Here is a 140,748-nt window from a genome sequence, read left to right on the forward strand (position 1 = left end):
CTTCAGCTATCCTTCCAATTATTCCAAACAACTCCCCCAATCTCCACCCCATCCCAAAAAAGCTAAAGACTCCTAAATATATTGTATTACCTACTTCATACACAAATATAAAACAAAGCATAGGTTTTCAAATACATCCCTTTACAATTAAAAGGAGAGGGGGAAATGTGTTTGAATAAACAACCACATTCCCACAGCAAGGGAGAAGGCCACAGCTATGCTTTAGTTGAGGCAAGAGAAACTGGATCTGTCCACATGTGTCATGATTCATTATCTGCTGCTAGGACTCCACATTACGGGGGCTGTTACTGTACAACAGGTGTGGGTGAAACCGTGGCGAACCGTTGGTGAAACCTGAAGAGCTGCGTTTCAGATACCCAGCAGGACAAGCACAAGCACATCCCACACAAAACACGCCAGCTGCTCTGGGGAGAGTGGGAGATGTGCCGATTGGGAAATGTATGGGTTTGAGTTTGCACCGAGCTGTACCTTTTCAGCGATCAAGAAATCATTGTGCAGGGCCTCTCTGGTGCAGATGGCTCCCAGCAAGAACACGAAGACGAGATACAGGAACCACCTGGTGATTCACACAAGGCAAGATTAAAAAGAGCCCTCTATTAATAGACAGTCACAAAACAAAAACACACACAATTAGCAAGCTGACATCTGGGCTGATCATATATTTATATATTCAGAATGATATACAATAGCCTGAATAGTGTCTAAAACTGCTTGGATTCCCTTGACTGGATAACATTCATGGCTTGGACAGGACTGTGATTTTTATCCATGATCGCAAGAAGAACTGCAGATGGCCCCTGCTGGCTCTCCTCCACCCCCGGCCCATGAAAGAGACACTCACGAGGTGCAGACGGCCGCCAGCGTTCCCACGGGGATGTTCTGCTCGGGACGCTGGAGATCGGAGCTCATGTTAAAGCCCGCCATCACACCTACACATCAGAGACAGACACAGACACAGACACAGACACAGACACAGACACAGACAGAGGGGATAGGCGTTACTGTCCAAACACATCCCGGCCCAAAAACAGAGCACCTTTCACGGCCCCGACGGCAGACACACGCCTCCCTGTTCCAGGGTGGTGAAAACTTCACAGTGACCTTTATCATAACTATTTGTTGGATGTATGTTCCTTCATTTCCACCGAGCAAAATTATTCTCTAATTAATGCATATGTACAGTATGAATATGGTACAATAGTTCCTCCGACATGTTTAAGGAAGACATCTTGAATGTGAAAACACAACTTGAAAGGGACGAGGCAATGAAAAGAGAGGAAGCAGGGAACTTCAGCTTTCTTCCTGCGCTGAATGACTGGGCTGAGGAAAGCACTGGCCGCTCTCCCCTCATAACGCCATGGTAACAGAGTAATGGCCCTCTGGTGACGGAGCACCACTTCAGTGAGTTATCTGCCAAGACATGCGGAGGGGCTGGGAGAGGTTCCCACAACAATCATGTCCAGTCACTCAGCACAAAAGAGACAACAATACATTAAAAAAAGCTTTGCTGTTAGAGGACCAAAGATAGCACACAGATTAATTGTACCAATTGGCTATTGTATATCTTGGATATGTACAAATTTGAATCATCATTGAGTTATGAAACAGTTCAACAAAGCTAAAGCAGTACTTTCTGATGCTCATAAATGACTACTTTAAATATGTTATTGTAGAAATTGTTTATGCTGTTTTGTTTTTGCTCTTTGGCAACATTGTACCTAGTCATGGTAATAAAGCAACATTAAATTGAATATGAAAAAGTTCATGTGTCACCTGTGGCTGCTGGGAAAAACACCCCAAACACACTGAAGAAGGTCTCTCCATTGGTATAGTCTGGCAGCAGATTTCTGTGCAGCAGTTTTGCGGAGTACCCAACAAACCCATGCTCTGTGAAGTCAGTCAAAAGTAACATCCTCAATCAACTATACATATGCAGGACAATGACTGGACAATAAAATTCATAAACTCACCATTCAACTCAAACAACATGATGCACACATTGATGCTTGTGGCAAGCTTTTATTTTTATTCTACTCATCATAATCCACGTGCAGTTCTGAAAATAATTTTTTTACACTGTAGTGTATATAGATTATAATACCATGATTGATGATCGGAGTTCTCACAGCTTCATGAGGAATTCACAAAACCTCAAAACCCGATGAGCCAACTTCTTCTGAAGCAAACACACCCTCTTCTCTACAATGCAGTTTGGCAGTGTACGTGCTAAATACTTTATTAGATGTGAAAATGCTCTGAGAACCAAGGGGATAACAAATCATCTCACCTCATAGGGCAGATACGAGGATCAGAATGAAATGAAATGAAAGGCTTCCTTGGCTCCTGATGGGCCCGGAGATTTAATGAAAACCAGTGGTGTGGTGCTGCTCTTGGTAGTGAAATAGTAAAGTTTGATTGTAAATGAAAGCTAGGGGGCATAGATATGGCATGGAACATGGTGGCCCAGACTCCCCCCTGGCTGCTGACTGGCCCTCCTCCAGACCCCTCCGTGGTCCGGGCTCTGGGTGTCTGCTTCGGCCCGGCACGGCCCCTTACATAAGCGTCCAGGGGGGATATGGGCCCCCGCCAAGATGCGTGCAAACCAAGGGCCGTGCCTGACACTCGGGCGGGTTCGCCAAGTTCAATAGTGCGGCCCTGCAGCTCTGATGGAGGGAGGGAGGGCGGGCTGCGTCTGCTGCTGCGGCGGCGGCTGCACAGAGCTCTGGGCGTGTTCACAGGCAAACAAAACAAGCCTCGAAACAGGCGCCGAACGACCATTTACACAAACAGCAGTGGGAGATATCACCGCAGTGCTGGGATGGGTGTGAGGACAATGCTGATTTGTTAGTGAGGTCCCTATGGTGACATGGAAAAGATGCTGTAGCTCTGTACTAGCGGTGAAGTAAATGATACGACATGATGTCATGAAGGAAAAGAATAACCCATGAACAAAATCCAACACAGCTTGGAGACTTGCAGACTTAAAAATGTCTACTCTCCATAGGAGAGAGTAAAATATAGGTCTGGTCTGGGTTTTTATGGTTCACTCCAACACAATGGCTTTCCACTGGATGCGCTGAGCGAAAGCTCTGGCTAGCAGAGACAAAGCATTAATTCAGAAAAGAGTCAAATCTGGGCCCGCCTGTGCTCGAGCATGAACCATTTCCCTCTTGGTTATCTTGTGATGGGAAAGAATGTGTTCTCTCAGATTAATGACATGTTTATCCAAAAGGAAGTCGCCACCCTTTTCAGAAGCCCGGCCTGTTCCTACCCTTGCAAGTCACGGCGCTCAGAGAGACGCTGCTTGCTCCAGGCCCGTGATTGTGGCTGAGGATCAAGGCCTGCCTACTCAATGCACTGCCAAAGGAAAGGCAAATTAGGCTCCCACAGCACTGGCGTATCCCAAGCCATGCCTCTCTATCAGTCATCAGAAATACAGATGAGGATATTCCACATGAAATCAAATACACACACTCTCAATCATTAGAACAATATTGTCATGATTCTCTTGAATGTAAGGATTATATAGTTGGACACCGAATACACATGTCTGATCTATCTAGACTGAGATTATTTTTATGGAATTGATCATATTACATTTTAAAAATGACAGAATTATGACCATCATTTTAAAGATCTCATTGAGTAAAAACTCAAGTGATTACAAACCAGAGCTTTTAAATCTGGTGGCATGCCAAATAAAGTGAGGGTACAAAGAGAAAGATGTTTTTAGACACAGTTTAAAGTCTCATGATGGCCTGCTGCTCCTAGTCAACTGTGTGCCCCCTCCCTGACTGCGCTGACGGGCCTTCTCCCATCTGTGGCCCAAACCTTTATGTAATGGACACAGAGGAGTGAGTCGGGAGGGCTTGTGTCATGGAGACAGTCTTTTGTGACATGAGTTCAAGCCCTCTATTTATAGGAGGAGTTCAGATCAGAGGACTTGGACCAGGAAGTGGTGATGTGGAGGCTTCAAGAGGAGCGCTCCAATCAGCTTCCTGCCTTTTTCTTTTGTCACAGTCCAAATATGTGGGTGAGCCCGGTTAACACCCTAAACCCAAAACCATGAACACATGAGAGCTTCCTGTCCAATTGGAGGGAGTTGGAGCAGCGTGTGTTTACGTTGTACCAGTGTGGGTCAGTACACAGTCAAAATCATATATGGTGTTCCATATGTGTGTGCACAATGCACAGGAGCCTGACAGAATACGGTCAAATGAGGCTGCCCTCCCCTGAGAGGATCATAACCACTTTGAGGTCGGCTGCAGTATTTACAAAGGGAAGGGAATTAAAAACCAGCCCCTTTCAAAATAAATGGAGGACAGTTTGGATAGGAGGCTTCTGTACCTCATAAACAATAGAATTCTACTTTCTATTAACTTACGCTTAGACATTTCTTCACATTCATTAGATCTCAGGGGGAACTGCTTTGCCTTTGGGTTTAGACACCAAAACCACAGGAAGCCTTTGTCACCATGAATCACTGGTTACACATCTCCGTGAGGTGAGATGGGGAAGCACAATCACATTATGAAGTGAAGTGGGCTATGGTTTATATGGTTTGCAAAACAGATGAACCGAGAAACAACTCCTTCGAGCACTCTAACCACATTTACATAGTTGAGATTTAGAAAATGGGTGTTTCACCGTGGTGATTTGACAGCAATTCACATCTTTCAACACTGAATTTCAATGAGTTAGGCCATCGCCAACTCTGTTTGACCCTCTATCTATATTTGCTTATGACACCATAAGCTGAACTTACAGCCAATCATAACTATAATGTTTCATCCTTGTTATATTTTTTATCCTTCATCCTTGTCAGATGAAGATTGACTGAAGACAGCCAATGGCTTTCCAGTGCCATCCACATCATTTTCACACCATTCAAAGTCCTTGGAAGCTCTCACTGTTTTCAATAAGTTCCAGGACACCCACACAGTCCCACCCCCTGCCTTCACACACAGAGGGAGAGAAAGAAGATGGCTTTAACATCAACATGATATTGGTAGTCACACACAGTTCCTCCGGCCAACCACCTGGCCTTTCGGCCACGATTACCAGCGTTATCAGACTGTAAACACATCTGCCGCGGCAGCTCTGCTTCTCCTGCCACTGGCAGGTAACCTGCCCACGTGGCGCTCTGCCCGTGGCCCGAGCGAGTGGCTCGCAGGCCGGCCGCCAGCAGTGAGCTCACTCCCAGCACAACCAGGCCTAATTGGAAAAACCTGGAGCAAGCGTCCCACCGCCTCCATTCCCCCAGCCTGCGGAGTGCAGTGTGGGCCAGGCCCTGCTCCTGAAGGAGGGGCGGTGGGGTGGGGGTGGGTGGGTGTTGGTGGAGGGGTGACAGGAGACGTGCTGGGGTAAGATTTCACACACTGCAGCACCACCACCACTACCACCCTGGCCACCCCACTCCCACTCCACACGGCTACTGCTGTGGGCTGGGCTGAGCCTCCCTCTCCCTCTCCCTCCCTCCCTTTCTCTCTCTCGCCACAGGGAGGAACTGCCCTCATGGAAGGGTCTGCACAGAACCCTGGACAGGAAGCTGATAATCAGGAGAACAGGAAGTGCTGGAATCGACTTCCTGAAGGCACGAGTGCGGGGAGTACATACTGGCCCTGTCTGAAACATTCAGCCCCTTCCTTAAGCACAAAAGGCTTCAGAGTAAACAGAGTACGGGGGCTTTGGGCGCCCCTCACGTCTCATATACTTCCCCTCTACCCAAGCCAGAACAATGCTACAGACTCCACTCTCATTCTTTCGCTATTTGTCCTCCACTCCCTCATGAGGAAACTTAAACTATTAAATAACCTACCAGCACTGTAAATGCCACATAGCTTCAACCACATGGCTATAACAATGGATTTGGTTTTCATTTGGGTGACATATACAACAGCTGACTTGATTTGACCTGAACTGGAAAGATTCAAAATCATCAAGGGACCCATACTTTTGCCTCAACAAATAAAAAATAAAAAACTAATAAATGACATGGACTAGGTAGGTCAGGAAGGCACTATCATGTAAGTCACATAAAAAAATACAAAGTGAAAGTAAAGAATAAGGCCCACAGGCTGCTCTCTAGTGGACAGACTGAAGGGACATGGAATGGAAAAAAAACTGCTCTGACAGAGCCGTAAATAGGCTATATAGGGCTCTGTGCCCGGTGATACTACAGAGACACCTACTGGTCAACAAGGACCAAAAGTTAGGACGTAAATCTAAAATGACTACATCCATGGAAGCCATGTAAAGATCCACTGATTTCACTTCACAAACTTCATGTTTTATACATTCACGTGTTTAAATCATGACACATATGGAAAAAGGTAGCACTTGCTGGAAAACTACAGAACAAAAAAGATCAATTAATTCTGTCAAAGACTTCATGCACACAAGATTATTACCAACCTGGATCCAGGTGGGAGAAAGTTCCAATAACAAAGTCCAGAGTGGACACGGCGAGTATTCCCAGCAGCACCAGCTGCAGGCGGACTATCCACTTGACCCCTGCGAGGTTGATGCCGAGCAGACCCAGCAGCACGGCCACGGAGATCCCACGCACCACCCACACGCTCTGCAGGGCCAGGACCTCGGCAATGGACTCAGAAAAGCCTGTGATGTACATAGCTCCAGCGACACACTACAAGGCCATAACACACAATGCACGGAGAGTCTCAAAAGGTCAATGACTGGTATTCAGATAAGAATGATCTGAAATGTCTAACCATGTGTCAATATGTGATATCTTTTTTAACATACATGTATATAACATTAAATTCTTTAATTGTAAAATATACAACATATGACTCAATTGTACTTAGATGGGGGATGGAATGGAATAACCCTATAATTCTGTCCACTATGTTGAGTGCGCATACTGACCATGGCAGTGTGGTTAACAACAGACTCTGATTTTTGACTCACTCACCTGCCCAAACACGTAGAGAAGTCCAACGGTTCCTCCAACTCGGCGTCCCAGTACTGTGGAGATCATGGAGTAGACTCCCCCACCGCCCACTCTGCAACGTTCACACACCCCAATCCCTGACATCACCGTCACCAGGGCCACCAGCACCACCAAAGACACCAGCAGCATGCCGAGCAATACACCAGCGTTGCCCTGGCAACAAGACGGACATCAAAGTAAAGGTTTACCTTATTGTCTCAAATACAATAAAAACATCTTGGATCAAAGAGCGGTTCAAACAAGACAGTACATGAAAAGAAAACTACACATTTCATAGTAGAAAGAAATAGGCTAGTGACCAGTTGTTACAAGATTATCAGTCTCACAGCCTCTCCAAGGTTTTTCTGTTTGTTTTTATCAATGACAGATGAGTTGAAGGCACAGTTTTAAACTTTAAATATTTCAGTTGTTGAAATGTTGAAAGATTTAAAGTACATACAGGAGGAAGTTTCTTTTTGTTTTTTCATATGTAGTACAGCTCACTAAAGAGAGACCAGCAGTGTGTACAATGTCTACCCTGCAGGCACAAGTGCAAACTTACCACCAGCCATCCTGTTCTGAGGAAGAGAACAACACCAAATATGTTGATCATGCAGGTGGTGAAAACACCATCCCATGTCCCGAAGAGGATGGGCTCCCAGACAAACAGTTTCACTTTCCACCATGGCTGTGTAGGACTCTGTGAAACCTGGATAGAGACAAGATTGAAAATGCCTGTTTCCCATACTGCTTTAAGAATTAATAAGCAAATAAAAAATGTAGAATGTGTCTCTCAGTCTGTTCCAAACAGACACTGCAAGATGAAACAAAATAAATAAAATGATAAAGACCTGGGCATTTTCATGAAAAAGCTCCTGGACATGATAAGAGCTTCTGGAGTCACTCTTGCCATCCCATGAATTCAGGAGGTCATTATTGTCTTCCGCAGAGGACCTGGTTAAGGTCCATGAGAAAGATGGGTCTTCCATGGACAGCATTTTAGAACTCCTAAATGTCATACACATGATTTAAATGCAAAAAGTTATCCATGCCAACCGTTTAGAAACACTGTGTTACTGCTATTCATTAAACAGCTAGTTAAGCAGTCAAATAACAATCAAGTCATGTGACTATCAGTTGAGTTAATATTTTATAATGGGGAAAACCTGTTTACCAGGTTCACCATATGCCTCATCTCAGTTAGCCTACATGCTACATTCATCACCTTTTCCGTTTTCAGAATGGTAAAAACATCTTCACACCTGTGTTGTTCATTGACACTCTATTCCAGGTGCATGACCATATGTTAATGGGACCTAGCCTACATAGTCACGTGATACGGATGCATATCGGGATGTCTATGAAATTCGAAAATGTGACAATTTCTGACACGAACATAATTTACACTCAAAACTGTAAACGACTAACTGTAAAACTTTCAGGCAGAAATGAACTTACAGGACAAATGCAGTAGTCCACGTTCTCCCCTAAATTCCTTGAATTTCCCCTAGGGACCAATAAAGTATCTATCTATCTATCTATCTAAATGAATGCTTAGGCTCTTTGCTTACTTCAAGTTAGTGAGAGATGAGTGCCATCCTCTTCTGACGTCTCATTTGCACTTCTTTTCCAGGTAAGAAAATTCCACAAAATTGAAATAGTCTAGTTTAATTCAATGTATAAACTTTCTTCTTGAATAATCAAATTAAACTCTTCTTTCTAAATAATCAGCGACATTGCGCTGAATAGCACCACGCTGGTGGGTTATCTCGTAGGTTATTAAAAAATTATGCTACGTGGTCAATGTTAACGTCATTAAACAAATGTTTGTTTTGACCAATGCCTACCCAGGTGTGCTTCTATGCCTGGAAAAGTCACACCCCAGCCATTTGGTTGTAAGTTTTGGCCAACCTTCAGGGGACGTCAAGTGTTTGCTGGGCATGTATAAAAACTACAGATAGCATTTACGAATATGACGAAGACGACATCTCAGTGGTAGCAGCATCCTGTTTGTATCTGATCTGCATGAGACCATAGTTATTTTCAGAATCATAAGATATTTAGAAGCTAACTGCCCATGCAATTCGCAGAATAGCCAAGGCCTACAGATAACGAAAAAAAAGGGACACATACCTCTCCTCATAGAAGCATCTGACTAACTTTTTAATACAGCTGAAGTTACCTTTCTTATGTTTACAAAAGGTAAGCCAAAGACTATTGACATAAGGCAGGCATGGTTCAAATTCCTTAACACTGTCTGGGTAAATAAAAAGTATGAAAGACTTGGAACTTTGGGTTTTAGACCTCTGGTCTGTCCTTCGAAGAGGACTGCAGGATATCAAAAGCAAAACTAGGGTATACAAAAAAAGAGAATTAATCCACAATCATTTTGTTTATATTTGGAAAGACAACGTAACACACAAGAAAGACAATCAAAACACAACAATATTCAGTTGAAATCAAATTTCACTTGTCATACAGTATACATAATATTGCATAAATGTATGGTATTCTAAATGAAAACAATTCAGCTACAACATAATGCATACAATACATATAAAAATATAACCAGTGTACAAAAACTGACAAATCAGGGGACATGCGACTCCCCAGAAATGGAATATATCAGAATGTAAGCATGAAAAGGATTAAGAAACCTTCCAATTTAAATGAAACTTTTCAAAACCACATGTAAAAATCTCTCAACATATAAATTACACTAATTTATTGTTTTCTTGATGGTTATTCTGTTCAAAGTATGTGAATGTTCAATCACAGGAGAATTTGAAATGCACAATGACTTTTACAAGCAGCAGTAAAATGTGTCACACAGGTAGGCTGAAAAGAGAAAAAAAAAAACGTCAAATTAGATTCTTGTTCACTCTCTAATGACCAGAAGTAATTTTTTTTCTTCCTCACTCATCTGAAGGGCACTTATGGTCAGAACTTGGCAAAACCAAGTTTCGTGGAGCAGAAATTGTGGTATGACATTGTTTAATGAAAAACAATGTCTAATAATTTAATTATGATTAAAACATATTAACTGATGTGATATTAAGACTATCAATGGCAACCAAAATCCTCGATCAACCAATGACAGGACTCTGTAGCTAAGAGCAAATTTTGCCATAATTAAAATCAAAGCCATTTTACCCCTAGACACTCCAACATTCAATCATTAACATAAAACAGGTGGTCTATCCCAAAGTTATACTTTGTACTAATTCCATGTGAAAAGAATTCAAAATGATCCATTATTGCTGAGAGATGTTTGAGAGAGTTGTGCCACATGTTGACATAAAGAGGAGCAAAAAATGTTAGGCCAGAACAAATAGCTTCATAACTGGGATGTATCAGTAGATATATCAGCACATCCCACCATGTTATATAAGAATTATCCAGCTTATTAAGTAATGCATTTCCAATTATCATCAAGTAGAGCAGACAACTCCCTCCTGAAAGATCCCTGGATGATTTACCCTCAGCTCTGGAACAGTAAGCCACAAATATAACAAAAGTTGCAATGTGATCTATAGCAGAACGATGACTAAATATCCCCTGATCCCATAAACCATATTTAGAGAACACAATCTAAGAGGTTACACAATAAAAAAATACACTGAAGATCCAAAATGATTCTGCACTTTCCCAAAAATACTGTTCTCTAAACAAGGCTATACAGTTAAAATGTACAATGTATTTTATAGCAGAGGCAAGCTTTCAATCAACACCATCAAACTAAGGAATGCTAACACAAAGTGTGAAAAGTAACTGCAGTTCAAAGTGGGGGTGTTTTTCCCTGATCGTCAACAGAGATTGGCTATTGAAAAATCAAGGAATTTCACCAGTATGTTTGGCTTAAACCAGAAAACTGAACCTCACAGCATTAGACAAACCAGAGAGCACACTGGCAATTTCATGCAAATGACCCATTCTGCCACGTCCATAACTGTGATGCACTGCAGTGTAATCTGTAAGGCACACCATACTATTATACCAGATTATTTTAACAGTGTGATGTAACCTTATGTTAATAAATGCTCAGACAATCTGCTCACATATTACAGTTTACACATGCATAAGCAACATGTCAGTGTTTTGGAGGTGATGTGTAATTAATCTTTGCATGGAACTGTCAAACTTTTAAAAGAAAAGGAAATCTGCTATGTAATCAATTTTCAAATGATCAGCTCACATGAAGCAAATACAAGGATTGGAGTAGCTATGTGCACGATACATAATATTATTCTCAAAGAACAAGTTATCATAAGAGCACAACAGTACCAGAAAGGGAAAAGTTCATGCACTGGTCAAAATCAAACAACAATTATAAGCCTGTTCTAACATTACTGTGTGGAACATGTTTAGTGTAATATTAATGTAGAATATACATTATAAAAAAAAAAACCATTTCAACATGATTTTTTGTTGTTTTCTACTCGTCACTTTAAACTATCTGAGCAAGTTCTTTACCTACTAGAAGGCCACTATATGCACTGCTGTGACAAGGTGATTTACAATGACCTCAGCCCATATTCAGGAACTGGGAGAGAAATTATGACCTCAAGAAAGTGCATCAGATGAAATGAGCGCAAGACATGGCATTATAAGAAAAAGTGCTTTAAAATCAAACAAATTAAAAAAATGTAACTAGTAAGCTGTGCAAGCCCCAATGACATTGACACTTGAAAAAAAAGCTTTAGCTTTACAACCACAAATTCAGAGTGCAAAAAGTAGACTAGTTTTAACCATTCAAAGGGAGAAGAAATTCAGAAAACAGGACAGTACACAAACTGGTATAGACTAGTGATTACTTCAAAGGCATCTCTCTCTTGACTAATCAATGATACATGATGATATTAGATTATCAAAATGAATGATAAATGCTATTTTTAAAGTCACAATGACTTGAGTCCCAGGCAAACCAAAACCTGATAACTCAATTACATATCCCATCTCAAGCTCCAAGTTTATAAAACGTCAGGGAGGTAAATGTAGACATTAAGGTTGTTAAATGACAAAACCTTCAATGGACATTCCCTATTGAGGAAAGTGTGCAAAGTTCATAACATTTGGATTTTATCCACAAACTGCATTCAACTGCCAACATTCCCCAGATTCCTTGAGGTAAAGTACCTGTTGTTTTCCCCCAATTGTAGCCATCACTGTTTTTTGAAAAGATAAAGTTGGTCTGTATTTACAAATGTGCCCATGTTTGCAGAGGTAAGACACTTTTGCATGCAACAATCTCTCAGCCTGACAAGTTTAAGTTCAGTGTGCAAAAATAGTTTGGGATATCTTGATTTATGTTAAAAAACTATACATTTGGGCTATTGGTCAATTGAATTGAATTGTAAAATGGATGACTTGATAAACAGCAATACAAGAAGGAAAATTAAGTTTAAATTGTCAATCAGCTTAACTTATATACTCTAAGCCCAAACCTCCGCCAACAAGGTTTTCACCAGTGTTGTTTGTTGGTTGGTTGGTTTGTTAGAATGATTACGCTAAACTACAGGTCTGATTTGTGTGAAACTTGGTGGGCATGGGCTGGGCGGCCCAACTCACAGGGCACCTGTATTTTAGTTTGACTTTCCCATTGATGAAATTTGATTTAATTTCTACAAACTGCCATTCTAGTGTAAAAGGTTGCAGAATGTAACAGAATGTCAGTAGGCCTACAGTTGTTTTTGTCTGTTCAAATTGACTGCATTTGTTCCAACGGTCTGTGGACTCCAAACAATGTACCATGTATACTTTGCTGATCATTGTTAGTCATTATTAACATTGTATACATAACAATTAGATGGCATACTGAAAAGAAATGACAAAGGAAGAAGTCCTCAAACACAAGCTGAGAAAAGACAGCCAACATTGATAAAATAGCTCATTCCTGTTACAAAACTAAAATCTGTCCGAATCTGAGGCTCATTCAGCTCTGAGCGACTGAGCAGCTCAACTGAAATTGTAATTGTGTGTAATTATCAGGGACCTCTCTGTAAGGAGTACATGGTCTCATTAGTATTGAACGTGTTAAGGTCTAAATGTGATTCATCACACATTTCTGTCAAAACCAGAGACCACCGTGGGAGGCAATGCCATGTCTGCCCTTGTGGCATTTCCCCACGGTCTTATCTTTCCAGGCATGTTTCCCAATAGTAGGTATGTCAGTGCTTGCTTACCCTACTACACACTTTCATTACTTGTCACCTGTGAGACCGAAATTTGATACCTATGCTTCCTAGGTAAACCATCACTGATGAAAGGGGCAGGTGGAGGCACTCCTTGTTTGGATTAACAAAGCTTTAGTTATTTGGCTTCCCCTTAATTTTTTACTATGTTATATAATAAAATATTAATATTATACTTCAAAAGTGCTAGAAAACTGATTCAATTCAAAATTTGTAAGTGCTGTCTTCCATCTCTGCCAGTATAGGACTTTATCATGTTCGGTTACATGATGAGACAATGATAAAGAATAACATCTAAAATGAAGCATACATTGGCAAAATACAATAAACGAATGTTATAAAGTGCCTTGCAAATAATTACAAAATATCTGTATGTGCATATGTATACACACACATACAAATGTTTTCCAATCACCCAAATGTTTGGCTGCTTGAATGATCAGGGGAGGAGGTCATCTGTGTTCTGGTCTCCGTTACACTGACCAGTGGGAACTCTGAGAAGTCTGCTCCTCCATGACTCCGGAGGCTGACCTGACCATTGGCAATGCTAAACTGGGAGGAGATTCCAGAGCGAGTGCTCTGGAACTGGGAGCGAAAGTTCGGCTCAAACGTGGCAATCTGAAATGTCTGACCAATCCCCTGAACGTCTGTCTTTTTTGAAGAGGTGACCTGCTCAAGGAAGTCTTCGGTGGGGGACACGGCAGACTGGTTAGTTTCGTCCCCGGAGAACGAGAACGAGTGCTGGGAGTCTCCCAGGAGAGCGAAGTGAGGCTTCTCCAGGGTGGACCTTAGAGGAGAGTTGAGGCGGAAGCGGCCAGGTGAGGTCAGCTGTTTGTCAGTTGAGAACAACGGCTGCCCGGCCAAGCTGGGGCTGTCCGTCACAAACGTAAGACTCTGGTTGTTGAGATAGCTGTCGTTCTGACTGGTCCTCTCCAATGCCTGCTGTAAGAACTTTGAGTACTCCTGAAGGAGACTGGACTTCTCGGCGGGTGGTGCCTGAGTGCTGGTCCCCAGAGGCTCTGGCGGGCTGCTCTCAGACACGTCGGATGAGTTGATGGATATGCTGGAGGTGACCTCCGTGTCCGCCACGCTGAAGGAGAGGTCAGGCTGCCCGTTGGCTTTGGTGGAGTAGTGGTCGAGCAGGGTTTGCAGTACCTCATCAGGGAGCACGTTCTTCTCATGGTTGGACTTGATCTCCACATTCATGGGCTGGGGCTCCAAGATGGTGGCAGGAACAGTCTCGTCGATGACACTGGCCACCGCTGCCTGAGTGACCGAGGGCTGTGATGCAATGCTTCCCACATTGAGTGCGTAGTCACGGCTGTTGTTGGTTGCCGCTAGGTAACGCTTCTTCTTCAGGAACTGCATGGCATCGTCGTAGTTTGTGCTACTCGTTGCTGGTTTGGGCTGTGCTCCCTGAAGGGTATCGACTGATTCCAAGTTCTCCACGTCCAAAAGACTCTGCTTGTCTACAATCTCAAATGTGTACCTGCTGACTTTGCCTTCCTCAAAGGTAGACAACGGTGACAAGCTCTGTGGTTGCTCCAGAGACTGCTTCAGATTTCTCTTACTAGGTACCTTCTTCAGGACCAGTTTCGGAGGGTTGATCTCATCGGGAGACACCTCCCCAAGTTGTCGGTTGCCTGGAGAGGAGTCGGGGAGCTCCACAGAATACTCGGCTACTACATACTCGTCTTTGACTTTAGAAGTGACGGCATATAGTGGCAGGCTCTCGCTTTTGGTCAACCTCTTCTCTGCTTTCTCCTCTGTGCTGCCACTTCCATCTTTGTCTGTGAGAGCTGTGGCAGAGCCATGGGTCTTCTCACAGGACTTCTGACGTTTTTTCTTTGGCAGCGAACACTCTTTCGCTGGGAAGGAAAAGCTCACCGTCTCGGAGGTCCGCAGCAGTCCCTCTTTAGCGGAGGCTTTGTGTGCTTTCCGGTCCTTGTTCTCGTGGCACATGCGTCTGTGCTTCAGTACTCGGTCCGTTCGGGAGAAGTACTGAGTTCAACAAAGAATGTGACAGCACAGTGTTAAAACACAACAAGCAAGACCGAGCTTACTGCTATGATGAATGCAAATTCTTAGAGGTTAAAGCTGCTGTTGCATTAATCTGGTTATTTATAATTTGTGCTACTTAACACTCCCCAGGTGGACAGGATAATTTGTTTTTTGTTCTAAATTATTCCAGGTAGCCTGAAATATCCTATTCAGGAGGATAGCCTAAAACATTACCTGATTGCATGCCAGCAAATACTTTTTTCCTAAATGACTGACATGCACTATTTCTGAGTAAATGGAAATGTAAGAGGGAGATCTGTTCAGAAGTTTAAGCACCATTCTATATCAATACTATGAATGACAACTATACCAAAAACACATAGTAAAAACAGTTCAATGGTTTATTGGCAAACTGCTACCGGTAGTCTAAATCGGCAAACAGCTAAATACTGAATCTTATCCAGTATTTTCATATGTTGGGACGCCTTGATGGCAGTTGTCTTTTTACATTTACATGCACTTGAGCCTAATGCAGGACAAAAACAAGTATACCTGATGGCAGTAGTCACATTGATAGGGCTTTTCTCCGCTATGTGTTCGCTTGTGTCTTTCCATGTGATACTTCTGGATAAATCTCATCCCGCACTCATCACAGCGAAAAGGCTTCTCCCCTTCAGCATACAAAAACATTTAGTAACATCAGCATATGACACTCGACAGAACATGAAACATGCTGATAGGATTTTCTATTTCCTCCATATTCCAGCCATACCTGTATGAATCTTCTCGTGCCTTTGAAGCAGGTACTTCTGAATGAAGCGCATGTCACACTGAGTGCACTGAAACGGCTTCTCTCCTGTTAAAGAGCACAGTCATCACAAAATGAAACTCTCCACAGATTTAACCACACACAAGAACTTCCTAAAGCAGGCCATCACAGCACCCTCTATCTTTGGCTCCAGCTACAAGCAACGCAACAGTACGTATCTTCATCCACACCGGACAGCAGTACCTACGTTGGCATGACTGGTCTGACCTGTGTGAATGAAGACGTGTCTCTGTAGATGATAGTTGGTCCTGAAGGCTGCATTACAGTGCTCACACACATGGGACTTTGGGCTCTGGAGCCCTAGAGATCCATCTTCATTAATGGTGAGAATCTAACAAATAAAATATAATAACAGTAACCAGGGCAAATCAAATGCAGTATGACATTACAATAATACTTGAGCTCTGTGACATGTGCACAGTACAAAAAAAAAAAAGCAACAACGATAATGTACTGTGCATGATATATGAAAAATATAATGTGGTATACCTTCGCAGGAGAGCGCTGCTTCCTTTTCTTCTTCTTATGGCATTCCGAAAGGTCCCTTCCCTGTTTCTTCTCTTTCTTGGTGAGCAGCAGTGAGTCAGAGAGCTTCATCTCCTGCTTGATACTCAACTGTTCAGGAAGAGAGTCGTTTATCCCATTAATGCACGCAAGACTATAAACCTTAACAACTGAGAGCGAGTTCGTTGAGAACATGGAGAACATGAGTTCTTCATTGCTGCAGAACACTACCGTAGCTGTGTCGCATTTTCCTAGTGCATTCATTAACAACTGGGAAGTGGAAAAATTCAGACCTTCAAGAGGCAACGTCAGTCCTCCGCAACCATTGAACTCAGAAGATCACACTTATGCACACAACGTGCGAGATCTTTGAAAACTCCTAGATGAATGTTTTGATGTCACTCTACGTTTTTTATCTTGCGTCCATTCTGTTTACATTATAACTTAGTGCAGTGTCAGCAGGCTAACTACAAAACAACTTATATTTCTTTTGAAATGTTGCTGAAGTTAAATTAAACTATTTTTGTCTTTCTTCAAACAGTATGTACAATGTAAAAATAAAACCGTATGTACAATGTAAAATATGTAGTAAATTGGCCTACTGTATATGCCGGTCATAATGGTGGTACTTTGAGAGCCAACTGTTTTCTGAGGTGGTACTCATTGTGAAAAGTTTGGGAACCACTGTTCTATATAATATATGACTGACAGAAAAACATAAAAGTTTGCTTTCACCTGGCTTAGGATACGTCAAGCACTGTCTACTGCTACATTAAAATCGCTTCGGCTGGAAATAGAAAACTGGATTTCTGAATACTGAGGGGTCATGGCGACGCCCATTGTTGACTAAGGAATATAGTGGATAACAACGTGATGTTTAGCCTTCTGGCTAGATTGCCTATGAATAGGACAGAAACTAAATCATTTTCATAGTCAAATAATTTGTTGATTATTTTCTTGATTAATCAATAAGTTGTTTGATCGATAAAATGTCTGGAAATTAGGGCTGTGCCATTAATAGAATAAATCTATTAATCGTCAATTACGACTTCCAAGGATTATGAAATATAACGATTATGTTGTTGCATTCCATTTTGCTACAATGCTCTCAATTTATGACATTTATTAAAGTTAAAAAATCCAGTGTATCCCCTTTTCTTTGCAGGGCTAACTACATGTATTGCATGTGTTTTACAGTTGAATTGTATTGAAAATTCCATTTAATTCACTGTTAAATGTGGAAAATGTTTCAAAATTCACAGAGTAATCGTGTTGAATATAAGTGATCTCAAAACTGACCAAAATAATCTTGATTATGATTTTTGCCAAGAAATACAATAAAATAAATGTCGATAAGTGTTTCCTAAAGCCCAAGGAAAGACGTCCACACGTCGCACATGTTTGGTTACTGTCATTGAGGATTAAGTTAAGTTTACAATATTAGGAATTGTTGACAACTAATCAATTAGGCTACTCGATTAGTTGTTGCAGCCGTACCATTATCTACATGACCAATTTATAGTTGTTAAGTGAATGTTGTCAACTCGTACGGGATGTTTTGAAGTAGGAACTTTTCCACTTCCCAGTTGCATGAGTGCACCATCATTAATATCTTTGTAGTATTCTCATTACTGCAGGACACTTGTCTTTTATTGCCACTCAATGTAATGAGGCAGCATTAATGAAATCATTACATTCTCTCTAGGGACTGAATCCCTGATGTTTGCTTGGCTTGTACCACATTTAAGATCTGAATAAATAGAAGGACACCTGTGCACAGTTTCAGTGTATACTCACAGGCATGTGTAGGGTGTATGGCAGTTTCGGAGGATGCCGCTGGGAGAACTCCAGGTCTTCTTCTCCATCGTTCTTCACCGTCTCCTCATGGACCATCAGCTCATCGTGTGAGATGAGGTGGTGCGCGCTCAACGTCGCCCCTGTTAGGTCATCATCCTCGTCATCATCCTCAGCCAGCAGGGGGTGGTTAGCCAGTGCTCGTTCACCCATGGGCATCTCATCTAAACCAGCTCTGCCATCCATCCTTGTGCTTCCCAGGGCTCTGGAGGAGTGGTGATGCAAACCTGTTGGCCCACTGCACTTCAACAGCATCCCATCCAGTTTCTCATCAAGGTTCATCTTCAATGGCAGGAGGAGGATTGTGGCTAAGATAAAAAAAGATGCTTATATTGAAATTCCAAATCAATGCTGGACCAGAAGTGCTTAAATTAGTATAATTGTTAATTCTGAGAACAGACACTGAATAGTATGTAAAACATGAGGAAAAAACATTCTCCATGTCTTGGATAATAGAAACCAATTGATTACAAGAACATGGAAGAAGTAACAAAACATTATTATGCAAGCCCTAGGCCTTTATCAACCACATCCACAGATCAATACGGAAGATGACACACATGCAGGGCCTCACGCCGGATGCTTTACTCGTGCACATGCACTCGTGCATTTGTGGAAGCAAATTCAAAATGTAAAACAACTTGCTCTACGCTGACCTCAGTCTGATGTTTTATAAGTGCGAGATAAAACTCGTTGAGAATTCGTGATGTAACTGAGCTAGCTAATCGCCACTACTGTATCAACAGCTTCATTTGACAGCCGCGTATAACATTAGTTAACTAATCTGCACGACACACACTAAACATCTGAATTAAAGCTTTGAATGCACGGAAATGGCAGTGGTAGTATGAACCCTGCACAGGACAGCAATGTCAACCACCCCAAAAAAGCTTCGACGAGCGATGGCTTGAAAGGGCAACTTCCAAACACGGCCTTCATATTTTAATACAGTTCAAGATCATGCAGTCTAACGTAAGCTAGTTTGCTATGTAGCTAACTCAAGTTAACATTACTTGGCTAAGTAAACACATCTAAGCCTCTATCTAGAGCTAACAATAAACGATTAACATTAACGTTAGCTTTCGTTGTTACCTGCGAAACATACATGCTAAACTAGCATTATCGATTGCAATTACGAAGTGTGTCTTACAGTAGCCAGCTTAGGGTTGTTGCCAGATTTACTGGGCGCTTAACAACACAGCAAAGTGTCGAATGTATATTTTAGCAAGCAACTTTCGGAACGGCATGAATTAATATTCGTCTACGACTACAACATTTAACAACTTACAGTCTGGCTTGATAACTGTTAGCCCACTAGCTAACGTTACCTGTCTGTGATAATGAGAAGGCCTGATCAGACAAAATGTACCGAGATTAATGATGTAAAGTGCAATGATGATTTCGAAACCACAGGCCAAATAGGGCCAGTGTGGTTAGCAAAAACATATATTGCGGAATATGCATCGTTACGTACCAACACCTGCTATTACTGGACCGGTAGGGTCATCATGGTCTGTCTGCAAAAGTTTTCGTCGCTGTGACAGCCAGATCGTACCTTGCTAGCTCACTAGCTTACTGCATTCCTTCTCCAGTAGTTTTCAGCGGTGCATTGTGGGAAGTTTGCTGCTTGAAAGAAGTGGTTCACGCAGCTGCAGCAGAGCTCTCCTGACCTCAGGTGGTTGGTGGGTTGAAGGCAACACGCAGAGGCGTTTCTGGTTAGGCTATTTAGATAGAAAAGAGGGACATGTTCCATAATTAATGGTAATTGTCATCGTGTCAAGCAGCAACACTTTGTTGTTCCAGAAAAAAGTTAAGGATTTGGAGAAAAGGGGATTTTTTTTCTGTGAGCAACTTGTGGCTGAAAGAAAGGATAGGCCTACTCATAAGGCAAGGGAGCATAGAGGACCATGTCAAAAAACTTTGAAGGATGATTTGTTTGAAGCAGATAATTCTTAAAAGGTGCCAAATTGGTTAATGTTTAACGCTCAGGACAACCAGCTGGCACAATTTTTTTTGTGTGTTGTGTTTGAATGCCGAAATGAATGACAGCACTAGCTCACACCAGAGATTCGTCTAGGAAAGTGAAAAACAGTCAAAATAATAAAACTGTTAATTTATCAACCAACAAAACAGCTGCATCTCTAAAAAATAGAATACTGTGGAAAAGTCCATTGCATTGCCCAGACCGAGAGATTAAAAGCTCAGAAAACATTGCTGGTGTTTTGACTTAATTAGCTGATTAGAGCTCTTCAGGTCGACATTTCTTTGTTATAAATTCTTTATTATAATATTTTGAGACAGGCTACTGATTTATATGAGCTGTAAACCATAATCATCAAGATTAGAATAATCAAATAAAAAAAGGCTTCAAATATTTCACTTTATATTTCACTAGCCTAATGAATCTAGATTAAAGTTTCTCTTTTTGAAATACTTCAAACTATTTATATACTAAAAACTATTCCATCATATTATGCAAAGAGAATATTCTAGCAACTCCCACATGGGAAGAATGTGATGAAATATGTGAAATACAAGTGAAGTGTCATGTGGATGTTGCCTCCTCCTGAAACACTGAGGCCTTTCCATACCATTTGGTTTACAGAGTGCTTGACCATTGTGTAGTGAGAACACTCACTGCATTTTATGTTTTGCAGTGAGATTTTCCCCACCCACATTGTTTTTAGGCTATCTGATGAATAACGGTGGTAACTCTAAAGGTCGCACGGTGGTAACTCTAAAGGAATGTGCAAGTGTACACTCCTTTAATCATTTATGTTTAGGCTGCATCATACTTCTTTGTATATAGTTCCTAACATTTTGTGTTCTTTTTTTTTCTGAAAACAACCCTAAGATTATGGACATGGCGAAAATATGACATCACAACTGGTCAGCCTGTGCCCTGAAAGAGGGGGAAATAATGCTTGGTCAGAGCCCTCAACAACCATGGAATACTTTGAGGATTGAAACCTACACAAAAAGTCAATAATAGACAGTTACCCCTCTTAAAGAGCTCTCCAGTCTCCAAAGCCCACGGATATTCCAACCACATTATTACACCCTCTCACTGGCTTTGTAGTGGTGTGGAGCAGCACCACCGAGAACACAAGATGGCAGCATTTGTGCAGCCTCTTCCCCTCACGTGTATTCAAGTGAGGTTTTTTTTACCCTTCTAGATTTTTTTTTTGTTTACTCGGTAATATGAGAAACACTGATTCTTGGTCCATATCTTTTTTAGATATTAGTTTAGATGTCAACCTGATATATTCTCTGAATGTTGTAAGATGTGATGTGATTCAACAAAACAGTCAGGGTGGGTGAAGAATTGAGCCTGAATGTGAAATATTTCTTGCTCACATGACCTCTGGGAGTTGTGGTTGATTTAAAAGCAGGCCTGCATGTTGATGTGCACAAATGCAGTGGAAAATCCTAGACAACCTTTTATCGTATTTTTTAGTCCACTGCAAATCTAATGGCATCACCTTGTGGCTGCCGTTACTCTGTACTTAACTGCTCTACGTACAATTTTCTATTGTTTGGGACACATTCATTTAAATATTTTTTTCTGTTTAGAAGTCATTTTATTTCCAAAATATAACTGTGGAAGTTACTATGCGAGATCACGCAGGGCACTAACACACACACACACACACACACACACAGCACTTTACTGCGGAAATGATTATATCCTGCCATTCCTGTGTGACCTTCCTGTTCCTCCGGCCAGATTTATATCAAAACACTGACCCGCCTATCCATCAGTAATGACAAATCTGCCATTCATAGGAGTTGCTGTGGCCACGAGTGCAAATATGCAACGTTAGGTCTACAGAAGGAGGAAAGAAAGCCATAAACAAGTTTAAATATTTTCATTTTAATGAAGCCATATAAAAGTGAGTGTGTGGTTACAAAAGTGTGTACGTATTGGCACAAAAACTGGTCAAAGAGTACTCAAAAAGCACTGAAAACTAATGACGAATGCCAAGCCGGTATATTCTGTTTTGACGGTGGGTGAGGATGGAACCGACACCTTCGCCTTCAGGAAGGCTTAGGCAGGGGTGTTTGTTAAGGGAGTGTGGTCCGACTTCGCAGCACTCTCTCTGTGATGGCGTGTATGAAGACTTAACCCTTGCTTCCTGCACAGATCCAACTGTTTTCTCAGGAAATCAGAGACTGAACATCGACTCCTCTGTACAGGTGATTAAGATCACTTTACACCCCGGTCTTGTTTCAACGGGGGAGATGAGGTGATAAACAGAAAAAAAAATGCACAGGGTATAGTGTTGAGTGGAATTTCACCAAACTGTTATCTTTATGCAGAGTGTTCCAGGCAAAGCAAGGCAATCATTGCTAACACTTACAACTGCAGGTGTGTCTCAGTGTTGCCAATGACAGAAAAATGGTAAAGATTAGGAAAATTGATTGAAAAAGATTGTATAATAAAACATCAAAAAAGGAATGATGAAAGCATGACATCATGATACCCTCACCCAACAGTTGAATGACAATTCTGAAAACTTCATAAAAATCTAGAAACAAAAATCAGTCCACTTCAGGCAGCTGTCCTTGACAAATCAAGTCCTTGATGTTTGGCAAAAGAAATCTTGTAAAAGCACTTTAAAGAGGCCATTAAATGAATCGGCATGGGTGACTACTAAGGCATCTGGTTAAATTAAGGCCACAGACAGCTTGGCAGACAATAAATACAACAATGGATTTTTTGCTTCAAAATGATTTTCTCATTGGTAGTGTGTAACATTAGGAAACACACTCATGCTCTGAGCACAGGTGCTGTAATGTGGTGTGGAGGTCCCAGGTAGTGGATCTGGGTGCCAATCACCATGGCAGTTCTGAGGACACAGGTGAGATGGGCTGTTATCTGACCAGTCTGGTCTGGAATGTGACATGCGATCAATCATCACATTTTGTTGAAGCACTCTTTTGCATTGGTCCACACTTGTATTCCCTGAGGAGAAGAGAGAGAACAGAGAGATATTGAAATGGAAGAGAGACAGATAGAGGAAGGAAGAACTGATGTGTATGCAACACAACTGGTTGTAATCATTCTGATATGACACAAACAATATCTAACAATGACAAGGGTCTGTGTGTTGTGCTGGGAGTTTACAGAACTTACACAAATGTAATTATGTATTAAAATAAGTGTTGTTTCGACCACAGCCTGGGTATGTGTAGACACAATGAAAGCTTTGGGGGAAAAAATGTGATATTCTCTTCACTTTTCTACTATACTCTACACAGTTTCAGATGTGGGCCAAGTGTAAAGGTAGTGTCTCTCACCTTTTTGCACATGCTGATCTGCATGATGGCATAGCTGATCAAAGCCTCCTTCAGATCATGGTTCTTCTGATCCTTAAACCTCTCAATATCTGACCAGGCACCCTTTACAAACACACTGGAGAATGGCACAAAACATTGCTCAGTTGTTTGCTGGAGCCATTAACAACTAATATGAGTTTTTGATCACTCAAACTTCACTAAAACTATATTATGTACACAGTGCAAAATCTAGTGTAAACAGTTTTGATAAAGGCATGTTACCTTTTGAAAACACAGCTGGGCTTTGCCCACATCGATAGGAGTCGAGCAAGTTTGAAAAAAGTTTTGTAACTTGAGTGAACTATGGAAAAATGAGGTGTCCTCTTACTCGCACTCTGTGTTCTGCTCTTTGAGGGAATCCTCACCCTCCTGAATCTGCCCTTCCAGAACTTTCATCTTGGCCTCTCTCTGCTCGGGGGTCTCCTGGCCAAAGAGCTTACTGGTCATCCCCTTCAGCGAGAAGGTGCGCACCGTCTGCACATGGTGAGGAAACAAAATGAACAAACAATAACTTAAAATTCCTTAACTTATTTCTCCCCTGGACGTTCAGGCCAGTAAGACTCCAGTGTGAAATGAAAGCTCTACATTACTGAGCTCAGGAAGTGAACCCTAGACCCACATTCTCCTGATTTAAAAGAACTCTATGACTGTTCAGAGTCAGTGTTCTCAGCTAGGTAAATTTATCCTAAACTTTGTTCACACTTTGTCATATTAAGACATCCTGTTGATCACCAGTGATTTTGCTTACTGACGTACACAGCTTTCACAGATGTACACAGATATTTTTCGCATTATGTGAAATAAACTAAGTTTGTCAAGGCAGTTTCTATGTATCAGTATATCTCACTCCCAGAGTGAGGAGAAAGATTTTGGATAACTCTATTGCTTTCTGTGAAGTTTCCACTTGCAGCGCATGGCTCATCTGTTCCCTGTAGGAGGGCTCCCACTGACAGACACGCACCCCAGTGGCCAGCTCCTCCTGCTGCTGCTTCTTAGTGGTGAGGTCCTGCGCCGCCATCTCCAGCTCGTACTGAATCAGCTCGTGCTTCCTGCACACCGCCCTGAAACAAACACAGCCCATTGGACAAGCCAGTCAATGGATCATCTGCCAATCACAAAAACACACACAAAAAACACACACACACACACACACACACAGACACACACACACACACACACACACACACACACACACACACAGAGAAAACAGACTGCAGATGTCCTTTACCACAAAAACGCAGGCAGTGTTCTTTTGGCAAAAGCATGTTTGTGGGAATCTATTTATGTCACATAATACAGGGGATTACAGGAAAACCAAACTGCAAATCTGCCCCCGCAACTAATGCACAACACAGCGCCTTTAAGATATTGCATAATACAGTTATGAATGGATTCAAGTTAATTCATGGACATTCATATGCCCCAGAGACGCAGTGATAATGCACAGCCACAAGGGAGGCTCTTGTGCTGTAATTAATTGGCTGGAGGGGGCTTAATTTTAAATGGTAACGATGCAAGGGGTCTGGCACCACCCTGACCAGTGGAGCCAACACCACAACCAGGATCCTTGGCAGGGGATAAGGGCTTGCGTGAGGAGTCCTCTTACGACACGAACACGCTGGTGCCCCTGGAATTCTGGCTGCCGGTGGGAATCGACGGGCTCCCTGGCAGACTGCGGGCCACTTGAAGGACAGCGCTCCTCCATTTCCGCCGGCTCAGGCGGCCACGACCATGGCTAATCAGGAGCCCCTGGGCCACGGAGCCCCACCGCCTCTCGTCCCCTTGGCCAACAACTCTCACTGGGTTATCAAAATAAAACCTCACTTAATGTAGTTACAGTTCACAAACACAGAAGGTTTGGCTTACGCAAGGCCAGCGTGGGGGAAAATAAGAAATGTAAAGATTTTATTACAACTTACCACAACACTGGGAACTGTTTCTCCAATACAGTGTGCATAGAGGCTATCAAGTTACCAGTCAGTTAGTCAGTCACAGCATTGGCCAAATGAATAAATGTAAATGTAAATCCCTAGCCAAACCCACCTCAGAGCCTCAGTGTAGAAGAGGTACTCTTTCAGTTGGTCTGCATAGTGTTCCTCCTCTTCCAGGATGTCATCCACTGATGCTGCATAGCTACAGTAATAGAACATTATAGTTACTGCACAATGTGAGCAGCTGGGTAAGACATTATAAAATGACTACTGCCAAATAACAGACTCTTTTAATTACCAGTAACAGGACTGTTAGCCAAAAGCAAAAAAATCTCTTGTGTTTACAATAGAAAACCCTGTCAAAATACACTTGTACCTCTGTTATACATCACAGGTTTCTCTTTCTCTGATGACTAAAACAGAAAGTGCTAAAGACAACAATAGAAGACCACAATCTGCAACGGTAATGACAATTACATTCTTGTTATGCCCCCCCCCCCCCCCACCACCACCTTCAGTAAGTGTGACACGTGTCTGTCAAATATCCCACTGGCACGCCAGGGAGCTGATGTTGACGGACGGGCCGCTTTAAAAGTGTCTCTCGTGGAGACGCGCTGCTGACACAGCTCTCCTCCAGCAGCCCCATGGACCCAGTGGCCTGTGACCCCGAGGTAGCGAGAGCGGCAATCTGGAAGCCATCAGAGAATGTCCCAGGTGGGGGTGGGGGTGGGGGTGGGGGGATTGGGAGGCCGAGGCGGGGCAGTGGGGATGTGGACAACGTAACTGCGGCAGCACAAACGTTGTGAATCTCTGAGGCCTATTCTAGCCGTTTTGCAGCCGTTTTAGGGGGTGGGTTAGGTAGTGGCGAAGTGGTGGGGGGGTGTTTTGGTTGTTCGCCAGTCAGGACCAAAACCCAAACCCTCCCATGGGCCCCCCCCCCCCCCACCAACTCCCCCATCCTTCCCCCTGAAAGCCTTTTAGCTACTTGTTACCAGAGAGCCTCCATCCGAAACCTGAGGGCTTCCAAACCCCTCCAGCCCATGTGTTTTACAGCTCTGGACAGGGGGCACACACATGTACGGTCAGCCCGGCGAGTGGGGGGCTGGAGTGGGGAGGGAATCAGGCAACACCTTCATTTTTCAGCTCGCTTGATGAGGTCTCGGAGGGTAACGGGAGAAGCCCACAGAGGGAGAGGGCAGTGGCCAGTGGAGGGGGGAACACAGCCAAAACAGCTGCAACACGATCCCACACTAATCCTATCAGGGTTGTACCGAAACATCATCAAAGTGACAGAAGCGAAGCCCCAACCAATTCTACCCAGTTTGATGTGAAGTGTGTTAAGGAAGTTTTATTATTTTATTCTGCATCAAACGTATATGCATGTGCTTGACTTGTATATCTTTAGGTTACCATGTTCTGTGTGCATGTGTTGTACTTTATTTCTATTATGTGTGTGTGTGTGTCTGTGAGTGTGTGTGCATGTATGTGTGTGTCTAGAGACTCACGCATCCATGTGATGGCCAGCACTCTGTAGTCCATCCCCCATCTCTTTCTCTATGGCACTCCACTCACTGTCAAATAAAGACACAAGGAAGCAACTTCAGCAGTATCCCAACATTGACCACAAAAGCCATGATGCTACAAGAGGATTAAGGCATGAGGGCAGAATGCAATGCAATGCTAGCACCTTCCGATGCTGATTAGCTATTGGGAAGTGTTTGATTACATAAGAGATAAAATAAGTAATGTGTCACATCAAATACATAAGGAAAAAAGTGGTCCACTGCATCGTCAAAAGACATGACTCCCACCTGAAGACTCTGCCGTAATTCCCGTGCACTTTGTATACTCCGTAGAGGCGGTCAGCTACCCTCTAGGGTGGAGAGCAGAGGTCAGCAAGCGAAACGTAGGAGCTAGCATGTTTTCATTCAAAGCCCTGTGCTCCAAACTGCAGCAGTGTGCAGAAATATGATATAATGACTCAAAATTACAACAAAAAAGTGCAAGCTTGTGGCAGGATCCGAAAAAAAGCACTGGGCTGCTGGGCGTGCCAAGAGGTATTACACGCTTCCCCTCTCCCTGAATTAGAGTTTGACACTAATGTGCATGTTTGCTGTTTGCTGACAACAGACTATTATGCTCCAAAATAGAGGAAAATAAAAATTACACTCCAAAATAGAGAAACCACTGGGAGTGGGTCTGAGTGAGTGTGAGTGTGTCTGTGTGTGTCTGCATGTATACAGTAAATGTGTACTTCTGTGTGTGTATGCATTTGACAGGGCTATGTGTGTGTACATGTGAACAAGAGAAAAAAAGAGAGAGAGAGAGAGAGAGAGAGAGAGAGAGAGAGAGAGAGAGAGAGAGAGAGAGAGAGAGAGAGAGAGAGAGAGAGAGAGAGGCGGGTCAATATAGGGTTCAACGTCAAAAAAATTGATACAAAAGGTTTTTTTTATGGATTCTGGTACTGTTGGACATGCTAAATAACATACTAAAAATCTAGTAAAATCTGACCTTGGGAAAGGGGTCATTTTCAAAATGGCCGCCAAAATGGCTGTCAACAGGTTAGAATGGCTATATCTCAATTACTATTCAGCCTACAGGGGTGAAATTGATATCAAATGATGGTCAAATTAAACAAGAATAGGATTTTAAATGTTAAAATTGAAAATGTTTCAATGCTCTACCTTTTTCAGCCATAAATTAAAATCAATGCGTTTTAATACAGAGCAAATGCAATACAGGATTATTAACCATCTCCATGGCATGGAGGAAGATAAGACATGTCTTAACTGGTGTTATATCTCATCTAGAGGTTATATGCTTTTAGAAAATATATGGTTTGGGGTGTTTAATCTGTTTTGCCTGGACAATATAGGCTAAAATGTATCCCCTTTACACTAGATTCGCCTATACAGGGCCAATAGAGGGCATTATATTGTGCATTCATGGAGGAAGATGGGACATGTTTTAAATGGTGCTATATCTTATCTACAGATTATATGCTTTCAGAAAATATATATTTTAGTGTGTTTAATTTCTTTTTCCTGGACTGTACATGCCAACATATATCCCCTTTACACTAGATTCGCCTATACAGAATAGAGGGCATTGTATTGTACATTCACGTAGGAAGATGGGACATGTTTTAAATTGTGCTATATTTTATCTACAGATTATATGCTTTCAGAAAATATATATTTTAGAGTGTTTAATTTGTTTTTCCTGGACTGTACATGCCAACATATATCCCCTTTACACTAGATTAGCCGATACATTATAGAGGGCATTGTATTGTGCATGCATGGAGGAAGATAAGACATGTCTTAACTGGTGTTATATCTCATCCAGAGGTTATATGCTTTTAGAAAATATATGATTTTGGGTGTTTAATCTGTTTTGCCTGGACAATATAGGCTAAAATGTATCCGCTTTACACTAGATTCGCCTATACAGAATAGAGAGCAATGCATTGTTCATGGCATGGAGGAAGATGGGACATGTTTTAAATGGTTCTAGATCTTATCTACAGATTATATGCCTTCAGAAAATATATATTTTAGGGTGTTTCATTTGTTTTCCCTGGACTGTATATGCCAAAATGTTATTTTGTTGATTAATGTTGTATTTCATGTACAGGGTATATGCTTTTACAATATGTAGAGTAGAGTTTGCGAGTAAGTGGCTGTTTTATGACTTTAATGAACCATGTCCCATGTACTGTATAGGCATGCATTGTATATTTGTGTAGATCAATAATTGTTGGCATCTATCATTAGGGGGGAACTAATTAAACTGAATCTTAAACTATATGCATAAGTAGATCAGAAATAATTATTATATCATTATTCATCATCCTCTGACTCCTCCTGAAAGGAACTTGTGTGGATTGTCACATTGTTCATTTTGACATGTTCCACAGGCAGCAGTGCAAGGTAATCCATATCTTCTACACGAACAGCGGAGTGTCTTGCAGAAATGCACACAATTAAGAACAGTTGACTGTCTCTGTACTTGGATCTAACATGAAAGAGTATTTGATTGAGGTCGATTCCATTCCATTCGGTAATTAGTATCTGAAAGCTAAACTGAGGGAGCGGTACGGGAATGACATATGTTTCACAGAAGGGAAAGGTTTTGACACTGAGAGAGAAAACATCATGCATCCTCAGGTCCTACTATAAGAACACTAAAAAAGGTGGAGATGAAGAGTCATCAGTGACCTCTTAATCTGATAAAACATGAAAAACACTTTCCTAGGCTGAATAATGCGTCAGATATAGCCAAAATTAGCTTCCGGTGGCCATCTTGAAAATGACAAGTCTTTGAAAATGATGATCTGATACTTTAGTGTGACATATATGACTCAGTGACCGCTAAATCTGATTAAACATGAAAAACACTTTCCTAGGCTGATTAATGCTTCAGATATCCCAAATTAGCTTCTGGTGGCCATCTTGGACGCCATCTTGAAAATGACCCCTTTACTGGGGTCAGATTTTACTAGATTTTTAATTTGTTATTAAGTACATCTAAAGGTATCGTAATCAGTTGAAAAACCTTTTGTATCAATTTTTTTGAGGTTAGGTGTTTTTTTTTCATATATTGACCCGCCTAGGAGGGAGGGAAGTAGAGGAAGAGTGGTGGTGTGTCGATGAGGAGCTGTGATATTGGGCAGCTGTGTGGACTCACTGCTCGAACTCGCAGCAGCTGGGAGATGACAGACTGCAACTCATCGCCATAGTGTTTCATTTCAGCAAACCTCCTGCAGCACAGGAGAGGGGCAGCACGGAGAACAAGAGCCAGAGTGAGAGCAAGAGAAGATAAAACAGAAGAATAAAAAGAAGGGAGAGAGAGAGAGAGAGAGAGAGAGGGCAAGAAATGACACTGCATCTTGTTTGAACAAACGCTGAGTATTCATTAAGTTCACACCACACTAGTTAGAGGGGATGTGAAGGAATGAACGACCTACTTATCTGGGTTTTTCACCCGGAACGTCGCATTCAGAGCCTTCAGCCTTGAATCCGCCTAGGGAGAAACAGAGAGGGGGAAAGAAGGCCAGCCAGAATATGTTAAGTGCTCATGAATATTTTGCTTGAACTTCTGAACTGTTGAACTTCTAAGATTTCTCTGAAACAACATTTAAAACTCAGATATGTGTCAGCAAATGACAAAAGTGCTGCGATCTCCATTCTAACAAAACTCAAGTCATTATCATTATTATAGCACGCTTTTATCACAGCTATACTCTACAATAACACGGCATCACATGATCATTATTTTCTACACTGGCACACATACAACTACACACATCCAAAACACACACATACAACTCTGCACCCATCATCCCCTTGCATAAGACCGTAGTAGCATGACAAACCACTGTAACGCAAGACACAGTTGATGAAAAGTGTCAGGGCAAGCAGAGGAGGCTCAGGATGTATGAGGGAGGTGGGTTTAAAGCGAGTAAACCCAGCGCGCTGATGGAGTACCTTTGCCTGGAATCCTGTCTCAAACACCATTTCCTTCCAGCCGTTTTCCTGTGGGGCGACAGAGAGAAGGACAGTGGCTTGAGTTTGACAAAGACCATCACCAACGTGACAGCACTTTCAAAGGAGGCCACTCAAGGAAGCAGAACACAATTGGAGTGCGAAAGGAGATATCAACCCAGTGAGATTATTTGGTCTGAAAGCCTTTGAAGAGGAACGTCATCCTAGTTCATGTCTTCATCCTTCCTGAAGGCCAACAAAGACGGACTTGTGTTTATAGAGGTTATTATGACACAGCTACAGCAGTCATTCCAAGGAGTAAGTGTGAGTGTGTGTTCGTGCGTGCGTGTGTAACAGAAGACAGAAAATGTGTGTGTGTGTGTATGTATGTATGTGTGAGAAGCAAAGAGTATGTTTGTATGAGTGTGTCTATGGCTATGTGTGTATGTGTGCGTGTGTGTGTGTGAGAAGCAAAGAGTATGTTTGTATGAGTGTGTCTATGCCTATGTGTGTATGTGTGCGTGTGTGTGTGAGAGAAGCAAAGAGTATGTTTGTATGAGTGTGTCTATGCCTATGTGTGTATGTGTGCGTGTGTGTGTGTGTGTGAGAGAGAGAGAGAGAGAGAGAGAGAGAGAGAGAGAGAGAGAGAGAGAGAGAGAGAGAGAGAGAGAGAGAGAGAGAGAGAGAGAGAGAGAGAGAGAGAGAGAGAGAGAGGGAGATAATGAGCAAGACAAAGGTGTCATTCTGACAACTTTCAGAGACGGCCCAGGGGTAATGTCCTCCATGAGTAATTGCTGTTCTGGTCAGAGGGACATCCTGTCCACTTTTATGTACAGTGTGTCTGGCTACTGCTCAGTGTTTGCTTAGGGTGGGGGTGGGGATGGGACCTAGTGCGGCCTCTACACTCGTCGGAGTGGAGCGGAGGGAGGAAAGGGCCCCTTCAGCGGCCGGCGCAGCTGCCGCCCGTGTCTATCCCTTACCTCAGTGAGGAAGGCGAAGAAGATCTTGTCGGTGGACAGGATGGGATGGGATGCCACCCGGAGCAGGAAGTTCTCCAGGCCGACACGGCGCCTCTCCACAAAGTCCGGGTCCATGTTATCTGCTGACAGCTTGTGCCACACAAACTCCGCCTGGAAATGACCAGTATGAATAAACTAAATGTTACAGTGACATTGCTCTTAAAAAAAGTCAAATGTCAAGAGTTTGTTGACATATCAAAGACACATTTAGGAATTTAGCACACTTTCACAATTATATTTCAGTAAAAATAATATTCCCACATATAATAAAATGAAAACACTTAATGTTTGATTTCACTCACTCGCTTCTCTGGGAGAGGAGGGACAACCACGTAGGGGTAGGTGACTAGTAAGAAATTGCGAAGAATCTCAAATTCGCTGTAGCGTCTCCACAGGGAATCTGGAGTGGAGTTGGTCCCCTCAGAGGCAGCATCTGCTGGGCTTTTGTGTAGAAGGAAAAAAATAAGATAAGATGATTCCTAACCTCAGTATTAATGTACTCATATAAACAGCATTTAAAATTGTACATTGTAAAGTTGTACATTTTTTACAAAAGAAACAGTTCATGATTAAGGCTAACATTGGAAAACTTGTGCACTTAACTGCACAAATGAATGTTTAGCGCTCACGTCAGGTCATGTTTATGACCCAGCCAACATAAACACAAATGTGTCTTAACGTTCTAAAAAATCAGGTTACCCTCAAAACTGTCTTGATACTGTCACAATAACATGGGCTACACATGTACAGTACTGTACAAAAGTGTTAGGCACCCATTAGATTTGTTGGTTTAGAAATGTTATGGTGACCATATATGTTTCTCATTGTCTTTATTAGAATTCATCCAGAAGATTGAGAGAATATGGAAAAAAGTGCATTTCTGGTTCAGGTTCTAGTCTTTTGCATCCATTCGATTGGTCGTTTTTGCAGTGTTATAATGACCAATCTCGCAAGGTGGAAGCTGAAGCCGGTTGGTACTTGTACTGGTTCTGGCTCTGACACATTGGTATCAGAAGTGGGAAGGAGATGATGACACGGTCAGATTGATGAGCTCATTGAAAAGATACAGCTGGAAGAGTTCATTGCTGCCCTAAAGTGGAAAATGCCTAGCCGAAGGATTCTATTCAAAGAACCTTGATGAGGCAAGCTGACTCTGTATTACCAAAGATCCTTAACATATGCTTTACCAACCGTCTCTGGTATTACCATCTGGAAATATAATGGAGAGGGTCACCGGAGATGTACAATACTGTTCAGGTGGCTCCTCCACTTTGGTCTTGACTCTTGACACCTCAGCATCAGTTTTAGGGTGAGCCACGCTCAAGTCAGCAGCTGAGACCCCCCATCATAGTTGTATCTACCAGTAGCTTCTGGCAGGCCAGGCATGGCCATCAGTGGCCTGGGTAGGGAACGACAGCTCCATAAAGAGCTTCCCCCTTGGGTCATTATAACACTGCTAAAACAACTAATTTAATGGTAGCTTGAGACTGAAATTGGACTGGTATCAGAAAGAAAAACATTTTATGTGTATTTAAAATGGCCTACTGTGTATTTCCTGTGTTCTCTGGTCATATTCTAATTAAGACAGTGAGAAATAAATAATATGGTCCTTAAAGCATTGCTGAAACAAAACATCTAAGATGCCTCAGACTTTTGCACAGTACTGTAGGTCTCCCTTCTCCTAGAAGACTGCTTTAAAGGCAATAACAATGCAGGGCCCCTTTATAAAAAAGAACCCTCTCTGTAGGAGATGACTCAAATTCTTCCATGGCCTCTGCCCTCAAACCTGCTCCAGAAATATTCGCTGTTAATTGCCAACACCAGATAGCATAATCAAAATGTCAACATTAATATTCAATAAGTAGGGTCTCTGTAAAACAACGCACTGCCAAACTGTGGTGGGCTGTTGATGTTACCATCATCCATTTGACATTGCAGGACAATATTTCAGTAGAGAGCATACCAAACTGCTGACTGCTGAGGTAAATATTGGGCATAAAATGTTAACCTCGCTTTTTTTTTTTTTTTTTAATCGCCCTAAATGAAAATACCCCCCTGTAGCAGGCTCCAGAAGAGCTCTCCGATTACACTGACTGGGGGAGCAGCAAACCTCCGAAGTGGCTGTGTACACCGTGCCAAAAGTTAAATGGCGACTATCTCCCGTGAGCTGTCCATGCCAGGAGCCCCAGGCAGGGAAGGCTCAAAGAGTGCACTGGCTGCTGGGGTCAGAGAAGCAGGAATCCCAAAATCAATAAAAACATCCCCCCAAAACATGAAGCCACTGTAACTGACATAGGAAAGAGTGAGACTTTGTCTGAAAGATAGAGATGGCGGAAGAGCAGTGGGTGTCGTAATAGATAGATAGATAGAGGATGGAGTGAGAAGAAAGAGTGAAAGAGAGGGGGGGTGGATAAGGGAGGGGAGAGAGGGACTAAGAAATTGGAGTAGTGAATACAACGGACCTTGGGGAGGAAATGAGAGCTCATAATGGTCTCTACACTAATAATCCATGCTGGAATCACTAAGGGGAGCGTGGCTCCAGTGACGCTGGGGGGCATTCTCCACTCCAACTGCGGGACTGCCTGCCCTGAGCCTGCATCGCAACACACTCCCCTCTCCCAGGCCTGTGGTAAATAAAGACCAGTTTGCGTGTGCGTGTGTGTGTGTGTGTGTGTGTGTAATAGCATGCGCTGTTCAGGTCCCAACCAAAACATGTGTTTCCTTTTATGGGATAGGCCAACAATACAGCTCTGTGCTCAGCGCTCTAAGCAGCCGACAGTGGGACGACTCTCTCTGAGCAGTCCTCTGAGGACCTCTGAGGAGCTGGGGAGCTCAAGGAAGGTGAGGGAAGCATCGGACACACAGACAGACAGGCTTCTGACATATACTGTTACCATAACGTTTCACTAATATACAAAGCAGGGGAGCTAATGCAAATTCATCAACATGTTCCCAAACCAAGACAACAGTCACCATGGTAGAGTACAGCTGAAAGAATGTTTAGCTATTGTGTAAAAGCTTTGACTGCCTTTCGTTGTGTAGGCAAGCTATTTTCTGTCATGAGTTTCTACCTTCCCACTTTAAGGCGCTGTGTGTGTATTGTTTCAAGGATGCCTCATCTTGGCAAAGTAGAGGATGAACTCTTATTTGATTACATTTCCACCTCCTAAGTAAACAATAAAGGAGAATGGGGATTTATTTCCCCCCTTCTTTTTAGATGTGTGTGTGTGTGGGGGGGGGGGGGGGGCCGGGATGTTCTGTGTTAAGTTTCACAGTTCCAATGCTGGTCTGGAGCAGTTCTGAGTGTGGCTGTGGCCTTTTCCTGACCTCTACCATCACTGTGTCGCAGTGGGTGTAGCTGAGACATAAAACTGATGTTGTTGATAGGCTGAAATATGATAATCACGTGGTCTTAAGCAAGCTTGTTTCATGTACACAAGTTACGTACACAGACACTTAGTGCCGCTGCTGTCCATTTCAGTGCCCTAAGGGAGTTGCCTCGCCCCCCCCCCCCCCCCCCCCCCCTCCCAAAAAATAAATAAATAAATAAATAAATAATTCATAAAATAAATGAATAAATACTGTTTTACTTATAAATGGTGCATTGTCACTTTAAGAGCATTGAGTCTTCACATTCTCATAATGCCCTTTTGCCAACTCTTGTTTACAAGCCTTGTTTGTTTGCGCTACATTGATAGCACAATATTAACAATAATATGCACAATAGTTGTTATACGCAAAACATGGAAATGGAAGTGTGTAATAACATGTTGCTTCACATTTCTGTTTGCAATTAAAAGTCAATTATGAGCCTGGTAGCCACCTAGCTATCTGATTGGAATGCATTTCAGTCGACTCGGCATATCATGTGCTTCATGTAAAAACTTGGAAAACGAATTATTGAAGACTCACCAATTCCATTCTACTAAGGCAAAGTAGAAGACTAGTCTATTTATATTCTTGTCCATGTTCCAAAGCACATTGATTGCAGCCTAGTATGTTAAAGATCCCTCTCACCAATCAAAGTTTAAAAATGATCAGTAGTGGGAAACGGATAAACTCGCAAATCACAATCACCTGTAGCCTCGTCTTTGTTGCCTTCATGATTTCTTTAAACGATTACATTAAAAAGGAGATACACAATGTCAAGCCAGATGGAAACTGCCACTCTCTTTGTCTCTCCCCTGTGTACGCAAGAGTAAAGCTAGATCTGCTACGGGGTGCAGATTGGGTGAACCCAAAAAGTATCATCCTTGCATGTAACATGGTGCATTTTGACATTGTAAACATTATTGATGAAGAGTGAAACCCAGTTTGCTACTAAGCTACTACTTATTGGCTACATTTGGGTGCCCCCTCTGTCCTTTGGTGCCCTATGGATGCGCGTGGTGGGAGCGGGAGAGTTTTTTTGCCCAAACCATGGAAAACAAACAAACCAGGACCATTTCGATAACAACAATTGGTTTCCCCAAATTCAACACAAAATATCACCAAAATGTTGTGGGAAAGTAATACTGTCAAACTGACACAGTCAAATTAAATTTGTTCTAAGATTTCTCAATGTATTAGTATCAAAATCTACTTTTAAACAGTGATTAACTATATGAACACTTTTTAAGCATTTTTGTAAAACTTAGATAGCAGCACATACATGCATAATTCTACATTATGTGTTGCATTACATGTATTGCATGATTCTAGGTCCCATATGTAAATGTAAATGTAAAACGGGGGGTGGGGGGGTCTTAGGATAGATCAATTCCAGCCAGAAAGATTGGCTTAATTGTCTATGTTGATGCATTTGTGCAGTGTGCAGGCTATAATGTTGAGAAAGCAATACTGTACCGTGTCTCGATGAGGTAAACAGTGTAGATCTCCTGCATGTTCACAGCATTCTTCACTGTTCTCTTCTCTGCTTCTGCTACATTGATCTCCATCTTCCTGAAAAGTACAGTGCCCTTTTCACCCATCTGGTGGGGTGGGGTGGGGGGTGGAAATCAAGACCACATCAGTGCTTGTATTCACTGTAGGCTACCTCATTTCAGTGATCAGAACGCTCAAACTTATAGGCTTACAGGTAAAATTCTGCGGCTGCTTAAACCCCAATACTTGACAAAGGCGCCTGGAGACGGTACTAACAATACATGTATGTAATAATGTACAAACAATAATGTATTTCTTGGACGACTAAGCAACATTAGCGTTACTGACCATTCGTTCTAAACCAGTGTGACAGATCACGGGATGTCTACGTCAGCCTTTAAGCAAATGAAGGGTTTTGATGGTGTACTATTGTAGCCTACTTTACGCAAATATGCCTGAAGTAAAGTTCAATTTAAGATTAAAGTATTCTACAGCATTTTGAAAATTAAGTTATTAAGAAAAAGCGAACGGTGTCATTTACAAAAGGGGACACGTTCATTCAACTAGCAAACTCTGAGACCTTTGAGATAGCCAAACTCGTAAGTTTTTTAGACTTTCTCAAACTTTGATAGAAGACCGTTGCCGCGCCAAAAATGGACCTAAGTTAACTCAAGTTGTCTAGGTTAACCGTGAATTAATGGATCTCTTCCAAACGCAGAGAATTAAACTAAAAGCTCTTTGTTCGTAGCCTGTCAGTAAGAAAGTTGCCATCAACAACAACAGCTCAGCTGATCCAGCTGCGGCTCATGAACACTGGCTAACTAGCAAGCAGCATCGAATTTCGGAAGGCTACGCAACTCCGGGGGCTAAATATGGCCTGGCAGTGAAGGAAATCGAGTAATAAGGGACTGCACGCCAGGATGCAAGTAACTGATTTACATGCCATTGTGTTTAGCAGTGGTGTATCGGCAAAGTTTACCGTGTTTTTCATGTTGTTTTCTATCTCCCCAGGAGTGAGGTCGATATTTCCAATCACCGCTACTTCGTCGCTTCCCGTATCCGCCATCATTCTGACTTGTGTCCACCTCCTCACCGCATGCGCAGTTCTGATTGCGTTTCTTTTCCTTAATACATAATTCTGTCACCTGGTGATTTGCGACCATTGTCATTACACCTGGCGTAGGGTATATGAACCTAGTTCAATGTTAGCTCTTGTTTGTGGTCTAGTGTGGTCTAGTCTTTTTAGTTGGTTGGTTTAGCCTATTGTTGTTGTTGTTCTATTAGACAGTTACTGTAGGCCTATAGCCTAATTTTTGACATGATGATCTGATCTCACTTAACTGGCCTACTGGTTTTTAATGTTTTCAAATAACTTTGATTTGTTGATAAAGGCCCATGTAGCCTGAATTGTACAGGGGCGAGCTCACTGACCATCTGCAGGCCTGTCCTCCTTATTTCAGCCTAATTTAGGTCAGCCAATAGCCTCGACCTACTCTTGCTTAATTGTTCAAAACCACATAGCCTAGTTTTTTTTTTTTCTAGAAGTTAGAAGTTAGGCTACTTCTTATACTAAGTAACAATAGGCTATTGATCTAGGGCTATACAAACATCTTAGACAAAGTTTGAAAACAAATTGATTGGGCATCTGAAAACACTCATATGACATCCTAAGCTAAGTATTAAACATTATAAACAAATCTGCGTTCATACAATCGTTTAGAATTTGTTATTAATGAACTCCAGTTCCTGGGCGGGACCCTAGCTCCACACAGCTGGATTAAAAACATCTGGATCCGCCTACACGGAACTCCTGCCAAAAATATTCAGCTCAAGAAGCTGTTGTCGCAGCGCATACTGCCTTAATGCATGTCCCCCCGACTATATCCTCTCAGTATATTAAGAAAAAACAAAGATTTGTAGTCACCGAAAACTTCGAAACTTTGTCTACATAGTGTATTGTTTCTGTCATAATTATGGGACGCAGGCGATGGAGTCGTTTCGCTCTCACATCTGTTCTTCTTATATCGCTCTGTGAGTATTACAATTGCTCGCCTCGCTCCGTCTACACTTTTTTAAGTGTCCATTGTTTGTAGGCATTTGCTGAGGTGGCTTGGTGTATCCATGAAGTAGACTACAAATGTCAAATTGGCCAGGTTTACGCGATTCTTTTGATACGCTTAAGAGAACGTTTAGAGACTCTTCGGTCTTTATAGGCTAAGCTGAAAACTATTCGTAAACATTTATGAAAATCAATAGCCTTGCATATGGCTCGGCTAACCTCTCTTCATTCCCAGATTCTAAATTTCATAAATTGAAGGCAGTCATGGTAGCGTAATCTAACAATTCTAGTTTACCCAGAATTCCAAAAAGAAGAAAGCGTTGTGTGCGCAAGATCGCCTATTGCAGAACTTTCCCATGCTGGACAACTGTACAGTTGTATTGTACACATGCTTTTACAGCCTCATCACTATCAGGCTTATTATAAATTATCAGAGGACAGCATTTAGGCCTTTGTGATCGTCACTGTCAAATGTATTTGCATGCGTAAAGGCATAGTCGTGAGTCAGATTATCGAACCCAAAAAGTTTCCTAATAGGCCTCGTTTGGTTGGTGGTCATCAAGAAATAATTTGCATGTATGTTAATAGGCCGAGGTTATATTATCTTATAATGTTGAGCTCTACTAGTTACAGAAAATGAGCAATGTCTCAGAAATGCTTTTGTAGTTACACAGATCCCAAATGCAAGCTCAGCCTACTGATGGAAAATAAGAATTTACATGCCAAAATTCCATGCCTGTAAATGTGACATTTAATTTGTTTGAATACACAAAATTGATAATACTAGAAACTGTAGGCCCTCAGTGCCACATTGTGCCACTGTAAACAAATTTACAACAGCAAATTCGTTTTTGTATGTATTGTTGTTGTTAATATTTGTAGTTTAGACTTATGTAGTCTAGAATTATTGGCTTGCTTGAGTCTAACATACTCTAGGCCAATGTATTTTTGTATTTCTGTCAAGAGCTGTTTAATACACAGTATTGTATTTGTGTAACAAGTCTGTCTTGAATTTGTCAAAATCAGCACAAACAAGTGATTGCTAAGGCACTAAAGCGTCTGTGATTTGAGGCCGTACAAATGTTTACATAAACAAATGGAGGTTCACAAATCAAGAAAGGATTGGGGCCCACTTCCAGTGGACTTTTTAGCTTTGTTGACTGAGAAGCAAGAAAAAGCCACACTGCAATCGAATTCAAATGTCAGAGCAACATGTCATGGAAACTTCATTCAGGAAACTCGTAGTGAGGCTTCAAATTATCTCTGCATGCAGGGACACTTTCTGTGTGGACTGGGACAGAGTGGAGGGGTTGCATGCTGCACAATACTGAGACATGTCATACTGGAAGATGGACTGTGTACTTTGCTTTCCATTCCTCAGAAAATATCTCAGCATCGTTGACTTTACATTTGGAATCAATCTGAATCTTAAGTCTTTTAAAACAGATGTATGCTACAAGTCCATGAGTGTATTTTGTATCGGTTTAAACCAACGCAGAAGTACTAAATGGCAGAACAGAAGGGCATTGGTTATATGTGCTTGGTGCCTTCACTGCCCTGCCATCATCATGTGGCACAATGGCAATATTGTTTTAATTCAAAGAAAGGATATGATGCTGACAACCCTGATCACACTGTGGTGTGTGTGTGTGTGTGTGTGTGTGTGTGTGTGTGAGAGAGAGAGAGAGAGAGAGAGAGGGAGGGAGGGAGAGAGAGTATTTGTGTGTGTGTGTGTGTAACCTCTGATTGGCACTCAGTGAGGACAGAGACGTCTTGTGTTTATCTCTCGGCCTCCTTGAGGCAGTTCCAAGAGCTCGGTCTCATCTTGGGGCGAGGGCAGAGCGTGGTACTCATGGAAGCGAGCAGAATGTTTTGTGTCAGGATAAATGGCCATTTATTGTTTGGCATGAGATAATAGTGCCTTCCCTCAGACGTGGCAAGACGCTGGCCCCCTTTTGTTGCCGCAGTTTTAATTTGGCCTCTCCCAATGATACCGTGGGGTATGCATGAGTAATGGCATGAGAACATCGACCCCTCTCATCACAACGGGTGAGCTCATCACTGCACCCCTGGTTTGGGTTGAGATGTTTAAACTGATTGATTATTAGCGTGGAAAATCTGGATGGCAGTGACGATGTTAACACATCCGAATTCAAACCGTCTCAGCAAAGCAGAGTGTTCTCGTGGTGCTGGTACTGATTTACTCAGCAAAACACATGTTGGGAAGTGTGTGTATATGTGTGTGTGTGTGGAGAGAGAAGAGCCTGAGAGGGCGAGAGAGACGCCACCCAGTGGTTGCATCACACATCTGCAGTCTGTTAAACAACAGCTGGCTCGGAATGAAAGCAAGAGTTTTGATTCTCTTTAAGTTTCCCATTAAAATAATTAAAACATAGTCCCTTTCTATTCTCCCTCACTTGTTGTGACCATCCTAAACACTCTTTACAGAATGTAGGCTTCACTATGTCACAGCTAAGGCCATAGGAAATGTGCCATGTTAGGGATTTGAGACGTAGTATTCAATTTCCTTTACATGAAACCTAAACATACCTTCTGGACCATGAAGAGCCTTGATTTTCCACATAAAAAAAACAATGATGCCATACTATGTTTTCAAGTTTTCCGGTCTCCCAATAGTTGCTCACGGCACCAAAGCACAGCTAAATAATAACAAGTGAGGAAAAGTTGCTCAACAGAAAAAGCAAATGAGTCCTGCCCTGCATCTCTAGGCCTCCTGTAAGCATGCAGCCTTTGGATTTCCCATAAGCACTGAGGGGCTGTGCTTCGAACTTGGCTTGGCTGAATGCTTCTGGCTTCAATTTATTTCTGGAGCAGTCACTGCTGATTTTAATTACTTTAAAGTTTGCAGAGGGGCTTTTTTGCTTATCCAGGCTTTCCCCTCCTCCTCTCCCTCCCTCTTTGTCTTTTTTTTTCTGGTGTATATTTTGATGGTTGGCATTGACCAACATCTGGAAGCCTTTGAGAAATATGTGTGTAGCTTCTTTTAATGTTTGAGTCGTTTCTGTGAGATCACCCCACTCTTCGAGTGGGGAAAAAGAGGGAGATAAAAAGGGGGTCATCTGGTTTCAATCAACAATTAATATTGTTGTGATGTGGCAGCATAAGGATAACAGAGGCAAGATGCGTGGGAAGGAATGCACACACTACTGCACTGCACCGCAGGCATACACCCCACCTCTCTCTCTCTCTCTCTCTCTCTCTCTCTCTCTCTCTCTCTCTCTCTCTCTCTCTCTCTCTCTCTCACACACACACCACACACACACACACACACACACACACACACACACTCGCTCTCTCTACCAATATATAGGCTACATACTCATGTATTCCTGCTTGTTGTCATTCCCAAATCCGCTTAACTCTTTATGCATTCCAGATGGGTCACTGCACCCAAGAGGGCTAACCATAAATGCTATCTTGATTGCAGATGCTATTATGAGTTTTATCCCTGTCACTATTTCACACGGCAATCATCATCATTTTCTTCATTATGGTATTACTGTTAACTGAAGACCGTAATCATGCTGAAAGGCTGGTGTACTGACCAGACAATTATGGCTATCTTCTCTGAAATTGGAGAGAAGTATTTTTTAAGGGATTGATGTTGAAAAAATGCAAATTAAATATTGTACGCTGAGGTTACATGTCATTGATTTTTCATACAATTTTGGGAAGAGTTATTTTAATCGAGCTACAACTACTCCAAATTATATATTTTACCAGCAGTTCATTCTTTTCAAAACTATTTCCCCTGTTTGGTTGTTTTGTGTATTTGAAAAATGTATTTTGTCTGTTCATTTCAGTTGTTGAAGCCTCAACGTTCACACATATGAGGACTAACTTGTGTAAGTGGTGTGACTACTCCAGCCCTGTGTGTGAAGACAATGTGTGCACAAGCAACTGCAACTTAACCTCCTTCTGCACTCTATCTGAGGAGGTCTGTGTGGCTATCTGGTAAGTTTATCCTCCGCACACTGCTACACACATACATTGGCATGCCATTCATTTGTAGGTCTACATCTTTCGACAACCACTGCAACCATGCAATTAATAGAGGTTTAATAGATGATTAATAGAGAATTTGTGAATATTAAATGTCATCACTAACTTTATGGAATAGTTGGTTGAAATAATACACAATAAGATTGGGTGAGTTCAGTGCTTCGCCTCACTTAACAATTAGCCACTTGTCTCTTTGATGTTAGTTCAGCTTCCGTGAGATCTAACCAGACAGACATTTTCTCAGTGACAAATATAGTGAGTATATGCCGTTTTAAATTGAATGAGAGTAAGTTGATTTAGAGGCATATTGGGTCTCTGCTTGTTATAATGAGCTCCTTTTCAAAGGATTTCCCCTTGGTCAGATCCACCCTCTGGGGCCTGGGAGGGACGTTTCTGTGAAGTTAATCAAACTGACCTCTGAGTGACTATTCAAAAACAACTGGGTGTTGAGAGAGCTGCTTCTCTTGGGGGGTTGGGGTGGAGAGGACTTGAAAAATGAGAAGAGGGAAAAACTCCCCTTCTGTGGTAATAGAAAGCAAATAATAAACATATTTAACAGCATTAAAAGAGAGACTGATTGGTGAGAGGGTGCATAAAAGGGCAGTCCCATCTTGAATTTCCTTGATATGACATGGTTCAGGCATGACAAACTTTGCTTATCTTTGCCATAGCATGCACAGAATTTATGATAAAAAATACAACAGTAAATCACAGAGATTGTCTAATAAAAAATATCCAGCCAAGACAAAAACAGTGACTTTATAGTGCTTCTGTTTATACTATTAAATATCATGTCTGTTTTGCTGACTACAAATCTGATGGGTGCCATTACCTGAGGGCCCACAGCTGTACAGTGCTGATGTCAAAATAGGCTCTAATGTCCAGTGGGCGTATGTGAGGCTGATGACCTCTTCTCCACACCCTCAGAGCCTGTCCTGGTTGTTTAAGAGAAACTGCTGTTTGGGATCACTTTCAAGAATACATAAAACGTTACAAAGTCAGGAAGTTGTGGATAAAACGCTAACATGAATGAGAAAACCTCCTGCTGGTTTTTATACATTTTTAAGTATTTTTGTCCTCTTTTGCATTTGTCATATTGTTTTCATCTAACATACACAGGAACCAAAAGTAGTCCATAGACTGTGATTTCTGATACCATGTACATAAGACCTATAGAATTTCAAAAGAGGCGCAGGCAGTCCCCTTTATTACAGTATGTGAAGTGCTCATGTGGAAGTGTTTGTGTGCTACAGGAGGAAAGACAATGAGACGGTCAGTGTGCGCACGCTGTGCCACCACCCTGAGCAGGCCCTGGACAACATCGTTCTGACCAACTACTCCACCACAGAGTGCACCATGATCCCCCAGCCCTCCGATGACGGACTACTGTTTGTCTGTGGCTGTGTTGGCGATCAGGAGTGCAATGACAAACTCATCTTTGACAAGGGAGCCCACGGTAAGAATGCTGCTACAACCAGTATGCTTTGCTGTAGGAAGGTCACTTTTTATATTGGTGTGACAACTTGGTATTGTACTGATTCATAGACAAGTATACAGTTTTAGAATTTGATGCAATGAAATGTTCAGTATTGTCTTTGTAACATAACAATGGCAATATTGTAAATAGTTTTAATAGTCACATGTAACTTAAAGAGCACTGATTGTTGTTGTTTGTTTTTCTTAGGCTACTCAAAACTCAAAAGCAAAGACGTGATCCCCGTGGTAGTAATCAGTCTGGTGCCTCCGTTGCTTGTTGCCGTGGTAGCCACCGCTGCCTTCTACATATACCGCACCCGGCATCTCGGCAAGCAGCCCAAGGACTGGGCCCCCAAGCGCACCCACTACCAGTCCCTGGACCCTCCCGAGGGCCGCTCCGGGGAGGCCAACGGCAGCGACTTCCCCGGCAAGCTCACCCTGCTCGGGGACGATGGCACCTCCGACCTGTCGTCCACGCGGGCCAACAGCCTGAACCACAACACCGAGCAGCTGCCCATCCAGCTGGAGACGCTGGTGGGCAAGGGCCGCTTCGCCGAGGTGTGGCGCGCGCGCCTCAACCACAGCGAGGGGCAGTACGAGTCAGTGGCCGTCAAGATCTTCCCGGCCGTGGAGTACGCGTCCTGGCACAACGAGCGCGCCATCTTCTCCGACGCCAACCTCAAGCACGAGAACGTGGTGCAGTTCCTGACGGCGGAGGAGCGGGGTGGTGGTGGCGGCGCGGCCGGAGGGGGGGGCCCCCAGAGGCAGTACTGGCTCATCATGGCCTACTACGCGCTGGGCAACCTGCAGGACTACCTGGCCAGCCATGTGCTGAGCTGGACGGAGCTGTGCTCGCTGGCGGGGTCGGTGGCGCATGGCCTGGCGCACCTGCACAGTGACACAACGCCCTGCGGGGCCCCCAAGGTGCCGGTGTCGCACCGAGACCTGAAGAGCAGCAACATTGTGGTGAAGGACAACCATGAGTGTGCCCTGTGTGACTTTGGCCTGGCTCTGCGGCTGGATCTCTCGCTCACTGTAGATGACTTCGCCAACAGTGGTCAGGTGAGAGAAATGGGGACACTGTGCTGTAGCAAGACAGTATGCTATTTAGGCTGCAATGTCCTGCTACTGTAGTTGCAGCTACATTATTCCCTAGCCTGTTGCTCTAGTTTCTTACTGGCTGTCAGAGTGATCCATGGCTGATTGATTTTCAAACAATAGCAATCCATAGAGTTTACCGCAAAAGAATGACATTGGAACCTCATAGTGCTAAGATAATAACACAATGATTATGTGGTTTAGAGTGGGTGATCTTGATATCAATAGTTTGTGTGAATGTCCATGCCTGACTGTCTCCATCTGTCAGGTTGGCACGGCGCGTTACATGGCCCCTGAAGTGCTGGAGTCTCGAGTAAATCTGGAGGACCTGGAGTCCTTCAAGCAGATGGACGTCTACTCCATGGCACTGGTCCTGTGGGAAATGGTCTCTCGCTGTGATGTCATAGGAGGTAAAACAGAAGACCTAAACCACACATCTTGCTGATCTATCAGCGGAGTGTAAACATAATCAAAAATTGAGTGGTCAGATTACATTATAAAATGTCATGTTTAACTGAAGTGAGTGAAGTGACTGTTATATTTGTGAAGATAGATAAGCAAAACATGTCACGTCTAGTATGTGAACAGGACAGGCTATGCTCTATTACTGCATTGTGACCTCTTTAGTATGGAAGAATAAGAGAGACATTAAACAAACCTGAACAGGGTCATCTATAAAAAGTTCCACGCGCATGTATTTGACTTAATATAAACAGCGGTGCTGTCTTTATTTCATCGTGACAGAGGTGAAGAGCTACGAGCCACCCTTCGGCTCCAAAGTGTGTGAGCAGCCATGTGTGGACAGCATGAGGGATTTGGTGCTGAGAGACAGGGGCCGGCCTGACATCCCCTCCAGCTGGACCACACACCAGGTAGGTGGATCGCGTGTCCTGGACGGGGGCCCAGATTGAAGGCAAACGACCTGTAACACACATGATCCAGTGTGTGTCCGCTACACCCAGAGGAGAGCATGTTTATTTGATTGTGTGTGGATCCATGTCACAAGATGCTGTGATGTCTTTTTTTCCTCCCTCGATATCCTATGTGAATGTATTTTTAATGCTGACATAAAACCGTTTTGTGTTTATGTGTATAAAGTGGCAGAGCCTCCTACATCACATGTTTTCTTTTTCCAACACTGAACACCTTTAGCATCTCATGTCAGAAGATGCCCTGTCTGTCCAGCCAAGTGGAGCCCAGCGATGACTTGCATGGCGTGACTCTGTCTTGTCCTTGTTTGTCCAACAGGGGATGCAGCTGCTGTGTGCCACCATCACAGAGTGCTGGGACCACGACCCCGAGGCCCGGCTGACGGCGCACTGCGTGGTGGAGCGCTTCAACACCCTGGCCAAAGACATGGAGGAAGAGGAGGAGCAGAGCCGACTGCTGAGCCTCATCAGTGGCAGCCTCACAGACCAGCAGCAGCAGCTGGAACAGCTGGAACAGCAGGAACAGCAGCAGCAGCAGCAGCAGCAGTCAGAAGAGCAGCAGGGTTTCACTGCCACGTCCACCCCTCCCTCCCCACGAGCAGAGCACGACACAGGCTCGGGCACGGACACGGACACGGACACGGACACCCCCTCCCTTCCTCCGCTGGTCTCAGACATGCAAGCCTCAGAGCCTTCAAAGGCACTGCCGGAAGTGTGACGGCTTCAAAAAACTCCTCGGAAGAATAGCAGTGACAATTCAAACAATTGGACTATTTGGATGATAACTCGTTTGTATATTATTCTCATCAAGGAGCTGGTCTCCATGATTATTCTTGGTTCATGTGACTTTGTTTGCCATGTCTTTTGTTGGTAACTGTGCACTTCTCATGTAGTTGCTGTGCCACTGAAGGAGGGGGGGGGGGGGCATTTTCTGTCAGAGGTGATGGAATTTTAACTCTCGGGACCTAGAAATGATTATACTGAAAGCATCAAAGAAGCATAATTTAATTCATCCCTGAAGAAACCTTGCATTTGATACAAGATATCACGCCCTCTTCAAAAACTCACCGCCATAAAATGGTTCCATGAAGTCAGTTGGTTTCAATGTGACAGAAGGCAGAAAATGGAGACATATCCACCCTCTTGAATTTTTGCGTCTTGTTTGTCGAAATACTACAGCCTGGAGATGTTTTCTAAGGCTGTTTACCACACACTATTTCCTCATTTGAATTTTAACACAGCCTTCTCGGAATCCACAAACATGCTGTAGTCATCCGAGACGCTGAAGTTGGAGCGGTTTTTGAAGGCTTTCAATTTGATTAACCACAGGCTGTATCTGAAAATATTTGAGAAAGGAACACAACTTGAACTGCTCAAGTTTAAAGCGATGAAAGTGAGTCAAAGAGCATTTTATTGGAAGTAGATGTTTTTTTTTTTCATTCTTACTCAAAGACTCAAAGACCTACGACATTAAATTTATAATTATGTGTGTCATAGAATTCTCTGAGGGAATTTATGATGCAATCCTTTAAATTATCCTTAACATAACAGGACATAAAAATGACCTGGACTTGAATAGACATTTGTCAGATCATGCTAATGGTCCAAGAGGAAGCGATCACTTTATGGTCTGCAGTGAAATCCAATTAAAAGAACCCTGGGAGGAAACCTCAGGCTGCCGTGCTGTCCAGGGCCGACAGGAAGAGTGACTTTAATCCCCACAAACTCAATAATGCTCACCCTGTTGGACTAAATGTGGACGTCTTTCATCCAGAAGATCGTGCAGACTCAATTCCAGCCAGTTACCCTGATTGAATGAAGCCATTAAACGATTTGATACGTCAGTCTAACGAACTAACATACATCTCTCACCAGTAAGTCTGCTACTGGTTCTACTGAAAGGTAGCGTAAGAGGTCTTTGATTTATATATTCCTGTGATGGGCATGAGCTTGACCAACTGACTAAAATGTTGCCAGCTATGATCAGTAAATATGAAGAGAAAAACAAACTCTGAATGAGTCTAAAATCAAATGAACGATAAGTAATCTGTGTTTTCAATAATTTGGCCAAAAAGGAGAATGGAATGTTTTCTCTAATTGTGGCCGTTAAAAGTGAACACTAAATCATGCACTGATGACATTCTATTTATTGGGTAGACTTCAAATATGTACTCAAGAGCATTGCATTTGCTAGTGACCTGAGGAAAAACCTATGACCCAAATCTATGAGGTTCTGTGAATTCTGATGAAGGACCAGATTTTAGGAAACTAATGAGCCACTGTGTTGTGATTGTGAACTGGTGTCACAAATGTATGGATTATATATATTATATTATATATACAATTGCATATTCATCTCATAAAATGTCATACATAAAGTATGAATGTTGTTTTTTGTGAATCATTTAATTTAACGATTCAGACCCACCATAAAACTAATAGAAATGAAAGCCACATTAAAAAAAAACAGAGACAAGAACTCCTCAACAAATATATTAGCAATTTTATTCATTCATCAGGACTTCTCAGGCTACAGGGAGTGTTGTTAAAATATCAGTGCAATTCACAGCTCAGCAAGATATACAGTATGGAATGGAGAACACAAAAACAAAAGAGGGGGCATGGGGGAGGACAAGAAAAGTCCAGGGGTCACATCTCACAATCCTCAAGTAGACAGAATGCGTCCTCAGCTCTGTAGCGAGCCCAGGAGGGATATGCGTACAGAGACGGTGGTGTGTGTGTGTCTGTGTGTGTGGAGGGGGTTTCCCTCTCACCTCTCTGTCTATATTATGGGAAAGCTGAGGTGGGGAGATGGAATGCGGTGGTGGGGTGGGGTTGGAAGACAAATACAAATAAGGCACCACAAGTTTCTCAACATCCTGCATTCACGCCACGTGTTGCTAAACTGGGAGCAAGCTTGATTCAAACCATTACCAAAGAACTGATAACCACGCAGAGAGTTAGCAGGCATCCACCAACTAGCCCTGCCTTCGTTAGCTCACAAACAGATGATGCACAATGTTCATATCATTTCAAAAACTACTTTTCCCTCTGTCCAGAGCGTTCACTTGATCCAGTTACAATTGAAATTCAGAAACAACAGAGAGAAAGAGAGGAGAAGTGAGAGCAAGGGGAGAGCAAGGGGAAACCAAAAACCCAAGTGAACACAAACTTTCTCTCCAACGTTTGATTGCCCTTGAGAACAGATGGCTCGAGACGAGGTAGATTCATACCAGCGAGAGAGCATAGATGAGCAGTTACATGCATAATGCAACTCGGGTGGCGAGATAAGGGGGGCGTGGAATGTCGAGAGTGTGCAAGTGAGGCTCCCAGAACGGCGTCCAATCACAAGTGGTTTCCACGCCACTCGGCACTCTGAGAGGAGGCCCTCGGAGCTTTACAGGGGAGAGTGGGTGTCTTTGGCTCTCACTGGTGGCTCTACGTACAGTACAAACCAGCCTTTGACCAAACCTCCCTTGTCTTTCCTATCTGAAAAGCTGTACTGTGAGCATCAGTTGTTGATCGGACTGCTGCTCAAATCCATTCAGAAAAGCCAGAATCCATCTGATTGGTCACATTACAGCTTCACACTTCAGAGAGAGTTCAGCAACACATAAGAACTGGTTGCTTCTTCATGCATAACGACTGCAAAACACATTAAAAGCCAGAGCCTTTTTACATAGTCTTTAATCAAAGGTCCACAGCATCCTGCAACAAGAAAATTAAATATTCCCTTCGTTGCTGAGGATCCTTCATCATTCATCATACCCATCAGCATATCAGTTAATTTGAACAGTTAATTTATTTTCATTTTAAAAACTATATTTCAAATTTCAGTTTAAAACTGAACTGACGCCACAATCAGTGTTAAATGTGGCACCAGTTCAGATGGGAGAGGAAAACAAACAAACAAACAAACAAACAAAGACAGACAAACCAACAAACAACAAATGAGACGGGTCCAACCACCACCCTATAGCACACCATCACTCATTGCACATAAACAACAAGCACATCTCATTTAAGGCAACGTCAGCAAAAGGATATCTGTGTGCACCCAGGGACAGTCCAGAGAGCAGTCTGCACATAAATGATACAAAAAACAAACAAACAAACAAAAAATAAAACACAAGAAAATCTCCAATCGAGGGGATGCAAAGAAATCACAAGTGCCTCACTCTGCCAGGAGAGCAGTTTCCACCATTCCACGATGCACGACAGTCTCACACCCTGAATAAGCAAATCATTTGAAGAGTGGGTATGGGGAGGGGAGGGGAGGGGGGGGGGTTCTGTCCTGAAGAAATGGAACGTGTGATGTAGGGGGGTTGGGGGTGCGGAGAGCCTCATGGGGAGCTCAGAGATTGGTCTGAGAGGTGCTCAACGTCGGGCTCTGGTCGGCTGTCTTCCACAGCGGCTGATAATACACCCAGCCTTCACCCTGTGGAGTGGATGGGAGAGAGGACAGATTAGAGACATGATGCTTCAAAGAGGACCATGGAATCTCTACATGGCTGACAAGTCATTACCAAATCTCAGAAATGAGTGGACGTTCTGTTTTGAGGCAAAACAAGCTCCGTTTTTTATTATTTCAGAGAAGATGCATGCGGTAGTTGAGCAGGGGACCATCATGCCCTTGATGACATCAAACATCAAAAAAGTCCTGACAGACAATAGTATTCAGCAGGTAAGGATGTGGAATCTGTGCCTATGATAGACTACCTGTCTCCATAATCTCCAACAAGCCTAAATCAGCTGACTCAAGCAGAAAATCGTGAAAATACAAATTAAAATTTGGGATTAAGGTCTCATACGCATAAGGATGTAGTACAGCTTTGAAATCAGAGATGCAGATCTTGAGAAGCTTTAGCAAAGTGGAAAAAGCTGATTGATGAAACTAAAGCTGACTGATGAATAACTATCAATTATGAATCATAAATGTGTTGTGGGTTTTTAGCATTATTACTTTGGTAGTCTATGACCAGAGTACACATTCTTCACACAGGTGCTGAAAAAATGTATGCATGTCTCATTTTTTGTTAGACCTGAAATTTCCATCTTTTATCTTTTTCCATCTGTTATGCAAAACCTTTGAAAATGAAAACAAATGAGTAAGTTAGGTGACCAATATACAGTATTCAGACCAAACTGTGGCGCCTACTTTTCTTTCAAAGCATTTGGTCCTCCAGGGCGTGTGGGTCTCTGTGCGATGCCTCTCCTCGGCCCTCTGCCGCTCCTCCAGGAAGCGCTTGTGCTCCGTGGCCTTCTCGATGTCCCTCTGCCTCAGAGACTCCGTCACGTGCTGCCACAGGCGCCTGCACGCAGCACACCAGACACACACTGGTCAGGCCCACTCCACTGCTCAACTAACACTACTCTGAGCGAACTCAACTCAATATACTAACTGGTCTCAGAGCAGCACTGTTTCAATCAAGAAGTGACAACAACACTCAAATAAACAACAATGATGTCTGTTTTTTAGTGCTTTGTTTAGCATCAGTGTTGCTTAGCCATTTTACATAACAAAGTCATATAAGAGTTTGGTTCCAAAGCATGACATGAAAAGAAAAGGCCTGGTCTTGTCATGCATCAGTATGTTAACCAAACCCCTGAGGTCTCTTCTGTGTCTGACCTCACCTGGACTCGTAGGGGCCCTGGCTCTCCAAAGGGCGCACGCGCTTGCGGTTGACGGGCAGCTTGGTGACGTCGATGATGCGGGTCTCGCCCGTGGTGTAGCTGAACTCCAGCACGCCGTTCCACTCGCCCTGCACTCGGCACACCACCACATTGGTGGGGTTGTGCTTCACCTCGGCGCTCACTCTGCGGGTGGGGGTGGACGGGCAGACAATCAACTTTTTGGACTCACAACTTAAAGGTGCCCTTAACAGTTTTTTGACCTTAACATAACACGATGAACTGCACTTCTGCCATTGTCCACCTGTGTAGGTGATTACCAACCTAGCAACTTTCTAGTTTCGGTTAGGAAACTGCCTCCACCCTCCCCCCTCCGTAATCGAAATGCAAAAGAGCAGCTATACTACAGGAATTCAGAGATCTTTTTCTACAGACTGCTATCGGTGCATTTCCTCTTTATTGTATCGGAGTTATGGTCATACTTTGTTGCAAAAGACACATATTTAGTTTGTTTATTATTGCGCTTCTCAGCCAGAGGGGGAACCCGAGAGCAAATCTTGTTAAGGGTGCCTTTAATTTACATACAATAACTACATTACATTAACTACATTACATTAACTTAATTGACACATCCATACATTGGTGAAGTCTTATTGGGGCCAAATTCAACAGTCATTATAGAGAACGGGGATATATGGGTGGACATAAATGGTGTTTGGAGAAAAGTTCAGGAAGTTGTGAGGGTACTAAGGAGATGTATGCATGAGGAGATGTATGCATGAGATGTTATGTACGCTACGTCTACATTATGTCTTTTGTTACGATTCGCCCCTATCGTCCACATTCGACCATCGTATCAGCGTCTCCAAAGTGGAGCAATTTGGATCCGCTGGAGACCCCGAACTCATTTTGCTCCGCAGCCGTATCGGACGAATGTGGACTGTGTGTCTGCAGTGTGTTGCGGAACAATGTGAAAAGAGATGACGTACAAGCCCATGTTCCCTTCCCTGATTCGTTGTGCTCGTTTCACGTGATGATGGCCATGCTGCTTTTGGAGAAGTAGCCTACATTTATTCATTTGACAGCCATACAGTGAATGGCAACGGATTATATGCAACTTAAAGCAGAGACTTTCTAATGAGAAGACGCAGCACTCAAAAAAATCCTCCATAGAAATGCATGGGGCTAGTTTGTCACGCTAATATGGCCGTTGTTTACACATATCCCACCCCTTCCTCGGCAAAACATCGACATGTGAATACATTGAGCCAATCATGTGGTGTGATGTGAATACATTGAGCCAATTATGTGGCGTGTTGTGCAGACATCGTGCCAATCATGTGTTGTGAACTCGCCGCTGGAGCAAGGTTGGTGTCGTGAAGCCTTGCACACACGCTTATCTGCCAAATAGGACGCCCGATGAGTGCCCAAAAAGCGTTGCAATATGGCCGCCGAGTGGAGGGACTTGCCTAAAAGGACTTTGCTGTAGTTAGACGCTGTAGTATTATTATATAGCCTTCTGTAACTGTGTATGTGACACATAAATCCCTCTTGATCATTAGAAGCACTGTGTAGGCTATGTTCTATAATGTCCATCACATGAGGTAGGCTATTTTATTTGTTTGTCGTTTGTTGACAAAGCTACCTGGCATTATATTGGGAATTCCTTTAAGTAAGTAGCTGGAGTAGCCCTATTCCACTACAATCAATCACAGCGATCAATAGGCTCATGCAAAGAAGCATTCAACACATCAAAGGAAAACTTATCTAAATGTCTAAGTTGATTTCGTTGTTGCATGTTCTTCAGGCCTATATATTGACTGATATTTAAAAATAACTCTTGTGGAAAGGGTGTGGGCATGACTAAAGCCTACTGCTGGAAACAGTGACTGTGGACATGCAAACAAGCGCTGACGATGTTAAAAGAGTGGGAGCAATAACTTCTGACGTAGTAATATGTTCGTGCAGCGCGGTCACATGAAAAGCGAATCAAACCAATTATCCTACCGAAGTTGCAGCATGCTCACCGCAAAAAAACACGGTTGTGCAAACTCGGTTTAAAAATATGTAGCCTATGAACAGCGGGACTATATGCATCCATACATAGCCTATCCTTGGAATTGCCAAGAAGCTAGCTTTAAACTTTAAATAACTCTTAGTGTTTGTTTGTCGACAAAGCTACCTGCCATTATAATGTGAATTCCTATAAAGTAGTATGCAAGCTGTCTATTGCACCCAAGCAGTAAACAAACATTGCCCATTTCCCCCCACTTTTCAGATTTGATCTGATGGTTATGTATTCCCTTGTACCCATACTTATTGACTGTGCGTTTATCATGGTTTTCAAGAATTTCATCCGAAAATCCGCGTTGAAACTGATTCAGTGTATTCGTGTAGCTGTGCACTGCTAGAGCTTTACCTGTGCAGCTTGCCACCATAGAAGGGCTTGGTCTGGAATGTGATGGCAGCCGAGTAACCCGTCTTGGTGCAGTTAACGTTGACCTTTCCCCCCAACTCCACCCAGGGGACAGTGAGGATGGAGCGGGCGTAGGCCGAGGGCAGCGTGAAGGTGTATTCCTCGCCGTGCTCCAGCAGATGCAGGCAGCCTGAAAGCAGCCACAATCAAAACTTTATATTTAGACTGGTTTCAACTAGGACAACTTGCACTCGAGAAAAACTTCAAATACAAACACAGGCTTACATCACTATGCTCACCTACAACAACAAATACAAAACCAGGACACCCAATACGTTCTTATGCCATTAAAGGTGTATTACAAACAATTTAGCAACAAAGTACACCACTGAATCTTTATCTTCTTCCAAGAAAACCCTTAGTAACGGTGCAGGACGCTGTGAGCTGGAGCCCCTCACCTTCCCCCACCATGGAGACGCCGATGGACATGCCCATGAACTTGCTCTTGGTCCACACGTGGGTGTTGACACAGATGCTCCTCTCCTGGCACTCGGCGTAGAACCCAGAGACGGGCGGGTGGTGGGACACCTGCTCGGCCACGAAGCGCAGCAGGTAAGAGTCCGAGGCCTCTGGGGGGCCCGGCGGGGGAGTGCCGGCCGCTGCGCTGCCCGCCTCCGACTTGGGCACCCGCCAGGAGCAGTTGAAGGTCTCGCCGATGATGGGGTTGTAGGGCTTCTTGGCGATGGCGCCCTTGCGGCCCTCGTGGAAGGAGGTCAGGTAGTACTCCACGAAGCGCACCATGCGCTCCAGCGGGCTGGGCCCGTCTGTGATGGCCACAAACAGGTCCGGGTGCGACATGAAGTCCGCGTACATCTCCAGCAGCGAGCGCTTCTCCAGGATGAACGTGGGCAAGACCACCTAGAGGAGGACAGCGTGGGCCATGGGCCAGGTTTCAGGGATTAGACGACACATAGGTATATGATAAACTTATCAAGTAAAATATTAGTACCGAATAACATTTATAGTCATCTCTTAAAATGTGGACCATAAAGTGGATGTTAGGGCTTCCTTAGCTTTGCGAATTTTAGTCACTTGGGTCAGTTGAAACAAGTTCTCTCTCTACAGTGCTTTCAACAATCAACACTATTTTTTACAAGAACCTATGCCCTACAGGAAGCTTGACAACAGCTAATCAATAAACTAAAAATAGACTGGACTGCATCCAGTAGACAGAATGCATTTGTCAGACAGAGGTGAGGTGAAAGCCTGAGGATGAGGATGAGGAAAAGAGTGCTGAGGGATGAAGGGCCCACCCGTGTCAGGTCCATGCCCAGTTTGAGCTGTGACAGGAGGTGCAGGATGACGCTGCGCTCCTCCTCCTCGGCAGCCAGCTCCTCCTCCTCGTCCGGTGCCGAGTCCTCCAGCTCCTCGTCCGCGTTGATCTCCTCCTGCTCCTGACGGGGCACACAGCACAACACAGCCCCAAGCTCAGCAGTCTGCCTGGGACAACTCTGCACACTTAATGCCCTCTCTTATACAGCTCCATGAATGTTTGGGGCCACCACAAAAAGGGACATCCAGAAAAGCATTGCCTTAGCCTGGGGAATAGACTTTTATCTTTTCCTCAATGTGTTTGGCCTGATGATAAGCATCAGGGAGAGGTTTTGGGAACGGCATCACTGCACGTCTCATTCAATCACATGTCTCATGTGATCTGATCACATCTGAGTCTGGCTGCTCGCCAAGCGCTGGAGTTTCCTTTAAAGCCGAATTAGCAGACTTCTGCTTCAATTTCTCCCTCTCTTTTTCACCAACATGCCTGAAGGGTGTTCTATTCCACAGCAGAGGTGTTCATGTAACAGACGTAATTGAGATCAGACGATAAGGGCAAATTCTGAGAGCCCGAGGCACTAACATAAGCGGGAAGGCTATGTTACAGACACTGCCACATGGGTTTTGGCTCAAATTAACAAGGCCTTACAAAGGACTATGACAGGATGTACTTTTCCAACACATTACACAATACACTCACAGCAATAAAGTGTCATTCCTAAAGACATAAACTCTTTTAAATAAGAGGCCTTTGCACTTTGTCTGGAATTCATGAACACAACAAACAGCTTCAAATTGCAACTCAAACTGCATTTTTTTTTATGATGCCTTCACAACAAAGAGAAAGTGTGTGTGTGTGTGTGTGTGTGTGTGTGTGTGTGTGTGTGTATGTGTGTCTCGGGGAGTCAGCCGATAGCTTAATTGTTGTCTTACCCCGACGGCATCGCAGGAGTCCATCTCCAGGGGCTCCAGCACGGCCCCCTCGGTCTTACCGGCGTCATCCTTGGCCAGGCTGGTCAGAGAGCCGCCGTTCTTCAGCAGGTCAGGCAACTTGGGCTCCAGCCACTCGATGGTGGGCCCTGCAGGATGCATGGAGCTGGGCTCAGAGGTGGTCATGTTCCCCCTCCCCAAACACACACACACACACCTGTCTTGGGCCCCTCCCCCACCCCTAACTCACACACCCAGACACTCACCCACACACACTCCTGAAGCACTCACTCCCACACAACCCCGAGCCTGACCACTGTTACAGCTCCTGCTTGCTGCGTCCAAATGTGACAGCGGTGGCGGAGGAGGCAGCGACAGCAGCAGCGAGCACCAGCAGCTGCTCAGTGGCCCGCGGACGCACTGGACAGCTACCCCACTGCAACCTGAGCCGCCAGGTCAGCGTCCCCACGCACGCTCCGCCCATACCTGCCTGCCCCCCCCCTCTACTCTATGTTAAAGGGTGAGGGGTAAATGGCCCTAGTTCCCTTGACCCATCTGAGAGTGTCTATGTTAAGTGGTGGGGTGATAATCAAACAAGCAGTGGCAGCATATATCTACTGTGTATGTCCTTTAAGGAAATAAGCACAAATACTGATATAACCTTATCAATTGTCTATATGCTCCCTTGAATTCCTTGCTTGATAAAAAATGCATGGAATGGTAACTGGATGCCTGTTCCTCGAAACACATAAACACGACACGAAAACAAACAAACCCACAACTCTGGGTATCACCGTGTGACCTGCATGGCCTGGATTCACATGTGAGACCCAGAAATGGGGTGAATGTGGGACAATAACGGGAAGAAAAGTGGCTGGCTGGCCACAAGAGACAGAGGACACCTTTATGCATTAGTAAGAGCTTCTGTTCCAAGACCTGACAGCAACGCGGCGGTACAATTTGGGAGAGATGTCAACACTGCTGCTGCCCGGCAGCTCTGGTTTCCAGCACCGGCCTATCAGAGGAGGATCCAGTTCCTCATCCATAATGAAACAATATTCCACTGGCTGGCACGGAGCAGAGGTCGCATATTCTTCAGAAGACCTAGGATTAGCATGACCTAGGATTAGCCACCGGGCGCTAGCGTGCCAAGCTAATAAACGCGCGTCGCAGGCCAGTGGGCCAGTCCTTCTGCTTCTATTTCTGAAAGTCCTGCCTCTCCATATGCTTGGCACCAGGGAGGGGAAGGGAGCACTTCAGGTTTCGGATTTTGGCTGAATCTTAATTACCTGGCCACAACATGGCGCCCCTGCGAGGCTCTCTGTCAATGTGTTTTAAGGTGTTCGATAACTGAGGGGGGAGGTGATTTAGGCCAGATCTTATTTAAACAGTGCATTAAGCATCAAGCTACACAATTAATCTTTTAATCAAGCAACAACATAAACATAAACTGGTGACAATATTTATTAAAGTAAATAGCATGTTAAAATCCATGTCAACCCATATAAGGGATACTATGCAAAATGGTTTTGATTAACCAATGGGCTTACCTTCCAGTCAATAATATCCCCACGATCCTCTTATTTTGCTTAAACTTACAGCACAAAACTATAGCAGACTACACATCAGATTAGATTATGTGTTTAGTGCATGTTCCATCTCACAAACAAAACCCTATTTCAAATATGACTGGTTTCTGCCATTCTGCTCTTTGTGTACTGAGAAGTAAATCTACCAACACTGACGGGGCCTGGACTTACTGGTGGATGGATCCATCTAAAGTAATCCAATACAGTGTCTATATGCAAGAGCAGCCAACCCATTATTGGGTTGGGCAAGGGTGTTACTCCTTCAAAAGGAAAAGCAAACTAATACAAGACTAATACAACACACCTCTGCCCAGGCTACAGGCATCAACCCACAGTTATGATAGCTGTTATCATTCACAAGGTGAACATCACATGTGCAACTGGATTACATACAATTAAATAGTACAACAGAGGCAAGGAGACACTCCCAGGTCTTTAAATAGTAACTACGACTGGATGATCCACATCATAGCATAATGGAAGACTGAGCCCATCTCAATGGAACCTAAGTAGACATCAGTAGACATCACTGTCTGAGGCATAGTAACCGGTGACCCTATCCGGTTCTTAAGTACAACGTCACGGACAATAGCTTTTTCGTCAAAAAAAAACATTTTCTAGCGCAGCCAACCATTAACCTGGTCACCATCACCTCCGTTTTAGTGAGAGTAAAACAAAATAGCATAACTTTAACAGAGTAATTACTGTAGCTGTGCAGCCAGATGATATAATTAAGTTTCCACGAAAAATAGTATTTTATTAGGTTGAGGCAACTAGTGAGTAGTATGATGACATTTTTTTAAAGGCTAAAAGTTGTTTAAAGTTGTTTTAAAGACAACTGTTCCCTGAGTACCCAGGATTATATCGCCCATAACCATGCAGTGTCCTTTTGATCATTATGTCTGACATCAAAAAATGCAAACTGCAAAGCAAGCAAACAAACAAAGGAACAAACAAACAAGCCCCTGCTCTCTCACCTCCCAGGGGAATCCTCTGGCGCGCCACCTGCTGCAGCTGGAGGATGTGCAGGCAGTCGCTCAGGCAGGTCATGGTGGCCAGAGACGTGGCCTTGAGCAGCAGGAGGTCCTGGTCCAGGGGAGACGGCCCGGCGGACGGCGGCAGGCCCTCGATGCTGAGGATCAGGTCCCTGTGCTGCCCCTGAGCCTGATTCATCATCTGGGTAAGGAGGAGCAGAGAGTTTACTAACGGTTAGGTGTTTGTTATGAGCTATCCTAATGTGGCAAACTGACTGAGTTCAAAGTGCTTGCTGTGCCTGTACATGCATACGGTCAAAGAATTTACCATACTAATTCACCAATACAGAGTCTCCTCTAATTATCTGTTCTGAGTATGTGCTGAAAAATGTCATACACTGTTTATACAAGGTCCTGGCCAGTTAATTGAGAGAACACAGTGACTCAGACCAAGCAATAAACAATTCCAGCCAAGCAACATAATGTTTCAGAAGTACAGAAGATTTGAGTTTACTTTGATTTCCTGAGCTCAAATACCAGCAACCTTTTGCTAGAATTACAAACTCTATCTTCAAGCCCCTAAGACCTTATCAGTGGATGTGCTCTCTGTATTTCACTGGTAACAAGATGGTGGCAATCAGCAGTAAGTAACCCATGGAAGGTCCTGGTAACGTCACTGGGGACTCACCTCTCGGGCCTCCAGCAGGTGGTCTGGTAAGAGCGAGCGTTTACTGGAGTAAGGGGAGGTGGAGCCGCGGTGCATCTGGGAGATGCCAAAGACGGAGCCGGTGTTCTGGCTAATGCTCCGGCGCTGAGAGCTGGGGGAGCCACTGCCCTGGGAGGCCACAGACAGGCTGCGGCTCTTCAGTGGAGGGTTGGTCTAAAAAGGATGAGACGTGCAGGTAGATGACAAAAGACCCATCACAAAAGTATTCTTGCCTCAAATATCTCTATTACTATGAATCATCACATGAATCTGGATCACAAAAATACTTTACAGTATTTACAGGCTTTACCGTTTACGGACATAATCTGGTGAATGTATTATAGCCATCTTGGCATCTTAATTAGCCACTGGATTGTGTTTGTGGTCAAATCTCCAAAAAAAGATTAGGCCTATGACAAAGCTTCAAGTAATTACCTTTCCCATGGCTTCGGTATGATGTTGTGTGCATATCTGTAGCCGGCTCACCCAGTGCTGTCTCTCTTTGGCATCAGCAGCTGTGTCAGATTAATAAGGGGGAAACATTTCACAAGTGAGAAATATTGTTACTGTAATGATTTATCATACATTTTTAGATTCATACATTTGTATGTGTAAGGGGAGACTGGCAGAAAGAAAGGGTAAGAGGGGGTAGTTACCTCTGAGTTTGTACTGCTCTCCACTGATGGCATTTACAGTGAACGTGTGCGAGTCCTCATCACTGGGAGAGATCACTGCACCCCCCAGAGGTAATGTCCCTCGTGGTTTCTGAGATCGTGACTGTTCATTGACAAAGTACTCCAAGACCCCCATCTCATTGTTTAGGACAAAGAACCTTAAAAGTAAAAAATGTGTGGGAGCACTTAACTTTGTTGTGGAATTCCAAACAATATAATATACTGCACACCATGACAGATATCAGAAGAAATAACTTCATCATCCACACCGCTCGCTTTAGACTCACCTGTATTGCCACCCAGTGACCAGGTTGGTATACTTCATCAGATAGCCATCGACATTTTCCATGTGATCGCTGTAAAAACAAAAACAGGGTGATACAAGACCACGTTCTTGGATTAACCATGGGTGTTAGACAAAACATTAAGATAGCCAGGCCAGGCATGCGAATACCGACTATGACAAAACCGAATTTGTGTTGTGGTCAATTCTGTGCAGAATGAGATGGTGGTAACACATACCCAATCCTTTCGCACGTTTTAAATAGCACACACTTTATTGACAAGTAGTTTCGATAACGTACAATCGGGTGTGGTAAGGAGCAGTGGCACTGATTTGTGACACCAGTAACGTTAGTGGTGGGTGGGTGGCTAATGTTAGCAATAGCAAATCACCTGTATTGCCAACTTTTAGAGCTTCCTCTTGTAATGGAACCCTGTGTCCTGCTCTGGGTTAGGCCATCGAGTTTTCCTTCGCTTTCAGACATTCGTATTCCTGTGGTTTCACCTTGCATGGTTGCCCTCCCGGCCTCCCGGAGAATGCCAGATTAACGTTAGATGGATTTTGCACCGCGATTGCTAGCTTCCTGTGCTACGATAATATGACGCTAAGTATATAGATTCCTTGACTTTGTACGGCAAAGACAAGCGTTCCGTCTGTTAACGATAACATTTATAAAACTAATAGGCAGAAGGGGCAAATTGCAGCTGGCCTTTCTATGTTAGCAGGCTTTAAAATGTCTAGTGTCTCGTTAAAACATCATTAGGGCAAATGTTTACTCCGCTACAGGTCCTAGGACCGCCATGCCTGACGTGCATTAGATAGGAAGTCAACGCACCTTCGGATCACGATACCATCAAAAATATATCAAAATAAAATTATTGCAAAACACCAACAGTTAAATTATGGGATTCAACGACAAAGTTGAATATAGGCCTGTACATACATAGGCCCAGATGAACGTCTGTGGTAAACGGGAAAAGTCCAGGGTTTTCCCTTTTCAGCAAACCGTAGATGAAATTATACTTACTGGAACTCTATTTTAACAACTTTTATTTTGACATCATAGAGTGGTCATGTGAAACTCCTACAGAAATCGTGACATTTGTTTTTCTCAACTTTGTGCAACATTATTTTAATTATTGCGTATTGCATATTGTATAAACATTTTGTTGAATGATTATAAACCAGTATTAGATAGACAGCAAAATCCAAGTTAGGGATAGCGTTCGTTAAATAACGGCAAAATCACAAAGCTAAACATGGTAGGCTAGTAGGTTACTTTCAGTGGATCTCAAAGTGTGTGGGGGCGGGTTCCACTAGTGACATGTCAGGTGGGCGCGATGATCAGGAGGACATTTTTTTTTTTTTTATCTTTATTAATGCCTTTCTTTTTTTTTTTTTTTGACAAGATCATAGATTCAAAACAAAATAGCCACACACAAACATAGGAGTCATAAACAGACCGACATATGAATTAAAATACGATCACCCTTTTGTCCAAAGCAAAACAATATACTTAAATTTAACAGGGAACAATTTAAATAGTTGGTCAGACTGCATTAAGGAGTAATAAAATAGCATCTGATCCAGCAGACCAAAACAGGAAATGCAACGTGGAACCAATTTTTTTTAACATTACCGTTTTTCCGAGTTGATGGGAGTCAGGTGGGCCTTCCAAAGTGGGAATGACAGAAAAAGTTTGAGAACCACTGCTTTAGGCCATCAGTGTAGCAACGCTTTCCCTAAGAAAATAAGGACATTATCTTACTAACCATAGACAAAACATGCTATCTGTGCCCCCCCCCCCCCCCCCCACAATTTGTCTTGAATCTTCTCAGAGCAATTAATTGTGATAAGCATAGGCTAATAAGTTGCCCTAATCAAAATTTACAATGGACACATATCTAGGCCTGCAAGCAAACTGATGTTTGTAGCCCTAATCTAGTGCTAACCTGCATAGACATATCTTTGTGTTATGCATTCATATGTGTTAATATCATGTTCAGTCCAATTGCAGTTAAAAGATATATACACATATTTTTGTTGTCTTTTGGTCAGAGCAGAAAATGAAGAAAGATTATTATTAGACTCACTGTAGGAATGACACTTTGTTCGTTTTCACATTCATTGCATGCCATCAGTTTTTTAACAGAGAGACTATTCAGAGACAAATTTTTTATTCAGTTATAAATATCTTAAGACAGAAGACATGGAAAAAGGGAAAATGTTGAATGGCTGTTTGAAAGTACAGAATCATTTTTTCTTGGCCTCAAAGAATGCCTGAGAAAAAGTAAATTTTATTACTTTAACAATTTCTTTAATTTGCAATCTATACAGATATAGTAAAGAAAAGCCAGTATCTTCCACCACAAAGTACTGTTAGACTATCAATCTCTTCAGCTAAGCAAACAAATTCTACTGGCCACACAAATAAATTTGTTAAAAATGAAAAAGATGTCTATGGTACATCACAAATTATATCACACATTTCTATCACATTAAAAAAATAAATAATTGTAAAACCAAAGAGATCATGTCAATGTTACACATATCAAGTAAAATGTAAGAGACATGATCTAAACCCTTAGATTACTGTATATATAAAACGGTATGCACTCTCACTCTCTCTCTCTCACACACACACACACACACACACACACACTTCTACTGTAGAGCCATCAGAACTTTTTTGTTACAAATGCTTCAATAAAATATAGCTCACAATCGTCATCAGAGGTCTCCATTAATTCTGTCAGATCAGGGATAATATTATAATTCACATCAGCGCCAGACAAGAATAACAAGTAAAACACTGCATATAACGTTGTGTCCTGAATTAACCAACAAGAGGGGAATTCAACTTTCAATAGCATTAACAATTATTATATGATGTAATAATACAGTAACAGAGGTCAGAGTTGGATGAGCATAATCAAACTAGTAAGTGTGTTTACAATAATTTATACAAATGCACAAATACAATACAGGGGGGGAAATAAACACTGAATTAATCTCTGTGAACTACACTACACATGAAAATGTGGTCCTTCCATTTAGTCAGTCATATGGGAGGATACTCCCACATTTCAGAATGTATCTGAAAACAAAAACACAACAGAGATGTTCAGAACCTACCACATTACCACTTTTTTTAGAAATCATTTAGAAAAAAAAAAGATATCATGATTGGTAGGCATTGTGGTGCAGAATTCCTAAATAAACGGCCACTGTTCTCAATAGAACTGGACTCCTGGCATATTAAGGCTCATTTGTTCTGTGCGATAAAAATCACTACTGGCAAAGCAGTTGATGTGGGGGGCTGGGGTTTAAATAGATATATATACACACACATACGTATACACATAAATCATTGCAAGTATCGTGCCAGCCCTTTCCATAAAATCAATTTCTGCTGTAATTAAAAATAAATAATTAATATAAAAAAATTGAAAAGTAACATTCTGATAATCTGTGCAACTTCATTTGCCTCCTGACCCATTGTTAGCAGTTCAGGAATAGGGTTTCTCCTTCAACTGTAAACAACACAAAGTATGTCAGCATAGCTGCCACCGCATAACCATCCGTGTGGCCGATTTTATATCTCCACTGGGTTTCTAAAGATACTTCATCTTGATACATGGAAAGAAATGTAGAAATAAATTAGCTTAATATAAGGGTGGAAAAAAGGTCAAGAATTAAACAGTCTGCAAGGAGGAGAGCAAGTTGATTCTTTGTAAACAAACAGCAGAAGTTTTGAGCCTCTGCGGTTTAACTTTACTCTAGAACTTGAGGCAATTGACATGTTTAACATCTCTACATTTCTAAATGTTCAGCAGTTCAAATGTTCAACAGCTGGATGGAGTGCAGGATAAAAATTATATTCAGCCAACTCCACTGAACAAAACGTAACTACAGATGAGTGTCACTACACATTTTGGGATCAACATAACATAAGGATCTGACTGAACAGAACTACTGGTTGTTCAACCAAGGAAAACATGAGGAACCATGATTCAAATCTAAAATCTTTTGTCCCATTTGTAGCTAAACTTGATGTCCTTCACATTCACATATTTGTTTTACGGTACTTGCCTAATCTCAGGCACACAACTCACATTATACACACACATACCACTAGTTTCCAGACCAAACAACATTAAACATCTTCAAAAACTCAGCACATTTTAGAGTCTTATACCATATCCTAATAGAATCCGGGCAAGCGGCTGTCTTGTATGTCTGTTTTATCGGTAAATTTTGCTCGCATCACATCCTGTTAGGAGATAGTGTTAGCCACCATTTTTGTTTACCCAATGCACAATTACAGAACAACTTTCATACCAATCCATCAGAATCATAGAAAACAAAGTTTGTATATTTCTCCCTCAACAGAAAAGCACAACTCTTGGTCAGCAGGAGGACAGGGTATTTGCCTGACATGTCCCCAGTACTGTAGAAAATGCTACCTTCTCCCTGGGGATGGATGGACAGTTGGACGTCATTTAGCACCTTGCGCATCAAGAGAACACCTGCCTCTCTCCAGCCCTGGAGCCTATGGCTTCTGACAGTGAACTATGACATCCTGGCACTTAGCTAGATTATAAAGGAGTGCAATCAATGGCTTTTCCCACAGCATCTCTCTGCCACAGGCTCTGATGGGTGTACCTCCCTGCTTGTTACAGTTGGGACCATGGATGTGAACTGCTGTTCTTTGCGGAGATCCTGCTGCACTCAGGTTCTCTCCCCCTGCAGCAGGATCGGGGTCCCAGTAGTTCACGGGCTGGGAGCTGGCCCTCGGGTTGGACTCCCTCCAGGCTCATGAGATGGGCTAACCCCTGTTAGCCACACAGGAGGTACCCAGCCAGGAGGGGGGTGAGGTTTAACAGCAGCAGCCAGAGAGTCACCACCAGGCCGGAGGAGCTGGAGCAGGGGTCTGCGAAGGGGAGACACAGAAATACCATTAGAAGAGATGCTCAGAGTGAGGTGTTCATTAGAAATGCTCACTGATTTACGCACTGTATAGACATTTGCATTACATCCAGCATTAGTGATGAGTGTAATTTGGCTGATAAAAGTAGCAAACTGTGAACTCTTAGCATGACAGCATCCCTTAGTTGGTATTACAGTATTGGCTCGTGGAACAGATCGACAGGAGGCTCACCAATCTTAGCGCTCCGTGTGTTGTTGATTAGCGGCAGCTGGTGTGGGAGTGGGCAGGAGCCGCAAAAGTCTGAGCAGGCAGGGCAGACCAGCATGCCGCTGTAGACCCAGTCGTTGGAGCGCACGTTGATATTGAGGAGCTGGCCAGCTTGCCCACACAGAAAGGACTGGCCTTGCACCCACACTGTCAGCCCTTGGTCAGAGCAGGACATCTGCAGAGGAACAACACACACCCACAGCTAAGGCTCAACCTCTATGATCAGCTGTACAATACTGAGGAGCCCTGCAGGGGAAACAAAAACAAAGACTGGGCCTGACATCACAACAGCGCTGCAGGACAGGAAGGGAGTGACCTGACCGCTCCCTGGGCTGACCTCACTGACTCACATTCTGAATTTGGACAGCAGGTGATGCTACCAAAATCTTTAAAACAGAGAAGGAAAATGCCCTGTGGTAGAATGGACTCGTGGTAGAGTGGCGTTAGAGCTTTACACTGCGGGTGAAACCAAAGAGCCGGTCATCCTGACTGAGTGTCACCGCAGCGTTGGTGTACCTTGTAGCAGCCGCTGCCCCAGTCGGGGTAGGTCATGCGTCTGGTGCACTGCTCCATGGTGAAGGGGGACTTCTGGTACAGACACACTGAGTTGGGCCCATACTGCTCTGCCCCATAATTCCTCCATGCGTCTGCAAGGCAGTAGCAGTTCAAGTTACATTACTCCGGGAGTACATGTACGTAGAACTGTACAGTTGTACAATACTCTCAGGAGGGATAATCACACATGTAATGATAAACTAGTACAGAGAATACACATATTGCTCATTGACCTCTGAAACGGCAGCACAATGAGTTTTAGCAGCATGCTAAAATAAGCAGAGGGTGTGTGTGTGTGATGGCTTAGTCTTGCCTCACCTGGCTGGTTCTCCTGGATGCGGCAATAGGAGCTGCGCTGGTACTCCCCACTCAGGTGCCAGCTGAACTCCTGACTGAACGGGCAGAAGTCTGCGATCTCTACAGCACCACCGTACGAGGGCAGCTCCGACGATGGCACACCAGCAATTTGGTCAAAATACTGCAGGGGGTCAGATGGCTCGGTTGAAGATGAAAGGGCGCTTGTGTGTCATCAATAAGCCACTCAACCAATTTTATGAGCATTGTTTATGTATTGAGCCACACTTTACTATGAATTCCAAACATGCCTGAAACAAACCAAGTGATTCTTACTTCCCCGTTTATTACGTGTCGTGAGTGACTGTACGGTGTGCCGTGCCCTGTTTTACCTGGTACTCCAGGGGGAGAGCCAGTGGGTATTTCTGCAGGTTGCACACGGCCACGGCCAGCTGGTCCTGCCTGCAGGTAAGCTGGAGGGGTGTGCTCCTCACAGAGTCACAGTATGGGGTCAGACTACGCCTCCTGGGAGAAACCACAACACAGGTCAGACACACAAGAGAAACACAACGCCCTCTAGTGGCCTTTAGTGAATGACAAGGTAACACAGGGTGAAATATCAGGCAAGGGTTAGACAATGCTCCTTTTGAGGGGAACATCCCATATTGGGTCAACCCAAGCTTTGTATAGCAAACTAAAGGAAGACAGATTTCCAGAATGTATACTACGGGCTCCTGTATTAGGCAATGCATCAGGCCTACCCAATGGTGAAGCGTTATTAGTAATTACTTGGACCTCCTACATATTTGCAAGGTTATGCGCCATCCATTGTCTTACGTCCGCCGCTGATGGTCCATCCAGAATTTGCAGCTCTTCATGACAAAGTCACATCCCAAACCTTTGCCCCATTCCAAGTTCTCTGCCATGCTGTAGTTTGCTCTGTACCACCTAAATGAGTAGGAAAAATGAGTAAACCGCTTAACAACTACAACTGTTAAAAGAATGGCTCAAATCTGATGTTGCAGGGAATCCTTACCCAGTGTCCTCCATTATGGCTAGCGTTATTCTTGAGAACACTCTGTTCTGTGTGTGAGATCCAGTCATCGCTTCATTCTGTTAAAAGCAATGGTCGAGTTTATTAGAATTGTGTAGAGCAATTGGACATGCCCACTCACTGACACTTTTCATGACATTTAGGAGACCAAGCAACTTCTGCATCAGGCTTTTGAATGTGGGAACTATTTTCACGTGTTTCTTGGCAGCAGAGCAACGTTGCCCAATTTCAGGGGCCATGAGGCTCCCAACAGCCCTTACCTCAAGCAGCCTCTTCTCCCAGTGGTTGAGTTCGGTCCCCATCCCCCCCTGGTTCTCCAGCTCCATGCCCTCCAGGATGGGGCAGTCAAAGTGCCTCCTGGCCTCCTCCTGTGGACACACAAGACAGGAGCGCGAGATGGAACAGCGGAGCCTTTGACTTAGCATGAATAAAATGCAGAATAAGTAATACAGCACTTAGCACTGTGCTTAGGCTAGCAGGAGCTGGATTTAGATGTTGCTTTGCTGAGCACTAAAAGCAGCCTCACCACCACGCGTGGGGTCACCAAGAGGTAGACTTCGTGCCGGACCATTCGCTGGCCGCGAATGTCCCATAGTCGCGTGGCCCTCCGAATCACCTTATCGCTCCACTGGAACAGTCCTAAGCTGAAAGAATAGATCATGTCATTATTAAAACAAATCATGCAGTTTGACAGACAATGAAGTTATGAACAAATTGTGATCTATACTCCACAAATAACATCAATTCAGGTGAAAATTGAAAGAATCAAATTTCAGACAGCAATGAGCAGCTCTGAGGCTGGGGTCAATATTTTCACCATTCAATTTTCTGAAAACAGAAGTGGTAAAAGTAATAGGCCACCTCTCATTGAAGGCTGGTAAGCCACTCGCAAAACGCTGGGTAAGTGGTTTCCCATCATCATCATGATAGAATGCAAAGAGCCCTGCTGAAAAACCCTGTCAACAGAAACACACACACACACACACACAGCAATCATCCACTCAGGTCAACTGATATGACTACAGGACAGAACACAACGTTTTAAAAAGACTTCATGTTTAAGGGGGATATGCATTCTTTGGGAGCGTGAGGGCATTTACCAGGGCATGTATGATCTCATGCTTGACCGTGGACAGCATGCCTTCAAACTCCTGAGGTAGGGTGGAGATCATACGGGGGCACAGATTGGCATAACCAGCGATGGGCCTACCAATGTTCGGAAAAGAGGGAATAAAGTCAACATCAGGATGAAGCTTGAATATCAAATTTCAGGAACATCAGCAACAAAAACCAAACAATCCAGGAGGCTCCCATAACACAGCTTGCAGAGGTCATAACAAGGTGCAATACCCACTCAGTACAAGCAGTAATAAAATGCATGTCTTGCATTGTTCAAAATGGGTGCACAAATGTTAACAGCCACAAAAGGATAAAACAAGGCATCTTGGTCAGCTTTGTGTTTGTCCATGTGTTTTGCGTGTTTATGCTTTTGTGCACCTGTCCAGTTCAGACTCCAGCTGGCAGTAGGCTGCATAGGCCACAATGTTCTCCTGCCCACAGCGTTCCGTGGTCACGGCGCTCACGTACAGCACAAAGTCCGCCCCCTCCACCCCGTCTCCATCAGGGGGCCCGGCCGGCCCGCACGACTTGCCCGTCTCGCTGCACACTTTACATTGCTGAAGAAACAGAAGAAGTGGAAGTATGCGATCATTTCTTAAGCATTTCCCTAAATAATCAAATCAGATGTGGAAGCAGACAAGTGCTAAGAGTAGGTAGTGGCAGAGGTAAAAAATGTTTCCATGTGCCATTGGACTGGATGAGATAGGACAAGGCAATGCCTCAGTATCCTTAAAAGATGCTGACAGAATGTAATCACAGACTACGCAGAGCATATGGCCAATGTCACCACCCCCCCATCATCCTGCTCAGTCTAAATTCCTGATCTGATTAACTGTTGCAGGCCACTTAGTCTGTGATGTGGATGTGTAAAAAAAGGCTCTCTCTTGCAGTTGCAATGGCCAACTTGGCAATCCAATTAAAAAAAAAAAAAAAGACTGATAGAATGGCACTAAAAGTTTTGGATGATATATTAACTGTGATTACCTGCAAATGGTGCTCTGGAACAACCACTGGTCCACATCTGGTGACCTGTGCACAGGCTCCCTGGCAGTAACGATGAGGGTCATCTTTCTTCCGCAAGTACTGATTGGTTGCACATTGTCTAATTGGGAACGGTTCATGCACAAATTAGGAAACCAAATAACAAGGAAAGTTATGCCCATGATATTAAATATAATAAACTACCTGTGTATGTGTGTGTGTGTTTGAGAAAGAGAGGCAAAAGTTACCTGCTGAGTAGTACAGGGCCTGCTCGTCTTCGGACTCTGAATGCTTTCTGAAGATAATCGATTGCTTGAGGAAATAGCTTTTCCTTTAGAGGAAAACAAACCATTTACAACCAGAACATAAGCCATAAGTCTACTTAAGTTTTCCACTTTGACTGAGACATCACAAGAAATACAAGTTTGGGACTGTTTGCAAGAAAGGTCCATCAACATACCTTCACAAGTTTCCCTTGGTCTTCAGGTAGCCTAACAAAATATTGACATTCAGAATTCAATAAAAAGAAAAAAAAACGGACAGCATAATTGCATGTGCAGCCCACTCATCTTATTGGTGAAGACAATATGGGTATTACTTACCTATCAACACTTTGGTCATAAATTATCTTTATATCTAATTGCTGATCGATGCTCCTTTTAGTGAGTCTTTCTGGTTTTAGATACACTTTGTGAATTACCTATAAAGAATATAAAAGCTAAAGTTAAAAAAACGTGTGTTGTCATTAAACATTGAGGATACATATTTTAAGCACCGTTTGCATGTAAGTGGCATGACAAGTCTCCAGAGTTAGCCAACTCTAAACCTTGAGGTAATTTAGTAAATTCCTTTTCACGACAGTGCATGCTTAACGTTAACGTTATTGCACATCCAAAAGCTACACTTTACTTAGCAAACTATCAACAGCGTTGAACCAGAGCCCATCTAAAACTCCTGTGGTTAGCTAGCTAGCAATGGCAAGCTGCCTGTCATAACGAGAATTAGCTGCAGCTTGGATTAAAGCGTTAAAACGCCAAAACCACTATGAAAGTTAGTTTGCAATGAAATGGCATACCTCTGAACGATGAGGTACTTCATGTTTACAAATATGACACTGTACAACTAAAAACAGGAGAAATAAAGTATAAATCCGGCTAACGTTAACAGATCCAAAGGTCTTCCCGAAGCCGCTCAGCCTTGTCGCCATCGTATGAACCTGGCAGCAGCTGGCTACGCGACGTCGACACCGGTATTTCAGTTGCTGCTTGCACGACAAGGGCACCTATCCAATTCATACCTCAAATACTTTGACGAATTGCAAATTCCTGTCGTTATTAAAAAAAATAATCAAATGAGAAGCATATTATCCCTCTTGCAACATTTGAGAGCTCCCTATCCAATTGCGACGTCACTTCCCTAACAACACAGCTCAGCGTGCGAGCTCTCTCGACCCCTCCCCCAACCTCCTGTCATCCACCCTAGTCGATAGAAATAGATCTCAGCATGGGATTTTTTAATTGCTCACTCTTCGCCATCCAAGATGCAAATAAAAAAATGATAATGTAGTCTTTCTTTAAACGGAACACAGATACTGCAAGTTGGGAAGACTAGTTTGTATCGTACTAGGCCTAGATGATTTTAAGCAGCTATATGGAACATGCCTAAAATGACGTCTAAAATGTGACTGTTATTGTATGGCTGTGTAGTAGGGGAGATTATGTGAAAAATCGTTACGCGGTGGATAGAAGCATGAAATTTGGTAGATATGTTCCTTGGGTGATCCTAAGACATCCTAGAAGGGGTGCCCAAAAATATCTCAAACAGGAAGTGAGATTTTGAAGAAATTCAAAATGGCCGCCCATACAAACATCTGATTCAAAAGCCACCTTCACAACCTCTTAAAAGCTTGAAATTTGGTAGATATGTTCCTTGGGTGATCCTAAGACATCCTAGAAGGGGTGCCCAAAAATATCTCAAACAGGAAGTGAGATTTTGAAGAAATTCAAAATGGCCCCCCATACAAATGACATCTGATTCAAAAGCCACCTTCACAACCTCTTAAAAGCTTGAAATTTGGTATGTTTGTTCCTTGGGTGATCCTAAGACATCCTAGAAGGGGTGCCCAAAAATATCTCAAACAGGAAGTGAGTTTTTAAAGAAATTGAAAAATGCTGCGCTCCCCGCCACAAAATTGGCAGCTAATCCAAAGACCACCTAAACAACCTCTTAAAAGCTTCACATTTGGTATACATGTTCCTTGGGTGATCCTAAGACATCAGGGGTGCCCAAAGAAATCTCAAACAGGAAGTGAGTTTTTAAAGAAATTGAAAAATGCCGCACTCCCCGCCACAAAATTGTCAGCTGATTCAAACACTACCTAAACAACCTTTTAAAAGCTTGAAATTTGGTATGTACTGTATGTTCCTTGGGTGATCCTAAGACATCCTAGAAGGGGTGCCCAAAAAAATCTCAAAAAGGAAGTGAGTTTTTAAAGAATTTGAAAAATGTTGCGCTCTCCACCACAAATTTGGCAGCTAACTCAATCACCACCTAAACCTCTTAAAAGCTTATATATTCCTTGCATGACCCTAAGACATCATAGAAGGGGTGGCCACAGAGGCCACCTAAACAACCTCCTAAAAGCTTGAAATTTGATATATGTCCCTTGGGTGATCCTACGTTATCCTGGAAGATTACTCCAAGAAATCTCAAACGGGAAGTGAATTTTTAAAGAAATTGAAAAAAGGCTGCACTGCCTATCCACACAATTGGCAGCTATTTCAAAGGCCACCTAAACAACCTCCTTAAAGCATGAAATTAGGTATAAGTGTCTTATAGATATGTCTCTGTTTTAAGCAGACAATACGGTTACACTATGGCTATCTATATATCCACCAATTGTCTCAAGGATACTATAAACACAGACACTCAAGCACCTCAGGCAGACCTCATAAAAAACATACAATTAAGCACACATGTCCCCTGCAACTTCTTAAGACACAGTAAAACACCACACTAGATTACATTAGTCCTAGTCTACATACTGCATATTTGCATCTATTCACATGCTCTGGCACATTGGCATAATACTGTGCAAGGCAACCCAGCATCCTGGCATCGGCACTTTCGAGAGCAGAGAGGCTCACCTTTGCTGCCACATTTAAGAGGTTCTCTACATACTTTGGCTGCCTCTGGTAAAAGTGTCCATAAAGGTGTCCAAAAATCATCTAATTTGGTCCATCCATATTTTTCAGGAGAAGGCACTGACTGGGTAGCCTGCAGACCTTTGGACCAAATGCTAGCTTAGTACACTGCTCTATTTGAATGCTGTATCAGTGCAGCCTGTGTGGGAGGGATATTTTCCATTGAGAGACATATTTGAGAAAACAAGTCCTTCCTGAGATCATTGACTTTTTCAAGATCCGTTTTCTTATCGTAAAGAACACAAGTGTACTTCTCCAGCAATGCAAACATGTTTGATTCCTGGCTAAGCAGTTGAAAAGGATTTGCTGTCATAGCAATGAAGGCATTCTTTACTTCTAGAAATGGTTTCCATTGGGCCCACCCTTTAGAAGGAGTCTGCTGTTCCAGAGGTAGCCACCCCATTATCACATAGTGCAGTTGTTCAACTACTTCCATCTAAAAGTTATCCGATTGTGTTCCATAGAGCCATCTCTATGTGTAACCCACCAAGCATCACAAACCTCTCTCCATAACAGTCTGGATCACTCCACTGAACCATTTTTGTAAATGTATATAGTGGTTGGTCAAATGCCATAACTGGGACCTGGCCAGAATTTAGGTGCTCTGTCAATTGTTTTACAACATTTATACTATCCCAGATAGCAAGAGGCTGACGGACCACTGTCGGTCCACTGGGGGCATACTGTAGCTGGCGGTCCGCTGGCATTTTGCTCATCGGTTCTCTGGCGGTCCGCTGGTGGGTTGCAGACAAATTGCCTAATATTTTTCCACTAATGGTCTAAAATCTTTTTCATTTGTTCAGTTATACCCCACATATCATTTTATTAACTTTTCTTAATATTTGTGAAGTTAAATTTAAAGAGATGGTGGTCCAACAGCGGACCACAAGTGGCACGCCACCGGTGGCATACCACCAGCGGTCTGCTATCTGCCAATCTGATTTTGCTATCTGGGATGTCTGACCATGGCAAAGCTGGCAGCTTTTTCATGAAAGTGAGGAAGGAGTGAGTTTATAGCAGGTGGATCAGACAGTTCTGGCTGAAGTGAAGCATCAGTTTGATTGCATGCTCACCCCACTTTTCCTTCTCTGTTATTGCCCAAGTTCACCACAGGTATTGGTTTGGTTAACTTTTGGCACTAAGATGGCCTTTGGTTGATAACAGCTGGAATTGTAGTGTATACTTCTCTGGAAGACAGCTCTTTGAGCTGGCTGAATGTATATTTGCTCTCTAGCACCTCGGATCGGGAGGCGAGCGTGCTAGTAATTGAGCTAAAAGCCCAGGCTGCTAGTTCTCTCACTAGCATGTCAAGGTATCATGATGAGGGAGGTTTACTCAAAATCTTTGGTTTACTCAATGTACATACTGCACAGCTAAATACCAGCTAGCTACCATTACTGTACTACAAATCAAAATTTCGTAGCTTCTAATGTTATTCCCGAAATAACGGTACAATACCCCCTCAGGAAGCCCCACAGATTCACAAATACGCACTCCAGGTGATCATGGGGACACAATTAGCCTTTGATGCCTTTGTTTGCCTAGATTTAGCTTGATAATTGGAACCCAGCTAGTGGTTCTACATTGGCTAATGCTAACGCTAACACTGGCATAACATTTGGTCAATGAGTTGTGTCCCTATTTAGGGCTTGATCTCTGCTCATGTGGACATTTTAGCAATAAACTGTCTTTTGAAAATTATTAAGTGATTCTTCCAAAAGTTTTTAAAAATATTTATGTTATGCATACATAAATAATTAACTTCTCAGATGAGGATTCATTTGGGGAGTCATGTCATTCTGACCATTTTAAGCCTGTTTTCACCCTTTTAAAGCTGTATAAAAGGCATATACGATTATTTTCATGGGTTATCTTGCACATATTATTTGTTAACCATCTCTATATATATCAAATGTAAAATAATAAAGTAGCAGAATAAACCATGATGCCCAACTATGTAATGTTTTATTATCCTTGGGTCGTTTTAGACACTTGATGCCGTCACCGAAAACATATTGTCCACGAGGGGGCACCATAGACATTTTCAGACTCTTGCAGTGCTTGCAGCAGGTCAGCGGAGCAAAATTTATTACAGCCCTCCCCATGGTATGGTAGCCTTAGCCAGTATCGTTATACTAGTGTCTCATAATGTTGTTGAAATCAAAAGCTAAAATATATTTTCTTTTTTATATATTTTGCACAGACCCATCGTCCCAATGGTAAATTATTGTATTTAGGCAAGGGTTGGTGGTCCCTATGGAATTAGTAGCTTATTAGTTCAGGAAATAGCCTACATTGATTGGGAATGCTCCTCACAGAAGAATGCCAAGATAATGAATGGGGATGTGACTGCCTAAAGTGTCCTGCTTTATTAAGGTTGAAATGGACTTTTTTATCGTTGTTTTTGTGTTGCTAGGAAATGGAGTCGTTTACTAGCAATTATAGTGCTAGAAGAGGCAGCACTTCCTGTCCAGGGCTGGTGAGTGTCATGATTAGCATAAATAAAATTCTGGCAAAAACATTTAACATGTTTTATAGCTGTTGGCGTATTTGTTTTTTGAGTAAGCTGCAGCTATGGTCTTTTAGCTTACAGACTTTTGTGACCAGAGCCAGTGGCTGTCTAAGGTTTGTCACAATAATGTTGTTTGATTTGGACTTTGAATTGCATTTGAATGCAACTTATATTAACTTTGTGTTATCCGCCAGTGCTAATATTCCGTAGATGAGCAGAAAACCAACCTTAAACACTCTAAATACGGTGAATATGTTTCCCCCTAGTAGTGCAAATAGTAGCAGGCCTATTTCCAGGCTACCTCTGAAATGTAATATCCGTTTTTCCAAAGATTTAATTGGAGCCTTCTCATGAAAAGCATAAGAGTATTTCAATAATACCAGTGTTTCCAAATTAGCCCTGACTATATTTCATTGTACTCTCACATAAGGAACTTGTGTCAAATGTGATACAAAAAGGGGAGGGGGGGTTAAGAGGTTATTTTAAAAAGTTTACTTTGACATGACAAAATATTTTTTCTATCACACATGACAGTTTGCAGATGTGTTTAGGGAGTCAATTCCTCTCACCTTATCATGGACGGTGTCGCCCCAGTGACCCTTTAAACATTGGAGCTGCCTCCTGCATGATTTGTGTGTTTGCAAGGATTTCTCAGAGAATACCATCCAGATGGCAAAGCAGGGGAAACAGAGTGCTACAAAATGATCAATGGCTTCCACCCCAGATAATCCCTTTCGCCCCTGCGTCCCGCAGGAAGGGGGAGTATGTCTCTCACAACCAAAGTGTTTCTTTCCTGCACATGTCTCCCTTGGCACCATAATTAGCATTTGTTTTGCAGGTCAACTGCCCACTCTGCAATGACGTTAGCTTGTCCTGTCGCCCAAACCACCACCTCCAGTATGGCTGACCACCCGGAGAGATAGAGGGACTGCCTTTGTGACAGGTTAGTGATGCATTAAATCTTGATGATCAGGGCCAGCCCCACAGCGCAGGTGTGCAGGTGAGACAGGAGGTGATGAATCTGTTTGCTCTGTCTGTGAATGGGGGAAAACAGGCCAGCAGCTCACGGCAACTGATCCGATCGTTCTCTGGGATGAGATGGGATTTTCAAAATGTATCATGATCATGTCAGTTGGATTCTATCAGACACTGAGGTTATTGTGTGGGATATGAAAGTGAGTATTTGTAACATAATAGTAGAATAGGAGATTTGGAGACCAGAATACCAGCTTTGGGGTATTATTTCATATATATTTCTGTTATTTTAAGGTTATACTATATCTTCCATTATCAGTATGATGACGGTGCTAATATTTCATGTGGTTATTAGTAGAAAGATGTACGTGTGTTTCAGTCCCAAACACAAATACACAAACACATCTAACCACACACACACAACTAACCACACACACACACGCACACACACATACACACACACACACAGTAAATACGTCCACCCACTGACATAAATACGCATACGTGGTGGATCATTTCTGTCAGCAGAACAACTCTCTTCTCTGGTGCATCAGAGTTGAGGATGTCTGCCCCTTTAAGAGGCATCCTGCAAAGTTACAGCATTTCTCTTCGACTCGTATCTTAAACTGCATGGGAAACAGTGAAGAACAACTATTTAATACAAACCAAGTGTAATGGAATAATCCTGGTTTAAAGCATTCAATAGCCCTGAGTTTAGTCAGTAATGACTGACATGGAAACAGTGGGGTAATGGAGGTGAGTTTTTTTACTTTACTCTATAGCAGCAGTTTATTTTTAGCGAATCCGTCAACATTTTGCCTGGGGTGTGTGGATATTGAGGACGTTTTTTAGCAGTAACATTATGGCAGGAAAAGATGTCTTTAAGAGGCAGCACCATTTCCTTCCTGTGTTGAAGATGGCTTACCAAAACTTCAAGTAATAAATTTGGTTTATTCCCGTCGATCATCTGCTATAAGTATTTGATATGCTTAAAAGAGGGTAAACAAAGAAGTTTTCATTCATTTAGAGCTGTTGACCTCTATATCCCTCTTCTCTCTAAAATAGTTGTATTTTACAAGTGGTGACTTTACTGCTGTTACTTAAAACATCATAATGTCAAGCCTTGTGAGGATTTCTGTTTTGGGGATTAAAGATTTCCCAGAACTGCAGGTTTAATAGATTACCTTAATGATGTTTTTGAGAATTGTGAAAACCATTCAATGTGATATCAGCCTATGTAAATATTTAACCCTTAAAGGAGTACCGTCACACCGGTGTGACGGGAATGTTGGGAAATGAACGTTCTAAAGAATATCTGGGTTCATTGAATTCAACATAGAATTTTAGAACCTTCAATTGTTGCGGAACTTAGAATGTTCAAAAACCTACACCTTTAAGGGTTAAATATTTGTTGAATGCCTCATGCACACTGCCTCTGCCTGTGTCTTATTAAGTCCCAGGACAGAGGAGATGCTACAGATTGTTAAACAGATAAAACAGCAACAGAGATCTTATGCTTGTGCTTTTATTGTCTGAAGTTCAGAAGAATGAATTTTAATTTATTTGAGTGAAAGATCACGTGCACAGCAGAATGTGTCTGATTTGAATGCAGTATATTGTAACATACATCTTCCTCTTTTAAATCCTTACAATGACTACTAAGCTTTCATGAAATGTTATAAATTAATGTTTTCATTTTCTTTGACCTTTACTACTAGCAATCAACGATATGCAGATGTTAAGTAGACCATTTTACTGTGAACTGTAAGTTTCATTACAAACTGGGAACACATTTGATGAAAAAAACATTGATGAAACAACCTGAAAGTACGACAGACAGTAGCTGGTTATCTGTCAATCTTAACAGCAGGGAGCTGCACCCTCTGCATGCCACACATAAGTCTATGACTGTTTGTTTATTTAATATTTAAACAATAAATGGCCTGACATAAACAGGCAAACACTGCCAAAACTTGACATAAATGTTTAGGCATATCTGGGTAATGTTTACCTTTTAAAATCTCTGCAGGCCACCCCTGCACCTACTTTTCCTAGAAACATAAGAGATTAACACATCAGACTCCAGGACACTGATATCATTTTGTCCTCATTCTGTCATTGTAGTTTAGCCATGTGAATTATATGGCAGCTTTCATTGCAGACCACTGGGCTGAAAAGATCACTGGGGAATTAACGTGAGACGTCATGGAGAGCGATGAACTCGAGGCGAGAGAGTGGCTCATCTCCTGCATCACGATCCCCCTGTCCACAGCCATCATCCTGGCCAACCTGGTCATCATCGTGGGCATCCTCTACAACCGACAGCTGCACAACACGCCCAACTACTTCTTCCTGAGCCTGCTGGTGGCGGACCTGTGCACGGGTGTGGCTCTGCCCTTCATCCCGCGCATGGCCCTGGAGCGGAGCCTGAACTTCCACACCTGCCTGCTTGTGCACACCTTCCCCAACTTCCTCTTCCTGTCCTACCTGTTCAACCTGGTGATGGTGCACTACGAGCGCTACCTGTGCATCGTCAGCCCCCTGCATTACAGCCAGTGCTGGGTCCACCGCTGCTTCCCTGTGGCCCTGCTGGCGGCATGGGTGCCCCCTCTGCTCTACGCCTCCCTGCCCGCCTTCGGTTGGAACGAGTGGAGCCAAGACGAGATCAATGTCAACGGCACTCTCAACCAAACCGTGGGGGCGACAGGGTGTGCGGTGGACCCCCTGGACGACAACGGGATGTGCTCCTACAGGAAGGTCTTCCCCACGGCCTACATCTACCTGGAGGTGTACGGCCTCCTGCTGCCGGCCATCTTCCTCATCGCAGGCATGACGGGCAGGGTGCTGTGGATCACCCGGAAGCAGCTGAGGGACATCTGCAAGCTCCACCGGGCCGGGGTGCGCGACCAGGCCTCGGTCGGCGAGCAGCGGCTCAACGTGCGCTACGCCAAGTGCGTGGCGGCCGTCTCCCTGGTCTTCCTGCTTTGCTGGGTGCCCTACGTCATCTATGTGAATGTGACGCTTAAGTGGCTGAAGGCTGACGGGAAGTCCCAGAACAGCACGACACACATCATCCTCTGCTGCACGGGGATCGGGAGCATGGCCATCATCCCCTTCATCCTGGGGCTGGCCAACAGGCAGTACACAGACCCCGCCCGCAAGGTGCTGCTGAAATTGCAGAACTGCTGGCACGGGATGCGGGATTGCACAGACATGTAGCACTGAGAGAGCCTTCTGAGGAGCATTCCATATGGAGGTGTGTGAATGGGCATGATGGGCACTTTATGAAAGAATTACAAACAGCATAATTCTGGTCAGACATCAAGTTATTATTTTAGGCTACTAAAACAAAAGTTTTTTTAAGGGCTATGCCACACAACTATGTGTACTGCTAAGGTTAATGTTGTTTATGCATGATGTATCGGCTCAACGTGGCTCAGCTTTCTGATGATGCTGAAAAAGCCAATTTCTTGGCATGGGAGCAAACAATCCAAGAAACATTTTATAATATTTGTCTGTAAATGAGATGTGGCATAAAAATAAAGAATATACTAGAATATCCAAATGGATCAGAAATGAACTCCTAGGGGGTATATGAAACCAGACTAGGGGTATGTTGAGCACAAAGCCTGATAGCTCCGCTCTCATATTTCCCAGTATACGCCTCTGGTCCATCTGGATGTTTTCTCGTCATTGTCTTTTTTCCCCTTGTGGTCTTCTGATGTTACATTTATCTCACAACCAGTGCCAAAGTCCTTTAGTCACTAGAGTCCTCTAAAAGGGTGGGTATGTTTTGCGTTCACTGTCTGTCACCAGCCATATCCTGGACACTCATCGATGTTTACAAACAAAGAGTCTTTTAAGATCTCAAGGGAAATTCTATTATGGTTGGCCACAATTCACATTGTCCTACCAGCATAAACCAGCCTGTATGCATGAAGAAATCATTAGGAAGCGCAACAACACAGTGATGAAGCTTACATAACATGCTGGTTATATTATCACTGATTAGCAGAGAATCTTTTATGCCTTCACATGTTCCAAAAAGGGGGGCTTGAATTAAATTTAACAAATGTCTGACATAAAATTTGTTTTACACTAAAGTACTTTTTTTGCTACAAAAATGGCTTCTCTGAGTTGCTAAGTAAGAACTCTTACTAACTCTACTCTAACTCTATAACTCTTGAGGGAGCACTGGTGTTACTTCTCTATATTTCACAAACACATATTTTCTCTCATTTCATTACTGTATATGATGTTTAACCTCAGTGGGACAAATAAAATACAACTAAATAGAACATGTTGAAGCCTCAACCACTAACTGAACAGAACCACAGTAAAAAAGAGGCTTAAGATTACATTCCTATCTGATTTAAAACATTAGATATGTCAAACCCTTTTTATCCAACATTTGTTGTTTTGTTTCTGGGTGACGTCTGGAACAATTGATGAATTTATGTTTAAAAATTCATGCACTTGGTCTCATACGGAGATGTGTAAGCAGTACAAGGTCTGGAGTGAGACGGGCAGTCTCCCAAAGTCCACATGGACAATTTGTTATCCTCTTATCGCCCCCATCGCCCATTCCCAGAAACCACCAGCCCCCTATGGTGACGCACCACTACCTAATAATGACTGTGGGGAATCTTTTATCATACATGAGTACAGCTGCACAGGGTCAACCTTTTTACAAATAGATTTAAAAAAAAAAAAAAACCTCTTAGGACTAGCCTGACGTAGTCATACTCAATTCAAGTCAGAATATGACTTCCCGACCTCAAATGTTGTGGGCGGGACTAAGTTCGGAATGGCACCCAGGCTATCTTAGGACATCATTATATATCAAATACGTATCTCCATAGCTGTTTAAGGCTCTTCATCAAACTGGACATAATTAATTACTATAAGGGCATGATGAACTGATTAGTTACTCAACATTGTGGGGTCAAAGGTCAAGGTTGCACGGGGTCACACACACAAATGCAGTGGTTGCATATCTCCCAAGCAGTTTGAAGACTCTTCATCAAACCTAGCACAGTTAATTAACACTAAAATAGGCCATGGACCAGAGGGGGCTACTATGCCCCTTCCCCACCCCCCACACACACCACCAACCCCTTGGTTGGGGCCAAAATGTATCAGCCGTACACTTCCTTCACCAATACAGGATTATGTAATGTGCATGGTGATCCACAGTACTAAAAAGGTGGGACATGTCTTAATTCATGTTATTTCACATCTACAAGGTATAGGCTTTTCAAAAATATACACTTTATATTTAGAATTTGCTTCTTTTATTGGTCAAGGCCAAAATGTATCAGCCGTATACATGGTTCACCTATGTGCATGGTTTGGAGGAAGGCGGGCCATGTTACAACTCAGGCTTTAAGAAAATATGTAATTTATGCTGATTTATTTGTTTTTTCTTAATGTTACAGGCCAAAATGTATCAGCCTATACTTGGCTCACTAGTACAATATAGGACTTTGTATTGAGTATGGTATGGAAAAAGGTGGGACATGTTTCTCAGCTCACATCTAAAGGGTGTGGCTTTAAGAAAATATAGTGATTAACTGTTCTACGTTTGATGAAAATCCTTAAACCTCTTTGGGAGATATTGTCCAAATACTGTATTTTAAGAGTAACTACATGTGACCTTGACATTTGACCCCACATACATTTAGTACCTTATCAGTTCATCAGGCTCTTAGAGTGAATAAGTACCGGTATGCCAAGTTTGATGAAGGTCCTTCAACTGGCTTTGGAGATGTTGGAAAATCATAATGTGATTTTTTTTTTTCTGTGAAGGATTTGTAGACCTGGAATTCTTAATCTACATAAAAAGATGATTTCAAAATACCTAAAATGCCTAAAATTTACTTTCACCCTTAACCCTAATTCACACAGACTAAAATGAATGTGATACTTTTTCCAGTGAATCACATTAATCACATGTACAATTTAATTCACGCTATTTAACAACCCAGGCTGCTTGCATTCATGCTTGCAAGGTCTTCCTTGTTTGACTACTCCACCTACTCAAATGCCACAGATGACTAATTGAGCTGGTGATTTCAGACCAGACATTTGACCTCTGACTAAGCTTTTTAAATGTATTACACCACACGTATCCATAGTTTTGCAGCATGACATGGGAATGTCATGACCACATGGTTAAAAGGCCAACTGTAAAGTCAAAAGTTCTCATAGTTTGGTGTCTGGGTCAATACATGGCTTCAGATCTTTGTCGTTTAATTGCTACTCTGTATGATCTGTCATGCTTCCCTTTAAAACGTATGGATGGCCTGTTTTTTATGGCAGTACAGAGTTAAGAGTGCTTTACTTTCTATGTGAACGTGCTGATTATGCACATACTGTATACACAGTCATGAATTTGTATGGTGTTATGAATGTAAAATAGCTATGGTCTCCTCTGTACTGTATGTTAAATGTTACTCTATTGTTCTAGCTGTGTAGCTTAAATGTTATTCTATTGCTGTAAGTGGCTTAGATAAAAGCATCTGCCAAATGAATACATGTGAATGTAATGTTTATTGAGGAGGATGACAGAGAAGATGGAATGGTAAAGGACAGTTGGGAGACATCTTTATTTCCAGACATAAATAAAGACAAACTCAGTGCAAAATATAGCAAAGTGTTAGTCTGCCCACATTCTTAAAAAGTTACCCTTTGATAATAACAGAAACCCCAGAAGACTATTTGAAAGATAAACTATGTCCAACACCAGTACTGACATTTTTGGATGGCGTGGGGCTAAGAGGAGTGACCGGTGCTATCTGTGTGAGCCTTGACTCTGAGCCACTACGCCTCAGACAAGTAGGAGCCCTCAGAGATGACTTTGTCGTCCTGGGTCTCGATTGTTTTGATGAGGATTACTTTTCTGGGGCCAGGTTCCACCAAGGCAGGAGAGGGAGGTGAAGGCGGCTTCTGACTCTCTGATGGTTGTGTCAAGTCTGCATAAGCTAGGCAGGATGTTTTTTGTTTGTTTGTTTTGTTTTGTTTAGAAATCTGAGCAAAAAATGAGACAGCTTACTTTTAGAGTGACATTCAGTTAAATGCCAGAAGCTAATCCCATCAATTGATAAAAGAGTAGCAACATACAATCAGCCATACATTTGTCAAAGCATATACTGTAAGTGTTGACCAAGTGTGTGTTCAATACAGAAAAAATACTTTTCACAAATAAATGACAGATATCACTTACCTCTTTCTCATAGCAAATGCTCATTATCAAATAAATGATTATAGAATGGAGTTTGGATAATTTTGAATGCAAAGGATACAAAGGAAGTGTGTGACAGAAGTTGTGTTTATGAAGCAAAAATTAAACATGGGTACCCGTTTTACTGGCTGCTTTATTAAGTGTGGCGTTCTCAGTCATTCTGCATAAAAAAAAATATTCGTTTCTATTCAGCTGTGTTGATTTCTCTATTGTGACATCCAATTTAATAACTATTTTTAAAAAACATCATCTCCTCCCCTTCCAGAAGCTTCCTGTACGTCGCTATCTCGATGTCCAGGGCCAGTTTGACATTGAGCAGCTCCTGGTACTCGCGGAGCATTAGGGCCATGTTCTGCTTGGCCTTCTGTAGAGCGGCCTTCAGCTGATTGATCCTCTCTTGAGCATCCAGGCTGGCCTTCCTCCCCCTCTCATCGCATTCAGAGATATCACTCTCCAAATGCACTTTCTGAAAATAGACCAATGGAACAAGAAGATACTCAGAACTAAATAAAAGAGGTCAAAGGTCACCATCAGTGTAGAGACAATGTCAGTTGTTTAGGCTACATGACGTGCATTAGATGTTCACTGCTTGTCTAATGTCAGGGTCTGCCCGGGGGCTAACAGATGCTCACCTGCTTGGAGAGGATCTCCAGGTCTGTTTTCAGCCTCTGGATCTGTCGGAGGAGCTCGGCTATGTCGTTTTTCTGGTCTCTCACCTCCTGTTCATGCTTATTTGCCTGTTGCATCATATTCTCCATCTAAGCACAGAAAGACCACAGACACATGACAGTGGAACCCGACAGATGTGGAACGCAGTGCAATTAATTAAAGGGTAAGGTTCCCCCATCAGTATGTGCTGTGTGTGATGCAATTCAAGGCAGTTCAGGAATACATGCAGACAGTAGTAAATTCCTAAAGTGTAACTGTGAGAATAACGCTGTGCTGACCTTCTCTTGGTTCAACTGTTCTGCATCCTCACGAGCCTGGGCCGCCATGGCCTCATACTGGGCCTTCACTTTGTCCAGGATGTCCTTCATGTCCAACTCTGGGGGCTTCTCCACCTCTAACACAACAGTAGCATTACTACTACTTACTAAAGTTAATGAGAGGGTAACAAATGTCCCCAGTTTGAGATTCCTCGGGGATGTCAAAGATGGGGGTGGGGGCTATTGTGAAACCATTACCTGTAAGATAAGAGGAGTCTGACACTTGTGTTATGACAATTGATGGAAAATTTGCATTTTGAGAGGAATTTCACGCATGCAAATAACATGGCTGATGCTGTCATCCTCCGCCTCAGCCTTCTTCTGGACCTCCTTCTTATACCTTAATGATAGTTCAAAGGGACAGAGTGAGAAGCAATTGAGAGAGAGAGACACCACAGAAGAGGGGATTTCATGTGACAGAGCTGTTCTTTTATGAAGAAACGCAAATGACTTTGTCTTCATTGCAGCAGGATCTATGCACCAGACATCTGTACCGGACAGCTTTGCTGTGAACTGTTGGTGTAGTCCTGCAGCACGAGGCCTATCTGCGCTGATCAAATAAAAGCGTATAGTTTACATGCATTTATGACCTCGTGAGATTTATTTATGACCGCAGTGAGAGTCCTAAAGATGAACTTCCTGTTTACTGAAAAACCTATGCCTGAACTGTTGCCTACATTCATGTTACCATTCTGTTCCTTCAGCAAATGACCCATACAGTCCCTGAAGGAGAACACGTTTGGACAGACTTACTTGTCCCTTGAGCGCTCAACTTCATCCTGAGCCTGCTGCAGCTCCTGCTGCAGCTTGTCGTTGTCCAGGGCTAACCTTTCCACCTGTCTCTTCAGATTGTCTTTCAGATCATTCACAATCTCATTAATGTTGGCCTTGTAGGGCTCCTGCTTCAGCAGGATGTTCAGTCGTGTTTCTAAGACTTTGTTCTGATCTTGTAGACCACACACCTGTGGAAGATAACAATGACCATATCAGATCCGATTCACAATGATTATCAGCACTTGCAATACAGTATAGTTTTATTTGGCTGGCAGAGGGCTAATTATGCTTGCTAAAGACAAAAAACCTACGGCAGCCCCCTTGCTTTTCTCTTAAGGTCACTCGGAGCTGCTTCGGACGTCGTGCTCGCCATGCTAACTGGTAAGTGAGGGATGGATGGATGGTACCAAAAGTGCAAAGTTTGAGAGTGTGTGTGTACTGTGTTTTGAGAGTGAGTGTTTAGAAATCTGAGCAAAAAATGAGACAGCTTACTTTTAGAGTGACATTCAGTTAAATGCCAGAAGCTAATCCCATTAGCTGGCCTGGCGTGCCCCGCCCCTCCTGAATAATGAAGTAGTTCTGGACCAGGTGTGTCTACAGATGTGCAGTCTCACCTGTCCAGTGACGCGATGAGGAATGAAATAGGGCCAAAGACAGCTGTCCACTAGGGGGAGATGAACTCTTGGAAATGTGAGAACCATACGGTCAGCTTTGATGGCTTCTGGGATACATAAACATATCACTCGAGATCTGTGAAGTCTGCTAGGCGCGCGGGAACATGTTTGACCAGTGTGCTGAATAACAAAATAATGGATGTCGATTTCTCCCCCAGCATGATATGCTTCGAATTTACACAGCTAAATAGTCCTACGCCATTTCAGCGCCGTGTATGAGTAAGATTGAGAAGTTTTACAATGCCCTGGGTAGCCATATTCTACCATTCAGTAAGGGTCCGTCCCAATACCTCCCCTACCCCTAGATTTTTGCCCTAACCCTCGTTTTTGCGCGTGCACGTGTAGGGCTAGGGTGTCCCATTTCTTTAGGGAGCAAGGGGAAGTGCTATTTTCCCCTTAAAATCAACCCTCAAAATATAGCCAGGACCAATGCAGGCTTAAAACGAAGTGGGAGATGAAATTACCCAGGATACCGTGCGAGCTCAGCGAGCCGGCCACATTTTTTATATATTTTCGCAAATAAGCATATTAAAATTTCGAAATATGTTGGAATATGTTAGTTTGATGCACATCTGATGGACTGTTGAGTTTTGAACACTAATGTTAGAAAATATCTCACGAAGCTATCTGACGATGTTCAAGATATCTGCTGAGTGCTTTGAGAGAGTCTGCCCATCAAATAACTAAAGGCTATATCTGATCTGGGTAGATTCGTCAATATTTAAGGTGTGTGTTCTGGCATTCATATGAACACAAATATCTTTGTTGATTAAGCAGACGTAGATAAACCAGCACAGCCCACACAACAATGACCGCTGGGCATGTTCCTGAATGAAAATAGTAGCAGGCTACTACCGGTAGACACGTCGGCGCTGCGCGTAACGTAGGTGAGCACGTTCGCTATGCTAATTTGCATATAGTGGTGTCCCAATTCATAGGGAAAGATCTTACCCTCCACTTCCCTTGTCGAGGGGGCTTTAATGTTGAGGGCAATCAAAACCAAGTGGAAGTTTTAAGGGGGGAGAAATGGGACGGGCATTAAGTATGCGCAGCACTTGCCCCTCAGTCTCCGACTCACCAATGAACACTGTGCACACACCAGACTCACAGAAACGCACTTGACTTAACATCAGTAACCTTTTCAGTATAGGCTAGTGCGCTAGTCAAAGGTAAATTCCTTTTCTGATTGTTGAAGTAGCCTAACTTATGCCGTCTCCACAGCGAGAGTGATCCTAACCACGTTACAGCGGTTTCTATCCGAGCGACTAGTGAAATTATTTCATTGTCATATTTCGGTGACACGCTGCCGTAGAACTCGAGAGGACATGTCTGATAGGCAACAGGTCTCACCAACACGAAATTCGGCCAGTTGGATTTTGTCTAGATCGGCCACATTGCCCTGAAATTAGGCTACACAGATTCAGGATGGACGAAACTGAGCCGTACACGTGAGGCATGCCACAGACTATAACATTAATGCATAGCTCATTTGTTGTCGTTTGGAATGCTATGCGAACTTGGGGATAGCATTTGGACACTGTCAGTAGGCACTGGCGCCTTAATGCAGGGGCTTACCTGGGCTGAAGCCCAGGGGCCTCGACCAATGAGGGGCCTCCTAATAATAATAATGATAATCAATAATAATAAACGGCCGTGTCCGTATTCGTGGCGTCATTAGCCTACTCTGGAGCTAGCCTAATTGAGCACATCGCAATGCTCTACAAAGACATCCATGCAGAGGCCCCCTGTGTCTTCTCTTCTAAAGTGTAACAAAATGTAACAAAACTTAATAAGTTCCAACAGGTGTGTAGAGGAGTTAGAGGAGAGGCTGAAACTGACTGACAAACTTACAAACTCTGGAGATAACTGGGTAGGCTAGGATTGAAGCAACGATAAACGAATGACGTGGATTCCTGTAACTGTCAATGAAAACAGCAGGTAAATATCGTAGCAAATAGCCTGGCAATAAAAGGGCTTTAAAAGCATGTATTTCACTTGTCTCACTGGAGTGAACGCAGAACATGGGCTGTTGCGCAAAGAAATGAATTAGTGATCAGCATCTCCGTTCACCAAAAGCTAAGTTTGTGCTAACCCATTCGCACAAATAATAGCCTATGTTATGTTTTCTCCATTGTTAACGTGAGATATGTCTTCATGTAGGGTATTATAGTGATAATGCAGAGGGTAGCCAATGTTCACGTCACATGAGCCAGCTGCTTGTTCTGTAGGCTAAAAGTATTTATGTCCCTCCCAAGTTGCGTTAAAATGGTGTGTTAAGTGGACAGAATTTCAAAAAACCTCCTGAGGGGTATTCCAGAAAGCAGGTTTACTGGCTTAACTGGGTATGTTAACCCAGAGTTAGCGGTAAACCTGGGATTTCAGTTCCAGAAAGCTCAAAAATGATCAGGCTAAGTAACTATATGGTAACTCTGAACTTAACCTGGTAGGTTTTGTTCAGGTTATGTTCAATTATGTTCGGTTATTTCATTGCATGTTCAATCAGGCCGCTATTTTTACACTTGTCACACAATGGCGTTTCATTTTGACGAAGGTCCGATTGACAAAGAAGCACAAAATCATGTAATATTCATCCGTGCAATTCACCGTGAGAGGGCGATAAGACCACGACATCACATGATAGCCTATCCATTCTTTTCCAAACGAGTTTTTCAAGAGCGAGTTTTTCAGCTGAATCCTAAATATAGGCTACTTGAAAAGCAGCATGGTGGATTAGAATAGAATAAAATAAATATTTAATGTAGCCTACACCATAGTGGACATTTGTGTTTGGATCGCCAGACAGATGGACAAACAACATCTCAGACACATTGAAGATATAATTAAGATATAATTATATAATATAATTATTATAATTAAAAATTACATTTGGGATTCTCAAAGAATTCTATGGCCCACTTAATCTGTGAAGTTTAACTTGGCCCACAGCTGCAGAACCCGTGTTAAAATAGAAAATTACATTTGGGATTCTCAAAGAATTCTATGGCCCACTTAATCTGTGAAAATCCCAAATGTAATTTTCTATTTTAACACGGGTTCTGCAGCTGTGGGCCAAGTTAAACTTTTGCGCTCCATCATCGGAAGGGTGAATGTCGGAAGGCATGGGTATTCCAGTGGAATTTTAATTTCACGACGAGAATTCTCGGTCTAACCGTCCATGTGTCGTTGAAACGGTGTAAATAGGCGACCCATCAGGCCAGCACTATAACTCCGAGCGTGGTAAACAAAATCGGATATTTCAGGCAGTAAATGCTCCCGTTAAGAACCAAACCAGATTTTGTTCAAATCTACACAACTATGGCTACTGAAAAATGTAAGGTTAATTTAGTAAATGTTATTTTGAAGTGTTAAAAAACATCGTTGTTTTAGAATTTCTGAACAAAAGTGGTGATAATTGGGGGTGTTACGATAGCGCTCTTGAAAAACTCGTTTGGAAAAGAATGGATAGGCTATCATGTGATGTCGTGGTCTTATCGCCCTCTCACGGTGAATTGCACGGATGAATTACATGATTTTGTGCTTCTTTTGTCAATCGGACCTTCGTCAAAATGAAACGCCATTGTGTGACAAGTGTAAAAATAGCGGCCTGATTGAACATGCACTGAAATAATCGAACATAATTGAACATAACCTGAACAAAACCTACCCCCTACCAGGTTAAGTTCAGAGCCTATGTTACCATAGTTACTTACATAGCCTGATCATTTTTGAGCTTTCTGGAACTGAAATCCCAGGTTTACCGTTTACTCTGGGTTTACATACCCAGTTCAGTTCAGAGCCTATGTTACGTTACTTACATAGCCTGATCATATTTGAGCGTTCTGGAACTGAAATCTCAGGTTTACCGCTAACTCTGTGTTAACATACCCAGTTAAGTCAGTAAACCTGCTTTCTGGAATACCCCTCAGGGGCCTCAGGTGGTATTAAGGCGCCCCTGTCAGTAGGACCTATGCATGCTACAAGTTCTGACATGGCTGTGCTTAATAAGCACGCTTTCGTTGTCAATTCGTGTTTGCGGTAGGCCTAATGACAACAACAACAACAATAAAATCTTGATCTTCATCATTTTTGACAGATCACCAGCCTCCTCTCCTCTGGATGGTCATATCAGTTAGCCTACCTATGGCATTTACATGTTAAACATAATATTAGATTCAGTGACTTAAATATTATTTAATATTATAAATATTATTGTGATACTAGAGCCGGTAGAAGAAAATCGTCTATTCTTTTCTGCAGTATATTTTCTGCGACTCATAACTACAGTCAATAGACTGCTTGATGACCTATGCATGGAATTTCCCTATAATAAAAAGCCAAGGTAGGCCTACATAGTTTGTACCAATACAATAATGATTAAACACCTGCATGATGTCATCTGCACCTTTAGAGCGTAGTAGGCTGAACAACGGTTTTCAACCAATCAGCTTTCACAAACACAGCGATGCGCACTGGCACTACATACTACCTGTATAAATAGGACTCCCCTCGGGACACACCTTTACAGGTGTGAACGTTGGTGAAGTTACCATTAGCCCATTGTCTGCTCGCATCCAAACGCATCCAGAATAATGTCGTACTTTGCGAGATCTAGCACTGCTCCGAGGAACTTCTCCAGCTCAAGCGCCTCCGGCAGCCTTGGGCAGCGAGCGGTCCGTTCTAGCGCGGCCAGTGTGTTCGGGGGAGCTGGGGGCATTGGCTCCCGCATCTCCGTCTCAAATGTTCGGAATATCTCCAATATGCTGCGCCCTCACGTGCAGCTGGATAACGGGAAACTAGTTATCTCTCCAGCAGATGAGAAAGAAACCATGCGAGGTCTTAACGACCGCCTTTCCGGATACCTGTCCAATGTGCGAACGCTGGAGGAGTCCAACCGAAAATTGGAGGATCAAATTAAAGAGGTCTTGAGTAAAAGAGGCACGGGCGTCGAAAGAGACTGGAGTGCATATGAGCAGCCACTTGCCACCCTGAAGGAACAGGTATTCTAAATAGTTTTGATATCTCTTGTTTCTTTCTGGCTATGTCTCTGTGTCACAACCCAGTTACACAGAAATATATCGGCTAGTGGAGAAAAGTAACAGATCTTTCATTGCAGGCCTGTGTTAAAATACATTTTCATTTATTTGTATAGCTCCAAGATATGACAATGGAAAATGCCCGACTCATGCTGCAGATTGATAATGCAAGATTGGCTGCAGATGACTTCAAAGTAAAGTAAGATGAATTTATCTGAGTTGATCTATTTATCTACATACTTATATTTATTCATTTGCTAATTTATTTGGATTCTCTGGATCCTAAAAGTTGTAGGGGTGTGTATTCTTCCTGAATTGCCTTCTACAAATAATGTACTGTCTGTTATGCTGACAGTTTGAAGACTGTAAACTTTTAAGAAATTAATATTTTCTGTCACAGATTTGAGACTGAGCAGGGCATGCGGCAGGGTGTGGAGCAGGACATTGCAGGCCTGCGCAAACTCATTGATGACACCCATATGGGCCGCATGCAGCTGGAGAGTCAGATCGAGTCACTGAGAGAAGAGCTGGTGTACCTCAAGAAGAACCATGAGGAGGTACTGTAGGATTCAGAGCAAGCTGACCCAGCAGTTGCAGACTGTCTGTCTTGCCTCTCTGGTGTAACACAATTTTCACCTTTGCAGGATGTTGACCAGCTGAGAGGCCAGATCAGCAACTGCGGCGTCTCTGTTGAAATGGACAACCGCAAGGGCGATGATCTCAATGAGACCATCAACAAGATCCGTAAGGATTATGAGAAAACTGCTCAGAAGAACCACGAGGACACAGAGACCTGGTATCAGTCTAAGGTTTGTTTAATAGGAAAAGATGTATGATTACTAATATGTCCACGGCCCCCTTTCATATAAATAAACTATGGACCTTTTATCTATTTGACAGTTTGACAACATTACAGCTGAGGTGACACAGAACACTGAAGCACTTCAAACGGGCAAAAGTGAGCTGAATGATCTGCGGAGACAGAAGCAGTCCTTGGAGATCGACATTCAGGCTTTGCACAATATGGTACTGCATGTACTCCTGGATCTGCATGAGACTCCCTCCGTCAGCTCTCACCTATCCCCACCCACCCATGTCTGGCTCAGCCTGTACCTGCCTTTGATACTAATCCATTGAGACCACAAAGGAATTCCCAGCGGATGACTGAACAAAATGTTCTGCCTGCTGCCATTGCTCAACTGTTTTTTTTAATTATCTCACATCCAACTTAATTACAAAACCCATCTAAAGCATTTCTCACTCCTGTCTATGATGCAATGCTTTCTTACACACAACAGGATAATTCAATATTTACAAAACAACTTGCATGGATGCGCAATATCTTGTCTGAATATGCAATTACATTTAACCTGTTAATCCCAGAACCGCTCCCTTGAGGACACGCTGGATGACACGCAGAATCGGTCAGCCCAGGAGATGACCCAATACAACAAGATCATCATGCAGCTGGAGGATGAGCTGGGCCAGGTGCGGGCCCAGGTGGAGAGGCACAGGTTGGACTACCAGACTCTGCTCAACCTCAAGATGAAGCTGGAGGCTGAGATCGCCACCTACCATGGCTTACTGGAGGGCCAAGGTCCAGACGACAGTAATGCAGGCTACAGTAATGCAGGCCACAGCAATCCTGACGACAGGTAAGACAGCTTGCAAACATAACTGCTTTACAGCTAGCGTGGCCACTCCCACCTAAATCTCCTTGAGTCTGGTTTTAACCAGGCTACTTTACAGCCCCATCAAAACCCCAGCACTTAACACAGAGCATGCATGCATCAGTTAAAACAACAACTCATCTTATATTGTCAAAAGATGCAGGTATCCCTTAATGTGTTCAGTATGGCCAGGTAGACTCAGGAGAATGGCTTATCGGTGCATGAATCCGTACTTACTCATTGCACCAGAATTCCAGAGAGTTCTCAGCATTGATTGTAAATAGAGCAGAGTTTTCCACGGTGAGTACTGTGGTAGGGGCCTTAAACAGGCCCCAGCGTGTCACAGCAAGTAGCCGTCCTCTGTGATAACACACACATGTAGCAACCCTATATCTCTTGTTCCTTTTTGACTGACTGACTGACTGACTCTTTGACTGACTGACTGACTCTTTGTCTTCTCCCCATTCTCCCCACTTCCTCTCATCTCTCTCCATTCCCCCCACAGAGTGGATTTTTCTTTAGAACAGGCATTGCAGGCTGGTAAGTACTGTGACACATAGAAGTGCCGCAAGTTTAGCCGTTTCTGTTTGTCGCTGTGGCTAACCCACTACTAGCATGCACTGAGCCCAATCACATCAATTGTTTTCCATGTTAACTTTCACTACCACTACCTTTCACTACCACTTTTCACTACCACTACCACTTTGGTAGCTGGATCTCTACTGCCCAAATCTGCATGCTAAGTGCAAGCTTCAATGGGTACTATTTCTCTTCGTCATGAATGTACTATACCAAATGACATATAAGGTTTATTTTAGATTGGCAACATTCTTTTATCAAAAACATTGTTATTTTATGATCTTTTTTATTATTATTATTATTATACAAGTGACTTGCACTCTTAGAAAAAAGATCTGCAAAACTCTGAAAAAGATTTTGCAAAAGCTATCATCAACTTGCCTTTGTACAGGAGTTCTGTTTGTGCTAAAAAAAACATAATTTGGATTGGAGACAACTGAATATATGTTCTGCATGACAAATATTTTGTCAGAGACCAGTTTCTTTCTAAGAGTGGAGGCAAACTGAATCGATGGCTCTCAAAATAAGGATATAACAAGCCAAATCATGTCTGATCAGATAAGAGATGAGGTGAAGGTATATTACACAATGAGTATCTCTCTCTAACCCCACTCCCAGTCTGAGACATGCCCATTGTCTTTCCAGCTCCACCCCCAGCCAGTCTTAAGAAGGTTCTCATCATAAGCCAGGAGATGGTGGATGGGGAGGTTGTCTCTGAGAACGAGCGTGAGACTTTCCTCACACAAGCTGACGAAACCTACGAGGTAGAGGAGGAAGAGGAAGAACTAGAGTGGGCGGCACCACAGAGTGTCACTCCAGCTGAGGAAGAGGAGGAGGAGAGGAAAGAGGCTAAGGAAGAGGAGGAGGAGAGGGGAGAGGAGAGTGAGACAGCGGAGCAACAGTCAGAGCAGGGGGGTGAAGCAGAAGAGGGACAGCTCTCCGACAGTCCACCAGCGGAGGACGAGGCCGCCCCAGATGAGGAAGAATAGAGGGAATGTCACCACCCGGCTCCACCCAACTCAACATTCTTCTCCTTCCCCCACCACCACACCCTCTGCATTCCCCAAGTGCCTGATCCCCCTCAGGAATCTGATGTCTCTGGAGATTGACCGACATGATAACTTCAATAAATAAAGCACCTCAAATCTCAAGTCTTTTGTTGAACTTTATTTGATATTCAAATGAGAGTATAGTATAGTTACTCTATTCTAATATACAATCTTCTTAAGAATCTTATGCTGATGAAAACAACAGGCTTTCACTTTTGTCAGATGTTTAAACATTTAGAATTCATAATTTTAAGTTGCAGTCGCATTTTGAAAAGAAAAAAAAGGTCACACATAATTTTTGTAACAAGACTGGTTTATTCTTTACCATCACATGATTCAAAAACGGGACAGGTGATTTAGAGCGAATAGGATGAGAGTAGCAGGTCTGGTGAATACTGCGTTGTTAAAACAAACACAATCTAAGAAAGAATGCAAGGCAAGAGTACCAAATGGAATACAAGGTCATACTGTATCAAAAAATTCATTTGTTCATATTGTCATATAATTGCATCAAATATTTATCCAAGAAATGCAAAGCAACAAATTGTAGTCCTCCCTTGTGAAGCGTGAACTTCTCTTGGAGGACCCAGAGCACTGGCCAGAGAGAGGGAGTTTGATCTAGTCCAGTGAGGCATGGAACTGCGGATGCGTGTCTCGCCATGTCCCCAAAGCGTGTTCAAGTCTGCGCACGCATCCTTAGCGAGAGAAGGTCTTACCCCTGCATGGATACAATCAACATGGGCATCAGATTTTGACCTCAGAGCATAATTAAAAGTGGTTTAAGTGATTCAATATTTAAATTAAAATAAAGAAAATAACAAACACTTGGGAGGAACATCAATGCTAAAAAATGGCCAATGCATCTCAAACGCCCCTCAGAAGCAAATAAAATGATCGGGTGGAGATAACCACTGTTTTTCAAGAATGTGTTGTTGCTTGGTCCCATAGATCATAGTAATTAAGAAAAGCTCTTCAATTTGGACCATGACATCACAAAAATATACAGAAGAAAGAAGCTACTTCTGACCCAAGACTTGTTATATTGACCAAATCATACATGTGCTAGCAATGTCTGCCATAGGATGTCGGTTTAGCAAGTCAGGTTGAACATCCACAAAGTTAAAATACAATTTTGAATCTTAAGGGGAGAACAACAACTTGTTTCCCATGTTTTTTTCTTCACACATTAATGTCCTGAGGTGCTGTGCTTGCCTGCCAACCTCTAATATTCATTAGTTCTTGAACGCATGCCATTTCCAGCTTGTGCAAGCAAACCGCAGCCATCTTAACAGCCTGCAGAGGCAAGCTTAATTTCAGGCAGGGCACACACAGAATGTACTCACGAGATAGTTTTCATCTCTTTCTTCTCAGCATCGGGACGGGCGCGGTTCAGAACCTTTAAGAAGTCAGAGGTCTTAGCTCTCATGCGTGTGTGAATGTAGGCCTGTGCAGAGAGAAAACACATACACACACACACACACACACACACACACACACGTTATGACCCCACCAATGAGCAAGTTTAAAGAAAACAAGGCCGCATAGTTGAGCTCACACATTAACTCTGTGGAGTGTTTAAAAGGCATACATACACACCCCCACAAAAGAGATGAATGAGCAGGATGTATGCAGCCTGAGCATTACTCACAGACTGTATACAGAGCCCACCCACTGTAAAAGCTGTAAAGCTCGCTCTGTTGGTCACACACATACCTTGGAGCACTTTATGTGGTAATGCAGATAGTCGCGGAAGGTGTGGATGAGGTTGATGGTGTTGTCTCTGGCATTGGCGCTGGTGTGACGAGGAAACAGAACTATCGAAAAGAAAGAGAGAAGTATTTTCAGGCTGATCAGGATTCCCTTCATATACGATAACTACCATAGCTTAGCACAAGAATCCGGGAGTGAAAGTCAGTCTCCACCAGTCACCAGTTTTGTCGGTTTGTGGATTGCTGGCTGTGCAAAATCACCTGCTACCAACTGCTCTTTCTATGTCTGTCTGCTTGGGGGGTTTGTTTTGAAAGGGTGTGGCATTGTTTTGACAAGCCACTGGGTAAACAGCAAATACGACAGGCAGACACACAGCGATGGAACACCGGTCACAGGTGAATCCGCCTCCCAGCTTGGTAGTCACACAGTTTGTTTGATGTAACGACTTCCAAAGGGAACCAGTAAGTCTTTTGAATGAGTGACTAGAGTAAAGCCAGAGACATATGCCAAGAGGAGCTTACACTGTATTTAAAGGTTGTATCAGTGATAGCGGGGATACGTCCCTTCTCGCTACTCCCTCCCCCTCCCTCCCGTGCAAATAAAACTCTCCTAAGCGCGCATCTCGTCGGTTGAAACACTTTATTTTGCCTTTGAGTGGGTTGCCAACCGTTGTTTGTAGCAATTGTTTTTGTGTACAGATCTCGGAGCTTAGGCTGCCTACAGAGACGCGTTTTTTTGACGGCCTGCTTATGGGGCAGAGAGCTAATGGATCGTTAGGAAAGATTAGATGGATGTGATCATTTATGTTTGGGCTTTTTTTGGGCCTGAAATCGCTGATACAACCTTTAACAATGCATATTGTTATTAGCTCAGTCACTGAAAATACCAAAGCATGCACTACAGAGAGATAATGCAGAACTGATCAGGCTCCTAGCACAGTTAACAGAACCCACCGAATGTGATGTAACCGATGTTGTCTCCCACGGCGGCGTCAGTGTCCTTGAGCTCCAGGGGAGGCTCCCTGTGGCTAAAGAGCACCTGGGGGGCCGTGTGGCTGGCACGCCGGCCCTCCTTAAACTCCTGCACAGACACAAGGAGACGTCTCAGAACAGCACAGCAGGCAACACCAGGAGCAAGAGCACGATTCAATGACAGGGGAAGAGTGCTTCAAAGGTGGATGAGGTCAACAACTGTGTGACCTAGCTTTCACAAAGCATGCCGTAAGAAAGCCTGAGAACTGAAGTCAGACAATCAAACTGACACTGTGACCACATTAATTAAATGAGGTGTGGTAGACTGATATTAAAACAGTCATAATGTGGTAAGAAGTGATTTACAATCACTGAATGATACAACAGTTGTACCTGTCCAAACACTAACATATCTTATCAGCAAATGTTAATAAACAAATTTAAACCAATTCCAAACTCAATTAATTAATTAAACTAAAAAATGTAATTTCGAGGAAATTACCAGTGCATGAAAATATAAACATACTGTATATTAACATAAAATGCAAAACAAACTTTTATTTGATAACAGTTGGCAGAAGTCATAGTTGATAACAACTGACAGTTGAAATGGCTGAACAGTTAAATAGTTGAGTAGTTTAAATAGTTAAATTATTTAATAGTGAATTATTGTAGTGAGGACATTTATTTTGAAACAGTTGTGGGCAGAGGAAATAGTTGAACAGGATCTGTAGAGCCAGATTGTATGTTTAAAGCCTGAGACAGAGTATATAGTTTAAAAGTTAAATGTAGATAGTGTAATGGATGTTAATAGACAGAAAGTTGAATGGATGTTGATAGGCAGATTGTTTAATAGATGTTGATGGGATAGTTTAATGGGTAGATGAGTGAATGGTTTGAAGAGGATGAATGGATAGAAAGTTGGATGGAATGTGCCTTATATCCTTGTAGAATGGAGATACACAGAGAGAGTTGGCCTAATTGAGCAGAAAGCAGTTGATACAGGTGCAATCAGTTTAACTAGCTTTTTGATGGGACCTAGTTGAGCAGCTGGAAGTTGATACAGGTGCAAATCAAGTTAATTAGCCCATTATGATGTCATAGTCCCCATACAAAGTCTATGGGGAAAAATAAGCTTGTTTTTTTATTAATATCTCAAAAAGTATAAAGTTTACAAAAGTGAAAAATACATTCCTCAAGTCTCCTTTTCAAGACCTATGTAACAAAGTTTGAACGAAGTTTCTACGTTAAACGGTAGAAGCTGAATTATACGCAGAAATTTGGTGGGAAGAATAACTAGAAAATGTAATTTCGAGGAAATTACCAGTGCATGAAAATATACAGTATGTTTATATTAACATAAAATGCAAAACAAACTTTTATTTGATAACAGTTGGCAGAAGTCATAGTTGATAACAACTGACAGTTGAAATGGCTGAACAGTTAAATAGTTGAGTAGTTTAAATAGTTAAATTATTTAATAGTGAATTATTGTAGTGAGGACATTTATTTTGAAACAGTTGTGGGCAGAGGAAATAGTTGAACAGGATCTGTAGAGCCAGATTGTATGTTTAAAGCCTGAGACAGAGTATATAGTTTAAAAGTTAAATGTAGATAGTGTAATGGATGTTAATAGACAGAAAGTTGAATGGATGTTGATAGGCAGATTGTTTAATAGATGTTGATGGGATAGTTTAATGGGTAGATGAGTGAATGGTTTGAAGAGGATGAATGGATAGAAAGTTGGATGGAATGTGCCTTATATCCTTGTAGAATGGAGATACACAGAGAAAGTTGGCCTAATTGAGCAGAAAGCAGTTGATACAGGTGCAATCAGTTTAACTAGCTTTTTGATGGGACCTAGTTGAGCAACTGGAAGTTGATACAGGTGCAAATCAAGTTAATTAGCCCATTATGATGTCATAGTCCCATACAAGAAGAAAAGTCAATGGGGAAAAATAAGCTTGTTTTTGTCCAAACACTAACATATCAGCAAATTTTAATAAGCAAATTTAAACAAATTCCAAACCCAATTGACTGTATTTGCCAATCACAGCCACTCAAATACTTAAAGGCTGCTGGATTGCTTGTGATGAAAACAGCAAATAGACTTGTTTGAACATAGAAAATGCGAGCAGCGAGGCTGCGCTAACACCATGTCAAAAAACAAACCTGCATGAACACTTTCCCAATGACGACATCATCATCATCCTTGAACACTGTGCTGAAGACCACGGTGACTCTGTCTTTCTTTGCCTCAAGGTACCTGGGAAGAACCAAAGGAGAAGAGGAACTAATGCGTGAGAACAGAGGTTTGCTTGGTTGAAATCACAGCACTCCACTTCAGTTACGCCTCAAAACAAAGCAGGGTTCTGTCACTTGGACAGACCACGGTCATTTTATAATAGGGGTCAGAAGGGCAAACCTATGGTTTAACTGATATGTCATCCTATTCATTTACTTCAAAATATCTTGTCTAGTTGCAGGGTTCCCACTCTCAGTCAAATGTAAAATTCCATGACTTTTCCCTGACAAAAAAACTGAAATTTCATAACCTACTATATAATGAATGGGTACAATATACCGACCAAAGATTTCAGAGCAGCCGCAGAGTGTTCAAAAATATGTTACTTTTTTAGAGTGGGAGATGAATAAATGGGCATTGAATAAACAAAGTTGGGCTAACCACAACTACTCAAACAAGCAGTAAAGCTAATAACCAGATATACACCAATTCTGCGGGGAAATATGTCTGTATTAATGTATTTCGGCAAGTAAATACTGCTACAACAAAATTCCCTGATATTCCATTACTTTGCCCCAAGAATGATCAAATTCCCTGACTTTCCATTTCTGGAATAGACTTTCTAAAATTCCATGACCCGTGGGAACCCTGTAGTTGTCTTATTATGCTTTTTTGGTTTCTTTTGTCTGTCTGTATGCATGTATGCCATATCATGGTCCTGAGGACACACAAGAATCATCCCTCTGTGTTCTGTCTGTGATGACAAAAGACTTGACTTGAACTGCTGTTTTGAAAAGCTTTCTCCTGCTACAGGAGCCGCCACCTACATGGTCTCATCATCTCTGTAGTGGACCACAGCTCTGCTCTGGCCTTCTTGGCCCTCCTCCTGGAACTTGAAGTACTTTTCGAACACAGAGGCAAAGCAGTTCCTCTTCAGCATGCCTGCTTGGTGGACCACCTCCTCTTTGTTAGAGGGCACATTGTCCAAGTCATAGAGCAGGGACACATTGTACCCTGACAGTGACACAAAAGGGGAACATGGTCAATCAATCCAAAATATATAACTAGTTTTAAGACAACTGGGAGAATGTAGGGAGAGAGTGTTGAGAGATACATATATAAAATAGCAGGTTAGTGTGAGTAAAACCTAGGTCGCCGTCAGACAACATGGAGAACATTGCTTACATTGCTTACAGGATCTAAATCAGACGATTTTCTTTGATGTACAAGTAATCAGTCTTATTCAATTTCACTTTTTGTTTGTGCAGCTTGAGCTAACTGTACGTACACATCGTCGCCGACTTGAGCTGCAAAAGAAGCTCTGGCCGCCCTGTGAAGGATGCTTGTCAAAAAGTACGGGGAAGCTTTCAACACTTTGGCCGCTCTGACGTGGCAGCATTCCATGTTGCTGGTCGTTTGCCACTGAACCGCGTCATAGCTCATTACCATAAAGTTGACCAACTTTCAACTTTCTGCTTGACGCTCTAGTTGCTCAACGCGCCGCTGCCGGATTTGCCGCTTCTTGCAGCTGATGGAAGCCAGCTTCCATTGAAAATGAATGACTTCCTGTAACTTTGAAGCTCAAGTCGGCGGCGGTGTGTACGTACAGTAATGTGTTGCTGTGCATGTATCTGTCTGGACATCTTCCAGTAACTGACATGTACCTGACTCAGGTGACACCAGGTAATTTCCATACATCCGCTTCAGCAGCTAAAACAAAACAAAACAAAACAAAACAAGGAAATCGGTCACAGAAAGCATCAGGACACATTTTCATCAAATAGTCTTCAACATGACATTCCCATAAACCTGAAGTTTAGGTATGAGCGTGAAAATATAAATTGTTTACATGATTCAGAACTTTGAGATGAGTGATGAAACACAACAGAAGCAACAAAATCACATCATGGGTGCCACGGGATGGGCCCCACGTCTACTCTGGCCACTTCCACATTTTCATCTGTTTTGCATTGACCCCGTGTGGCTCATTCAAACACCAGAGTGGTGGTTGAGGGAAATTTGAATTTTCATTTGGATGTGAAAGAGAGATGATCGTGACTGATCACATCGCTTAGAAAAAAAAAGCATGTCCGAGCCATGGGATCAAGTCACAAGAGCTCCTCTGTGCATGTGGCACAAGCTGAGCTGAGGAACTTTGCGATGCTCGCAGCCAGTTATTTTAGAAGCCCATTACTTCCTACATCAGAGGTGAGTCACCCTGACTTCCTGTTTCACTGAGAAACCACAGGGCCTGCTTACTCCCCTATATGGTGCCAAAACCACCTCATGACACAGACAGCAACTAATGACAGACGGCAAGAATGAAAACAAAAACTAATCATCAGTTTTAAGAAGTGTAAGGATCAAACTTCTTGGAGATACATTTACTCATGATATATAGTACCACTGACAATGTACATACATGCAAAGGCTGCTGGTCAGGTTCTTATTTGAAAAGGTAACCATAAGAAAAACACAAAAATGTCATACCACCTGCTATAAATAATCTAAAATTATAATGTGGACCACGATACCTCATCTGCTCCATGGTCCTGCAACTCCTTGTAGAACTTCAGCGAAATGCTGACCATCAATTTGGTCTTGTCCCCATTTGGATTGGAGATATGGTAAAGGACCCCATCAAAATCTGTTGAGGGTAAAATAAATGTTGATTATTAGTCTGGCAAAAAAAAAAAAAAAAAGATCACAGAATTAGGACAGCAATAAGACAATTTGACAGCCATCACTGGTCAATATGGAGACTATAGGGGCTTGTTGAAAAGCCAAAACCTAGCTTAACAGCAAAAACATTCAATGTCTATGGTAAACTAAATGGTCCCACAAAAGTAGTCAACCACTACAATAATAGGCCTTTTCACACTGCCAAAATCGCCGCGATTTTATGTACCAGAATCGCGGAACGACTGTCCCTTTCGACTAGACAGAGGCTGAACGGCGGGACAAAGTGTCTCGCCAAATTTAATACCAAGCCCCCTAGACATTTTGCCGAGTTTTTTCGTTCCGGCACCAGTGTGAATGGGTCAAGGCGGAAAGGGGAATCTGGGCGGGCATTTCGATGCTATGTCCAGCCCACCAGGAGATTGCAAATAAATCTAACTGATCAAAAGCAGCAATAGCAGAGACAGCACATTCTGTCAATCTCTAAATTCACAAAGTCTCCAGTCATTTAATGCCTGCTATAGTTGACTGTAGCTCGGAATGCAATCGGTTGCCATAATAGGCTATCCTAAAATCCAGCTCTCTCTTTGCCCTAGGCTATCATTTGTGCGCGAAGCATGTTTCAATTAAGACAGTACACAAGCTATTTTTATTGTTCTAATATTGAATGATTTCATGAATAAAGCTTTGAAAAATTGTACGCACAGTGCGTACAGGATAACGGCTGGAGGCACCACTGACCAAGGCCACAGTAGCCTGTGAACCTCTGATTTTCAAAAGGGTAATCACGGCCAACGCAGGGGGCAACTCTTCTCTTCTATTTCCCTTCCAAATTACTTTTTATTGTCTGAAGACATCGATCGCAAGAATCTAACATTCTAAGCAACAGCAAAGCAACTTCACTTGCATTTGTAGGGTAGTACAAATGCAAGCTAACCAAAGTGCAGTCTGTTCTCCCGCCATGGTTTTGGAAATCACACACCTGCTGCATCTGAAGGCCCACGCATAATAAGGCCTACGACTATCACTCTACACGCCCCCTGTTGCACGTCACATTTTAATTTGCTAGCTGATCCTGCCTCCTCAAAATGCCGCATCATGCGAACAGATCAGCAGGCCGGCAAATTTTCACCTCGTTTTCAGACACACGTTGCGGCAAAAAGACGTCTCCTCTTCCCGCAAATTTAGCGTAATCTCTGTGTGAAAAGGCCTATAATATAAGGACACACAGTATAATAATTGGAGAACTGTGATGGGTGTTTGAACTCAGACTCAGCAACAAACCTGCAAATGTAACTTCTACTGCCTCAGGCTTGTTCCTGTAAGAAAAAAAAAAAAACAGTTATAAGAGGCAATGCTGTGCAACCACTAGCACCCGTGCTCTCCATCATACACCCTACTTATTCTGCATAGTGGGAAAATATTTTCTAGTGTGTTGTCACCTAAAACATTGGGTTAGGACTGTCCAGAGTTGTTGCCCATGGCTACAGAGTTCAGAATTGAGGATATTGTGGTGCCACCCAACTTTGCTTTTTTTGGACCTATTTCAACTTCCTGCTGCTTGAGAGTGCAGCGGTTCCAACTATTTTACAAAGGAGTCTTTTGAGTCAGCACATAAAACGCTGCAGCAGCAAGAGCTCTGAAGTGGTCTTTCCATCTGCAGATACTCAGAATGGATAACCGTAGAGTCTTCTATAAAGGAGTCTTGCCATCCTTGCAGATTCAAGGAGATTCTCGTCTGAGTCTAATATTGGGCGTGGATTTGCACTGTAAGAACTTGATAAGGTTCAGTAAAGGGAAGGGAACTGGTGAATGCGGAAATGGTTGTTCCATAACAGAGGGAGGTAGCAAACTATGTGGAGCATGTCACTGCTTGCAGAGCTGCGAAAAGCTGTCCGTAGTTAAGTAAATGATTATTACAATTTGACATGGTATACTCAAGAGGTTTTCCAGAGCATAGCAATCAAATGCCCTACATATTAACGAAGAGGTTTTCCAGAACACAGCTATCAAATGTCCTACATATTAACAAAACCTGTCCAGGAAAAAAGCTGGATGATGAACCAACATTAAGCCCCGGAAGCCACTTAGCTAGCTAGCTAACAATTACCGCTGACTTATCGACAGCTAGCTGGATATATGCAAATGCATCCAACCCTTGCTATCTTTACGTCGATTCAAAATAAACGTGCACGTATGCATCAAGAGAGGCAGAGACAAATCGGTCAGTCACTACACGTACAGTCACTGACAGGTTCAAATGGATTCACCGAAACTAACGTTAGCCTTAAAGAGTGGCTAATGTTTCATTAGCTAACTGCATAACTAGCTAGCTAAACGTCAAGCGATAAAACAATTACGTCCCCTCACCATTGCTGCCACCAGAAGACACGGGGTAAAAGAGAGTAAATGACAGAACTTTTAAATGGAAATTAATGCGTATAAAGAAATAGTACGGGATGGCTACAGAAAAAGTAACGCTATTATGTTAGATTTGGAAATTCTCCGTGACCGAAAGGCTGACACACCCCATCCTTGAATGCCACACGAATCAGCTTGATTCAACAAATGCAACACAATTTAACAATGACAATGAGCGCTAGATTGTACACAACATATACAACGGCAATGGTGCACATACACAAATCTAAAACCGTGTGAAAAACATAAACAGTGTCTAAATTGTGAAATATGTTAGCTGGGAAAGGTTAGCTCAGACTATCCAAATTGCTAACTTCATTGCTCACCCGTTGGATGCGCTCTCAAATTTAAGAGATATTGTTTCTTCTATGATCCGATTATTTATCTCCAACAAAATCATGCTGACGGTTACTGCTGTATTTACTGTTTATAACAAAATAACGGCTAAACAGTTAATATTGTCCAATTTGTAGTCGTTGATTTTTTCCTCCCTTGTAGGGCTTTCCAATCTGTCACGTCTTCCGCATTGGTGTGTAGGACCCTTCTGCAGCTGGTCGCAAAAATGCCTGTGCTCCTCAAACCGAGCCACAGTCTGGTTCTGCTTATCATATCGCTATTAGCTGCTACCATTTGCTTTTAGGCCTATACAAATGCTCTCTACAAAGGCCTCTGCTATGTTGTTTTAAATTAATTTAACCGTAGATTATTTCTGAAGTGAAGACTGTACAGTACTAGGCTATTTGGCTATTTTCCAGAATAAAAAGTATCTTAATGTTATTCGTTCTACACGTCGTTTTAGGCATGTTAGGCTACTTTTATATTTAACTTTAAATTGCCAATATTTTCTTTAATGTGTAGCCTATTGTTGTTAGATGCAACAATAACCATAGCTACATTCAGGGGAGCAGCTACCCATTTTTGAGGGGTATGCAACAACAATATTGGCGCCCCCCCCCCCCAAAAAAAAAAAAAAAAAAAAAAAAAAAACACAAACAACTAAAGCAAAACAAAATGCCAATAATTTACACTATTACTGTGCATTAGTGTCTATTGACCACATTGACAACACAATATTAAGTTATTACAAGGAGCCTTCATTGTTAGGATATGGAAACATGTAATGAGTTGCTGCTAGCATGACATTTCTGTTTGCAGTTGGCCATTAAAAGTGTAGTATGAGCATGGTAACCACCTAGCTATCTGAATGGAATAGGCTGTTTCAATCGGCATTATACCACTTTCTCCAAAACCTTTGACAAGAAAGGAAGAAGGGAGACAGGTCTGTAGTTCTTCACCTCAGTTGGATTAAGTGTACTTTTCTTTAGCAGAGGTGTAACCCTAGCCTGTTTAAAAGAATAAGGAACTATTCCAGAACTGAGTGAAGCATTAAATACATGTGTGACTGCTGGTAGAACAGTGGGTGAGATAGACTGTAGAAGAGTGGACGGGACAGGATCTAATGGGCATGTTGTTGGACGACATCGCTGAAGCAATTGAGAGACTGCTTCCTCATCAAGAGGAGAGAAAGAGTCAAATGATGCGGAATATGTTTTTAAAGAAATGCTGCCAATTTGATGTTTAACTTGATGTTATACTTATTGATAAATGGTGCATTGCCACTTTAAGAGAGTCTAAATGGTTCTCATAACGTTTTGCCAGCTATTGCTCACAATGGATAAGGCTGATAGGCACTCTAGCCTTGTTTGTTTGCACCACATTGACAACACAATATTAAGTTATTACAAGGAGCCTTCATTGTTAGGATATGGAAACATGTAATGAGTTGCTGCTAGCATGACATTTCTGTTTGCAGTTGGCCATTAAAAGTGTAGTATGAGCATGGTAACCACCTAGCTATCTGAATGGAATAGGCTGTTTCAATCGGCATTATGCTTAACAAACGCTAGTTAGTCTGTTAACATTCATATTTGCAAGCCTCCAAGTACAGACGTCATCACTTTAAATCCTACAGTTGCCTTTCACCGTCCACTTATTTATGGTTATGGTTATGGTTATGGATTTAGCAGACGCCTTTGTCCAAAGCGACACATAACTACAAAACAACATAATAATATTTAAAATTGAACAGGGAACAGATTAAAATGTAGGTCAAATATAGTAAGGAGAATAGTTGTAGTACACAATAATATCAATTCAAGCAATAGCCTAATAAAAAGCAATGTAAAAAAGGGGAAAGGCAATAATAAAACAATAATGTCAATTCAATCAATAATATAAAAACAATGACATGCTAAGACTACATTAAGGAGAATATCAATAATAAACAATAATGTCAAATTAATTAACAGCCCAATTAAAATAAAACAACATTATATAAACCATAACACATAAGCGCTTAAACAACTAAGTATATGTTGAATAGGAATGTCTTTAGACCCCTCTTAAACGACCCAAAACTACCACAGGAACGGAGAGCACTGGGCAGTTCATTCCACCAACATGGAACCACTGAAGAAAAGAGTCTGGAATTAGACCCAGTTTTCATGACTGGTCGACACAACATACGCTCACCAGAAGACCGCAGTGGGCGGTTGGGGATGTAAGGCTTGATTATTGAATTAAAATAACTAGGAGCAGATCTAGTTAGTGTCCTATAGGCCAAAGTGAGAGATTTAAATTTAATTCTGGCTACTATAGGGAGCCAATGGAGAGTAACTAGGAGAGGAGTTACATGTGTCCTCTTTGGCTGATTGAAGACCAGGCGTGCTCCAGCATTTTGAATCAGCTGTAATGATCTTGTTACACAAGCGGGTAAGCCAGCTAATAGTGAATTACAATAGTCCAGCTTAGAGATGACCATGGTCTGAACAAGAAGTTGTGTGGAATCTTGTGTCAGATAAGGTCTGATCTTCCTAATGTTGTAAAGCATAAACCGACATGATTTTGCAATAGAAGCTATATGCTCAGAGAAGTTAAGTCGGTCATCAATTACAACGCCCAAGTTTTGTGCCGATCTAGTTGGGGTCAGTGAAGTTGAGTCAAGATGGATGTTAATCTGTTGGGGAATAGCTGTTTTAGCTGGAAACACCTAAAACTCTGTTTTTGAGAGATTAAGCTGAAGGTGCCGATCTTTCATCCAGGCTGAAATATCCTTAAGGCATGCAGAAATCCGGTGGGAAACACTAGAGTCATCAGGTGGGAAAGACAGGTAAAGTTGAGTGTCGTCTGCATAACAGTGATAGTCAAATCCATGGGAGCAAATGGTATCACCTAAGGAAGTGGTGTAAATAGAGAAAAGCAAGGGTCCTAATACTGATCCCTGAGGCACACCTGTGGTGAGGTCATGAGACTTAGATACCTGTCCCTGCCAAGACACGTTGAAAGAACGCCCTTTAAGGTAAGATTCAAACCAGTCAAGAGCTTTTCCAGAAATTCCCAGTTCAGATAGTATAGATAGGAGAATGTCATGGTTAACAGTATCAAAGGCTGCAGATAAATCTAGTAGAATTAATACTGATGACTGAGCAGAGGACTTAGCTACTCTCAATGCTTCAGTCACAGACAGAAGAGCAGTTTCAGTGGAATGACCACTCTTGAAACCAGACTGCATAGGGTCTAGTAGATTATTCTGATGAAGAAAGTCACAAACTTGCTTGAAGACCACTTTCTCCAAAACCTTTGACAAGAAAGGAAGAAGGGAGACAGGTCTGTAGTTCTTCACCTCAGTTGGATTAAGTGTACTTTTCTTTAGCAGAGGTGTAACCCTAGCCTGTTTAAAAGAATAAGGAACTATTCCAGAACTGAGTGAAGCATTAAATACATGTGTGACTGCTGGTAGAACAGTGGGTGAGATAGACTGTAGAAGAGTGGACGGGACAGGATCTAATGGGCATGTTGTTGGACGACATCGCTGAAGCAATTGAGAGACTGCTTCCTCATCAAGAGGAGAGAAAGAGTCAAATGATGCGGTCATACTAACACAAGGCAAAGCCCTCCTTATAGGAGCATCAAACTGAGCACTTATTTTAGCAACTTTTTCAGTGAAAAATGTTGCAAAGTCATTTGCTGACAGTGAAGTAGTTGATGGTGGTGGTGGAGGATTGAGAAGAGATTTGAAAGTAGGAAAAAGTTTTCTACTGTCAGTGGCGCTCTCAATCTTGCTTTGATAGAATGCCTTTTTTGCAAGTGTAACAGTGGATGAAAAGGATGACAGCAAAGACTGGTAGTTACTAAGATCATTTCCATCTCTGGATTTACGCCATTTCCTCTCAGCAGCTCTAAGTTCCTTTCGTACTGAGACTATACTGTTCGTCAGCCATGGATGGCGAGGTTTAGAACGAGTAGGTCTTGAGGAAAGAGGACATGCTGCATTCAGACAAGATGCCAGTGTGGAGCAGAGAGTCTCTGTAGCGTCATTAACCTCAAGTGCCAAGAATGAGCTAGGAGTAGGTAAAGCAGATGTTACTAATGTTGCAAAATGGTCGCTTGAGAGGCTTCTGAGATTACGCCGGAACGAAATTATCGGAGGAGGAGCTGCTGGGTTATCCAGGAGATGCACAGAGAATCTGATAAAGTGATGATCCGATACATGTAATGGATTAACCAAAACGTTGTCTGTATTACAGTTACGTACCAGAATTAAATCAAGATCTTTACCAGCCTTGTGAGTAGGAGCACTGTGGACACGTGTGATATTAAATGAGGAGAGTAAGGACAGGAAGTCAATTGAAGACGTTCTTTATTTAACTGCTGTTGCATCCCTTGACATGCCATCTGCTTTTCCCTCTTTCTTTTTCTATTTTTAGTCGTCAACAGCTTTTTTTTGCTGTAGGCCTATCCATCTTTTTCCATAGACGGCAACTCACTACTCGTAGGCCTATCTGCTCGCCCAGCGCTCACGGCGACCCCACTCCCTCTTCTATGTCAAAATTCTATGATGGAATCTTATGAGATAGGGCTCCTACTCTAGCCTGTTAGTCCTCTAAAATGTTATAGAACATTGAGAAAATGTTGAAATGATTCAGAAACGGACAGCAGTAGCTACATATAGAAAATACCAAATATATTATTTTATTTTTTTACCATCGCTTTGGCGCCCTATGGAGCTGCGCCCCTATATGCGCCGCCTATAGCGCATACCCACTTTTTGCACCACTGGCTACATTCCTTGTAAGCGTTGACATGCTTGGTCAAAACAGCCGTATCTGATTCTGGTGTTTGATGGAAAACAGTTGTCAAATGTGGCTTGTGTTGGAAAGTTAAAAGAGTTGTTTCTTTCTGGTCCTCCTCATGGATAAACGGGGTCTACACCAACCATTAGTCATAATTGTTAAAGAATGTGGGACAGTGACTATGCACAAATAGAATATAAAGTAGGCTAAATTATATTTTGCGCTACATAGGCCTATTCTATGGCTCTAAACCAGTGGTCAGCAAACTACGGCCCGCCCGCCACCTCATTTTGGGTGGCCCCCCCAAAACATGTCCGTATAGCATCTGGCCCGCATGGGACTACATCGTCAAACTATTCACCCCTTGCAGACACGAAGTTCTCATCAGGTGAGTGAAAGTGGTCATTACAGATGTTTTTGCCAGCACTTCATAAAACTCTCATAGTTTGAGAACCTCAAATTATTTGTAGGATATTGCTAGTTCACAACTTGAGCTGTGTATGCAAAGACACAGAGTTCAGAGTTCACACATTTTGAATAAAATACACTTTTGGGACTCCCTACTAATACTTTTGGGAATGCTATTTTTTTACTAGTATTATTTCATTTGAGCTACATTTTATACTGATATGGAATGATTGCAATATAAACACAGCTAACAATAGTATTAAATTGCAGTAGCCTATGATTAAATATAATGGAATATTCAACTAAGGTGAGTCTCTGGCCCTCTCTTAGAGCCAGGCATAGTGAGCTGGCCCTCGGAAGAAAAAGTTTGGGGACCACTGCTCTAAACAGTCTCTGATTACAGGTAGGCTTTGTGAAACAACTTCATTAGCTGCCATCTCACCAGCGTTTGGTATTCCTCCACTTCTGCTAAAGCTTTGATAATGAAAGTTGTCACCCCAAAAGACATCTGTTTTCAAATTGTTTGTTTGTGTAGGCCTACTGACAGGTAAATAATGAGGCTTGCATGTGTTGGCCTACACCCCTGAAAAAGAGGGAGAAATCACATGAGTCTGCTTTTAGGAATACAGCTGTCTTTCTGTGAACGTCTTTGATAGGCTAGCCTACTTCCTATAGTACATGAGTAGACTATGCACCATCATACTCTGAGTTGGCCCACAGTCTGAGGTCCGATCGTTAGCATTCAGATTGCATGAATGTTATCCCTATTTGACTCAAACCACTTTTGGAGGTGGATTAAAATGTGATTACAATCAGATTTCAGAACACTCTGGACACTCTGATTGAATCCCTGTGTCTTTTCGCATCAATCGCAAAGTCAAGTGACACACACAACATCAAATTCTTAGTGGAAGAAGTGCAGAACTTATTAGAGCTTGGGAGATCTTTGAAGCAAAGATTCTAAATAAAAAGAGCACCACTTATCACAATCTTTATTAAAAGCTCTGCTTCACTAGTTCTCCTGTTTGCTTTTGACAGAGCCACCAGAGTAGTTGGTTGCTGACACGTACTTTGTTGTCACACCAATCCAGGGGTGGAAAGTAGAAGCACTGTTACATCTCTACTTTTTTTTTTTTTGTGTGTGCGTGTGGGATGGGTGATTGTAATCCGCCCAATAATCAAAACCGGCCAAAGCACCCTGCCAATAACCATGAATGAAAAATAACAAAAGTGTGTGTGTGTGCGTGTGTGTGTGTATGTGCAGTGTACCAAAACAAGCACCTGAAATGCTGTTTCAGCTCATCCCTGAGCTCGATACTCAAACCTTTGTGAATTTTCTGTTTTATGCATGTTCTGCTTCTGTGGTGGGTGTAATGTACGGTGTCATTAGCCATGTAATGGATATCCATTGTCTCTTAACCAACCGTTCAAAGGATTATCTCCCTGAAGAGACTGCAGGGATAGATGAGTTTGCCAGAATAAAACTGTCCATTGCTAACTCTGGGTAATTTGCAAAAACACTGGTCACCCTGTAGTGTGTGTCGCAAACCACCTGGACATTAATGGAGTGCACGCCTTTTTGATTTATGTACTTATGTACAGAGGATCATGCAACTCCATATGTGAGCATTCTTTGAAGCATGTTGTGTTCTGCACAATATTGCTTTGAACCATGGATGTCTCTTCAGATATCTCTGAAGACACACTGCACCGGATTAGATGGAGCTATGACTCCTTGTGCCTCTGGAGGATGGGGAGTGTGACATAACAGTAGCTTACAAGAGAGGAGGGGTAATTATGCCATAGCCTACTCCTGGAACCAACTTCTTCCTTTATAGCTAGACCAGGGCTAGGGGAGTTGTGGTCCAGTCACTCCAAACAGTCTCCTCATAGACCACATAAGGGAGAGCCACCAGCTCCCGCTGAAGCTTCTCGAGGCCCTGGTGCATGTTGGGAAACTGGTCCTCCATCTGCACTAGGCCCCTCTGGCCGTTGCTCATCAGCGTGTGTCAGCAGATCTGCTGCTGAAATATCAACCTTTAAGCTGATTCACAAAGTTGGACATATTCAAATGACAATATGACATTTTGCTTTATAATGCTTTAAAAGAAATGTGTGGCAGTCATTTATGTGAATATAGCAAAGTAGCTTTATGTAAAGGGAAATTCCAACATTGCATTAGTTGGACTCATATTGCTAAACAAAATGCCTTAGAGCATGGACAAAATTAGTAACAGTGAATTAATTAGCATTACTTTTAATGTAACCCCTGTCCTCTGAATACTGACAAATCCTCAAATTTCATAATCATACATCCTAAGAATATATGGCATTTTATCGTGACATTATGAGAGATTACAGGTTTTCTCTGTGAATTTTTAAGGAAATTGCCGAAACCATGATACAGTATATGTAGCATTAAGGAGACTTGAATGAACACAAAAAGTGTGTTTTTGAAAGTATTCGTCGTTTTGTATTATGTAGGGAAAACTGGTGTTATGGATGTGCCGTTTTCACGTTATGGATGTGACGTGTCTGAACCAGTCCTACACAAACTAGGCTACATAAAACACAAACTTAAGTAGTGAATTTTGATATGAAACAATTGAAATAGTAATTATGAAAAAACTAGCAATGATTGCATCCTCAGTGCTCAATAAGATCCACAGAAAGAATCAACAAGTAATTTAAAATATACATTTTCTTTTTTTCCCTTTTTCTGTCATCAATTTTGGTCAATGATTTCCGTATTACTGAAACACCAGGTAACATGAAACTTGGTGGCCACTCCCCCACCTCACTAGGCCCCCCCAAAACCTGAAAAATGCAGTTTTTGCTAAATAACTGAACCGTTGCACCCAAGATGACAAAATGCTTAGGTATGTTAGTCTCAAGAGCCTGCATCAACCTAGCCCATACTAGGCCCATACACACACACACACACACACACACACACTTCACCTCAAACAAAGTGTGATTCTTTGTGTGTATGACACTTGGTATTTAATGCTTTTTTGCACTTCTGGTTGGATGTCAACTGCATTTCATTGGCTCTGTATCTGTACTCTGCTAAATGACAATAAAGTTGAATCTAATCTAATCTAAATACTGTAACATCATGTTAACTGATGCCATTCATGCCTCTGGGAATTTAGTGGTTTCCGCTTCAGATTACTGAAACAGAGGGAGAGCAATATGGCAAGCCAAAATAACACAAATGGCATGCTTCTCTAACTTGCTCAGGCCTTGCTTATTGTGTCAGAGGATTCGTATGATCTAAACTGGCATAACTTACATAGACAGTGTTGCAGAACTGTTTGGATTTACATACACGTTGGTTTAATATTGCAAACAACTCATCTAGATATTATATTTTACCAGGTCTGCTTGCGGACCATGCACTTGGAATAGCTTGTGGACCACCAGTGGTCCCCGGACCACACTTTGAGAAACACTGCTATAGGCTACCATTTGATGGTACCAAGGGTATCACTGGGTGTTCCCTCATAGGCCACACAATCATTAACCCTACATTAATCTAAATTCATTGTTAACTCCAGAAAGAATAAATATGGTTAAAGTCTGTAAAGTTTATTAAGTCACAATAAAGAGAACAAAAATTTCAGTATGTCAGAATGACACTTGGATAATGAATGGAAAAAATCCATTCATTATCCAAAATCGTTTACATGACATGCCATGAGACTAATCTTGGATGCTGACTGCCGCAAGCCCCGATTGGTCACTGACGCCATAATGCAGTGCAATATGGATAAACTGTTTTGCGCAGGTCAGGTTCAACAATATGAAACTAACAATATGAAACTGAAAACAATTGTAAAACGACATAAGCTTAATTTAGAATGGTTTATTAAAGGTGGAAAAACACAATTTAGAGGTGGATAAAAGATTAAAAAAAATTGGACACCTTTACTCATTTAGATAGATAGATACTTTATTGATCTCCAGGGGAAATTCAAGGTCTCAGTAGCATACAGACATCACACACACATTCACTAACAGCATAAAAAAGTAATTAAAAGTATATAATATAAAAAACACAACTAAGCAATAAGGACAGTAGAAGATAAAGAATATACTAATACTAAAATTCAAATTATACTAAATAACACTTAATCTAAATCAATTCTAAAAACAGTATCCACATAGCTGGTGATTAATCAAGAGCATACCTGTCAACATTTAGCTTTCCAAAAACGGGAGATTTTTTTTTTTTTGGGGGGGGGGGGGGGGGGGGTCAGTGTTTATACCGGATCTGTGTTTGCATATTTAATACGTTTCATACACGTGTTTCAACACTGCATTTCGGTCGTTGTTTTTACCTTACCATTACCTTACGTATGTCAGACTAATAGAAAAAAATGAATGGATCAATGATTTTAAAATGAAGTTTGATGGCCATGCAAATTACGGGAGTTTTCCGGAAGAAATAACAAAACGGGAGGGTGCTGGGAGATGACCTTGAAATACGGGAGAACCTGGGAAAAACGGGAGTGTTGACAGGTATGAAAGAGGCGCTTGCAATGACTGAGGCAGGGACTGAGCCTGTAATTCTCTGTGCATAGTAAGGTAAGGTAAGGTGCTCTGTGTGAGTGAGTGTCATGGTGATGGTGCAAATGAGTAAGTCCTTAGCTTTGAAACATCACTATTTTACTTACTCTGCTGTCATCCATCTAGCTAAAAGCCACCTCCGTCATATGCTACAATGTTGCAATGTTCTGAACGTCTGCATTTTACAGCTCAGGTGCAACGTGACGGTTCATTTAAACTTCACGAGTTCGGCGAATTAATATACAAGTGTGATACGGCCAAAAAAATGGATCTACTTCATAGGTGTGCAAATAACATACGGTTAATGGTCGTTCTAAATTACGTAGGACAGTGGGAAATTCAGCCAAGCAGTGGAATAAGTAAGGGATAATGGACGACACGGTGGTCTGTTTACAGAAGTTAATGCACGGTCGAGGTTGTAAAACCCCCGTTTAAACCTCGTAAGTGCATTACTTTCTGTGAACAGACCACCGTGGAGTCCATTATCCCGCTTATTCCACTGTTGCCACTTGCGTTGTGTTGATTTCCTGTTACAATTTAAACATTTTAATGGCTAAAACTGTCTTGTTTGTAGAACTAATTTCTTCCGACACATATCAACTAATTTCTCAACTTGCAGGACAAACTGCCGTTATAGTTCTACATGGATGGTTGCTACGGCCAAAGGCCAGTCGTTAGTTCTATCTCTCCCACAGTGGTAAAAAGTGACTTCCTCAGTCTGTCTGTTGTGCAAGGCAGTGAGCGAAGTCTCCAGCTGATCAGGCTCTTCTGCTTTACAATAGTGCTGTGGAGTGGATGACACTCATTGTCCAAGATGTTGATCAGTTTGTTCAGGGTCCTTATGTCAGATATTGAAGTGATGCACTCCAGTTCAGCTCCCACTACAGAGCCAGCTTTCCTTACCAGCCTGTCAAGTCACCCCGCATCCTTCTTCTTTGTGCTTCCTACCCAGCATACCTCTGCATAGAAGAGGACGCTGGCAACAGACTGGTAGAACATCCTGAGGAGCTTGCTGCACACATTGAAGGAACGCAGCCTCCTCAGGAAGTACAGCATGCTCTGCCCTTTCTTGTAGAGTGTGTCAGTGTTGGCTGACCAGTTCAGTTTATTGTCCAGGTGGAGACCCAGATACTTGTAGGTGCTTACCACCTCCACATTGACCCCATCAATGGGGACTGGTAGCAGAGTGGGCTTAGACCTGCGGAAATCCACCACCATCTCCTTGGTCTTTGAAGTGTTGAGTTGAAGATGACCATTGCACAAAGTCCTCCACCAGGCTCCTGTACTCCTCCTGCCCGTTCCTGATACACCCCACAATTGCAGTGAAATCGTCAAAAAACTTCTGCATGTGGCATGACTCGGTGTTGTAGCAGAATACAGATATATACAGGGTGAACAGGACTGGACAGAGCACAGTTCCCTGTGGCGCTCCGGTGCTGCTGATCACAGTGTCAGAGAGACAATTCTTCAGTCTGACGAACTTTGGTCGCTCGGTCAGGTAATCTGTAATCCAGGTTACCAGGTGAGCATCCACACCCATCTGCAAGAGCTTGTCTCCCAGTCTAAGGGGTTGGATGGTGTTAAAAGCACTTGAGAAATCAAAGAACATGATTCTCACAGCACTTTTCCCCTTGTCTAGGTGAGAATGTGTCCTTTGTAGAAGATAAGTGATGGCATAGTCCACGCCCACTTTCTCCTGGTATGCAAACTGTAACGGGTCTAGTGCATGGCGTACCTGGGGTCTGAGCATACCTAAGACCAGTCGCTCCATTGTTTTCATCACATGTAATGTAAGAGCGACAAGTCTGTAGTCATTAAGCTCACTAGGGTGTGGCTTCTTAGGGACAGGGGTGAGACATGATGTCTTCCACAGTGTTGGGACTTGTCCAAGGCGTCGGCTCAAATTGAAGATGTGCTTCAGTGGCTCCCCCAGTTCAGCAGCACAGGTCTTGAGTAGCCTTGGACACAGTCTGTCAGGCACCGCTGCTTTATGCGCAGTGTCTTTAGTTGGGCTCTCACTTGATCTGTTGTGATTATGGGGGGTGTGAGGGGAGTGGAGGGGGAGGGGTGCATCTGCGATCTGTGTGTCTGATGGCTGTTGACTGAGGCCTAGTCCACACGTACCAAACCGATCTTTTTTTCCTCCGTCTTCCCTGGAACCGTATCTAGAATATTTGCGTCCAAACGGATCCATCTCAACACGACTCAACACGTTACTTCATACCCCAGGCCTATAGGTGGCACTGTTTCTTTACAGAAATTGACCAAAGTTTGTGCTTTACAAACAGGCAGAATAGGCTATGACGAAATGACTAGTGCAAGGAAACCAGAATTGTTTGTGTGGACTGATGGTGAACTGTCAACTGTAGTCAACTGTAAAACTAATAAACTTTATTTTACGGTTTGTGAAGGGTGCAGTCCCGTCCTTTATTTGGCTAACGCAGGTAGGCCTACTAATCACCTTTACTTTCTTTGGTTGTAGGATAGTCCGTGATTCACATTAGTTTTGGCTATCACCGCAATTAGGCTACTAAACGCAAGGCTTACCCAAGTTCTAGGCTATTCTGTCGCCACATTTATAGTATTGCTATAAAACCTTCGTTAGTAACAGTCAATTTGCCTGCATCAAATCGCGCATTTGCATTCAGTGTGCTACCATCGGCTTAACGTTGTTGTGCCTTGGGATGCATGAATATGATCTTAATTGCAACAAATTAGCCTTTTATTGCATTCAATTACAGTTAATATCTTTTCACACCTAAATACAAGTATGAACATCACACTTTGTGAGTAGTTTGTTCAGCGTTGATTGAGATAGAGACCTAACAATGTTTTGAATTTCTGGCGAATATCTAATTTCAAGCTAATTTAACCGCGGTTGAGTTCTAAGCGTCTTTGTATGCTTATATCTGATTTCACTCGACTGTGAATGCATGTATATATGTTGTAAGACATGTAAAATAAATGAATGACACTGGCACTACGCACAAATTAATGTAGCCTAAACTTACACCGCACTTTCCTAATAGGGCTAACTTAAGGTCTCTCGCGTCACTGACAATAGCTAGAAAAAAACACCGGGAAAAACAGTGTTCAGTCCACCAAGTCATATTGGCGCTGCGCAGCACCAGTTGTGATATTTATCTTACGGAATGTAATCGTAGGTAATGTCATGTATAACTATAAGTGCAAGTCCAGGGCAGCTGAGGTGTGGCGATGACATCATCGATACGCAAGCAGGATGTGCGGTTTCGCTGTCTAAACGAATTCAAACGGGCTACGGTTTCAGATTTTTCCACTCTGGGACCAGGTTTCAGAAAAGTGCGGTTTCGGGCAGTGCGTTTACAGGATTCGTTTGGACGCTCGGCCAAGACGAAGCAAAACCTCTGCGTTTAACCTAAAAAGCGTCTCCATGTGGATAGGCCCTGAGGTCGTTGTCACCTAATTGTTTGTGATCGGCATGTGGGGGAGGGGTGCAATATCCAGTGATGGTGGGAGCCGGACAGTAACGGAGTACATTTACTTGAGTACAGTACTTGAGTACAATTCTGAGGGATCTGTACTTTACTCGAGTATCATTTTTGGGGAGTACTCATGACTTTACTCAAGTACATTTGAGAGGCAAATATTGTACTCTTTACTCCACTACATTTCTATCCATAACCGTGAGTACACGTTACTTCTTCTAAAAAAAAGGGGAAAAGAAAAATCTCGGAAACCCTCAATTTGTTGTTTCCCTCTCAAATGTGATTGGATTGTGCAGGCGCCACTGATTGGGACAGCCTATCAGCAATCACCTTGAGCTTTCCGCCAACTCCATGGTCAAATTTAGATAAGAGACGAAACCATGGATGAAGACGCAGCAGGTCCATCCCGGGAATGTGCCAACCTGGGACCCCACCTCGCCATTATTATCGCCGACTATTTCAATTTTCTGAACAAGTTAAAGATAGTTTTCGCTTCAAGTGTTTCAATTAGACTACAAAATAGTATTTTGTATTTGAAATACGTATTTCGGGGCAGCCGTGGCCTACTGGTTAGCACTTCGGACCTGTAACCGGAGGGTTGCCAGTTCGAACCCCGACCAGTAGGCACGGCTGAAGTGCCCTTGAGCAAGGCACCTAACCCCTCACTGCTCCCCGAGCGCCGCTGTTGTTGCAGGCAGCTCACTGCGCCGGGATTAGTGTGTGCTTCACCTCACTGTGTGTACACTGTGTGCTGTGTGTGTTTCACTAATTCACAGATTGGGATAAATGCAGAGACTAAATTTCCCTCACGGGATCAAAAGAGTATATATACTTATACTTATACTTTAAATACATATATTACTATAAATACTGACCATCCCTGGCAACATGGTAAAAAGATGAAAATGACTTGAATTACTTTCAATTCCTTTTACATTCTCTAACATTAACATTTTTCATAACTCCATGAAGGATGATTCTGTACATAAATGTGAGCACTGTGGCAATAGTAATGCAATATTTAGAAAATGTACTCTTGTACTCTTGATACTCAAGTACTTTTAAAAACATGTACTTCAGTACTTTTACTTAAGTAGACATCTGACTGTTGTACTTTTACTTGAATAACATTTTAACAAAGGGTATCTGTACTTTTACTCAAGTAATGAAGCTGTGTACTGCCTCTGATGGTGGGGGTACGATAGCCTGTGATGATGGAGGTGAGTGTTGCACTGGTATTGAGGGGGTGTGGGCTGGGGGATGGTGGACAGACCACCACCATTGGAGCTGGAGCAGGGCAGTCAAACCTGTTGTAGAAGTGGTTTAACTGGTTGGCCCTTTCCAGGCCCCCCTCCACAGAGCTGCTGCTCTTCTTCAGGCCAGTGATAATCTTCATGCCGCCTCCTTCAAGTTGTTTTCCTGCAACTTCTGTTCCACCTTCCTTCTGTAGTCCTCCTTAGCCTCCTTCAGCTTGACTTGAGTTCCCCTTGCACGCGCCTCAGCTCTGCCATGTCCCCCTCTCTGAACGCCATCTTTTTCCTGTTAAGAAGGGTCTTGACATTGCTGGTTATCCAAGGCTTGTTGTTGGGAAAGCAGCGTACAGTTCTGGTGGGAACAACAATGTCCATACAGAAGTTCAGGTAGTCAGTAGTGCAATGTGTGACCTCCTCTAAGTCCTCTGCATTCTGTAGTACACTCCAGTCAGTGTACTACAGAATTTATCTATTGTCCTGTTTTTCCTTGTAGGGCAGTCAACAAACTGGTAGAAATTTGTGAGTGTGGAATCCAGTGTTATGTGAAGTCGCCAGAGATCACAAAAAAGGCATCAGTGAAAGATGGCCTCTGACTCAAAGTGGTAACACAAAGATCCTACAGTATTCTTTGTGTGCTTCTACCTACTCTGTGCAAACATACCATCACAGTTTCTTTGTTGTTTGCTCTATCTATCTAGCCTGACGCAGTGTGGGCGGGACTAAGTTCGGATTGGCACCCAGGCTACTATCTATCTATCTATCTATCTATCTATCAACTTTAAGGAGACACAGAAAGAGCTGTGACTTCATACCTGGGTTGACTTCATGTCAGTGGAATTTTCAGAGCACAATTAAACAGCAGAGCCCTTGTTATGTTGATAGGGGCATCACCAGTTTTCTTTTTACTATTGTAACTGACTATCATTTCTGTACTTGTAATTTGAGCCAAATTTGTCACAAAACTGTCAGACATAGCTATACAATAAAAGTTGAGTGGAGTGTTTGGTCAACAACATCAGAACAGCAAGTAGTTTTTGAAATCTGGCATTTACATCACTCTCAACCTTGTGCAATTTCATGCATAGTATTGTAGACTCTATAGGTTCAAATTTCCATCTGCATTCTTTCTCGCTGTCTTGGGGTGCATGTGCATGCATGTGAGGGTTTTGTCTTTGAGTCCATTTGACTTACCCTACCCTACCACTAACATTTTAACAAGAGTGTTTAGAAGGCTAAACCAAATAATTGTAAAAAGAGGTCTAATCCCATTTGCTTGTCACACAGTAACAGTGATTCAGTGATCAGCAAATTGATAATACTGTTAACATGCTTTTTACATTTTGTTTTTTTTGTATATTATTGTTACGTACAAAATCATTTTAAAAAGCATTTTTTTTTTTACAAATGTCAACACTGATTGATTTGAGGATCCAATTTAATCAGTGCAAACAGATACACTGCAAAAACTGCTTTTCTTACCAACTGTTATTATGACCGCCGCGCAGCGAAGCGGCGGTCATATAGGTTTAGTCAGATTTTTTTTTTTTTTTTTTTTTTTTTTCGCATGCCCAAATTTCCGTCAATGAGTCCCGGGACACTGAAAGACCGGGGTACACGAAACTTGGTGGGCATGTAACCCCACATGGATAGCATGGAACCATCGTTTTTCGTTTTGATCTGTAGCCCCCCCGCTGGACTGGACCCCCCGAAAGGAGGGTAGGGCAGACACAGTTTTCTGTGAATATCTCGAAAACCGTAGGGTTTAGGAGGACCATTTTTTTTTTGTATGTTGATCTCAAGGGGCCATGTCAACCCATTCCATAACCACTCATTTCATGTATAGCGCCACCTAGTTAAACACAAAAAAGTAAAAATGAGGTGTTGTAATTGAAGGTATCTGTGACCTAACATAGTCAAAACTGCACGAAATTGGAAGTGTAGGATCATTATGACACCCTCTGTATGCACGCCAAGTTTCGTGGAATTCCGTTCATGGGGGGCCACACAATAAATTAATTTATGTTACTATACACCAACTGGCCTGTAGGTGGCCGGAGACAGTTTTCTGTGAATATCTCGAGAACTGTAGGGCCTAGGAGGTCCACCTTTTTTATGTATGTTGGTCTTAAGGGGGCATGTCAACCCATCCCATTACCACTTATTTCATGTATAGCGCCACCTAGTTAAAAATTAAAAAGCAAAAAATTAGGTGTTTTCATCTCAATATCTCTGGCTGACAAGGTCAAAACTGCACGAAATTAAATGTGTAGGATCATTATGACACCCTCTGAATGCATGCCAAGTTTTGTGTACTTTCGTTCATGGGGGGCCTTACAATAAAATAATTTATGTGTACATTTAGTGACGTACACCAACAAGGATTCCCGGGACACTGAAAGACCGGGGTACACAAAACTTGGTGGGCATGTACCCCCACATGGATAGCATGGAACCGTCATTTTTCGTTTTCATATGCAGCCCCCCCGCTGGACTGGACCCCCCAAAGGAGGGTAGGGCAGACACAGTTCTCTGTGAATCTTTTATGGTATGTTGGTCTCAAGGGCCCACATCAACCTGGCTCATTATCACTCATTTGTGATTTGCCCCCCCCCCCGGTAAAAAATGAAAATCAGTAGGATTAAAAGAAAGCCAAAATAAATATTCATCATCATCATCATCATGGCTGCATTTTCAGTATTGGCGAGAAGTAGTCGTTTGTCCACTAGATGGCGCATCGTTGCAGTGAGACGTAATTTTGTTAGAAGTTAAAAGTGGGTTGGAAAAAACAATGGACTCTTCATACAAGGACTGTAATTTACCGCAGCGAACATCTAATAAGGATAGGACGATGTTCACATGAAGTGTAATTCCCATTTCTTCTTGAAGCCGAAATAAATCTGAGGATGTTTATCGGACATGCTTGGTTTTTACCGCAGGTACGTTAATCTTGTAATATCAATAAGGACCTAGGTAATGTTACCGTTAGCGTTGGTTGAGTGATGGAGGCATTTGATTTATTGCATTTGTAGAAAACTATACATGCGGTTATACCAAGCAAATGTATAGCAGCACTGTTTGTATCTTTCGACTGTCATTTATTGCACGTGCTACAAAATCATTCTGTGCAATGGAAGATTTACCAACGTTACACCGGTCTGATACAGTTTTGCCTATACATGTGTGAGACTGAGACGCCTGTTTATTTTGTTTTAAGTGCGTGCAGGGTGTGAGAGGGGAATCGATGTGCTTTGATTACAGCTTGGTAGTTGTAGTCTGTGAAATTAAAAAGCACGTGTGTGTGAAGTATCCAAACAATGACACCTTCATTTCATTATGGCTGCTTTAGCAAAACACCTTAAGCTACTGTAGTGGGTCCCATTTAGAAGTGGCTACTTCATTCGCGCTTTCCTTGACTCATGGAGCTGCGTGAATGTTATTACAACTTTTCGCCACGATATGACAGTTTAAGTCCGCTTGATACTGTAAGGCGTAAGCCATTGGTTTCCAAAGGAGATTTTATTTGTGTCGCCAGCATAGCCTATTGACAATTTATGTTGTAAATAGGCCTACCTTATAATCCTACCTGTAGCTTAGGGAAGCTTTCTATTAGGATCTAGTTTGTTAGTTACCGTTTTGTCATAACTCCCTGATGCATTTTTGCATTTAGAATAGCCAGAGCGTGTATATCTCAATCGGAAAATTAAACAATATCGCGTGCCTATGGACTAGGCTGGGTGAACCCAGCCTGATCTGCCCGCTATTTATTTTTTGATTTCTTAAAAGATTGAGCTTGGTCTGATGAAAGCCAGACTAGCCATGGACCTCAGTTAAACAATGCAAGGGAACATGAATCAGCCTATATTTGCACTAACAATAACGGACAAAAGCTCTTCAACTTTGGCCCGTTAAAATGTGTATGAACAGTCTAGCGACGCATTTCATCAAGGCCCATTTGGACATGTCAGTTATTTGCACCACTGGTTAGATGTAAAACAGCATTTCGTTTCAGACTAGGCTACTGTTACTTAATTTGTGCATTAACAATAACGTTTCAGACTACTGTTACTTAATTTGTGCATTGACAATAAAGTATTACATGAACTAAAGATGACTAAAATCTTATGTAGAAGAAGAAACATTCACAAAAAATCCATCCATCCAAAAATGACCTTTGTTTTTGATAGCTGTTGAAAACGGCATGGAACTGACAGAGATGTTTTTGTTTAAAAATACATAAAAAATAAATAAATAAATAAATAAATAACATTATGCTGATACCTTTTGCTTTTCCCAAATACAATGTAGCCTACAGGTGTAAGTGACCTTTCATCAATCCAGTTGCAATGGATGAACTGTGATGAACTGCCCTACTTGTGATTGTTTAGAGATTTTAAAGGTTTTATAACAATTCTACATCTTCTTTGGCTATTCTACAATCTATTCACCTTTTCAGCACCAGTAGGGTACTTTCTGTGCAGCCGCACACACACACTCAGGCATGCCAAACAAGCATACACAAAAGTTTCAAGAGTGGGGGATGGAGTAAAATATGGAGACAAATTGAAGTGTGATTTATTTTCGCGGAACGGATGTACAGGACTGAGCGGCGGTCATATTTTGTACCGCTATGCGGTACATCTAGTTTATCTTATATTAGGATCAAAAATATAGTTGGTATTGTTTTTAGTATAAAGACACTTACTTAGCGCTTTCTTGTAAGATCAATACAAATATGACTTAATCGCAGCCTGTCTTATTTTAAGATGTCTTATCAAGACAAATTTGCCAATGGTAGTCAGCTTGCTTGCAAATTTGGCTGCCAGACTAGTGCATTATGCAAATATGTTTGTGATGACAACTGCTGCTGCTGTGGTGAACTTGTGAAGATGCAAGGAAACCAGTAGAGACCATAAGGTATATAACACACTAAATGAAGTGATCTGTTTTACAGGGCACAGGACTTTGCTGTGTGTAATGCCAATTGTGAGTAACATGTGTGTTCTAATAATAACTATGCTGTAAGATGGTTTGGATAAAAGCTGCTAAAAATTATAACATTATTAAATTTGCAAAAACTGATAACTTAATTTCTAGAAATGTAAAAAAAGTGCCTTTTCATTGTTTATTCCGGGATATATCAATCAAACTGAAGTTGATCGAGTAAAAATAAATCTAAGTTAAAAAAAACAAAAAAACAATTCAGTTTGATTGATATGATATGATTTATGAAAATTCAGAAAAATGTCTGTTTTTGCAGATGAGTCTTCAAATGTATTCTTCTTTATGCATTTTATGAACCATATTATTGATGTAAATTCACTGGCATTACAACAGGCAAAGAGCAGTTTAATTGACCTCTTATGACCTTCATATGTGAATGTCATAACTCATTCATGCTTATTGCCCACCTCAAAACCCATTTTCCTTTAAAGGGTACAACATGAAATGACCATCTGGTGGTAATTGTCAGAAAGCCCCGGTTGCTCCATATCCTTGTTTGCAAAAATCTGTGGTGAACAAAGATCAGGCGTGCAACATGTTCCCATCACTGACAGAGCTCTTCACAACATGGTCATATGTGTTCATGTTGATGTTGAAACTTAGCATTCATGTGACGTGAAGATGTTTAACATGGAAGTTAATGCCTCGCAGGAAGCGTGGTGAAACTCATCTGCATACAGATGACATTGTGTTATTTGAAAGTCCCTTAGAGGGCCTGCTATGTGAAGAGCAAATGAGATGCATTGAAATGAGATAAAATAATTTATCTTGGGAAAATAACACCAAGTAGCTTTGTAAAATCTTTACTGTATTGTAATAGCTACCATAATGTGCTTTGTTGGTTGATTTTGTGGGTTATTCCATGATGGGAAATATTGTAAAAAATATCCCTGTTGTTTGTGTTGTCATCACAAGGCTCTCCTCTCATGATGCTCTTGGTTTTGCTTTGATTGTTAAGTCATGATGACAGGACCATGGGTATGCAGCATGGCTTTCACATAACTGATCATCTTGTGACTGGTCCAACTTCCCCCTGGCCCCCCATCCTTTAAAGCACTGTCTTGCCCTTCTCCTTTTCCACCTGTGAAGCAAACTCATCTGTGAGGAGAAGTTTTTTAGTTGCCTTTTTCGGATTCTCGTCTAAAGCAGGTGGTGCAGATGGATTATACTCTATTGTGATTAAAACCTTTCATCTCTAATCTGGAATACAGTGGTCTTGGAGGAGCTATAGTTACATATGGGGACATAGACCATACTGCTGATTGGGAAAACAGGAAATATCATCACATCTCTGATGGATAAAGACAGAGACATTCACAGAATGACATTTTAACCTCTGAGCCTCAAAGAGCTGCCACATCAAAAGCCACAATGACAGGTAAGATTATTCTGCCTGCTGGAAAAATGTATCACTATGTTTACCAATGATAGAACGTGAAAAATTAAAACATATTGCCAGGTATTATAGAAGAATAATTTATTCTAACTCTAACCTTAAATAGCAGATTAAAATATGATGTAATGATGTTTAATATGATGTATTATTTAACAAATTATGCTGAGGCATTTTCATAATGAAATGGGATTGTCTTCTATAGATTTCTGTTCTGTTCTGTTCATTTCCCTCACGGGATCAAAAGAGTATATATACTTATACTACATACTATATAATAAGGTCAGTCAATAATGACTTAGTAATGAGGATGGATCTTAATGCGTTATCATCCTTTTCACTTTAAGCCTTATACTCTTGTGTGACAGCAGTGTAGGACTTATTTTGTTTGATAAGACAGTATTTTAATGTTATTACTATGTTAAAAATGCTTCTGTACACAAATACACTGCACTGTTGATGCATACTTTAAAAAGTAAATCACCCATCAATTATTTTTGGGGGGCTTTGAAATATAACTATATAACCTAACTGAAGTTGAGATAAAGTAATGAACCACATAAACATGATGACTAATAGATGTTACCCGAAGACAATTGGTCAAAATGTGTGTGATTACAGTAATCTGATTTAATAGACTGAAACATTTTTATATTTATATAATCATTTACAGTAATATTTAAAGCTACTGATTTTATTGTGTCCATATGAAATAATATCTGTTTATTTCTACACATAAATATAATTTTGTAAAATGTATTGTATTATGTATTTTATACTGTACACACAAATCCGACAATCGATTGTAAAGAGGAGACAGAAATGCTCATTATAAGTGGTTAACCATTTTCTTTACTTCCCTCCTGTCCTTCTTTTTGTTTCTCCTTTGTTTCTTCTGTCCCCTGTTTCCCCATCACAGACCCAAACACTTCCTTTTTCATCGATGACTTTGGTGACTTCTACACTGAGTACAATATTAGTGAGGAGATGAACTACACCGACAATTTCAACCTCACAGACTTTGTGGTGGACGAGAGGACACATTTGTGTGACCCTGTCGTCTACGCATCTGTTGTGAACATCGCAGCATGTGTGTTCTATGTGCTCATCTTCGTGGTGGCCCTTCCCGGGAACCTCATAGTTGGGCTGGTGATTGGCTCGAAGAGACGGGTCCTCTCCCCGTCAGACATCTACCTGTTTCACCTGATGGTGGCCGACATCCTGCTGGCCCTGTGCCTGCCCTTCTACGCCACGTCGGTGGTGCGGGGCTGGCTGTTCGGCGATGCTGTGTGCAAGCTGATCAGCATGATGAGGGAGGTGAGCTTCTACAGCAGCATCCTGTTCCTGGTTTGCATCAGCGTGGACCGGTACCAGGTCATTGTGCGCGCCATGGAGGTCCGCAAGGGCACGTGGCGTTGGGGCAGCTGCTCCGTCTGCCTGAGCGTCTGGGCACTAGGCCTGGTGCTCTCTCTCCCTGCCCTCTACAATGAGGCCGTCTTGCAGGCGTCCGGAGAGACGACGTGCGCCGAGCGCTACGACCTGGAGAGCGCAGACGAGTGGCGCCTGGCCACGCGCGTCCTCCGCCACCTGCTGGGCTTCCTGCTGCCGCTGGCCGTCATGCTGGGCTGCTACGGCGTGACGGTGGCGCGGCTGATGCGCACGCACAGCTTCCGGCGCCAGCGGGCCATGCGCGTCATCGTGGCCGTGGTGGCCGCCTTCCTGCTCTGCTGGAGCCCCTACCACGTGGCCCTGATGGCCGACACGCTGCTGCGCGCCAAGGCGCTGGCGCACGGCTGCCCCGCGCGCACCGCCGTCGACGTGGTCATGTTCGCCACGCACAGCCTGGGCCTGCTGCACTGCTGCATCAACCCTGTGCTCTACGCCTTCGTGGGACAGAAGTTCCGCAGCAACCTCACGCAGCTGCTCTACAAGAAGGGCGTGCTGGACAGGGCCTCGGTCGGTCGGGCCAGCAGATCCACGTCCCAGACGTCAGACCACACCTCCACTGTCCTCTGAACCTCCTGCCCAGCTCAGGGCTCAGGCAAACTGTTGTGAAGAGATTTAATATTTTTCCCCTTTTTAAGATGTTTTGAACATTTAAAACGTATTAACCAAAATTGAAGAAGATTAGTTTCCTAAAATCTTAAGCAACACTGCCACCTAGTGGAAAATGTAACCACCTACAAACACATTGCTGTTTTAAAGGGAAAGATTGAGGGTCAGGATTCACCATCTCTCTTATTATTAGCCTCATTATGAATAGCCAGGGATTTTATTTTATGCAAATATAAGATTCCTAGACTATCTGAGAGCAATGGTAATCCGAGCTGCTCTGTGAGCATTGTCATTGGATATTATGATGTAGTGTGTGATGAAGTGTAACTTTTAGTATGCAATTTTTAAATGCAAGGTTGACACCTTGTGGTGAAAACCATTTATTGACTTGTAAGGTGTATAGGCAAGACAGGGCCATGTAATACAAAAGGCTGTTTTTTTGCCAATTTTCCCTAATCTATTTGTTTTTATATATTTTATTTACAGTGTATCTTAATGAAGAAAATGGTTATGCATTTCAATAGAAATAGGGAAGTCTAATGAGAAGTCTGGAATGCACAACACACATTCACAACATTTTGTTTTGATTTGTTTCAGCTTTTTGCCTATATTTAGATAGGACAGTGAAGATTGACAGGAAGGAAGTGAGTGGAGAGAGAGAGAGATGGGGTGGCATTGGGATATGATCGCAGGTCAGATTTGAACCTGGGTCCCCGTGGGCACTTGGGCCTGTACATGGTATGAGCGCTGTGGCCTGTTGCGCCACAATGTCCCCCACATTCACAACTATACCTCAAGAGTCCATAATACGTTTGAGAAACAGACATGTATATGTAGATTCAGTTTTCCATTCTGCACACAGGCAGAGAGAAAGAGAGAGAACCTGTTTCGCCACCTGTGGGGGCATGATATTGTTTTTCTGCGGTTGAGTGATTTAATCTAGACCCACCCACACATCTTCAGCTATAATGCTGTTATCATAGCACTGAGGAAGTTCTTGCATCAGAATAAGATGTCAAACTCAAGACGCTAACCTGCAGATAACAAGCAGACTGCTGAGTGGATCCTTGGCTGGTGACCTGACCAAAAGCGAGGAGAGAGGCTTTCACCTCAAGTTTGACTTGCTTCAGCACACGCCATCATAGAACAGGTAAAGTTGCCATCAGATAAAAGTTAGTTTCAAAGATCTGGAAATATTATGCTTATTTTCAGCCCCACAGATTTAAGAGAGCAATTTCTGAAAACTAAACTGGTAAGACTTTAATAATTTGTAGAACTTCAAAGGCATTTGTGAATTTCAATCTTATATACAATCTATGATTGGAATTCATGTTGAAACAATTCCAATACTCTGACATTACACTGAATATGCAATATACAATCACTATGTCAACCTTGCTTTTTAAACAAGAGTAATAGAGTTTTTTTTTAATCTAAAGATTATCTGCACTCATTTACTTAAATGTTCATAAAGCTGGAAACTGACCACTAATGAGAATGATGTATTCACATGCAACATCTAGATGACAAGTAACATTACATAGTGCAATGTAAATAGAACTTTTTTTTATAGAATGCAAGGGATGTTTTTTTGCCTTAATGTCAAAATGCTACTGCAGACTCTCTGGATGTATGTTTAATGTGCTCACTTGTAAACTTGGAATCGTAATGCATTTTTAAAGGGTGATGTGTTTTTTTTTCATGAATAAAGTATATAAATGAAAACATACAGAGCAATATTCCCCATGTCTTATAAGTTGATAGCAAGTAAAATGTGAAATATAAAGACTTTCCATTATCTGCACTGTCATTTCAAATGTTCATAAAGCTAAAAGCTGACCACTAATGAGAGTGATGTGTTCATGTGAAACATTTAGGATGACAAGTAACATTAGCGACACCACCACACCTACCTTTGACTATGGAGGGTTTGAGGACTACACTCCGTGTGAGCGGCCCAGCTTGAACGGCTTTGCCCTGATGATCACGTACTTCATCGTGTTTCTCTTGAGCTTGCTGGGCAACAGCGTGGTGGTGTTTGTCGTCTGCAGCATGGTCAACCGCCGCTCCTCCACCGACGTCTACCTGATGCACCTGGCCATGGCTGACCTCTTGTTCTCGCTCACCCTGCCCTTCTGGGCGATCTCCCTCAACAGCGAGTGGGTCTTCGGCAACTTCATGTGCAAGGTGCTCTCGGGCATCCAGGACACCGCCTTCTACAGCTGCGTCTTCCTCCTGGCCTGCATCAGCATTGACCGCTACCTGGCCATCGTCAAGGCCACGCAGGTTGTGCTGCGGCGCCGGCACCTGGTGCGGGTGGTGTGTGGCGTGGTGTGGCTGGCCGCCGTGATCCTTGCCCTGCCCATGGTGGTGCAGCGTGAGGCCTTCACGCCAGAGGGCTATCATGCCGTGGTGTGCTTCGAGAACGTGACGGCCAAGAGCATGAATGGCTGGCGCACAGGCATGCTGGTGATGCGCAACACGCTGGGCTTCTTCCTGCCGCTGCTCGTCATGACCATTTGCTACGGCTGCACCACCTGCACGCTCTTCCACGCCCGCAACAGTCAGAAGCACAAGGCCATGCGCGTCATCCTCTCGGTGGTGCTGGCCTTCATCGTCTGCTGGCTGCCCATCAACGTCACCTCTGTGGTGGACACGCTCATGCGCAGCAAGATCCTCCCCGACGAGTGCGACCAGCAGAACCAGGTGGACCTCGTGCTCCAGGTCACCCAGGTCCTGGCATTCCTGCACTGCGCCGTCAATCCCATCCTCTACGCCTTCATCGGGAAGAAGTTCCGCAATCAGTTCCTCCACTCTCTCTACCAAAGGGGTCTGATCGGAAAGGATTCAGTGGCCATGTTTAGGAAGGGCTCGGCTCAAAGCTCTTTGAGCTCCAGGGTCACATCAATCACATTGTAAAGTGTGTGTAAGCGAGCCATCCGTTTCTTGGTATTTTATGCCCCCAACGTTGTCTTCAAGGCAGCGCTGCCTGGAAGGCACTAGGATTATGCATGGGTTAAGGTTAGGGTTGGGTTTAGGATTAGGTGCCTTTAAGTCAGTGGCGGCAGCGCTGCCTGGAAGACGACGTTGGGGGAATAGAACACCATCAAGCGTAAGCATCCCACATACTGTAGGTGACACTGAGTAATGGCCTGTGAATTGAAATGTGACATCAGAGATGTGTGAAGTTCACAATATGTTTTCGTATGCTGTGTATAGCTTTCGTAGAATGTCGTAGTAGTATAGTATAGCGCCGTAGAATGTCGTAGTAGAATGCAGTTTCAGTGTTTCAATGTACATTGTAAAATTGTTTATAGAATGTAAGGGATGTTTTTTTGGCCTTAATGTCAAAATGCTACTGCACCTTCTCTGGATGTATGTTTAATGTCTAATAGAGAATCTTAATGGTTAATGTGTTTTTTCATGAATAAAGTATATAAATGAAAACATACAGAGCAATATTCCCCATTGACTGATGCGAAAACATTTTGCACTTTGGTAGCACTTTGCACTTTTCATCACTGGTTGGATTAAAATTTGCATCGGCAACATTGGTGAGCGAGTTCTTTTTTTTGACTGAAGGACAAGGATTGAAGGATTGAAACCAACGCACCCACCAGGCCTGGAGTCGTAGTCGTTGATACCCTGTTTGCCCCATACCATTGACTGATAGCAAATAAAATGTGAAATATGAAGACTTTCCTTTATACTAACAAGATAATTGATTTGAGTACAAACTCAAAAAGAAATTAGATTCATCCGTACAGAAGTAATCAGGTTGTTTTTGACACAGGAAATTTGATCATATCTACAAAGACATTCACAGAAGTGCTGCAGGTGGCCACAGATACCACATCTCAACATTTCTTCCAATTAAATAGAGACAAACATGTTATGAACTCAGTAGCAGTTTTAACAGGACTGATGTTTCCTTCATTGGAGCAAAACAATGTAAGGTTTCACAAGGACTCCCTTATCTTAGATAACCATGTCTCCGTAGTATAGTACTGCTAGATGAAACTTCCCCACTCATGGTGAAAGGCCTCAGCGCGAGACCTATCTGCCCTCAAGTTCCTCTCAGTCTGCTGTGTGGTTGCAACAGCATTTCTCAAAACTCAAACTGAGGATGAGTGGTTTTTAAGCAGACACTTTACCATGACTGAATATCTAATTCATGTACAGACATATACAGACGAATACTGTCAGACTAATACTATCTATAGTGTTACATATAGTAGATTATGATTATTACACTTTTTCACAATTGCTAAAACACATTTTTTTGAAACCTTCCACCCTTGTCTCAAATCTGTAAACACAAACTCAAACTGCATTCATAAAATCTTACATATTACTTGCAATCCTCTCAAAACAGTTTTTCCTGTGCTCAAAAAACAGACAATGTCTTCAAATCATTCACAAAGCAGTCAAAATCAAAAAACACTACTGAGCAGCCATTACACACGTCAAAAAATGGAAAACACATTGACATTTTGCATACATCATGTACATACTGTTGCTCAAAATCCAAAATTCAAATCTTCTGTCTGAGTCAAAGTCATCTGCAGAGAGAAATACACACAGTGACATGCTTCTTTCACCTCCAGAATGCCAGTATTCCTGGGATCCACTTGATCTTGAGCTTCACCACCTTGGCACAGCAAAAATAATCTCCTCCACACATTTTCATTGATTTAACATTTTGTACATCCTTTTTTAAAACATTTAACCCAGATCTCATACAAAGACTCCAAACTCCATTGGATTACCCATGTTGTACCATTGGATGAACCCATGTAGAAAACAATTATTCACAGCTAATAGATATTGCTGCAAATTTATGAACTTGTAATGTACTCTTACATGGACATTAATATTCGGAGTATTGACTTTATTCAGAATAGTATTGCAAATAATTGTGTTTACATGAATCCAGTTCAGTCTTTTATTTTTTTTATACATTTACAAAACACTCCAAACACCTGTATTTTGTGGAGTGTTGTGAGTAGATTGATGAGAAAAAAATGAATTGAATCCATTTTAAGATGAGTGTGAAACATAACAAAATGTGGAAAAAGTCAAGTGCTGTGAATACTTTCCGTATGCACTGTAGGTGTCTCTATATACACTCAACCACTAGGATTAGACTAGATTAGATTTGATTAGATTCAATTTTGTCGTCATTGTGCAAAATACAAGTACAAAGACAACAAAAGTGCAATGTTATATACAAAGTATAGACAGATGGTGCATAGCAGGACAAGAAATGGGGTAGTCGTGGCCTACTGGTTAGGGCTTCGGACTTGTAACCGGAGGATTGCCAGTTCGAACCCCGACCAGTAGGAATGGCTGAAGTGCCCTTGAACTAGGCACCTACCCCCTCACTGCTCCCCGAGCGCCGCTGTAGCAGGCAGCTCACTGCATCGGGATTACTGTGTGCTTCACCTCACTGTGTGTTCACTGTGTGCTGAGTGTGTTTCACTAATTCATGGATTGGGATAAATGCAGAGACCAAATTTCCCTCACGGGATCGAAAGAGTATATCCTATACTTATACTTATTATAGTTCAGTGTAGACAGTAGTATACCGTTTGTATTACAGGAGGTGGTTTACAGCAATATAAATTAAATAATATAACCGCAAGCGGTGATTTACGGGGTCCGAGCAAAACGAACATGAGGTAGCATAGTTTTTGGGTTGTTCAAAGGGAAACAAGGATCCTGAAATTGGATTAGATCACATAATCTATTCTTGGTTTTGATCTGGATAAAACCTTCACTTTGTGTTGTTCAAAACTTTTGAGTTGGATTGGAATAAATTTGATGCATAAAATTAGGATTTCCCTGTGCTGTAACGTTATAGTGTGCTAACCTCCACAACCCAACAGTATTTTAACAGTAGTATTCTAGTGCGCTAATCTCCACAACTCAATAGTATTCTAACAATACTCTATTCTACAGGACTATGCATTTGTCATGGATAAGATGAAGGGTCTGATAATGGAAGGCAGTGTTTCCCACAGAATGGAATTGTATTTGTGGTGGTAGGTGAAGGGGGGTGGGGGTGGGTTCTGTGTTGGAGTCAATAAGATAAACAGCCTATAATTATACAGTTATACTTGCACTACAAGTCCATATTGACAAGTAGCTGTAATGTTATAGTGTGCTAACCTCCACAACCCAACAGCATTCTATTCTAGTATGCTAACCTCCACAACCCAACAGCATTCAAACACTAATGCTTCAAGTAGGATTTGAACTCTCAACCTAAAGATCACCAGTACAAGGCATTATCCCACTGAGCCACTGTCAATCCTACATGTTAGCCAGTCACATTCACATGGTGGAAATGTGTATTGGTAAACACACAACAAGAAAAACTCCAAGCATACATTTTTACAATAAAATGAAGGGCTTTCCTAAAAGAGTACACCTGAAAACGTTTTGAAATTCTGGGGCAATTAGACATTTGTAGAGATGAACACTAATGGATGAAATATAAATATGATAGATGTAATGATGAAGGAAAAATAGTAAACAAAGAAGTTCCCCTGAATGTCATAGAGTGTCTCGGCATTCTGATTCTTGGTAACTGATGAGTGTGAATGTTGATTGGCTGATGTCATTCAGGTGCTGTTCAATGGTGTGAATCTTAAATGACCAATAGCATGTGCACATTGCTCCTAAAGCTGTAATAGGGATTTGAACTCTCAACCTAAGAAACACCAGTACAAGGCATTATCCCACTGAGCCACTGACAGTGATACACTTTCCGCAGTCACTTTCACATGGTGAAAATGTGTGTTGATAAACACACAAGAAAAACTCCAAGCATACATTTGACAATAAAATGAAGGGCTTTCCTGAAAGAGTACACCTGAAAACTTTTTGAAATTCTGGGGCAATTAGACATTTGTAGAGAAGAACACTAATGGATGAAATATAAATATGATAGACTTAATGATGAAGGAAAAATAGTAAACAAAGAAGTTCCCCTAAATGTAATAGACCCTTTCAAGAGAGTTCCATTATCACCATCATAGTTGGCCCCACAAGACTTCCTTTTTAACATTCCATATGCTATCTTAATGCAGATGAAGTAGATTGGGGCCCAAATAGAACATTCAAGCATTGTTTTTGTTTACCTTGTTGAAAGGGTCTATAGAGAGTCCCGGCATTCTGATTCTTGGCAACTGATGAGTGTGAATGTTGATTGCCTGATGTCATTCAGGTGCTGTTCAATGGTGTGAATCTTCAATAACCAACAGCATATGCAGGTTGAGCCTAAAGCTCTACCAGGATTCGAACTCTCAACCTAACAAACACCAGCACTAGGCATTATCCCACTGAGCCACTGACAATCCTAAATATTGGGTAGTCACATTCACATGGTGAAAATGTGTGTAGGCAAACACACAACATCAAGAAAATTCCTAGCATACATTTGACAATAGAATTAAGGGCTTTATAAAAAAAGAGTACAGATCTGAAAATGTGCACTGTTAATGGTATCCACCTAATGATGGTTGTATGGTTGTTATCCAAGAAAAAAAATTACTCATATAGGAATATAGGTGATATAAGATAAATGGGCTGAGTGGTCGAACTTTATTGGCCTATATCTCTGAAATGGAACAACATATCCAAATTATTTAGATAACTTTTGTGAGGCTTTGTCTAAACATTGTCTGTGAGAATTTTAGTGAAGATTTGATCATTTTTGAAGCCTGTGAAACTTTTTATGATGTTTGGCTTTTCTCTGAAATTGTGGCAAAAGTAAACATTTTTAGAGCATAAGACCAGGGTGAAAAAGATGCATTTGAATGTAGAGATTAATATGATGAAAGAATTTTGAGTCTAGGTCAATCTGGTAAGGAGAAATAAGCGTTTTTGACAAGAGCGACACCTTTGGGTGCAGTACCCCAAATGTTGGGTTATGGGTAGTGGGGGGTACTGGTAAAAATACTTGAAAATGTCAAGTTTCTATAGCTTACTGTTTATAGGAATATTGGTGATCTAGGAAAAAAGGCCTAAGTGGTCTAAGTTTATTGGCCTTTATCTCTGAAATGAAACGAAATATCAAAATTCTGTGCAGTAACTTTTGTGAGGCTTGGTCTAAACATTGTCTGTGAGAATTTTGGTGAAGATTTGATTATTTTTGAAGAGTGTGAAACTTTTTATAATGTTTGGCTTTTCCATGAAATTGGGGCAAAAGTAAACATTTGTAGACCATAAGACCAGGGCCAAAAAGATGCATCTGAGTTTAGAGATTAATATTATGAAAGAATTTTGAGTTTAGGTCAATCTGGCAAGGAGAAATAAGCATAATTAACTTTTTTTCCCAATAGCGCCACCTTTTGGTGCAGTACCCCAAATTTTGCCTACGCTACGCTCGGACCCCTAATAAATATGTGCAGTGTACAAGCAGTTACCTTATGACCAGAATATGGTACGTATAAGCAATGTATGAACAACATGTACAGATATGTGCAATGTAGTAGCAGTAACATATAAGTAGATGTAGTGTATTGTAGATGTAGTGCAGTTTTTCCTCAATTGCTTTGACCTACTTAAAGAAACCGGGATCCACTTGGTCTTCATGAACACCTTCTTACCACAGCAGAAGTCATCTCTTGATGTGTTCACATGTTTTCATTGGGTTTACACATTTCTCACACCTTTTGCAAAACAGTTGCCGTTTTTCTCAGTTGTTTACACGCAAATACTGGTACTTGAGACACAATGACCACAGCATGTAACCAACCCCCTGAACCGATTCTGCAAAACTACAAGCACAATTCCTGCTTTACACTCAAATTGCAGTTCAAAAACACACTTTTTATAAAACACTACACACAATTATCTGCATTTGGCACAATTTTCAGGAAAAAAATCTCTTGTTTTCACAAGGAACACATTGCCATTCTAAATTCTAAAGTTAATTTCCCTACTATGCACACTGACTCATCACATGAGCAAACACCTGTCACACAGTTTTACACTCCACAGCAATCAGAGCTTTAGTATAATGCTTGTGATGTGGATGAGGTGCTGTGGCCAAACCGAAACAGAAGAGAGGATGCAGCATAGTATTTTTTTTACTGTAACTGTAAATTCTTCAGTTGTTTTGTATGTAGACCACTGTATGTGCAACTTTGTGTTGATTGGGATGTACACTGTGTACACTAGTAGTAAGTGTAACACTGAACAAAAAAATGCCTAAGTCATTACAATGAATGGAGAAGAATTGTTTTCCATTCATCATAGTGTTTTACATTGAGCACGTCAGTGTTCAACTGGTTCTTATAGATGTATAGTCATATGATGGTTTGTGTGTGTCATTTGAAAATAAAATACCATTTTGAGAGGAAATAACGTTGTTTTGAATGTAACCTTTCATTTTACAGGAGAATTGAGGGGTTTTGCCCATTGTGTGTGTGTTTTTTGATTCTCAGAAAATGAGGCATGCTTTCAGAAAATGTGCGTAAACAATCAAGAAAAACTGTAACGCAGATGTCATTCAAAGACCCCAAACCATATTGGTTTCCCTGTGCTAAACAAAAGGAAAACATCTTTTACAGGTGGTAGAGATTCCTTGCATAAGTCTGAATCTCTGATACACCTGTGTGAAACTCCTTTTCACAATTCTTCAATCAGCAATAATTTATCCATTAGGAGATGCCATGTCTGTTGCTATTTGCAAGTATGCTATTTGAAAGAAATGGAACAGACATAGCAAAAAGGCTCAATTTGAGAACTATATTTTGCATTCTGTTGTCCAGTGTGTTATGACTGATTGAAATCACAGAGTGATTTGACGACAGGATGTGTTGTTTGAGGGTAAAATTTGCTTTCGCTGCATGTTTTAAGTGTTTTGAGAGAGTAACAGCCTTTTGCAAGCAAAATGTGTCATTTTGTGTCAGAGTGCTTTTGTTCAGACATGGGTTTTTAACTGTTTTGAAAACGTGATGTCAGAGTTGACACAAGCATCAAAGCGATCGAGAAAAACTGTAAATGTTTTGAGAGTGCTACAGTCTTTTGCAAGCAAAATGTGTCATTTTGGCCAGATCGATTCAGTATAAGTATAGTTCTGTTTAGACCTGTGTGTTAACTGTTTTAACAATGTGAGGTCAGAGTTGACGCAGGCATTAAAATGATCGAGAAAAACTGTAACAGAATATATTATAAGAAAAACAGAATAAATATGGATATTCAGTATGAACCGTATAGACAGATATGTACAGTATGTACAGCTATGTGCAGTGTGGTAACAGTACCATTGTAGTGCTGAAACAGTAACAAGAAAAGTGTATGTGCAGGATGAATAGTATGAGGAGCAGTAGAATATGGCTAAGTGTAATTACAGTATGTACTTTTGTAAATAAATAAGAACACTATGGGTGGGATAGGGTAGTGCAATTGTCTGGGGGGGAGGGGTATGTTGAGGGACAAAAATGTTTGCAAAATGTCTGTCCCTGTCAAGGTTGCCATGGTCATGGACACCTTAACAGGCAATTTTTCGGGGCAGAGGGGGTTGGTGATGGTCTGAGGGCAAAAGTCTATATAATGTCTGCCTTTTTGATGTCCCTATCAAGGTTGCCATGGTTGTGGACACCTTAACAGGCACAGGCAAGGAGACATCGGGTGGGGGCTTAGTTGGTTGGCTATCACCAGGATGCAGAGCTAAAGTTCAGTAGGGTGACAGCCGCAGGGAAGAAGATTCCTCTGAACCAGCTGGTTCGGGTGCAGACATACCTGTAATGCCTCCCGGAGGGGAGTGGTGTGAACAGTCTGTGGTTGGGGTGAGAACAGTCTTTGCAACTGGATGGCCTCGATGGAAGGGAGTGAGGAACCGATGATGCGTTGGGCAGTTTTCATCACCCTCTGCAGTGCTTTCCGGTCGGAGGCAGAGAAGTTGCCATACCAGACTGTGACACAGTTGGTGAGGATGCTCTCGATGGTGCAGCGGTAGAAGTTCACCAGGATCTGAGGAGACAGGTGGACCTTCTCTCTTCAGGAAGAAGAGACGCTGGTGAGTCTTGTTGATCAGGGTGTAGGTGTTGAGGGTCCAAGAGAGGTCCTTAGAGTCAGAGATGTGGACACCCAGAAACTTGAAGCTTGTGACACGCTCCACCTCAGTCCAGTTGATGAGAATGGGAGGGTGTGTGCTAGCTTTAGACTTCCTTTAGAAGTCCACAATGAGCTCTTTGCTCTTCTTGGTGTTGACAGCCAGGTTGTTTTCAGTGCACCACGATTTTAGGTGCTGGACTTCCTCCCGCATTGTTGATGATGAGACCAATCACCATAGTGTCATCTGCAAACTTGACAATGGTGTTACCATGTACAGGTGTGTAGTCATAGGCGAAGAGGAAGTAAAGGAGAGGGCTCGTCGGTGTTCAGGGTGATGGTTGAGGAGATGTGGTTATCTAACCTAACAGACTAAGGTCTGTTGGTTAAGAAGTCCAGGATCCGGTTACAGAGGGAGGTATTGATGCCCAGTTCACTGAGTTTGGTGATCAGTTTGGAGGGGATGATGGTGTTGAATGCTGAATTGAAGTCAATGAACAGCATTCTTAGGTGTTGCTATTGCCAAGGTGGGCACAGGGCAGAGTGGAGTGCCATCCTCCGTGCTCCTCCTCCGTACTCCTGTTCTGACGGTAGGTGAATTGGAAGGGTAGTAAGGGTGGTGAGCAGGTCTTGAGGTGGGCCAGGACCAGCCTCTCGAAGCGCTTTGTGATGATGGGGGTGAGTGCAACTGGACGGAAGTCATTAAGGCTTGTTGCAGTGGAGTGTTCAGAGTCGGACAGTAACGGAGTACATTTACTTGAGTACAGTACTTGAGTACAATTTTGAGGGATCTGTACTTTACTCGAGTATCATTTTTGGGGAGTACTCATGACTTTACTCAAGTACATTTGAGCGGGAAATATTGTACTCTTTACTCCACTACATTTCTATCCATAACCGTGAGTACCCATTACTACTAAAAACAAAAATCTCGGAAACCCTCAATTTGTTGTTTCCCTCTCAAACGTGATTGGATTGTGCAGGCGCCACTAATTTGGACAGCCTATCAGCAATCACCTTCTGCTTTCCGCCAAAGTCAACTCCATGGTCAGATTTAGATAAGAGACGAAACCATGGACGAAACAATGGATGAAGACGCAGCAGGTCCATCCCGGGAATGTGCAAACCTGTAGCCCCACCTCGCCAGACTATTTAAATTTTCTAAACAAGTTAATGATAGTTTTCGCTTCAAGTGTTTCAATTACAAAATAGTATTTTGTATTTGAAAATCGTATTTTAAATACATAATACTGCCCATCCCTGGCAACATGGTAAAAAGATGAAAAAGACTTGATTTTACTTCCAATTCCTTTTACATTCTCCAAGGTATTAACATTTTTCATAACTCCATGTAGGACGTTTCTG

The 140,748-nt window shown here is 42.4% G+C and overlaps 12 protein-coding genes across 35 annotated transcripts in view; 5 read left to right on the top strand and 7 right to left on the bottom strand.

Annotated features, from left to right (window-relative positions):
- Positions 1 to 8,736, bottom strand: part of slc12a8 (solute carrier family 12 member 8) — a 15,886-nt gene extending 7,150 nt beyond the window's left edge. Inside the window, exons 1-8 of one of the 4 annotated variants that reach the window (XM_042077836.1) lie at positions 8,545 to 8,736; positions 7,825 to 7,981; positions 7,536 to 7,682; positions 6,956 to 7,147; positions 6,436 to 6,667; positions 1,795 to 1,908; positions 863 to 950; positions 490 to 577 (exon numbers count right to left, since the gene is read on the bottom strand). In XM_042077836.1, coding sequence (XP_041933770.1) covers positions 490 to 577; positions 863 to 950; positions 1,795 to 1,908; positions 6,436 to 6,667; positions 6,956 to 7,147; positions 7,536 to 7,682; positions 7,825 to 7,971 — 1,008 coding nt within the window. In that variant the 5' untranslated portion in view covers positions 7,972 to 7,981; positions 8,545 to 8,736. Of the gene's footprint in view, positions 1 to 489; positions 578 to 862; positions 951 to 1,794; positions 1,909 to 6,435; positions 6,668 to 6,955; positions 7,148 to 7,535; positions 7,683 to 7,824; positions 7,982 to 8,147; positions 8,255 to 8,431; positions 8,451 to 8,544 lie in introns of those variants that run through there. The other 3 variants (XM_042077839.1, XM_042077838.1, XM_042077837.1) reach the window with 3 other exon arrangements.
- A 616-nt stretch (positions 8,737 to 9,352) lies between these two features.
- Positions 9,353 to 20,010, bottom strand: znf148 (zinc finger protein 148). The gene is made up of 7 exons (XM_042067788.1): positions 19,827 to 20,010; positions 18,296 to 18,660; positions 16,484 to 16,609; positions 16,202 to 16,325; positions 15,938 to 16,021; positions 15,718 to 15,836; positions 9,353 to 15,165 (listed from the first exon to the last, which is right to left on the bottom strand). Exons 2-7 carry the CDS (start codon positions 18,632 to 18,634, stop codon positions 13,576 to 13,578), a joined length of 2,382 nt encoding a protein of 793 aa, XP_041923722.1. The 5' UTR covers positions 18,635 to 18,660; positions 19,827 to 20,010; the 3' UTR covers positions 9,353 to 13,575.
- Positions 20,011 to 22,206: 2,196 nt separating this feature from the next.
- Positions 22,207 to 38,101, bottom strand: snx4 (sorting nexin 4). Its single transcript, XM_042067817.1, has 14 exons — positions 37,971 to 38,101; positions 36,974 to 37,098; positions 32,431 to 32,569; positions 32,090 to 32,239; positions 31,113 to 31,160; positions 30,593 to 30,648; positions 30,313 to 30,385; positions 27,435 to 27,496; positions 27,129 to 27,194; positions 25,736 to 25,825; positions 24,654 to 24,753; positions 24,021 to 24,166; positions 23,654 to 23,768; positions 22,207 to 23,318 (listed from the first exon to the last, which is right to left on the bottom strand). The coding sequence occupies exons 1-14, from the start codon at positions 38,058 to 38,060 to the stop codon at positions 23,271 to 23,273; spliced, it is 1,308 nt and encodes a 435-aa protein (XP_041923751.1). The 5' UTR covers positions 38,061 to 38,101; the 3' UTR covers positions 22,207 to 23,270.
- tgfbr2l (transforming growth factor beta receptor-like) lies at positions 37,219 to 48,961 on the top strand. 2 transcript variants are annotated; one of them, XM_042067807.1, is made up of 7 exons: positions 37,219 to 37,590; positions 42,875 to 43,025; positions 44,327 to 44,529; positions 44,758 to 45,611; positions 45,916 to 46,057; positions 46,392 to 46,519; positions 46,896 to 48,961. In XM_042067807.1, exons 2-7 carry the CDS (start codon positions 42,901 to 42,903, stop codon positions 47,292 to 47,294), a joined length of 1,851 nt encoding a protein of 616 aa, XP_041923741.1. In that variant the 5' UTR covers positions 37,219 to 37,590; positions 42,875 to 42,900; the 3' UTR covers positions 47,295 to 48,961. The 2 variants fall into 2 exon arrangements, with proteins under 2 accessions (XP_041923741.1, XP_041923732.1); XM_042067798.1 differs by lacking the exon at positions 37,219 to 37,590 and adding an exon at positions 38,169 to 39,022.
- Positions 48,962 to 49,056: 95 nt separating this feature from the next.
- osbpl11 (oxysterol binding protein-like 11) lies at positions 49,057 to 61,931 on the bottom strand. 2 transcript variants are annotated; one of them, XM_042082250.1, is made up of 13 exons: positions 61,504 to 61,931; positions 61,116 to 61,184; positions 60,811 to 60,986; positions 60,590 to 60,669; positions 60,137 to 60,328; positions 59,452 to 59,650; positions 56,889 to 57,034; positions 55,937 to 56,071; positions 55,082 to 55,541; positions 54,627 to 54,813; positions 52,211 to 52,393; positions 51,735 to 51,888; positions 49,057 to 51,014 (listed from the first exon to the last, which is right to left on the bottom strand). In XM_042082250.1, the coding sequence occupies exons 1-13, from the start codon at positions 61,620 to 61,622 to the stop codon at positions 50,931 to 50,933; spliced, it is 2,184 nt and encodes a 727-aa protein (XP_041938184.1). In that variant the 5' UTR covers positions 61,623 to 61,931; the 3' UTR covers positions 49,057 to 50,930. The 2 variants fall into 2 exon arrangements, with proteins under 2 accessions (XP_041938184.1, XP_041938176.1); XM_042082242.1 differs by having other exon boundaries at positions 55,937 to 56,077.
- Positions 61,932 to 63,271: 1,340 nt separating this feature from the next.
- lmln (leishmanolysin-like (metallopeptidase M8 family)) lies at positions 63,272 to 71,732 on the bottom strand. 3 transcript variants are annotated; one of them, XR_006026973.1, is made up of 18 exons: positions 71,387 to 71,732; positions 70,914 to 71,011; positions 70,772 to 70,802; positions 70,560 to 70,642; positions 70,315 to 70,432; positions 69,709 to 69,887; positions 69,312 to 69,417; positions 69,073 to 69,167; positions 68,738 to 68,855; positions 68,472 to 68,579; positions 68,194 to 68,270; positions 67,995 to 68,105; positions 67,550 to 67,682; positions 67,182 to 67,341; positions 66,825 to 66,955; positions 66,273 to 66,483; positions 65,777 to 66,044; positions 63,272 to 64,208 (listed from the first exon to the last, which is right to left on the bottom strand). XR_006026973.1 is itself a non-coding variant. In XM_042081762.1 (17 exons), exons 1-17 carry the CDS (start codon positions 71,516 to 71,518, stop codon positions 65,950 to 65,952), a joined length of 1,902 nt encoding a protein of 633 aa, XP_041937696.1. In that variant the 5' UTR covers positions 71,519 to 71,732; the 3' UTR covers positions 63,272 to 65,949. The 3 variants fall into 3 exon arrangements, 2 of the variants coding, with proteins under 2 accessions (XP_041937696.1, XP_041937695.1); XM_042081762.1 differs by having other exon boundaries at positions 63,272 to 66,044; positions 71,471 to 71,732; XM_042081761.1 differs by having other exon boundaries at positions 63,272 to 66,044.
- Positions 71,733 to 75,541: 3,809 nt separating this feature from the next.
- Positions 75,542 to 83,534, top strand: gpbar1 (G protein-coupled bile acid receptor 1). Of its 11 annotated transcripts, XM_042081793.1 has the most exons (6): positions 75,552 to 75,620; positions 75,931 to 75,993; positions 76,101 to 76,139; positions 76,221 to 76,272; positions 76,865 to 76,969; positions 79,163 to 83,534. In XM_042081793.1, the coding sequence occupies exon 6, from the start codon at positions 79,207 to 79,209 to the stop codon at positions 80,218 to 80,220; it is 1,014 nt and encodes a 337-aa protein (XP_041937727.1). In that variant the 5' UTR covers positions 75,552 to 75,620; positions 75,931 to 75,993; positions 76,101 to 76,139; positions 76,221 to 76,272; positions 76,865 to 76,969; positions 79,163 to 79,206; the 3' UTR covers positions 80,221 to 83,534. The 11 variants fall into 11 exon arrangements, with proteins under 11 accessions (XP_041937701.1, XP_041937727.1, XP_041937700.1 ...); XM_042081766.1 differs by lacking the exon at positions 76,221 to 76,272; XM_042081783.1 differs by lacking the exon at positions 76,221 to 76,272 and having other exon boundaries at positions 76,108 to 76,139.
- A 34-nt stretch (positions 83,535 to 83,568) lies between these two features.
- On the bottom strand, positions 83,569 to 86,947 carry LOC121699566 (keratin, type II cytoskeletal 7-like). Its single transcript, XM_042081834.1, has 7 exons — positions 85,984 to 86,947; positions 85,429 to 85,570; positions 85,192 to 85,307; positions 84,877 to 85,002; positions 84,490 to 84,710; positions 84,361 to 84,404; positions 83,569 to 84,030 (listed from the first exon to the last, which is right to left on the bottom strand). Exons 3-7 carry the CDS (start codon positions 85,279 to 85,281, stop codon positions 84,023 to 84,025), a joined length of 489 nt encoding a protein of 162 aa, XP_041937768.1. The 5' UTR covers positions 85,282 to 85,307; positions 85,429 to 85,570; positions 85,984 to 86,947; the 3' UTR covers positions 83,569 to 84,022.
- A 4,155-nt stretch (positions 86,948 to 91,102) lies between these two features.
- zgc:92380 (uncharacterized protein LOC445086 homolog) lies at positions 91,103 to 95,111 on the top strand. 2 transcript variants are annotated; one of them, XM_042077829.1, is made up of 8 exons: positions 91,103 to 91,675; positions 91,828 to 91,910; positions 92,112 to 92,268; positions 92,356 to 92,520; positions 92,612 to 92,737; positions 93,095 to 93,366; positions 93,887 to 93,921; positions 94,606 to 95,111. In XM_042077829.1, exons 1-8 carry the CDS (start codon positions 91,268 to 91,270, stop codon positions 94,947 to 94,949), a joined length of 1,590 nt encoding a protein of 529 aa, XP_041933763.1. In that variant the 5' UTR covers positions 91,103 to 91,267; the 3' UTR covers positions 94,950 to 95,111. The 2 variants fall into 2 exon arrangements, with proteins under 2 accessions (XP_041933763.1, XP_041933764.1); XM_042077830.1 differs by lacking the exon at positions 93,887 to 93,921 and having other exon boundaries at positions 91,110 to 91,675; positions 94,606 to 94,762.
- arpc2 (actin related protein 2/3 complex, subunit 2) lies at positions 95,108 to 105,608 on the bottom strand. Its single transcript, XM_042077831.1, has 10 exons — positions 105,362 to 105,608; positions 103,899 to 103,933; positions 102,470 to 102,582; positions 101,600 to 101,645; positions 100,763 to 100,949; positions 99,863 to 99,956; positions 97,673 to 97,799; positions 96,723 to 96,823; positions 96,353 to 96,453; positions 95,108 to 95,727 (listed from the first exon to the last, which is right to left on the bottom strand). Exons 1-10 carry the CDS (start codon positions 105,433 to 105,435, stop codon positions 95,706 to 95,708), a joined length of 900 nt encoding a protein of 299 aa, XP_041933765.1. The 5' UTR covers positions 105,436 to 105,608; the 3' UTR covers positions 95,108 to 95,705.
- Positions 105,609 to 110,903: 5,295 nt separating this feature from the next.
- LOC121702364 (C-X-C chemokine receptor type 2) lies at positions 110,904 to 130,043 on the top strand. Of its 6 annotated transcripts, none has more exons than XM_042084193.1 (4): positions 110,904 to 110,978; positions 124,819 to 124,850; positions 126,080 to 126,246; positions 127,181 to 130,043. In XM_042084193.1, the coding sequence occupies exons 3-4, from the start codon at positions 126,240 to 126,242 to the stop codon at positions 128,275 to 128,277; spliced, it is 1,104 nt and encodes a 367-aa protein (XP_041940127.1). In that variant the 5' UTR covers positions 110,904 to 110,978; positions 124,819 to 124,850; positions 126,080 to 126,239; the 3' UTR covers positions 128,278 to 130,043. The 6 variants fall into 6 exon arrangements, with proteins under 6 accessions (XP_041940127.1, XP_041940123.1, XP_041940128.1 ...); XM_042084189.1 differs by having other exon boundaries at positions 110,910 to 110,978; positions 125,827 to 126,246; XM_042084194.1 differs by lacking the exon at positions 110,904 to 110,978 and adding an exon at positions 115,139 to 115,165.
- Positions 129,336 to 131,767, top strand: cxcr2 (chemokine (C-X-C motif) receptor 2). Its single transcript, XM_042084195.1, has 2 exons — positions 129,336 to 129,466; positions 130,194 to 131,767. Exon 2 carries the CDS (start codon positions 130,195 to 130,197, stop codon positions 131,233 to 131,235), a length of 1,041 nt encoding a protein of 346 aa, XP_041940129.1. The 5' UTR covers positions 129,336 to 129,466; position 130,194; the 3' UTR covers positions 131,236 to 131,767.
- Positions 131,768 to 140,748: the final 8,981 nt, after the last annotated feature.

This window comes from Alosa sapidissima, chromosome 2 (assembly GCF_018492685.1).
Source record: "Alosa sapidissima isolate fAloSap1 chromosome 2, fAloSap1.pri, whole genome shotgun sequence".
NCBI lineage: Eukaryota > Metazoa > Chordata > Actinopteri > Clupeiformes > Clupeidae > Alosa > Alosa sapidissima.

Excerpts from the sequence above, each read along its gene's own strand:
- LOC121699566 (XM_042081834.1), bottom strand. The coding sequence starts at position 85,281 with ATGAAGGACATCCTGGACAAAGTGAAGGCCCAGTATGAGGCCATGGCG. Across the intron at positions 85,003-85,191 it reads AACAGTTGAACCAAGAGAAG|ATGGAGAATATGATGCAACA; the intron begins GTCAGCACAGCG and ends TTCTGTGCTTAG. Across the intron at positions 84,405-84,489 it reads CTGGAAGGGGAGGAGATGAT|AATGACTGAGAACGCCACAC; the intron begins GTTTTTTAAAAA and ends TTTTTTATGCAG.
- tgfbr2l (XM_042067798.1), top strand. The coding sequence starts at position 38,965 with ATGGGACGCAGGCGATGGAGTCGTTTCGCTCTCACATCTGTTCTTCTT. Across the intron at positions 44,530-44,757 it reads CTTTGACAAGGGAGCCCACG|GCTACTCAAAACTCAAAAGC; the intron begins GTAAGAATGCTG and ends TGTTTTTCTTAG. Across the intron at positions 46,058-46,391 it reads TCGCTGTGATGTCATAGGAG|AGGTGAAGAGCTACGAGCCA; the intron begins GTAAAACAGAAG and ends TCATCGTGACAG.
- snx4 (XM_042067817.1), bottom strand. The coding sequence starts at position 38,060 with ATGATGGCGGATACGGGAAGCGACGAAGTAGCGGTGATTGGAAATATC. Across the intron at positions 32,240-32,430 it reads CTCCTCTCCCAGAGAAGCGA|GCGGAGTTTGTGTGGCACAA; the intron begins GTGAGTGAAATC and ends GGTCATTTCCAG. Across the intron at positions 30,386-30,592 it reads CGGGTGAAAAACCCAGATAA|GAGGTTTGCTGAAATGAAAC; the intron begins GTAGGTCGTTCA and ends CCTGTGCTGCAG.
- lmln (XM_042081761.1), bottom strand. The coding sequence starts at position 71,518 with ATGGCGACAAGGCTGAGCGGCTTCGGGAAGACCTTTGGATCTGTTAAC. Across the intron at positions 69,888-70,314 it reads TTCCAGAGCACCATTTGCAG|CAATGTAAAGTGTGCAGCGA; the intron begins GTAATCACAGTT and ends CTGTTTCTTCAG. Across the intron at positions 67,683-67,994 it reads ATGGACCATCAGCGGCGGAC|GAGGCGTAGTCTGACCCCAT; the intron begins GTAAGACAATGG and ends GGTTTCTCCCAG.
- arpc2 (XM_042077831.1), bottom strand. The coding sequence starts at position 105,435 with ATGATTTTGTTGGAGATAAATAATCGGATCATAGAAGAAACAATATCT. Across the intron at positions 97,800-99,862 it reads TTGGGAAAGTGTTCATGCAG|GAGTTTAAGGAGGGCCGGCG; the intron begins GTTTGTTTTTTG and ends GTGTCTGTGCAG. Across the intron at positions 95,728-96,352 it reads AAAGAGATGAAAACTATCTC|GGGTAAGACCTTCTCTCGCT; the intron begins GTGAGTACATTC and ends GTATCCATGCAG.
- gpbar1 (XM_042081767.1), top strand. The coding sequence starts at position 79,207 with ATGGAGAGCGATGAACTCGAGGCGAGAGAGTGGCTCATCTCCTGCATC.
- osbpl11 (XM_042082242.1), bottom strand. The coding sequence starts at position 61,622 with ATGCAAGGTGAAACCACAGGAATACGAATGTCTGAAAGCGAAGGAAAA. Across the intron at positions 54,814-55,081 it reads CGTCTCCATGGTGGGGGAAG|GCTGCCTGCATCTGCTGGAG; the intron begins GTGAGGGGCTCC and ends GGCTGCTTTCAG. Across the intron at positions 52,394-54,626 it reads TATGGTGGCAAGCTGCACAG|AGTGAGCGCCGAGGTGAAGC; the intron begins GTAAAGCTCTAG and ends CCCCACCCGCAG.
- znf148 (XM_042067788.1), bottom strand. The coding sequence starts at position 18,634 with ATGAACCTTGATGAGAAACTGGATGGGATGCTGTTGAAGTGCAGTGGG. Across the intron at positions 15,837-15,937 it reads GCACGAGAAGATTCATACAG|GGGAGAAGCCTTTTCGCTGT; the intron begins GTATGGCTGGAA and ends TGTATGCTGAAG. Across the intron at positions 15,166-15,717 it reads AATGTGACTACTGCCATCAG|TACTTCTCCCGAACGGACCG; the intron begins GTATACTTGTTT and ends TGTTGAACTCAG.
- cxcr2 (XM_042084195.1), top strand. The coding sequence starts at position 130,195 with ATGACAAGTAACATTAGCGACACCACCACACCTACCTTTGACTATGGA.
- zgc:92380 (XM_042077829.1), top strand. The coding sequence starts at position 91,268 with ATGTCGTACTTTGCGAGATCTAGCACTGCTCCGAGGAACTTCTCCAGC. Across the intron at positions 91,676-91,827 it reads TTGCCACCCTGAAGGAACAG|CTCCAAGATATGACAATGGA; the intron begins GTATTCTAAATA and ends TTATTTGTATAG. Across the intron at positions 93,367-93,886 it reads CACAGCAATCCTGACGACAG|AGTGGATTTTTCTTTAGAAC; the intron begins GTAAGACAGCTT and ends TTCCCCCCACAG.